This window comes from Schistocerca nitens, chromosome 1 (assembly GCF_023898315.1).
Source record: "Schistocerca nitens isolate TAMUIC-IGC-003100 chromosome 1, iqSchNite1.1, whole genome shotgun sequence".
Taxonomy (NCBI): domain Eukaryota; kingdom Metazoa; phylum Arthropoda; class Insecta; order Orthoptera; family Acrididae; genus Schistocerca; species Schistocerca nitens.
Genome location: NC_064614.1, coordinates 523,807,466 through 523,926,608, shown reverse-complemented (window position 1 = coordinate 523,926,608; position 119,143 = coordinate 523,807,466). Strand labels below are relative to the sequence as shown.

Sequence of the window (119,143 nt, the reverse complement as noted above, 5' to 3'; positions counted from 1 at the left end):
AATATGAAGGCCATAAACACTTACTAATTGCTTACATTCTCACAATACTTTAAAAATGAAGATCTCTTTTACAAAACATATTACACATTAGACAACTGATTATTTAAACAATATCGTTTATAGATAGTCGTCACCATTTAGATCGCACACTCTTATTTAGGTGGCAACTCTCTTTAACCACTTCTGTTTAGTTCTATTCTTTGGCCACTAGATGGCAGATGACTAAGCTAGGCGTTCACTGTCGTCTCGCTGCCTGCTGTACTTGAGCAACCTCTGGTGCCTGGCAAACGCTCGTGATTAATAAAGTTATGACAAAGATTTATTTACATGGCGTGGAACTATCTGTTACAAAGTCTTGAAAATCCAACAGAGTGTGAAGTAATAAGGGTAAAAAGAGTTGTTCTTTATTTGAGAGTTGCTTATGGCTATGGATTTATTTAGATAAGTGGTGAAACAAAGGCATTTTGAATGTTATAGTGATGCCGATCATGGGGATGATGTACAGACTGGACGATCTACCTTATTTGTTCTTTACCTGAACGTCAGTGCACCTGTAAATTGAGTGAGTCAATGACAAATTTCAGTTCCAATTTCCACTACAGCATCTGAATTGTAGCAGCTAGTGAAACAGAGACTTTTAAATGAACTTCGCCAGGTAAAGGATTCGGAAGCTTGTCTACGAGCAGACAATGAAGCTGCTATTCGACTATCATAGGATCCTGAATGACACTGATGGAGATAACATATTTTTCTCAGAAAATTCTTTGCTTGAGAGTTAGTTACAACTGGTGAAATTATTATTTGAAGAGTAAATACAGAAAATCAGCTTGCAGATTTATTAACAAAACCATAATGTGCTGTATGACTGTGACAGTTGTACAATAATATGAGGTTGTGTAAGTTATTAAATAAGGGAGGGTGTTAAAGTTTTGTGTTGTGAACAGTATTATTTAATAACCTGAATGACATTTATATATCTCTGTCTTATCAGTCACGGATTATTTGGCCCTTTGTGCTGCAATGGTAGTGTTAATTGTTGTTGTTCAGTATTAATGTCTAGACTTTTAATAAACCAACGTTTTTGATGGAAGAAAATCTGAGTCATTCCTAAATAATCAAACAGGTACTAGATGAGAAATTCGAATGTATTTTAAGGAACCATTACCTTCTTTTTCAATGTAAGTTATTCTATACAGTTAGTTTATTAAATGACCTTACACACATACCAACTGGCTGACTGACAAATTGGATGAATGTAGGCGTTTTGACAGACCGACCAACCGTTGAACAGTCTTTGTTGGGATGTCAGGCGTGTAGGACCACCCGACAGCCGCCCCTTGCCCCCACCACTCCACCCAACAAATTGTGCCAACCTCTTGATAAAAGGTTGTCTTTTGTCAATGCATGCAGAATTAAATGCAGTTCTAATGTACATAGCAGTGTGTGAGGCACATGAAACTTTAAGGACAGAGTTTCCGAAGTAATTTGAAGGCTGCAGATGTTTGTGGGACACGTCATGTGAGGACTTTAGGAATACAGATGCAAGGAATGAAGCACTTTCTTCATTTTGTAACGAATCGATAATGGTTTTGTGTGGCATATAGAGAGAATACAAGTCCACTGATCATTTTATTTCTGTTTCATTTTATTTATCTGAAACAGAATCTTAAAACCGAAATAACGACATTAAATGGACATTACTCATAAAATGTGCTTGCTTAATTGTCATAGGTGTCAAAAAAATCCTGCTTATATCCAAGCCTTCTCCTATGAAGATCCTTTTTACTGGTCTAACAGTTGCTAAATGCTTCACTTCTTACGTATCTCCTATTGTATTTTTCAGATGATGTGTGTCACCACCATGTGTAGTTTCTCTTCTTCGAATGTGAGATGAGTTCTTAAGCTTACAGGTCATCTTTTATGCTACATATATAAAGAATTAATAACGTTTCATGAATGTCTTTGGAAAATTTATGATCTCCCTTCAATAAAAGGATGTGTGCTGGATGCTAATGCACTATACATTTTATTTTCACAATTAATACACATTAATAGAACACATATATAAACTCAACAATACAATGCAAAACATGGAACCAAAGTCGACTAGCAAAGAAAGAAAGGTACAAAGATAACATACACTTTTACAAAACATCCTTTGTCTTGGTTTTATTGTCTGACATCGCCACATCAGCCCTTGAAGGGCAGAGATGGGAAAAAAATTTTTATATTTGAATCAATGCACTTCACATTATATGGCTGAGATCTGTGAGAAACACCAAGAACCCCTGAATATGTGGAAAGTGACAAAAAATCTGCCTACCATCCCACACAAAAAATGACTGGTGTGTTTCCAAGAGGGGAAGGAGGTGGGGGTGAGACTGACTGAAGCATTTGAGGCACCAATGAGACAGACGTAGAACCTAAGTACCACTCTGCACAAGCCAGCTTCAGTGACTCGACCAGCACAGTATCTCGACGTCCGTTTACATCCAGGACAAAGGTCTTGTCTGAACAGTGTAACACCTTAATGGGGTCCTTACATAACAGGGAGAGCCAAAGCTTGACAGCCGCCTCCCTCAGCCAGACAAAAGGCCATGTATGTAAATCTTTGTAATAGAAAACAGGTTTTGTTCTGTGATGTACAGGGTTCTGCAGCGAAAAGAATTGCATATGTGATTGCAGCTTCTGTAAGAAGAATTCAAAGTCTCCAATATGAAGGTCAGGAAGAGGAGTGCGAAAAAAATTCACATTTGATCTTAACATCACTCCATAGACAAGCTGGGCCATAGAGCACTCAATATCCTCTTTTACAGCGGTGTGAAGGCCTATAAGAACCAGAGGTAAGGTATCAGGCCAAGAACCAGAATGGCACACCAGAACCTCCTTCAAAGTACAGTGCAGGCACTTTAGTATCCCATTACTGGTGGGATGGTAGCTTGTAGTGCGAATGTGACTACACCCACACAGATGCATAATCTAGTCAAACAAAAGGCACTCAAATTGGCTACCTCTATCAACAGTAATAATCTGAGGGATGCCAAATCGTGAAAACGAAGATGTAATCGGAGCCTGGGTGATGGAGGGAGCAGAAATGTCTACAACCACAACAGCCTCAGGTCACTTTGTGAATCTGTCTCTTATTGACTCTAGGTGGCAGAAATCGGAGGGGGAAGGTGGCCTATAATATCCAAGTGGAGGTGTGAAAAACACCCTGAAGGAGAGGTGAAAGAACGAACAGAAACAGAAACATTGCGAGTAATTTTTGGAGATTGGCACATGTGACAACACTTCGCCCATTGCCGAAAATCCCTTTGCAGGCCGGCCCAGACGACTTTATCAGAAACTAATTTAGCACTAGCCTTGAAAGGTGATACAAGTTATGTAAAATGTCAAAAATGGGGCAGCGCTGTTGAGTTGCAATAACAGGGCGAAAACGATTGCAGGACATATCACACAATATCTTTTGCCAAGCACCTTCTAGAGGAAGGAGTTCAAGTTGATGATGGATCCTACTGACATTGAAGAAGGGAAGGATCCAAATCTTGGTCACGCCCGGGTTCCCGGGTTCGATTCCCGGCGGGGTCAGGGATTTTCTCTGCCTCGTGATGGCTGGGTGTTGTGTGCTGTCCTTAGGTTAGTTAGGTTTAAGTAGTTCTAAGTTCTAGGGGACTTATGACCACAGCAGTTGAGTCCCATAGTGCTCAGAGCCATTTGAACCAAATCTTGGTCAACAGCCATGGCATCCCAATCAACAGCTGCAACTGACGCACAGTCCTGAGACAAACAGTCAGCAACGATGTTGTCCTGACTGGAGATGTGTCAGATGTCACTTGTGACTTGTGCAATGAAATCTGCCTACTAACATTGACATGGGGAGTTGAGCTCTGTGACTGTGAAACACTTACGTAAGGGGCTTGCGATCTGTGAACACATTAAAAGAGTGTCCCTCAGGCAACAGCCAGAAATGCTTAATAGCCAAGTAGATGGAAGTCAGCTCCTTATCGAAAGAACTCCAATGTTCCTATTGTGGGAACAGACCTTCCGAGAAATATGCCAGGAATCCCAGGAACAGGAAACACATTGCTGCAAAACAGCACCGATGGCCATTTGGCTTGTGTCAGCCATTAAAGCGATTGGGGCCAATACAACCAGATGTGTGAACAATGTGGCGTTATCTAACACAATCTTCATGGAATTGAAAGCAGTTATGCTTGCAGAAGTCCACATCAAGTGTCGGCTGCCAGTTATGCTTTTTCCAATTTGTAAGAGGTTAATAGTATTTGAAGGGCAGCCAAGTACGTCAGATTATGTCTGCAGTAATTAATCATTCCCAGGAAACGCCAGAGACTTCTGAAGGTGGTCAGTGGCAACAGCGACATAATGACGCTCACCTTTTCAGGTAGGGGCATAATACCAACACACAAGATCGTGGATCCAAGACACTGAACATTTTGTCTGACAACTATGCATTTCTCGATACTTATCATAATGTCGAAACTCTGTAACCTCTCGAACACTTGATGTAAATGTTGGTAGTGCTCCTCATGGCTCTTCGAAGAGATCAAAATATCGTCCATATAGCAAAAGGTGAACAGTGACCCATGGAGGGTCTCATGGATCAAGCGCTGCCAAGTTTCTGTGGCATTATGCAAACTGAGAGGCACAGTGATATTGTAATGGCAGTTGTATGTTTGTCCTTCTTAGACACTGGAATCTGAGAAAAAGCTTTGGCACAACTAACAGCGCTGAAGGCCTATGTGTTGGTCACATTTTTCTTTTTTATGACACATAGTGGGGAAGCCCAAGCACTGCGAGGTCAAATCACTGAACCATTAGAAAACAGCTTAGTAAATCCTGACTGAGCTGGACACAGTTAATCTGGAGGCAGGCATCTGGACATCACAGTGACAGGATGGCAAGGATTAGTGGGAATGAAATGCGAAGTTGAATATCAGTGGCTATGTCTAGCCAACACTGAGTTTGTAGGCGTTGGAAATTCCCATAGTAGCCACAGACCAAGGTCATCATCTACCATCGCCCCGCCTGCCAGAGAAGGGTTGACAGCATGACACTGGTCAATTGTAGGGGCTGTGCACCGAAGGTCATGTAGACAGATGTGGGCCACTTCCATTTGTTTGGAAATTGTGGAGATCTGCCGATGTAACAAGGCATTGTCATAATTCAACGCTATTCCTCCTCGCAGAGAGTTTGGGACTCTGAGATTTGTACGGCCATTAACTGACAATTCTCCCATAACCCGGCAATGTAATGCACTCGTGGACATTCAGCATGGAGGCAGATGCAATAGTGAACACTGTTGGCTTGACGCAGAAGGTACAGTCGACACGGAAATCTTCGTGTGATGTGACCTGCTGGCATCACACAACATTCGATCCTGCATGGTACACAGAAGAGTGTGGCATTCTAACTAGACATTAGTTGATTAAATCAGGCATTATAAAGGAATAATGTAAGAAATCAGCACCCAAGATAACACCACTAACATCTACTACAACGAAGGTCAGTGTAGGGTGGATGTTAATAGTCCAAATCCAGAGTCAAATTTATACTTCCAAATGCAGCAATCAACGAATCGTTCGCCACTGTGAGAAGTAGTACTGGTCTGGCGGAAGGGAGCACGGCTTGTGATTTTGTGTTCACTGTTATCTCTGATCTGGTATCAATTAGGAAAACGTCACTGGTTAGTCCGTCTTTCACAAAAAGTCTAGCCAAATCTGTCACTGAAGAAACTGTGTTGTTTCGCATTGCGCGCCCACTGGCACTCATCTTTCCAGTTTGGGCAGGCACATGGCATGGAATGCTTTCTCCAGCCTTGCCGAAACGTCAGTGAAACTAATAATATTTGCAGCCTTGATCTTGGTGCGCAGTGCAAGTGTTGCCTATTCCTACTTCTGCTGTCTAGCGTTGAGGCGAGCTAATTCATGGACTAAGTTGCTTATAGATGGTTCTGGTGTCAAATTGTGAGATGGAAGCATTGTAGTGCACGATGCAGGGCCATCCGAAGTAACTGCCACTGCTATGTGTAGTTCAGGGCCGCCCACCATAACTTCTAACAACGTTGCAATCACACTAACGTCCGTATAAGCAATGGCAATGGTGTGAACTTGTTTCCTTTATAACTATGAAACACTGTTGATGGAAAATATCGGCTAGTTGCTCACTAGCACTTCAGTCCAATTGTGCAATAACTGTAGTCTGATCCAATGTCACTCGAGACACTGATGGTGATTGCATTGTTGACAGTTCCAAGCGACGATTGCGGTAACCGCATACGGATGCTCTGCGCTTGAAGAGAGATTTTATACTGCTAATTACGTCTCTCCCTTGCTTGTGCAGAATTTGTCGCTTACCACCATCATCAGCTGTGACTACCTGTAACAAGTAGAATAAAAATTCACTAACTAACTCGCTACGATCACGTTTAATGTTCGCATTGGCTACGACAAAATAGCAGACCGCTGAGAACGTAACTGAACACTCGCTGGCTGTCAGAGAATAGGGGACATAGGCGCGCCGAACAAACCTGAACTCGAGCGCCATCGTTCGTGGCTCCAACTACACCATGAATTGTTCCATGTCTGACATAATGCTGCGGAAACAGAAGATGGCATCCACTTACATTGGCCACAATAAGACAAAAGAGACGACAACTGATGTCCATGTTGCTGATGAATTTGCTGTTGCTCTCAGGGATGTAGTAGCATCTCAGAAGCTCTGATTTTAAGGTCCTTTTAACATCTGTCAGAGGAAATTGTAGTGTAGCTAAAAGTCTGTCCTCTCTCATGAATGTATCCTTTTTAGCTAAGAATGGTTTGATGATGATCAGCAGTCCCAGAATGAATCCTCCGATTTTTATTGAGCCTTCAGTCTACTAACTGGCTGAATGTAACCCGCTAAGAAATCCTCTCCTGTGCCAGCCTTTTCCTCTCAGAGTAGCACTTGCAGCCTACATCCTTAGTATTTGCTGTATGTATTCCAATCTTTGCCTTCCTTAACAGATTTTTACCCTCTACAGCTCCCTCTATAACTATGGAAGTTATTCCCTGATGTCTTAATAGATGGCCTATGATCCCATCCCTTCTTCTTATCAGTGTTTTCTGTATATTTCTTTCCTTGCTTATTCTATGGAAAACCATCTCATTGCTTACTTTATCAGTCCACCTAATTTTCAACAATCTTCTGTAGCAACATATCTCAAATGCTTCTGTTCTGTTTGATCTGGTTTTTCTACAGTCCATGTCTCACCACCATACAATATTATGCTCCAAACACACATTCACAGAAATTTCTTCCTCAAATTAAGACCTATGGTTGATACTAGTAGACCTGGTGAGGCATGCCCTTTTTGCAGTGCTAGTCTGCTTTTTATGTATTCCTTTCTCCATCAATCACAGGCTATTTTGCTGCCCAGGTTGCAGAATTCCTTAACTTCATCTATTTTCTGATCTCTAATTCTGGTGTTAAGTTTCCCATTGTTCTCATTTCTGCTATTTCTCATAACTTTCTTTGATTTACTCTCAATTCATGTTCTGTAATCAACAGATTGTTCCTTCCATTCAACAGATCCTGTAATTTTTCTTCACTTTCACTGAGGACAGCAATGTTATCAGCGAATTTAACACTGATATCTTTTCACCTTAAATTTTAATCCTATTCTTGAACCTTTCTTTTGTTTCTGTCTTGCTTCTTCGATATTACAGATTGAACAGTAGGGGAAAAAACAACATCCCTGTCTTACACCCTTATTCATAAGCCAGGTTTCCACAGGCGTGAATTTATTACTCTTGCATCGCCCCACCACCACGCTTGCATGCACATTAGCATTTCCCCATATCAGAGCTGGAAATACTACTTACGCAATTTTGAAGATGGCAACAAGTAATGTTTCTTGTTCAGGAGTTTAGCAACTTATCCAAAAATTTACAAATTTGTGGTAAGGTTTTATGGGACCAAACAGCAGCTGAGTTCATCGGTCCCTAAGCCTACACACTACTTAACCTAACTTAAACTAACTTACTCCATGGAGAACACGCACACCCATGCCTGAGGGAGCACTCGAACCTCCAACGTGGGGAGCCGCACTGACCATGACAAGGCGCCTCAGATCATGTGGCTACCCCGTGCAGCAGCAGCTTATCTGAAGAGCTTAAAGTGACATTGATGAACAAAAGTTAGACACATAAATGTTAAGTATGGAAACGAACATCTCTTAGGAATCATTCAGGAATATCCAACACATTCAGAAATAACTTTGGAAGAGTGAAATCAATTTCAAAATCTTTTTGAGCCATATTTCTGGCTGTGTATAAAAGTCCAATATACATACATAAGATGCCATCCCAGCTTGCATTAAATTAACTTGTAACATTGAAATATCTGGTGTCTGGAGTCACTGCAAGACAACTATTGTGATCTGAAGAGCACTGTTTTAAAATGTTTATAATGTATACAATACACTGAAGTTACACTGGAAAGTATGGTTTTGCCTCAACAGTTCAGATTTGCTCTTATTTTCAGCGTTAGTCAAGGTTATGATCAGTCATTGGTGCTGTAAATATACATTTGGTTTACTAGTACAGTACTTAATTTTATAATCACTCTTTGTAATGGTGTGAATAACAGTTATTACTCAATGATGGCACCAATATGAACACTGATATATTTGCATAGTATTTTAATGAGGGTCAAGAGTAATTGTTAATCTTTAAAGCCACAGCTCAATTTCCATTTCACCATGATATTTACACTCAATGACTAAAGCAAAAAAAAAATCATTATTATACTGAAACAAAAAATACCTTCACAGTATTGACCAGTCTGCATTAATATGAACCTCAGGAAGCTCACACTCTCCGCTACAATACTTTTTTAATCCACTTCATCACTTTGAAGGATGTGTGATTCTGTTACGAATAGTTGATTATTAAGAGGTGTTGAATGATAAAGAGCTGTGCCTGTAGCACTGTTTAACAACAATTTGTACTTTAGAAAGTAGTTGAAGACTAAGCCTGTTATTCTGGCATGACACAAACTTTTCATGTAAATGAACACTCGATTCCAGGTCTTCGCTGTTCAACAAACCAGAGTAGAATGAGAGGAGATCCATCTATTAATAGTTGCTGAAGTTCGTAGGCAATGGTGGGGGTTTGCAATATCGCGTAAGAAATTAGAACGATTTTCAACTTTCGTAACTTATGCATGAGCTGTCATGGTAGCGTGCAAGTTGGTTGTTTCCACAAGTAAGTTGACTTACGCTAGTGATGGTTGGGGGATGTGTGAGTAAGAAATTCATGCATGTGGAAACTTTGCTTCAGATGATTACTAAAATCATAGTAGAACATGGGTTAATTTCTCTCCTTGCATTAGCCACTTCTTTGCTCACAGCTTTTTCGGCACTGTTACCTACAACAGCCAAGGCAAAACCCGGCTTATGTTTCTGTGAAAACTATTACAGAGTAGGAATATCTCTTGAGTGAGCATTCAGATGCACAGAACAGATTTTGTATTGTCAACACACATAGCCATCCTGGTCAAATGATCTTGGGATGCCATAGGTTTGTCAGTATAGCGGATTGTACATTTAGAATGTCATTACTCTATTAGTAAGAACAGTATTTCTTCGTAGGTGCCTTGGATTTGGTATAGACACTTCATAAACATCATAACTATTTACATTTGATACCTGGAATAGGCCGGCCGCTGGTGGCCGAGCGGTTCTGGCGCTCCAGTCTGGAACCGCGCGACCGCTACGGTCGCAGGTTCGAATCCTGCCTCGGGCATGGATGTGTGTGTTGTCCTTAGGTTGGTTAGGTTTAAGTAGTTCTAAGTTCTAGGGGACTTATGACCTCAGCAGTTGAGTCCCATAGTGCTCAGAGCCATTTTTGATACCTGGAATAAACTGGACTCTTTATCTCTGAAAAGAATAACGAATAGGCGTTTTCGCTTCTTTGTGACAAGTGTCAAATCCGAGATGCACTCAGTTTTTGATATCTGGGACAGCCTCCACTGTATTTGGGTTTGGGTTTTATACGGAACTTTATCATATTACCAAGTCTATTGTGGTAGATTTTTGCTGTGATAGCATTGTAAAATGGCTTAATAGCAAGCCAGTGCCTTTAAATGTGCCCAAAAAAATATAGAATCTGCCGCGCATTAGCGATTATCTGATCGTCGTTTTTCCTCCAGCTTTTGTATATCTATTTTCCTCTTTACTGCAAGCTAGAGCACACTTTTGTTTACTGGTGGCACTTTGAGGAATTTGTTTTGTGCATTTACTGTACATACTTCTACTACATTACAGACTTCATAGATATAAAAAACAAGTTCCAGTGGCTGGTTAAACGTACTACAAAGCCAAATTTACCCCAAATGTTAAATATTGTATGACACATTTCACTCTTCTCCCCCACCCCCCCTCAACACACTTAAGATTGCATGAACCGGCAGTACAATGAAGTGTGAGGATTGCCAGTGTTTCGATAAAAATAAAGGAAGTGGTATTTCTGATCAATACTGAAATTTCACTCAGTACAGCATGTCCTATTTTCCAGCTTTCACATACTTCACAATTCTTCAAAATGGTTCAAATGGCTCTGAGCACTATGGGACTTAACATCTTAGGTCATCAGTCCCCTAGAACTTAGAACTACTTAAACCTAACTAACCTAAGGACATCACACACATCCATGCCCGAGGCAGGATTTGAACCTGCAACCGTAGCAGTCCCGTGGTTCCGGACTGCAGCGCCTAGAACCGCACGGCCACTGCGGCCAGCACACAATTCTTCATCTCAGATTGTTATTAGTATATTACATATAGTTACATATATTATATATAGTTACAGATTAGTATATTCAACATATAGTCAGGTTTCCTTCTACTTCCCTGTTCAGGAAAACATCCTATCCAACCAAGAGCGCAATATTTCATGAACATTTCAATTTTTAATAAAACTGATTCTTCTTGTTACATAGCACCAAATGGGAAGTAATTTACACTTTAAAACAAATAAACTGATCGCGAAGTACGTGGGTGTGAGCTATCAGAATCGTATAAAAAGCAAAAAAGCTTAAGGCCTGTTCACACTGGCCATTACACCACATCACAGCATGTCCCATCAAAACATTCTGCAATTCATCTGAATCAGTGGTATCCACATTGGTCATCCTGTCACATCACGATACCATCAAGTATTCTTAGGAAGAAAGATTTGACGGATGACGTATTCTGTTCATTGTTGATCACGTGACCTCCAAGTTCATTTCCTTCTGATACATGGCCATGTAGATTACGTTTTGTCATTGTTTTAGTAGCTGATATCAGTTGTTTGTTATTTCTTTTGTTAAAATTTATAATAAACGACGAAAGATTAATTTAGGCAGAAGTCTGAATTGTATGACGTCTGTATTAAATTACTGGCCCTCAACTACATTTATGAAGTAGATTTTGTACATATTGGTACCATATTTAATATTTTACAGTGAAATGGACTGGAATATTTGCTTACAACTTGAAGTGAAAAATGTACTGTGGGTGGGGTTGGTTTGATTGGTGAGTGGAATTTATTTGTATGTTGTCAGGCAATTGTGATGTCTGATAAAGAAGTGGACTGAAACCTTTGGATGCCACAGTAGTGGCAAAATGCATTATTTGTGAACCATAAATAAAATAATGTATTACAGTTATTTATTTAAATACGCATTTATAGCAGGATTGTTTGTTTTTAAGCAGCTCTCTGGATTGTGTGTGAAACAGTTTTACAGTTTTGTAAGCATTAGTAGTCAATATTTAAGTCGTTTCACTAGCTAACTCCAGTACAAATAAAGCACTTGAACTATTAAAAGCCAAATACAAGATGTAAAGAAACCTACAAATCTTGAAGGGAAAGGTATTGAGGGAAATATGACTACTGAACAAAAATTTGCACTGGACTGGCAAAAGTATTCTTAAACAAACCACTTTTTCACGGGATGTGATGGCAGCTCTTAACACTGTGTTCCTTTTAGTAATTCTGGGTGCAATGTAACATAATAAATGGAAAAACTGGTGTTTCGACTTTCTGAAACATAAAATGTAGATTCATCTTCCTCAAGCTGCTTGTATAGTGCGTGAAGTTCTCTTTCTCTACCATGTAATGACATTTTTCGGACCCACACTCTTTTTTGCATTGTTTTGCACTTCTGTCAACGTCTCTAATATACAAGCTATCCATGCAAGCTGCAAGCCATTTGAGTCCAAAAAATGTATTTTCGTACAAATGTAGACTCCAGCATCCATATATGTAAGCTACGGCACCCAAGGTTACTAAATAATAAGGTTGGGCAGTAAGCGCTCTGCTCTGCCATTGGCTGGCCTAGTGACGTCAGTGTGGAAGCAAGCGCTCACAAGCAGACGACACGGCATGCGCGTTTACGTCAAGTTTTTGGCGGAAGATTTTGTTTATACCAGAATTGAGATGTCTAAACTGCTTTTCTGCTGCTAAACTATCACAGTTAAAACTGATGAGTTATATTCTTTCTCAGCTTATGCCTCACACATCGGTAAAATATCAGATCACAACCACACTGACACACACTTGATATTCGAAACCTCGGCTCAAATAAATCAGAAACTATTCATTTAATCGCATTGAAAAGAATTTACTTAAGAGCTCGAGGTTGCACACACTTGTTTGTAAGAACAGCGTTCCTTCTTTCTAACGCCGCTATCGTATTCATGAAAGTAACTTTATCCATGTCTGGAAAAAAACTGTCATCTGTACATATGCTCTTATTATGTTGTTTCTTATTTGGTGACAGCTTTTCCAGAGATCTCTTATGTAGTTCTCGTTTCTTATACCGTTTGGTTCTGTCTTCTGTTGCGGGTGACACATTGACAGTCGCATTACTGCACGGCAAATTGCACGAAGGAACTGCATCTGGCTTGAGCATTCTTTTTCGGGGCAAATTAAGCAATTCAGACTGTAAATCCCTTAAGTAATCTGTTTCTGCGAAGTGGCGAGAACATATTTGTGCATGCGCTACATTTACACTGTCTTTCCTACAACATTTCGACAACCATAGTTTTTGTAATGTTTCATTACGCGGGAAACTGTATCACATTACGTCAGTTCCCTTTGTGCTCCGGTTGTAGGGAAAACAGCCCGTAAAAGCAGAGCCTGGCATTGTAAAAATTAATTTTCTCACTCACTTGTAGATTCTCCAATAAGAATTTCACAGGACGAACCATAAACTATAGAGCTGGCGAACACAATGTTGATCCCGCTGTCCACTATCGCTAACTATTTCAGTTCCGAATCAAATATCAATTACAGCAAAAATCGTTAACACTCCCGAATTCCGAATGTTTCCGCTGTTGACTGAGTACCTCAGAAGAAAGAACTCAATCAAAATACTCCTTCAAACACAAAACAACGCAAAAAAACGATCACACACAATTCCAACTGTGTACTGTTTGGCACAGCTGCTTCCACCGTGACGTCATGCGCACAACTGAGAAAACACGTTTCTTTCTGCGCCCCCCTGACGGCACCGTATCAAGACTGTGACCGTATTGTGTAATAATATGTCCACCTTGCGCGTAAAAACAGTTGAAAATCATGTCGCGAAGATCGCAGTTTTTACGAAGGAGCGGTGGAGGACAGCAATGTGATTAGAGATCACGCGACTTGAAATGACTTGACGTGACGGACAGTCACTACGTTTATACGTAACACATCTTCCGAAAGACGAAAAACGGATTTCAGAAACCGTTTTCTGCTGGCGTGTTTACATGTTAAAGTCTGAAGCGGATTTGCTATGCCAGTTAAATATGGCGGCTGGGAAACAGCTGCTATACTTTTTGATTTAGTCAGCAGAGTCACTATCTCTTTCAAGTTAAACGAGTTGTGTACAGCTTCCGCCTAATATTTCTACTTATCCTTCACTGTAAAAAAGCCACTCCGTGCATATTAGCCGAAAATTTTAATAAATAAGATGAAACCTGACAACCTCAGCACGTTTCAAAACCGTTTGCGTTTACATGGAAGAGAAGGTCGATTGCGGAAGTGGAAAACCGGCAACCAGAAGCGAATTTCAGGAAGCAGTACTGGGAAATCGATTTACGAAATCCGGTTTTGGGAATCCCGTGTAAACAGGGTGAGTATGAATACACCCTCCTGTGACGGTGCTGTGACAGCCAGGGTGAATTGGCATTTTTACGAATCATGAGATTCACCAGTCAAAATATGGTTCAAATGGCTCTGAGCACTATGGGACTTAACTTCTGAGGTCATCAGTCCCCTAGAACTTAGAACTACTTAAACCTAACTAACCTAAGGACATCACACACATCCATGCCCGAGGCAGGATTCGAACCTGCAACTGGAGCGGTCGCGCGGTTCCAGAACGTAGCGCCTAGAACCGCTCGGCCAGCCCGACCGGCCCAGTCAAAATAGAAGGCCCCTTTTTTTTTAGTTGTAGGTTTCTTGTCTTGTATGCGTATGATTACCAAGAAATGACCGCTGCGCATGACCAAAGACTTTACTCAACAATCCTATACATTTTGCACCAATAATGATAGGTTTAAAACATGGCTGGTTCAAATGGCTCTGAGCACTATGGGACTCAACTGCTGAGGTCATTAGTCCCCTAGAACTTAGAACTAGTGAAACCTAACTAACCTAAGGACATCACAAACATCCATGCCCGAGGCAGGATTCGAACCTGCGACCGTAGCGGTCTTGCGGTTCCAGACTGCAGCGCCTTTAACCGCACGGCCACTTCGGCCGGCTTTAAAACATGTATTCAAATTTCAATCAAAACAGCACAGTACGGTACCGGTACATCAAAGTATTCATACCACGCCAAATTTTTCTCCTTTCACGTATATCTCTTTTCACCTGTAGCAACTGCACTAATTCTCCAGTGCTGTTACGAATAAATAAATAGAAACGCAACAAATACGTGTTATATTAGGAATTCCGGACTCTGTCGCAAGCACAAACAGCGCCATTCCCAGATCACGTAAAGTTCGCAGTTTAGTGTTGACAACATGCGCAGAACTCAATGCTCACTCCAGAGATATTTCTACCGCATGAAAGCTATGCGGAATCGTAGAACATAAACAAAATGAACTTTAGACGAACGATTCACAACAGGGTGGTGTGTATGAAAACCATCCGGAACCTCATAGAACATACACGCAATCAACTTTAGCCGAACGAATCACAACAGGGCGGTGCTGTAATCGCACTGTGCAGTGTGCAGTCGGTTGGAGAGTGCTAGAGTGCAAGGTCCGTAAAAAAAAATCTAGAGTGGAGACTACACTGCAACCAAGTTGGTCGGTTGGTTGATAAGTTGGTGCGTGTGTATAGGGGCATAAAAGTTTGTAATCCATTCCAGAAAGTTGATATAATTGCCAGGTTCTGAATGCAGTATTTTCCGTAGGATAGGTACGGTTCATTTATCTCTCAGTTTCAACAATGCCCTGAACCAGCTCCTTGTTTTATTTTTCTTCTTTATAAAGTCGATGCAAGAAATGCTTGTTCTTGATTGATAATGATTCACGTGTTAAAGCGCTTCTTGAACAATTGTCATTTCTTGCCGTCCTGTGTTTATGTTGTGTCAAAGTACTAATTTATTTAAGTGTTGTCATTTCTTGCTTTAACACGACACAAACATGGAAAGCAAGATCACAGCATCGAAAAACCCGAATAATGCGATATATAGCGATTCATAGTGCGAAATGCACGAAAACAGTAAACGTTTTGGTGTTTAAGAGATAAAAAGCTGCAAAATGTTCTATGATAGCATACACAACTAATACCAGCAATAGCATCACGTGAGATCTGTGACAAATGTATAACCATATTATTTTCAGTCTTATTATCCTAGACCTATATCTTCCAGCACAGCATGAGTGTTCAAAATATAATGCCTGACAAAAAATGAAGCATCCAAAAGGAGAGCAGGAAACGAAATGAAATTTCACAGGTTGGCTGATATGTGATATTGTTTCATTGATTAGAATATGAAGTCAGTTTTACAAAACAATTTGTAGCCCACTATGACTTGCACCACTTCTGGCCTGGATGCATGCATTAATTTGGTTGCCATAAAGCCGTTGTACCCTCTCCCGTGGCAAGCTGGCCCACAACTGCTGTAGCTTGTTTCGATGTACTGCCTCTGGGATGGAGTTGAGGCCCAGGCTGGTTCTACTGAGAACAAATCGGGAGACCTGATAACTGGGCATCACACAGACAGTTCATACACACATGTGCCATATGTGGATGAGCATTGTCCTGGTAACACACGAGGATGCAGAACGTTTGCGACATATTGCTGTGCAATCAGAATTACCTCAATGAATACCATTCGTGACCTCAAGCCATACCCAGTGGCTCCCCATACCCAGCGCTGTGCCTAACCAAAACATTCAAAGAATAGGACTTCACCCCAGATGACTGCCATACTTGCTGATGATGGTCAAATGGGGTAGGGCAGAACTGCAATTCGTTACTGAACAGAATGTGATGCCATTCATCAGCAATCTATTATTCCTTGTTATGATACCACTTCAAATGCAGCTGTTTGTGTTGTTTTGTTAAGGAAAGTCTTGGCATGGGGTGGTGGTGGTTCTAAGCCCAATTGTTGATCGTCTCCAATCAATGGTGTGGGATGACATACAACGCAGCAGGGAGTCCATTATGTGTTCTCGGTTGACAAGTACAGATGTGAAGGGGTTATGATATGAAGCACATTACAACGGTCTTCCCTGGTGGTCAGATGTTGACTGGAGTTGTGACAAAGAGTATGCCTTCCCTCATATTCATATGCAATCCAACACCAGGGCCGAATGCCTTACAAATCTGGATATTGTACGATTTGAATGCCTGGCCAAATGTGGACTTACAATGAGGCCACTTTCAAACTGTCAGGTGCTGACAGTGCTCTCTCATATGGGTATGCAGCATCTCTGTGTTCTTCACAGTGATCACTCAACATCGGACATTGTTCATGACCCTTACATACTGTAACCAGCCTGGTAACAACAATAGACACAATCAAGACAAATGTACTCCGGAGGCAGTTCCACTTGTCAAAGAGAGTTGCAACTGTAACAATTTACATATGCACCACTGGTGCGTACATTTACATTGACATTTGACCATTTCTACTGGATGCTTCACAGTGTTTGGTTTAGCCATGCATAACCCCTTAATTCAGTGATATATCTTTAACTGTATATGTAAATCAATGTAAAATATCTGAATCTAATAATTGCTCCTTTGTACATGTAAAAATACTGTTTAGCCAAAAATTCGTACAACCTACACATGAAGTTTACATGCAATAACAATTTTTCGTACAGAAAATAAACAAGAAGTCCCACAGAAGATAGGACAAAGTGCTGTAACATATTTGGGTAATAACAAAACTAGAGTGGTAGCTTCCATAAGGTGGAATTTCTGTCCAGTTTTTCTTAGCATGTACAGAAAATAAGAAAAGCTGTAACACCCAAAAGATGATTACTAGTAGAACCATTGTTGATGCATTTTTTTTTTAATCATCATAAGATTACTGTATTATAAATTCTATTCAAGTAAAATTTGTGCTGCCCTATGTACTGACCCATCTAGTACTGATTTCGGAACTATTAATTTTTCGCTCATTGACCTTCCTCTTCACACTTTGCGGCATGAATACTGAACTCACATTCAGAGAGAATGAGTTTCGTTGTCCCTACTTGGCCATTAAGATTCAAGTTCCTCAAGCTTTCCCTAAATCACTTTAGGTGATTGCTAGTGTGATTCATTATTTGGTCACAGGCACAGAGGCTTTCTGTTAACTATTTTATTGTTGTTATTGTATCATTACCAACACAGTACTGTCCCAAATTTTGTGTATGCAGTTTGTGAATCTATATGCAGAAGGGTATTTGGCCATTCCATTTGTTTCCTCTCATCTTTCTGTTTTGTTCTTTCATGTGTTCTTCATTAAATATTAGATTACATAAGGCCGCAAATTATCATGTCCAAATACATTCACACAGTATGTCTATTTAATAACTGTGTAGTATGCATTGCATGTTACATTCCTAAGCAAAGGATGGCAGCCCCTCTCTTTAATAAAAATGAGTGTCTCTTTAATTTAGTTTCTAATACAAGAGGCTCTAAATGGCAACAGCATTTTATTGTTGAAAAACGTTTTAAATAAAAAGTGTATTAAGGATATAGTTTGCGTGAACAATGCTATTTGTCATGCCAAAAATCTGTTTCTGATAAGATGCAGTGAATCCACCATTTGACATAATATCAAAACTAATCAGTAAGTCCACAATAAAGGAAAAACACAGAAATACAACTGAAAGTGCTAAAATAAAACAATGGAAAGTCTAGGATGGAATAATAACAATATAAAAAAAGAGTGCTACTCACTACATGGAGGAGGCATTAAGTTGCAGACTGGCACAATGAAAAATCAGTTTTTTTATTGTGCCTGTCTGCAACTCAATCTCTCTGTATTGTTGAAAGTGATAAAATTACGTACTTCGTGACCTCTTGCTATGAGGGGATCAAAAAATACAACTGAGAGTCATTTGGCATTGTCCAACATAACTTTTGATATGAAACCAGTTGCTAGACAGATGAGTGAGAAAAACTGGTCAGTCAGTTATTTATTTGACAGAAGAAGGTATTTCTGTAATTACAAAAAATTGACACACAGGCGTACAATGGGTCTTATTTAAAGGTATTGACGATATTGATAGCTACTTCCTCTCTTTGTATACAATAAACCATTCTACATAAAGGAAAACATTTAACAGGTAAAAAACCTAAAGCCGCCTATATATTAACATAATACTCATAAAACATTGATTATTTGCTACTTCATGTTCACTATTGTTACACAGCAGTCTACAAAGTGAAAGAACAATCTCAGCCATAATTTCTTTCTTTTTTTCTGTCTGGAGCATAGTCTGACTTCATTCAATAAAAATTATCCACATAGTTCATACTGGAATTGTAATCTTTCAGTGCAAGAGAGCAAGGGACAGTCGTTATTGCTCCGTCTTTCATCCTGTGACTTACTGTGAACACATCTGATGGTGCATGACGTGTAGAAATCATATTGACTGTCCTATTATCCTCCCACCTATAGATACCTACGCCATCATTGCTTATTCTGTAATTGAGTTCCTCTCTCTCAAGTTCATTTTCCTCCTTGAGTTTTGGCATGTTTTTCTATTGGGATTTATTGTTCCACAAGTGTACAGACCAGGTTCTCAAACAGATCATATGACAAAATAATTGTCCATAAAAATAATATGATTATTTGCGTGAAGGTCATTGGTTTAATTTAGAACCACTTTCAATCCTGTATAAATATCGGATTTCAAGTTGTATGACAGTTCATCAGATAACATCCATACTTTGTTTCCTCTCTTTATATGTTAATCTCTCGTGTACTATTTGAGAGATGATCTGTCTTTGAATTTGCCCATTTCCTCATCAATAGTGAGATCTATTTTTTGGTGTATAGCAATCTTGGAATTTCCAGTTCATATGCTGTAGCAACGGACATAATTTGTCATAATTCTCATTGCTTCTGTCAGGACCTACAGGATTTTATCATTGAGGTGTAAGTTACTCGGTAACCAACTAAACCTTTTTAGTGGCTTTAGCACATTTCATCAAAAAACTCAAAAATTAGTCAAGTGGCTTTACGTGCAGTTTGTTCTTTATTTATGCAGCCACATCATCTTGTCCAGTGAATAATGGCAAGTGATTAACAATTGTTTCCTGGCTCCAGTTTATCATGACTGTTGATGGAACAGCAAGTGACCCTGCATTGTTTTCACTTGTCTCATCACTTTCAATGTTGTCCCCAGGATCACAACTGCTTGACACATGACTGTAAATAAGACTAGTACTTGCACAATCTGTAGTGAATGTCAGATCATTGTCATCACTTTTATCACTGTCAACATATAAAATGACTTTTATCTTAATAATATGAATATTTATATATGTGTTTGGAGAGAGAGAGATTGATTTTTGATTGAGAGTCATAACTGGTACCTGAATTTTGGTTGCTGCCTCCTTAAACGATCAGCTTCTGCACCAGTTAGTGACGTATTATAATTTGGAGGAAGAAATTGTTCTTTAAGATTTAAAGTACGACTCTGTTGGTTACTTGGCCGTATTGCGGATAGCTTTGAGCTCAAGTTTTTGTAGCTTTTCATACCTAAGGGAGCACTGTTGTTAAGTAAATAAGATCAAACAGCAATCTGCTTTTCGTGGCACACAAACTTCCTTCAAACTACACGTCCTGCTACATCAAAATTGGTCAGTAGAGTTCAGCACCATACTGTTACACAAGAACATAATACAGTTACTGTAATTAAGAAATTATGAGAGGTTGTTACGTATTGAATGAAAACTATAGAGAATGCACTTCCGTTCCTGTATTTTAGTGAACTTTGTACACTTACAATTATGTTGATTGGTAGCTGGTGACAACAATGAAGTTCACCTCCTTTTCCAAAAACAAGATATTTCTATTCTTCACTTCCAGAAAATTTGTATACATAAATGTTTGGCAACTATTACATATAATTTACTCAGTTTTATCACTGAAATCATTAAATGTAACAGTACGTTCTGAGCGATGGCCTAACAACACGTCCTCTTTCCACAAGATACAGATTAACAGTCCTCTCTTTTTTTTTTAATCAATTGCCGCTTTCACAACTACCATCATTGCGGGGATTGCGCGCTAAAGAGTTTCTTACTGTCCAGCTGCGCTTCATTTCACTTCAAGTACTTTTTGAATCACATTCACATTTACGGTATTTACATACATTACTGAGCTTCTCAGAATAAAATCAGGCACAAATTAGTTAAAAAAGGGCAATGAGGCTCACATAACATTACAAACACTGTGGTCTCTAGGAGGAATTTCATCAAATAATATTTGGTGACATTCTTTCTCTGTTATTCTCTTTTGGTGAGACATATTGGATCAAGAAGAAAATATACTGAATGGAGCCACTAACCACAAAGAAATCCATCTGTGAAGTATAGAAAATTCTATTTCAAAATATAAACAATTACTTACCAAAAAAGCATGACAGTTTCACGAAGAACACCAACAATGCATGAAATATGAGTTTATGTCATAAATATATGGCAAAAGTACTGTTCTGCGATTCTCCTTCAATCTAGTGAAACCTTAGTCATCAATTAGTTGGTTAGATTAGAGAACTACCACTCCTGAGCAGTAAACTAAGAAAAATATATGGTTAGCAAAAGTGACCATTGCCATTGCCCTTTCAGTGCTTTTACAAATGTGTAAGGTTACAATGATGTCCGCCTGTCAAAGAGGTAAGACAAAAGCACTTCATAATTTATTGTGCAAAGAGATTTCTCCAAATGCATTTTTGATATTATATTCATACATAGGCTTGGCAGTTGAAAAGGACCCTCCATCAGTCCAGGTGAAAGCCAGATACTGAGGTGAGTAAGTCTGTATAGTTAGTTTCATTTTGTTTTTCCCCCCATTGTGTGGCCAAGAAGGGAGAGTTCTCTGAGTCATAATGTCTATTCATGTTTGTCTGGAGAGACTGTTGCAGTTTCTTAGTCAACAACTGATAATTTTGGTCTTTTCACTAAGCAAGGTATCTGCCTTGATGCCACTTCCTAACCTCATAACACCATCCAGCAAGACCAATGGTCATCTGTCTTCATGGCTACTGCCCTAAGTGTTCATGTTCTAAAGGGTCAAGGCACATATTCCTTAACTGCCACTCAGGCATCATTAGTGCAATCCCTGCATAGTCAGAGGGTAGTAGTGCAGGTACCTGATTACTTTCCACATGATCTGACTAAACATGCTGTGTATTGGCAACTTTCCTCATATGGCCCGCACTTCAGTAAAAAAGATTTGAAATATTTGGGGTCAAACGTGGATGTGGGGATCAAAAATGAGTTAACATAAATGAGTATTGTAAAATAATGTTGAGGAGGAAAGGGGAGTGGAAAGGGGTATAATCTGTGTCCTACAGCCAAGCTGGGTTGTCATTCAAGTCTGAAAAAAGATAGTCAGAGAGTAAGATTGCAGCACCAAAAAGGAAGAAATACCTTAACAATTTGGGGCTCAATGCTCCCTGTTTCCATACCCACAAAACAATTGTGGCCCCCTGATGGAATTCCAAATTAAGAGAGAACAGGCCTTTATTACACAAAAAAGTTATTGTTTGGTGTAACACAAACTAATTTTAATATTCAGCCAAACTTATCTGGTGGATCAGCAAATGACCTCATTGAATTGGAAAATAGGCATTGCAAGTATCAGTTTCTGCAGAATCACTACACTGAAATTTAGGCTAAATGATTTATTTCTAAGGAGAATCAGTTCATGGTGGAAACGTTCCAGAGGAAAGAACAAGGAAACTGAAACAAGTATAATCAACCATATATCAGAAAAGGCATAAAAAATACCATAACTTTTCAGTACGTAAATACGTGTGTTTTGGGTGTTAGAAACAGCAGCTACTTCATGCCATTCTCTCTGATGTCAACCTATTACAAAACAGATTGCTGAACGTATGCTGCAGTGTTCCAAGAACACTGTGCATTATGATAGCCTTTCCAGTTGAGACCACAATTTGTGTGTGTGTGTGTGTGTGTGTGTGTGTGTGTGTGTGTGCGCGCGCGCGCGCACGCGCTAAGGTGAACTAGCATGATTGCAGAGTTTGAGGAAATGAAAATACAGATACCACAAGACTAGACCAGCAGAACAATCTTGTTTACATAGGATTACTGAAAAATTTCTGTTGTAGTTGTCATTCAAAACATTTTCTTAACATGGCAGTGCTGAGTCTTATTCTGCCACATTTTTCCCTTGTAACTAAAATGGAAAAGGCAGACATACACCATGGCCATCTTTATCACAGTACTTGAATCCATTACATTTCTTTCAGTGGGAATTTATTGAAGAAAAATTGTTTCATAGTCATATGCGTGATTCAGGATAAGTGTGGCAACACCAATGATCGCATTGGTCATAACACTAATTGTTTCGATTTTGTGGCAGGAGATCAAATGTCACCTGTACACAATGCTGTAAATGATAACTTGTATAGAGTTCTAATATATCAGTGAAAATTATAGATTTTTTCAAATAAAATGTAACTGTATAAATAAAAAAGTCTACTCACCGGGCGAAGGCGACAGAACACAAATACGAGGTCTGTTCAAAAATTCCAACTTTGTCCACAAATTTTTTCTACACATGCCTTTTACTTATTGTGCATGCTCTCCTTCAAAATACTCTCCTCCACAATTGATACACCACTCCCAATGCCATTTCCACTGCCGGAAGTAGTCTTGGTATGCCTCTTGCCGGATTGCGCAAAGTGCCGTCCTCAGATTTTCTTTTATCTTGTCTATCATTGCAAATCTTCATTCTTTTGATGGGGTTTTCAACTTTGGAAATAAGAGAAAGTCTACAGGGGCCAGGTCTGGAGAGCATGGAGGATGAGGCACCACAGTCACTCGTTTTATGTGCAGTAGTCATGCACCAACAGGGATGAATGTGTGGATGTATTATCATGATGAAAGGGCCATGACTTGTCTCACCACATTTCAGGCCATTTCCCTCTCACAGTTTCTAGCAGGCATCACAACACGTCCTGATAGTTCTATCAATTAACATTTTGTCCCTGTGGCACAAATTCATGATGAACTAATCCTTCAAAGTGAAAGAAAACTGTCAGCATGGCTTTGACATTTGACCTGACTGATGAGCTTTTTTTGGTCTTGGAGAATCTTTCCTGACCCATTGTGGAGACTGAACCTTGGTCTCAACATCATAACCGTAGACACACGTCTCTTCACCAGTTATGATTCTCTTAAGTAACATCTCATTGTCATTTAAGAAATCCAAAAGCTCTTCACAGATTGCGAGGTGAAAGTCTTTCTGGTCTTGACTCATGAGCCGTGGGTCGAACTTGATGGCAACACAATGTATTCAAAGATTCCGTGTCAGAATTTTAGGACAAGATCCAACTGAAATGTTATGTTCTTCTGCAATGTCTGAGACTGTCTGTCTTCGGTTGGCATGCACAATTCCATTAACATTCCTGACATGAGCATCATTGGTACATGTCAAAGGTCATCCTGAGTCAAAGGTCATCCTGAACAAGGCGCATCTTTAACTTCTGTCCAGCCCTTCATAAACCCTGTGAACCATTTGTAACACCAAGTATGGCTTAAGAACTCATCATTGTAGGCTTCCTACACAATTTGGTATCTTTCTGTAGAGGTTTCCTTGAGTTTCATGCAAAATTTAACGCAGATGTGTTGCTCCTTTAACTCTGTCATCTTAAAGTTCACAAACTGTGCGCAGAATGCTCTACTCAATACAGCTCTGAACAATAATAAAAAGACATACAAAAATGAAACTTCTGGAAGTTACACGTCAAACACAGGTGTTTGCCAGTCTCATTTCACTCCAACACACCATTGGCATGAAGTTACAAATGTCCCTGAATTTTTTGAACAGACCTCACATAAAGCTTTCAGAGCCAGTGGCTCCTTCTGGCAGAAGGGTTGAATGAGAAGAAAGTGGTGGCAAGGTAAAGGACTGGTGAGGTTTAGAAAATGGGGGGGGGGGGGGGGGGGGTTGGAAAAGTTGCTCAGAATCCCGGGAGATGGTGACTTAATGGGTAGGATGAGATGGAAACTCAGATTGTTGGTGCTGTCCTGAATGAGATTTGAAAACATAAGAGCTTAAAGATGGAAGATAGGGCAACGTGCTAAAAAGCTATTGCTGCCAAAATGTGCATGAATTTATAAAAGCGGAAAGCTAAAAGCATTATATGTGACAGAGGGGAAAGGGCAAAGGGGCGGGTAAAACTGACAAGTCAGAGAATGAAAGATATAGAAAACTAAATGGGACTGAAGGAAGGAATAGTTACTGTGAAAAAAGGCTGAGACCAAAGAAATTAAAGTAAATTAAGGTCAGGTGGGTGGTGAGAAACAAGGACATGAAATGACAGTTTCCACCGACAGAGTTCTGTGAAACTGGTGTGCAGCGGAAGAATCGAGATGGCATATAGGGTGAAACAGGTACAAAGGTCACAATTGTCATGTTGTAGAGCATGCTCTGCAACAGAATACTGTGTGTTGCCAGTATACACCTTCTGCCTATGCCCATTCATCCTAACTGATAACTGGCTGGTAGACATGCTGATGTAAAAGGCTGAACAGTGGTTACATAACAGCTTGTATACGACATGTCGGTTCACAGGTAGAATATCTTTTGCCACTTACAGGCCTTGTATAGGTGGTGGTAGGAGGGTGCATAGGGCAAGTATTATTGTGAGGATAGTCACAGGGGTAGGAGCCATAGGGTAGGAAATGGGTGCCAAAGGAGCATAGAGTCTGACAAGGATGTTGCAGAGATAGGGAGGTTGATGAAAAGCTATTCTACATGTAATGGGCTAAATGTTGGACAGAAAGGACCTAATTTAAGGGCATGATTTTAGGGGGTTGGGGTTGGGTTGTTTGGGGAAGGAGACCAGACAGCGAGGTCATTGGTCTCATCGGATTAGGGAAGGATGGGGAAGGAAGTCGGCCATGCCCTTTCAAAGGAACCATCCCGGCATTTGCCTGGAGCAATTTAGGGAAATCACGGAAAACCTAAATCAGGATGGCTGGACGCGGGATTGAACCGTCGTCCTCCCGAATGCGAGTCCAGTGTCTAACCACTGCGCCACCTCGCTCGGTCATGATTTTAGGGAGTCATATACTTGTTGAAGTAGCCGATTAATACAGTCAAGGCCAAGATAATACTAAGTGACAAGAAGTATACTCCTAAGTTGTTTTTTGGAGGGATCAAGAGTATCAGGACTGGATGTGATGGTGTGGGGAATTTGCTTTCGAACTAGGCTGGTGGGGTAATTACATCCAATGAAGGCTGAGGTGAGAATGGTGGTGTACTGCTGTAGAGTCTGCATCTGGATAAATATGTATGCCGCAAATGCCAAGGCTGTATGGGAGGGAACATTTGGCACGGAAAGGATGCCAACTGTCAAAATGTAAGTACTGTTGTTCGTTAGTAAGTTTAATGTGAACAGAAGTCTGTAGCTGACATTTGAGGGGAGATCAATGTCAAGGAAAATGTCATGGGAGCCAATGTGAAATTTAATTGGGAGAATGTATCTGGAGTTCCATGAGTCATGATGAGTCCATGTGGCAAAGATGTCATCAATGTATCTAAACCAAACTGTGGGATGAAGACTGATGGATCTCAGGAAAACCCCCTCCAAGTGACCCATGAAAAGGTTGGCATAGAAAGGTGTCATCCAGATTCCCCGGCTGTACCCCTGATCTGTTTGTATATCCGGCTCTCAAAGGCAAAGTAGTTGTTGGTAAGCATAAAGTTGATTATGATGAGCAGAAAGGGTGGCATAGGTTTGGAATCAGGTGGATGCTGATGGAGGAAATGTTCAGTAGCAGACAGGGGGGTTGGTATAGAGGAAAGTGGCATCAGTGGTAACAAGCAAGGTGTGTAGTGGGAGTGGGACAAGTATAGATGGCAGACAGTGTAGAGTATGGTTGGTGTCATTCATCTACACTATGTGATCAAAAGTATCCAGACACCCCAAAAACATAAGTTTTTCATATTAGGTGCATTGTGCTGCCACCTACTGCCACGTACTCCATATCAGTGGCCTCAGTAGTCATTAGACATTTTGAGAGAGCAGAATTGGTAGCTCAACAGAACTCATGGACTCTGAATGTGGTCAGGTGATTGGGAGTCACCTGTGTCATATGTCTGCATTCGAGATTTCCACACTACTAAACATCCCTAGGTCTAACTGATTCTGATGTGATAGTGAAGTGGAAACGTGAAGAGACACTTACAGTAAAAAAGCATACAGGCCAACCTCGTCCGTTGACTGTCAGAGACAGCTGACAGTTGAAGAGGGTTGTAATGTGTAATAGACAGACATCTATCCAGACCATCACACAGCAATTCCAAACTACATCAGGCTCCACTGCAAGTACTATGACAGTTTGGCGGGAGGTGAGAAAACTTGGATTTCATTTTCAAGCGGCTGCTCATAAGCCACATATCATGCTGGTAAATGCCAAACGACACCTTACTTGGTGTAAGAAGCGTAAACATTGGACGATTGAGCAGTGGAAAAACATTGTGTGGAGTGACGAATCATGGTACAAAATCTGGCAATCCGATGGCAGGATGTGGATATGGTGAATGCCCGGTGGACATCATCTGCCAGTGTGTGTGGTGCAAACTGTAAAATTCAGAGGTATTGGTGTTATTGTGTGGTCATGTTTTTCATGGAGGGGGCTTGCACCCCTTGTTGTTTTGCATGGCACTATCACAGCACAAGCCCACACTGATGTTTTAAACACCATCTCATAACCCACTGTTGAAGATTAATTTGGAGATGGCGATTGCATCTTTCAACAGGATCAAGCACCTGTTCAAAATGCACGGCCTGTGGTGGAGGGGTTACATGACAATAACATCCCTGTAATGGACTGGCCTGCACAGAGTCCTGACCTAAATGCTATAGAACACCTCTGGGATGTTTTGGAACGCCAACTTCGTGCCAGGCCTCAGCAACTGACATCGCTACCTCTCTGCAGGCACCTATGGGGAGGGGCCTTGGTCGGAGTGGGTGGCATCAGGGCGGATGACCTGCAATGAAGTGTGGTACAACATCTCTTGCTGGTGACCGGCCGCCAGCAGTCTCTAAGCATTTGAGGGCTCAATTTAATGCAAATTCGTATGACCCCAACCAGCTGGTACTGTGACTGTGCATAGGGAGTTACGGGAGTGGGGTACAATGGTCGAGTGACTAGTCATATGCCAACATTTCTAACCGATGCTTGAGGTGTTGTAAAGAGACACACCACTGGACAGTGGATGACTGGAAATGGGTGATAAATCACACTATACCTTGTGGCAATCCGATGGAAGGATTTGGGCGTGGCAAATGTATGAACGTTAGGTGCCATCATGTGTAGTGCCAACAGTGAAGTACTGAGATGGTGGTGTGATAGTATGGGGGGGGGGGATGTTTGTTTGGGGTTAGGGTGTGGTGCCCCCATTGTGTCTAAGAACACAGTAAATGTGGAAGGATATGGACACATTTTACAGCTTCATGTACTGTATATAGTAGAGGAACAGTTCGCAGACAATGATTGTATCAGCATGACAATGCACCTTGTCTTAAAGCAATATCTGTAAGGCAATGATTTGTGGATGATGACATTCTTTAAATGAATTGGGCTACCCAGAGTCCCAACCTGAACCCAATGGAATTCCTTTGGTGCAAGTTAAAATGTTTCCTTCACTCCAGACCCCAGCATCCATCTTTGCCTTCTCTGGTTTCAGCTGTTGAGGAAGAATGAGGTGCCAATCCTCCATCAATATTAAGACACCTCACTGAAAGTGTCTCCAGTAGAGTTCAGGCCATCATAAAGACGATGAGTGGACACACCCCACTAATAAGTGTCCAGGTACTGTTGATCAGATGGTGTACTTTTGTCCTAAAAGCAGCTCATTATTCAAGTACACACATTTTCATTAACTAGGCAGCAGCCATAAAGAGCTAAGCTATAAGTAACATATTAGCTTAAGACAGAAAGCTGGAGCATTTATTGGTAATCAGCTCCATCTACTCTGTTGAAAAATTTGTCAGCAAGACCAGTTGCTATGTGGTAGTCTCAGCTCTAAATAATTCCATGCTAGGGATCTGGAAACATTGTGGCAGAGATCTGCCGGGAACCATAGGAAACAACCTGATGCAAGGTCAGTATGCACCCAGCTGGTGACCTGGCCAGATGGGATTTGTAAATGTGTATGTGGTTATACAAATAAACTGTGTGCTGCTGTATATATATAGGACTACCAAAATCAGTATTTAGTTTCTTGGTCAGAATTAAAAAATATGTGTTTCAGTATTTTTGGAAAGTCAGTCCCTTATGGCTTGAAATAGTGAGTGAAAATTTTTTAAAAAAATAAATCATTACTAAAGAACTACGAAAGCATTTTCAAAGTTGCTTGTATGAAAACTGATACTTGACATCTCGATTAGAAATAAAGAAATATGTGTTGGGGGGGAAACTCAAAAGGCAGGACTGACGAAAACTTATGACTCCAGCTACTGGAATCACTTTTTCGTCATAAGTACATTTGGAAAAGACCATACTTCTATGGCCTTAATTGCTATGAAAAATTTAGAAATTGATGCAATTTGTGAACTAAATAAAGAACACAATTTAACAGTCATCATGGCAAATCAGCTTTGGCAGAATTGTATAGAAAAAGAAATTTAACTTCGATACATTAACTTTTCAGTAGGCCTATATTTATAAAATTATTTTCATTGTAATTACTAAACAAACTAATTATTACGGATGACAAAGTAGATAACCACATTTAAATGTGATTCTGTGTACAGGAATATCTGTTTGAGAGGACCAGGTGTACTGTTTCTAGATTGCTGACTTGTACATTAACAACATGCATAAGAGTATATAAATTCAATTAAATTTTTAAACAATGTATCGTTTTATTAAATTTTAATACCCTACCTGCAGCTTAGTTTGCTTAGATTTGTTTAGACTAGATACACATGAACAATGGGCATTAAAAAAAAAATCTTTGCAGACCATACAGTCTATGCGAACAAAGCAGTGGGTGCTAAGCTAGCTTTTTCTGTACATGTATTTACTCTCAAAAAAATGGTGACCCCGACATGAGGATGGAAATTTTGTGAATACAATGGGTAGCCACCAAAAATTCATGAGTTGCAAGACCAGCAATCTGTAAGTGCCAACAGGGTGCAAGACATGACACCGACAGCCTGCTATCATTAGATTGAATTTGAAGTAGCTAATGGTGCAGCTACAACAGTTAGCTAAGTGCCATTTGCAGAATCTTCAGCTGCAAGAGTAGCAGCACCTGCTGTACCAAAAGCAAGAATTCCTACATGATTAAGAGCATCTGCACCTGTAGGAGGTTAACACCTTACAAAAGAAATACCATGAGCAGCTGCAATTAACACTAGACCACTACCATGGTAAAACTGCTACAGTGCAGCAAAGCTCACTGCATCTATGCCAGCAACACAGAGTTACGTTCAGAGAAAGGCCAGTCGTTGTAACAATGGACAGTGTGGGTTAGCTACTACCTCCTTGCAATGATAAGCCCACCACATTTGTGGCATCCAGGCACAGAAGTACATTGTGTGGCTATCGAAGCATTGCCGCTCTAAACTGTTTCACGTCAAGAGCCATTTCACCGCTACTGGCATTACAAAGTATGCAACAAAATATAATTATATCACAGCACTTTTAGACAGCTGAAGCAATCTCAAAGTGAGCTATTTCATTATGAAACCGCTAGTGACAGACAGAGACAAGTGGCTTAAACAAAAGATCATGCAGTGGCTATAACCACCCCCCCCCACCCACCCCTCTCTCTCTCAGCTGCTTTACGAGGAGGATCTGGGGACACAAAACCAAAATTTAGCAGGCAACTCTCGAAGCACATGAAGGATGGAGAATCTCACCCTCCGCCCACAGGAAAATGAAATGCACTGCTTCAAATAGATCTGGCAGCATTCAATCCTCACCCACACCTGACCAGGAGAAATGGTTTTACCACAGGCAATCCAGATGCCGGACATGTGCATGCACATCACTGTTTTTCTGGTCACGAAACATGAGTGCATCCCCTGCAGCCAACAGGCGAGTCTGCAAATAGCAGCAATCCAGATAACAACCGCAACAGCTGGTGGAGACAGATAAAACTGCTGAGGTACAGTTTTTGTTGCAACATGCTCCAACGTGTATATCTGTAGGTACTCTTGTTGCAGCAGATGCCATTCAACACATTTCAGTCTCACAGCAGCAAATAGTTCTCCCCCAACAACCTATGGCTGGATGACATTAAAACTAGGCTTGCAGACAGTTTTCAAGTGGAACTTTATCATTGCTGACATCGCCTGCCTGGATTTTCATAAACACCTTCAGTAAGAAGGACTGGGTAGCTAAATCAGCACACTGATCTGACTGTGCATTTCATCACGCGATCACCTCCACTCTTGCCCCTGCATCGAATGTGTGTCCAGCAGGTGCGCTGGTGCCTCTATGAAATGTCTTGGTTCTGGCAAACGTTGAATCACCGAGGCAGAATTCATCGCAATGGGGCAGGCACAGAACATCTGTTGGGAAGCACATGGGTGTACCGCTGCACTTGGTGGTTGACAACCATGTGCAGATTACAGAGCACAGTACTGGATGGTTTCTGATATTATCCAATGCGAAATGTTGGAGATTTTATGTGTCATGGTTCTAGATGCATCTCACCCCCCCCCCCCCCCCCCCAAATAACCTTGCTTGCAGGGACACAAAATGTGGTCCAGTGAATACAATGCAAGATCAGGCCTGTACAATCTGTCAAATGGTAAACTGCTGAAGTCATTCTACATCTTGTGACAACATACACAGTAGTGGCGATTGATCTTGACACTGAACACCTTGCACAGTCTTGTGCAGTCTGTGCACAGAATCTGCTCCACCATGTCAGCTTTCCTCTTGACCAGTCCTGGAGCACTCTTGGTATAGGGTACACATTGGCATCACAGGCCCCATTTTAGTAAGCACATGTTTGCTGGTAGTAGGTGTGCTGTCAAACTTGCTGCATGTAGCCAAACTATCATCCACAACACTGACTGCAGCTGTTTGAGCATTTTCAGTCATTTTTGCTATTGAGGGTTCCCGCCAGATACTTTTATCTGATAGTGACAGCAATTTGTGTTGCAGGAGTTAGAGGCTTTCTCCATTTGCAACATTATACAGTATCGGCTACTGCCCCATTCCATCTAGCTTCTACCCCAGGTGGAGCAGTTTGTGTGAACTTTCAAGACACAAATGCTGAAAGCCACGTCTACCTTGTCATGTGATGATACACTGTCTAGTCCGCTCGCCATGTACCGAGCAACACCAGTTTACAGTTGCAGTTCATAGAATGACTGCATGGCTGCTAGCAGTGGAGCCTGTTAGATTTGTTACTCCCAAGTTCTGTGCCCCAGAACATCACTGCCTGCCATGTTTTCCCTTGTGGGGCCACTGTTTGGGTCTGGTCTTTTGGCGGGCAGCAGGTGTAGCTGCCAGGTGTTGTTGTGGCCCACAAAAATCAGCATTTGCTTGTGGTAGACGATGGTTGGGGGCAGCTGGTACATCATTCCAGTCAGCTGTGATCACCACCCATGTGGCCTGCAGCCAGGTGACATGGTCTGTCATGGCATTTTTCTGGTGGGAGGTTCCCACTTTTGGCAGCATACATACTCACTGCCCTCCTGCTGCACCCTCCACTGTCCTCCTTTTGCCATTGGGCTATAGTACCAGCAGCAATCACCCCTGTGCTCCCCGTCACTGAGCCCATACGGATTTGGAGCCTCACCCTCCTGTCACCACTTGCCCATGGATGAGTCCTCACCCCTGCTGGTGCAAGAAGGCTGGCTGTTACCCCAGCGTATGACTTCTTCCACCATTCCTCCAGAATAAGCTGAGTCACCTTTGCCTGCTTCAGTGATGGACACGTGCCGGGGAATATTTTGCTCTCTCCAGTTTTGTGAAGGCGGTCACCATACAGCCCTGGTCATTTCGGCCCTACGTGGGATTTTCAGGTGGGAGGGATATTGTGTCCTCTCCAGTGTACATACGGATTGACCACATCTCAAGTGTTTTTCCCTTTCTGGAGCCAAATCCACAGTTTTTAGGTCATGCCTCCACTATTGGCTAGAGTAGTGACATTTCTGCCAATTGGACAGCTTTGTGGCATTGTCATGCCTGTGCAGATACAAAAAGCCCAAACAGCTATCCTTGCACAAGAGGCCATGTTCCCAGTTTGAAATCATGGCTGTAACTTATTGCCAGCTGAGCGTAAACATATCAAAGAGCATCCAACCACAGATTTTTGTTATGATAAATGAACAAAGTTACAACTAATGCATCTTCATGCATAAAGTGTCAAAAATTATTACAATATGTTGCATAAAAAATTGACCAGTTGTAAGAACAGAATAAAAATAGTATTATAAAATTATAAGTTAGTTGTACAAGAGTAATGTTAGTAATAGTGACATATTGGAACCTCATATGAAATGTAGAATAATGAAGAGTAGCTTCTATGCTGTACTTTGATTAAAATAACTTTGTGATGGACATTTCAGCAAGCTCAGTGGTAGCGGCCTGTCACAAAATAATTGTAGTTCTTTCTTGAGCACCATATGCTCGTTGTGCTGCCTGTTCTGTAGGTGCATGCAGAGAGCCCTGTCTAGAGTGGCTGGCTGCATTGTGACAACAATGCTCCCCCCTCCATGCCACTGCAGTCTGTCAATAAAAAGGTTACTTTATTAAAACTGTATACCATATATCGTCTAACCGCATTTATACTCAGTGTACACACGCACACCTGTGCACCTACACACACAGTAATTGCGTGTGTGCGTATATGTGTGTGTATGTAGCCGATCAAAAGATTTCTTCCAAAAGCTATCAAAGCGTCCATTCTCTTTTGTGTGTGGCTGTTAATGAGTCAACACTTCAACCATTTGGTGAGTGGTCTCCTTCGCTCCTGAATTATTTATTTTTATTCCTAATATTGTCATTCTATACTGATAAGTGTAAAATTATTTCACAGTTGTTAACTACAAATACCAGTATGCACTATATGTACTGCCATGTAAGTGCAATAATCACTAGATCATTAAAGAGGCTTCTTCAAGATGAGATCTGCTTTACACAATATTCTTACAGCACACTTCTGTTTAACAAATCCTTTTTGGACCTTAGCTACATTGCCCCAGAATAGTAAGTGAATGTTTGTTAGTAATCCCATCTGCTGGTCAACGCCAGCAAAAGTGCAAAACTGAGCTTTCTGGTTAACTTATCCAAGTGCTAATGCAACCTCAAATTGTTATACATCTGGAGGTCTAAGAACTGTATATATGGAGCCGCGTGTAGTGAGTGTGCTATCCCTGGGACCTGTGAGGTTTTCTTTTTTTGCTCTTTTTGTGGTGGTGGTTGGGGGGGGGGGGTTGAGTCTTTGTATGATTAAGGGTTAATCTTTTTGCTGTGAACCATTTATAAACTTGCTCCATTACAGAACTGGCTCGATGAACTCTGTGAAGCCCCCATTGCAGTCTGGATGGCTTATGCTGAGGGGCAATCACAAGGGGGATTCATAATACTAAAGTTTTAGGAAAAGGATGTGCAATATTAGATAGGTCAATTGTATATTACAGATAGTTTATGTAAAATGGAGAGAGAAAAACAGATGAGCTGAAATCAGACTTAGTAGCAGAGGTTTATGAAGCAAAATAAAAACAGGATGAAGTTTTCTGTTCAGGCAACTATAGGATAGTAAGTACTGCGTTATTGAATTGTGTTATGAATACTGGCATCTATACATGAACTACAAGGAAACTTGAAATGAAGAGGCGTGTGCTGTACAACGTTGTTAGAATTTGAATGCACAGTGAAAACTACAAAATTATTTGAAAGAATAGCTTAGGACAGAAGTGGATGGAAAACCATTACAGGAAGAAGGGCCATATCAGTAACACGTTTACAGGCATCCAAGAATGGTTAACTTCATAAAAGGGAAAAATAGTTGGGTGTCGATGAGTAAGATACATAAAAGAGGTTTTCAGGAGTAATGTTTCAAGGAGTAATTAAGGATTTTAAGTATATCGGACGTTCATGAATCAGTCAGTTCATGCCAATAATGAATATCATACTAGAAGTAATATACACTCCTGGAAATTGAAATAAGAACACCGTGAATTCATTGTCCCAGGAAGGGGAAACTTTATTGACACATTCCTGGGGTCAGATACATCACATGATCACACTGACAGAACCACAGGCACATAGACACAGGCAACAGAGCATGCACAATGTCGGCACTAGTACAGTGTATATCCACCTTTCGCAGCAATGCAGGCTGCTATTCTCCCATGGAGACGATCGTAGAGATGCTGGATGTAGTCCTGTGGAACGGCTTGCCATGCCATTTCCACCTGGCGCCTCAGTTGGACCAGCGTTCGTGCTGGACGTGCAGACCGCGTGAGACGACGCTTCATCCAGTCCCAATCACGCTCAATGGGGGACAGATCCGGAGATCTTGCTGGCCAGGGTAGTTGACTTACACCTTCTAGAGCACGTTGGGTGGCACGGGATACATGCGGACGTGCATTGTCCTGTTGGAACAGCAAGTTCCCTTGGCGGTCTAGGAATGGTAGAACGATGGGTTCGATGACGGTTTGGATGTACCGTGCACTATTCAGTGTCCCCTCGACGATCACCAGTGGTGTACAGCCAGTGTAGGAGATCGCTCCCCACACCATGATGCCGGGTGTCGGCCCTGTGTGCCTCGGTCGTATGCAGTCCTGATTGTGGCGCTCACCTGCACGGCGCCAAACACGCATACGACCATCATTGGCACCAAGGCAGAAGCGACTCTCATCGCTGAAGACGACACGTCTCCATTCGTCCCTCCATTCACGCCTGTCCCGACACCACTGGAGGCGGGCTGCACGATGTTGGGGCGTGAGCGGAAGACGGCCTAACGGTGTGCGGGACCGTAGCCCAGCTTCATGGAGATGGTTGCGAATGGTCCTCGCCGATACCCCAGGAGCAACAGTGTCCCTAATTTGCTGGGAAGTGGCGGTGCGGTCCCCTACGGCACTGCGTCGGATCCTACGGTCTTGGCGTGCATCCGTGCATCGCTGCGGTCCGGTCCCAGGTCGACGGGCACGTGCACCTTCCGCCGACCACTGGCGACAACATCGATGTACTGTGGAGACCTCACGCCCCACGTGTTGAGCAATTCGGCGGTACGTCCACCCGGCCTCCCGCATGCCCACTATACGCCCTCGCTCAAAGTCCGTCAACTGCACATACGGTTCACGTCCACGCTGTCGCGGCATGCTACCAGTGTTAAAGACTGTGATGGAGCTCCGTATGCCACGGCAAACTGGCTGACACTGACGGCGGCGGTGCACAAATGCTGCGCAGCTAGCGCCATTCGACGGCCACACCGCGGTTCCTGGTGTGTCCGCTGTGCCGTGCGTGTGATCATTGCTTGTACAGCCCTCTCGCAGTGTCCGGAGCAAGTATGGTGGGTCTGACACACCGGTGTCAATGTGTTCTTTTTTCCATTTCCAGGAGTGTATAATAAACTATATTTTGTAATGTCTCACACGAAATAAAATTGGGATGATTAAGAACTCACAAAAAATTTGTTATTAATTAAAATTGTATGTAACCATTTGATTAGTGACAGCTGTACTCTCTCTCTTCATCAATACACAAAATTGTGTAATATTGCTAATACATATTAAAAATATAGAAATGGAAACAAGTGCAAGACATTTTATATCCATAGTGTTACGCAGCCTGTTTGAAGTTGAAGCATGACACTGCTTGTATGTTAATAGGTTAAGCTGCTTGTTTGAGTGTCTATTTTTATTTTAGCCAGGCCGGTATCAGGCTATGTGCCCATCTTCAGTAGTCCTGCTGAAGATAAATTATGAATAATACTTTAAGCTATGGGATGCATTCAAAATTTTGGAGTAAGTTGTTCAGGCACATATAATTTATTTTTGTGCTGCCCTAGAATTTCTGTAGATTTTTTGAAATTTTACTGTAATTTTTAATTAGTCTTCAGCACATCCTCATTGTGTAACAGATGAGGCAGCAGGATTTTTCATTAGCTGCGATTTAGTTTGCCATCAAACTGATCAGTATTGTAAGTTTGTGCATGTTATTTTCTGTGACTTACAACATGTGCACATGCATTTTATTTAATTACTTTGGTTATTTTGATTATTAATAGTAAAATATATCAAATATAATTAGTATGTGGGTAAAAATTTCTATTGGATTTTGGATGGGCAATTGGAGGACCCCTGCAATAAATTCTTCAGAGCTGCAAATAAGAGACTGCTTATGGCATGATAAATATTATGTTCAGGAAGCTCTCCCACCAAGTTTCATATCTTTGGCACAGCTCACAAAATTCTTCATATGGGCAAAAACATCAACTTCCTTCATGAAGTGTGCCAAGATTACACTCGCATAAAATGTCATGAAACCTTCAGTTTCCCTTTGGTGAGCACCAATGTGGAAGCACTTTTTGTTGAGGACCAGCATGGAGAGCTGCGGGCAATGCTAGAACAAGCTTACTGTGAAGTCTTGTCACATTTTTGATGTTGTCAACACTCAGTACAAATTTATGGGCCACCTACAAGCTGTAAGGAGGTACATCCTGCTGTGGCTTCAGACATCTTACAGAGTTATTTGCACCAGAGGTGGAAAAATCTGCCTCACTGTTGTATCATCACTGTTTATCTGGGTTTCATGATCCTGCCATTTGTTCTACTGATGCCCACTGTACAGATATTTTTCAGAGACTTGATGTGAGCTTACTTCAGATGTCAAAATGAGATACTGGCTGAAACTTTTTCACATGTTGTAGGTCCAGTAGGAATGGTTATTGCTGTGAACATGTCATCCTACTTGATGCTGTTAAATGCTCTTTGGTGAGCTAAATTCACACTAAGCCTGGCCATCAGGCAACAACCAATAGCTGCTAAGCAGACGAGATGTCTACCTGGAATAAAACCCTTACCGTGGAGATTACATTTCCTTACCTCTGAAATGGAACATTTTGAGCATCAGGTGCAACACTAAACACTGTTTAAGGTGTTGGAATGCTCCTGCGAGGTATTCATCAAGTAAGTGTAACAAACAGAAGGCTTGGATGATGTTATTAGAGCACATGATATATTCCGGACAACAATTCAAACAGGGGTCTTCCTAGACAAAGGACTTTGGCAGCCAGCTGTGCTCTGTGCACAACCTAATGTTACAGCTGCATAGCCTAAAGAACAGCTGCATGATACAGCATCAGTGGAACTGGAAGCTCACAAGGAACTGAAAAGCTATTTGAAAAGGTTGACACAAACATTAAAACAAAGGAAAAAGAATATAAATAAGTTCACAAATAAGTACCAGTGTCACATGTGCACTCAATTGAGTGTACTGGCAAAAAGCTATCAAAATCTGGTGAAGTAGTTTCTGCTCATGTTGACAAGTCAATCAGAACTAACATTGCAAATATTTAGCTTCCATCTTGACTTCACTGAGCATTAACAAAGATCAGGTTATGGGCTAACTACACCTCTTTGTTATACAATCTGTGTTTGTACTAATTGTATTATATATATTTTACTATTAATAACCAAAACTACCAAAGCACTTAAACAAAGGAAATATGCACATTACATAAGTCACAGAAAATAACACACACGAACCTGTAATATTGTACAAGAAAATACATCACTGGTAATGTAAAGCACATTGCCTCACCTATAGCACAGCGAGGAGCAGCTAAAAATGAATTAAAAATTAGATTAAAATTTCCAAAAAATCTATCTAAATTCTATGAGTGCATAATAGTAAATGATACAAAAGTACAGGGCAACTTAACCCAAAATTGTGAAACGTCCTGTAGCACATGGTATTATGTATTTTCTGTGTTATTGCATGTTGTCTTGCAGGACTACTGAAGATTTATGTGTAGTCCAATACCAGTCTAGCAGAAATAAAATTAAACAACAAAATAAAGAGCCTTGTCTATGCATATACAAATGTCATCCATCAAGTGCAAGATACAAACAAATATTTTGGTAGCAATGAATTTTTGCCATTTACACCAATAAAAAGACTTGATTCAGAAGAATTTGAGCAATAAAGTGCACCCCCCCCCCCACACACACAGAGAGAGAGAGAGAGAGAGAGAGAGAGAGAGAGAGAGAGAGAGAGATGGTACATTAATTTTCTGACTATAGAAGCAATTTATACAAAACAAATTATACATTTATTTTTTAAACTACATACAATGCAAATGACATAGAAACAATTCAATTCTTTTCTTGGCGATCAGAATCTAAATTTCAAAAATCTTTAAGCAATAATTAATATTAATTATTACAAGGTTTCACAGAACACATGGAAAACAAAGGATAATGAAGACTGTTAAACTTTCCATTGATATAAAAGATTTAAGCCTTAATCACTGTCACTCGAAGCATCCTTCTGCTTTGCACGCTCTTCGAGTCGTAAACACTTAGGACACTGCTGATTTTTTCTGCTCCAACAGTTGCGATGGAAAACAGTAGAGCACTTTATGCAACTTACAGCTGAAGAGTCAAAAGGAAATATCACTTGGTCTTCTTCACAAAGTTCACATACATAGCCTCTACCATAACATACCTGTAATGGAGAAAATAAATTAAAAAATGCTCGAAACAACACATTTAATTCTTTGAGCATAGCAATAACTGCTCTTCAAATATTTCTTCACAATATTATATACTCATTTTATTACAGAGTATCTTTGCACCATAAGATGTGACTGAAATACAAGGATCGTTTAACAATAACTTCAATGAGCCAGAAAGAATATTAACCAAGATCTTCGATTGCATGTGCTAAAAATTTCAAGCTTCTGTTGCCTTAAATGAAAGAATTATAGCTGTGAATGCACAGAACTAGAAACACTTAAAATGATTAAATATCATTTGTTGACAAGCTTAATGTCAATGGAGGGTCATGTTAGGTGATCATCCCTATCACAAGTGGAGAAGTTAAGCTTTTGAAGATATTCTGTCTTCTTCATCAGGTGCTGACTGACTGCTGTGTTTATTAAATGGCAATGATCTGGTAAAGTGACAGGTGGGAAGTGGTTAGTGAAGAGACTGCAGGCCCCTAATCCCTCCATATCACTGGGTAAGGATTATTGGATGGAAATGGAAATCAAGTTTTAATTTTGGCTCTTGGTAAAAACTCTTATTTTAGTGTCTCACCACAGGCTCCACTACGATTGCAGCCACTTTCTCTGTTAAATTTACTAGTGATAATTAAATTTCTTTTATTACAATGTCTCAGTAAGATGAAGCATGAGGTAAGATTCTTTGTATCTTCAGTGAAGATCTTTGTGTCACTCACATTGACTTTTATCAAGTTTCTGAACTACATATGATGTTTATGTTCAGTACAGTTCTCGTACACAGTGAAGACTGTCTGGACTATATAATATTCAGCACATTTAGACAGAATGTTGTAAACATCAGGTACTCTCATCCCAAGATTGTCTTTTACTGAATGCAGTTTATCTTTAATTTTCTGTTGGAGATGCTCTGCAGAAATGAAGGCATGGTATTTGATTATCTTTTCTCATTAGCTGAGTAGGTGTTGGCCTTTGTTTACTTTTGAACAAAGGTCAGATTTGGAGCAGTTTATTTCTGTTTCTTTATTCTGAACACATGCTATAAACTTTTTTAATCAGATTGCAGAATATTGTGATCTGAAACCGTCTGAGTTCTGTATAGTAAATTGTTTACGATATAATTCTTTTGGGCTGGGTAGTGGAAACTCCATTCTTTTAAATAGAGACCAGTATGTGTTGGAGTCTATACATGGAATGGCCCAGCCAGCAGTCCAGCTTTTGTTCAACCAATAGATCCAAAAAGGGCAACTTGTTCTCTGTTTTTACTCCAATTGTAAATCTGATGTTCAAGTGTACAGAATACATATGCTCAAAGAACTGTTTTAGCACATCCATTCCACGGGGCTAAATTAAAAACTTGTCATCCACATATTGATAAAAACACGTTGGATGGAGGGAACTAAAAGCAGGTTGGATGGAAAGAACAGAGTGTAACCTTAAAACTTAGCAATGGCAATAGATAAAGGCGAGTCTAGAGCTATGCTGCCAGTAATTTTGTAATATTTTCCAATATACAGAAAGTAAGTGATTCTCATAATAAGGTGCTGGAAGACTCATGATGTGAGGTGTGAAAGGCCAACTAAAAGATCCAACATGTGTGCTTTCGGCACCTTGATAAATAATACCACAAAGTCATTTGCGACTACATGTATCCCCCTGATTATACCAACATATTCCTTAAGGTACTGAAAATACGAAAGCTGACCTTCAGCACAAGTAGCTTGGTAAAATGTTACGTCAACCAAATAGCATGTGCAATTAGTCTGAGAGGTACATAAAATTGTATTTTTTCGCAGACTGTACAGGTATGGTCTGAGCGCTCTTGTAGCATAGGATATAAGAACTTAAATTATTCACCAGCAAGGCTCGAGTTTTTTCAGAAACAGCATTGTCTTTCTATAAACACTACCGCAAAAGGATGTTGCATTTGTATGTTTCATGTAAATGGGGGACAAAACAAGTCTTCAGCATGGATCAGCAGACACAATTTTAGAGACTGCAATGAGATGAAAATATCAGCTTGGATGCAGCTACAGAGGTTCCATCAATGAAGCCTTAGAAGAGTGCCAACACCCTCGGAAGAAGTATTAAGACAACAATGTAAACAAGTTTTATGAAATAGAGTTCCATTCTGTGTTCTCAGAGTTTTTCAAGGTGGCATGCTTCTGTAAAATCTTTTCAGTTTACAGGCTGCTTTACTTCACGGAGCTGTGCCAAATCTGCCTTCCGTGCATGGCATCACTCCAGCCCTTTCTCGAAGGTTCCACATGCTGCCATTACATCTCTACAAGAAGAAAACTGTGCCAGCCTCAACAGCCAGTGATTTCAACTACTGATAATGGTGGCAGACAGCTATAAAAAGCCCAAATGTTTATTTGAAGTGATGTGGGTTGTAAACCAAGCAGATGTTATTAAAGTTCTGTTTTATTTGAGTTCCCCTAGGGTTCAGATGCTGTCAACCTGCAGTGGGTCATTTGTACATACTGTGAAGAGAACACATTACAGACAGTTAAATATGACGAACTCCTATTTAAACAACTTGTAGTGTCAATGAGGAATAATCAATATTAGGTGAAGGGGACTGATTACCTGGAAGGTGCCCACAGTGGCAATAAGATTCTAGTCATATCGAAGTAAGATACATAAAGAAAGTCTATTGATGTTGCAAAACATCAACACAAGATGTACAAAAAGAATAAAATTCAGTCAGACTAAACCAGAACCGTCCTGGCGATCAGTGCTATGACCAAAGTCTACTAATTAAAAAAATAAAATGGTTACAGATTATGAATGTTTATTGTTGTCATTACAACTGTAAAGTGACATTATGTGGGCAAGAAAAATATATATTAGAGGGAAACATTCCACGTGGGAATATATAGATGATGTGACTTACCGAACGAAAGTGCTGGCAGGTCGATAGACACACAAACATACACACGAAATTCAAGCTTTCGCAACAAACTGTTGCCTCATCAGGAAAGAGGGAAGGAGAGGGAAAGACGAAAGGATGTGGGTTTTAAGGAAGAGGGTAAGGAGTCATTCCAATCCCTAAGGTAAGTCTTTCCGCTCCCGGGATTGGAATGACTCCTTACCCTCTCCCTTAAAACCCACATCCTTTCGTCTTTCCCTCTCCTTCCCTCTTTCCTGATGAGGCAACAGTTTGTTGCGAAAGCTTGAATTTCGTGTGTATGTTTGTGTTTGTTTGTGTGTCTATCGAGCTGCCAGCACTTTCGTTCGGTAAGTCACATCATCTGTGTTTTTAGATATATTTTTCCCACATGGAATGTTTCCCTATATATATATATATTTATATATATATATAACTGGACCGATTTGAATGAATTTTTTTGTATGCGTTTGGGTGGCACCCTGTATGGTTTAGATTCACAAATGATCCTGCCAGATGGTGCTGCAGTCGGTATCTAGGTTATTTATCTACACTGCAACGAAACGGCTGGATCGACTTGAATGAATTTTTGTGTATGCATTCAAGTGGGGGCCTGGAAAATTTACATTCTTAAATCAGCACGGTAGGTGGTGTTGCATTTTTATGTGCAATATTGAGCGTATTATATTCAGATATAAGTTACGTGCATAGGATTTCGTTTATTTTTCGACATTTTAATTTGAGTGTATTATATTATGTGTGTTTTGTTATTTTGACATTTTCATTTGATATTTCAGGTGTCACATTTCAGTGAATATTAAGTGTATTATACCCACATATAAGTTATGTACATAAAACAATGCCATGTCTTCATGGACGAGAAGGAAATATTGGTCGACAGACTTGGAATTCACAATTAGTCCAGAGCCGTCGGTTAAATAGATCGGCAGAAGATCAATTGATGGACAATGAAAATTTAAGAAACCAGGCTGCAATCAGACTTGCTAATGAAAGTCAAGAGCAACGCAACGAACGCCTTCGAGCTAATGCATTGAGACAAAGACTAGCCTGTCAACGGGTCACCGACACATTCAGAACACGTGAACAACAGCGTTTGCAAGTGTATCATGCACTGACACGTGCATCACTTCTTCGCCTTGCGTTTGAATATGAGTCGGACATTGACTATTCGTCACATTCACAAATTGTAATAGGTGCTATGAACAAACAGTGCAAACACTGTCATGCACTCAAATACAAAGGTGAATCTGCCAGTTTCTGCTGTGCGTCTGGAAAAGTTGTATTGCCACCATTGAATTCGCTGCCGGAACCATTCAATTCATGCTTTCAAGTGACATCATTTGGAGCAACAAAAATCGTTCAGAATGAGGATGGTTGCAATTTTCACTCAACGTTTAAGATTCAGGGCCAAGTGTATCATCAAATTGGTTCTTTAATGCCGATGCCTGATACCGATTCAAAATTTCTGCAAATCTACTTCATGGGTGATGAGGAGCAGCAAATAAACGCACGCTGCCAGTACAACCATATCGAGCAGATGGAGGAGCGAGAAATTGTGGGTATTTTAGAACCATTTTTACAGAATCACAACCAGTTGGTCGAGTTGTTCAATACCGTTTCAAAAAGACTGCAAAACGACAACTATACAGCAGACGAAGTACCATCTGGGCAGTACGCGGGCCGATATAATGCACCGACCATTAATGAAGTTGCAGTTGCTATGGTTGGCGACGCATTTGAACATCGAGATATACGAATCCAATGCAGAGATAACACAGTGCATACGATTGAAGGCAGTCATCGCTCTTACGATGCTTTGCAATATTCATTGATATTTTGGGAAGATGGAGAAGATGGGTATCATTTAAATATCAAACAAAAAAATGCAGGACAATGTCTGTCAGGTCCGCTAGTAGACATATAAATTGTTTTTTGCTGTACAAACTATTATTTAATCAAGAATCATCTAACATTAGCAAGAATAATGTAGAATGTACCAGAAAATGAGAAATGTTATGAAGTTATCTGTTGCTGGCTTTCCAAGCACAACAAGCCACCAACAAACTGAATTTGAAGAAAGTTTTTGAGTGGTGGTTGTAGTTTATCTTGAGGTTTGCAGCAACAACATCATTTCTCAGTGAAACAGCTACCACTCTTCAAGTGACGTGAGCATCACTTCACAGCACAGTGAAAGCACTCATTAGCTCTGGCTCCGCCACACTCCCGCAACACGACATAGCTCGGCAAGGGGATTGCCCATTCTCACCATGTTGTCTTCCTTAACCATTGGTGGGACTTGGTTTGGCAAGACCTACTGGGTGGCTGCAGGATATGGTAACACTATTAAATAAGACAATAAATTGGTGATTATTGGTGGAATGGTGACGTACAAAATTTTTTCTGTTGAAAGAGGTGGCTGAGTTATTGTTGGGTGTTACAATTAATTCAGTTGAACCATATGCCAGTAATAACTTGGAAAATTGGGGAATGGTTTCAGGAATTTTTGAAAAAGTGTAAAGAATAACTAAATGCTAATATAAAGGTAAAATCAAACAATGAAAAATCTAGGATGGAATGTAACAATATTATGAAAAGGATAGTTGCTACTCACCGTATAGCAGAGATGCTGAGTTGCAGGTAGGTAAAACAAAAATACTGTCGGAAAGTGAGCTTCCGGCCAACAAGGTTCAAATGGCTCTGAGCACTATGGGCCTTAACATCTGAGGTCATTAGTCCCCTAGAACTTAGAACTACTTAAACCTAACTAACCTAAGGACATCACACACATCCATGCCCGAGGCAGGATTTGAACCTGCGACCATAGCGGTCGCGCAGTTCCAGACTGAAGCACCTAGAACCGCTTGGCCACTCCAGCCGGTGGCCAACAAGGCCTTCATTGGAAATACACTCCTGGAAATGGAAAAAAGAACACATTGACACCGGTGTGTCAGACCCACCATACTTGCTCCGGACACTGCGAGAGGGCTGTACAAGCAATGATCACACGCACGGCACAGCGGACACACCAGGAACCGCGGTGTTGGCCGTCGAATGGCGCTAGCTGCGCAGCATTTGTGCACCGCCGCCGTCAGTGTCAGCCAGTTTGCCGTGGCATACGGAGCTCCATCGCAGTCTTTAACACTGGTAGCATGCCGCGACAGCGTGGACGTGAACCGTATGTGCAGTTGACGGACTTTGAGCGAGGGCGTATAGTGGGCATGCGGGAGGCCGGGTGGACGTACCGCCGAATTGCTCAACACGTGGGGCGTGAGGTCTCCACAGTACATCGATGTTGTCGCCAGTGGTCGGCGGAAGGTGCACGTGCCCGTCGACCTGGGACCGGACCGCAGCGACGCACGGATGCACGCCAAGACCGTAGGATCCTACGCAGTGCCGTAGGGGACCGCACCGCCACTTCCCAGCAAATTAGGGACACTGTTGCTCCTGGGGTATCGGCGAGGACCATTCGCAACCGTCTCCATGAAGCTGGGCTACGGTCCCGCACACCGTTAGGCCGTCTTCCGCTCACGCCCCAACATCGTGCAGCCCGCCTCCAGTGGTGTCGCGACAGGCGTGAATGGAGGGACGAATGGAGACGTGTCGTCTTCAGCGATGAGAGTCGCTTCTGCCTTGGTGCCAATGATGGTCGTATGCGTGTTTGGTGCCGTGCAGGTGAGCGCCACAATCAGGACTGCATACGACCGAGGCACACAGGGCCAACACCCGGCATCATGGTGTGGGGAGCGATCTCCTACACTGGCCGTACACCACTGGTGATCGTCGAGGGGACACTGAATAGTGCACGGTACATCCAAACCGTCATCGAACCCATCGTTCTACCATTCCTAGACCGCCAAGGGAACTTGCTGTTCCAACAGGACAATGCACGTCCGCATGTATCCCGTGCCACCCAACGTGCTCTAGAAGGTGTAAGTCAACTACCCTGGCCAGCAAGATCTCCGGATCTGTCCCCTATTGAGCATGTTTGGGACTGGATGAAGCGTCGTCTCACGCGGTCTGCACGTCCAGCACGAACGCTGGTCCAACTGAGGCGCCAGGTGGAAATGGCATGGCAAGCCGTTCCACAGGACTACATCCAGCATCTCTACGATCGTCTCCATGGGAGAATAGCAGCCTGCATTGCTGCGAAAGGTGGATATACACTGTACTAGTGCCGACATTGTGCATGCTCTGTTGCCTGTGTCTATGTGCCTGTGGTTCTGTCAGTGTGATCATGTGATGTATCTGACCCCAGGAATGTGTCAATAAAGTTTCCGCTTCCTGGGACAATGAATTCACGGTGTTCTTATTTCAATTTCCAGGAGTGTAGACAACAAAAACGCACACACACGCACACACAAATGCAAACGTAACTCTCACACATATGACCACAGTCACTGGCTGCTGTAGCCAGCCAGAGGCTGGTCACGCGTGTGTGTGTGTGTGTGGGGGGGGGGGGGGGGGGGGTGGAGGGGGGCAAGGCCTTGTTGGCTGAAAGTTCACTTTCTGACAGTCTTTTTGTTGTGCATATCTGTGTCTCGGCCTCTCTGTTATATGATGAGCAGTAGCTATCCTTTTCATAATACTGTAATATAGAAGATCCTAATTCTATATTATAGACACTCATGACATAAGTATGAGGAACATATTACTGAGTCCACATAGGTAAAGAATCAAATAATAATCAATGAGACAGCTGAACGATGTCAAAAGGTATATGATTAAAAAACAAAAAACATTCCGAGACAGAAAAACAGTGTGGCATAGTTAGGACTGAGCCAAATGAACAGGTATTGGAAGTAACCAATGATATTCAGCAACTACTTCCCCACCTATTGGTAATGTCAATTGACTCTGAACAGCTTACAGAGGTGAATGTTCAAGAATTTACAGCCATTATGAAACATTTATCGGATACATACAAATGTTTAAAAGTCTTGGAAATTTAAAACTGTCAAATGGGATTATACTGTTGGAAAATTCCTTGTTGCTGTTAGAAGAACACATTTATAACTTGACTGAGCAAAATTTCTTAGTCAATAAGAAGTGCAAGAGAAGATGGAATTCAACACTTAACGGCAAATGAGAAAGTGCATCAGAACAAACATTGTGAGGTTTTGGCATATTGAACATATAACTTGAATTCCTGTAAAAACAGAACCCACCTCATAAGCCTGCTTTGTAACAATCAGCTTTCCATTATGAAAACTAGTGCTTTGTGGTCAGTATATATTATTACCATCAAAGCGGATGAAGTTGAGTGAAAAGCCCAAAAAACATTTTATGTTAAATAACTGCACATTGGTGCTGAAAATTCTTTTATTTTAAATATTATTTTACTGCTCCAACATTCTGAATTTGAGGCAATGGTTAAATATATAGTATTCTGAAACTCTACCTGAAAAATAATCATTTTCAGGAGTACTGATTTTTTAAAACTTTTTTTAAAGTGCTAAAACTTTTATTCATGTGATTGACATAAAACAATTAATGTGTCTAGGTTTGATGTATGTTGTGCACTGAGCCTTCACAACAACAACTAGAGCAATAACAAAAGTTAAGCTGTTATTCTAACCTATTTAGACACACATAATGCTTTGTAAATTCTTGATGTAATTTCAGTGAGGTTGACCAACTGAGAACTAAACTAAACTCTTCCTGAACAGGCCATGAAGACCCAATGGTACTGACCGGCCGCTGTGTCATCCGCAGCCCATAGGCATCACTGGATGCAGTTAAGGAGGGGCATGTGGTCAGCACACCGCTCTCCCGGCTCTTATGTCAATTTCCGAGACCGGAGCGCCGCTACTTCTCAATCAAGTAGCTCCTCAGTTTGCCTAATAAGAGCTGAGTGCATCCCGCTTGCCAACAGCACTCAGCAGACCGAATGGTCACCCATCCAAGTGCTAGCCCAGCCTGACAGCGTTTAACTTCGGTGATCTGACGGGAACCGGTGTTACCACAGCGCCAAGGCCGGTGGCGACCACATGAGAAACCTGGGTTGAAATTGACCGTCTTTTGTGGAGAGGTTCTTTTATGAACAAATGTTCATGAATGCAACAAGAATGTGGCCTAATGAACACAGCAACAATATTGCACAGTGTTTGCAACAACTGCCCGTAACAGTCTAGTGGTGGAACGAGGAAGTCATTGTTGCAAATGTTTCTAAGTTAACTTATGAATTTTCTACTTAGTCCCCAATTCTGTTTGTTGCATCCTACAGTAGAGATATGACAATATTATGGAACAGATAGTTAATACTCACCATATAGCAGAGATTCTGAGTCATAGGTAGGCACAACAGAGACTGTCAGAAAGTAAGCTTTCTGACAGTCTTTTTGTTCTGCGTACCTGTGACTCAGCATCTCTGCTTATGGTGAGCAGCAGTTATCCTTTTCATAATATTGTCATATTCCATTCTGTATTTTCCGCCATTCGATTTTACAGTATTTAAGAGTTGAAGACTTGTCAGTGTGGAAATGATGTGTGCATGTAAAAACGAAAATCAGGTGAATTGGAGAAATATAGCCGGGATGTTTATTATTGAATGTTACCATAATTACTGAAAATTTAAAAAAGGTTTCAAATGTTGTCTAAAAAGCAGAAAGGGGATTTTTTTTCTTTTGAAATTGACATTTCATGGTTCAGATCAGGGCCGGCCAGAAATTCTGCATGTGTGCGGTGCTCTTGCAGATGTGCAACTTCCGGGTCACAGCGTGCACGCCGCAGCCGTCGGCGTTCATGTAGTGCATGTTTCTACGCACAGATGTCCCTCCTCTGTTACACAAAGTGCGTTATCGACGTCTCGTATGTATATCACAACCTGGGCTGTATCTGTAAGGTCTGTTGCTTCATCGAGTGCAACAGAGAAAGCAACAAAGTATTTGGCCTTCTTTATTAGCTGCCTGTGCAGATTGCCGGCCATAGCACTGATACGTGTTGTCACTATTTGTTTGAATTGATTGATTTCTTGAAACCTGCTAACGTTCGTGGGACACACAAGTTCTGCAGCATCAATCAGACACCCTTTCACAAACTCCCCTTCGGAAAAGGGTTTCCCAGATTGTGCAATTCTTAATGTGATTTTAAAACTTGCTCGCAGTGAAGATTTAGTGTGTTTGTCATTCTGGAAAATTGAAAACAGTACATTGTACAGCGTACAGTAAAACAGACATAAATGTAACACAAGAAACTAAGAGTTCAAGAAGTATCAGTTACTTTGACGTACAGTAAAATCGAGTTGATGAGTCTTATCCATTTTCTTAAGGACATTTAATTTTGCTTGCCGTTCTTCACTGTTGAGTACACTACACTCGTCTTTGTGATATGTATTGCAATGTCTTTCAATTGAAAACTTACACTGGCCCCCTATTATTCGGCGGCACAGCAAACACTGAGTTTTCACCAACAGCTACAAAAAGAATTGCAGTTCCCAGTCATTTTTAAACGACTAAGAACATAGATCTCCCGTCCTTTGCTTTTTCACAGTACTTGCCATTTCTCAGTACTTCTCTGTTAAGGTTACGATCACAAGGGGTAAACGAGACTGGATATGTTGCGCTCTTGCTTGTACCACAGGGAAGTGGAGCCGCCGCCGTTCATTTAGGACACATGTCTAATAACAGATGTCGCTGTCGCTCGCTATCGCACACGTGCACACATGTGCAGCACTTCCGCACGTCTGCACTCCGTTTGGCCGGCCCTGGTTCAGAGTATGTGTGTGTGTGTGTGTGTGTGTGTGTGTGTGTGTGTGTGTGTGTGTGTGTGTGTGTGTGTGTGTGTGTTTGTTTAAACAGAATTTCATGAAGCAAATCTGTAATCAAATTTTTATGCCCTTGAAATTTCTTTGTATGTTACTCTGAAATTAATAATCTATCTATATCCGGATCTGCTCTGAGAAATTTCATTTCCCCTGCTTGCAGTCTGCTCCAGTCCTTTTCTGTCATTGTCCATGTTTCTCCTCCACAAGTGACAATAGGGAAGTAGTAACTCTTATACATAAGGAGTTTTGCTTTTTCGGAAACTTCCTTATTCCAAATCAGATGTTTTATTGTTTGGTAGAAATTGCCTCTCTTCTGTGACCTCATATTAATTTTGTTGGTTATTTTTCCATCACTAGATATTTCACTCCCTAAATAAGTAAAACTATCTACCACTTTGAGGGGTTCTCCATTCAAAGTAATATTTCCATTGATCCCTTTGTCTCTTCCAAATACCATTACTTCACTCTTATCTTTATTTATTTTTAATCCATACCTTTTCATTATTTCCTTCCACTCATCAAGTTGTAACTGTACATCTACCTCTTTATCGTCCCATATTACCATATCATCTGCAAAAATCATCTTCTTGTCTTTTTCTTTTACTATATCTTTAACTGCCATATTCATTCCCTCCAACACAACATGAAAAGTGCAAGAGATAGAATACTTCCTTGTTTAAGACCTTGTCTTATTTTGAAGTATTCTGAGTTCCCCAATGGTGTTCTAATTCTACAATAGTGTCCTCTGTACAGTGTCTTTATTACATTAATGTAACCATCTTCTATATCTGTCTTCTTCATTTCTTCCCAGAGTCTTTCCCTGTTAAATGAGTCCTATGCCTTTTCTATGTCTATAAAAACCATCATCATCTTTTTGTTACAATCCCAACTTTTTTCCACCAGTTGACAGACAGAAAATATCAGGTCGATCGTACTTCTTCCTTTCCTAAACCCTTACTGTTCTCGTCTCAGCTCCTTTTCTATCTTTTCACTTATTTGATTTAGTAAAATTCTTTCTAAAATCTTGGCTGTATGACTCACAAGAGTTATTCCTCTGCAGTTTTTAAAAAGTCTTTTATCGCCTTTTTTGAAGATGGGAACAATGTCTTCTCTTCTCCAATCATCAGGTATTGTACAATTTCTCTACACACTTGATAGTACTCTAAACAGCCAGTGCATTCCCACTGGACCTGCTGCTCTTATCGTGTCACTGATACTTCATCAGGTCCTGGGGCTTTCTACCCATTCATCTTCTTCACAACTGTTTCAATTTCTTCCCGTGTAATGTATCCTAATTCTGCTTCCCAACTTCTCTCAATTTCTCCATTATTTGTTGTTTCCTCGTGTACCTGCACCTCTTTTATATTCCCTGGATCTTCAATCACAGTACCATCCTCTGTTTCCATCTTTACTGGTACTTTAAAAGCCTTCCTTTTATTTTTCATCATTTTATAAAACATTTTCTTATTGCTCTCCACATCTTTAAGTTTTTTTGTAAACTCTTCCCGTGCCTTTTTCTTTGCTGTTTCCTCTATTTCTTTGCACTTCTTCTTTTCCTCTACATACTGTATCTTTTACGGTCCTTGTCATTTTTGGTTTTCCACCACTTTCTCTATGCTCCATTTTTTCTTCTAACTGCTTGGATTGTGGTAATCATCCCACCAACTTGTCTGTCTTACTTTTTCCTTTCCAGATGATCTACCACATACTTTTTGTGCTGCTTCGGCTAAAGTGTCTTTGAATTAACTCCATTCTTTTTCTACATCACAGAAAACTTCTTTTGAAACTTTCACTTTCCTTCAGTTTCCAATTCCGCATCCTCATCACTTTCTTCTGTTTTCTATTTTTCACACACAGATACATTTTCCATTGTCCCACCAGTAATCTATGATCTCTATCTGCACTCACACTTGGAATTACCTTCACATTCGTTACTTTTTCTCCCCATTCCATATCTACTAGAATATAACAAATTACACTCTTGGTTCTTCCATCCCAAATGTATCTGGTGATAAGATGACTTTCTCTCTTCATAAACCAGCTGTTTGCTATTTTCATTCCATCCCTCTGGCACAAATCCTGGAATCTTTCCCCTTCTTCATTTCTGCCTCCATATCCAAAACATCCCAACACTTGCTCAAATCCCTTTCTGTCTTTGCCTACCTGTGCATTAAAATCTCCCATTACTATATTAGCACTCTCTATATGGTTCTCTCACTCATTTTCAAAGCCCATTTTCTCTTCTTCGCTACATCCCACTTGAGGTGCATAAATCTGGATAACTATTAGTGTTCCTTTTTAGTATCTCAGGTTTAAGAATATGATACTGTCTGATATATGTTTCACACTACCAATACAGCTTTGTACATTCTTATCCACCATCACTGCCACACCATTTCTTCCAAACCTGTTATTCCCACTCCAGCACAGTTTTCCTCCTCCTCTCAAATTTTTCTCACCTTTTTCCTTCCACTTCGTTTCGCTTAATCCCAAAATATCTAACTTTCTCTCTGTTAGTACACCTGTCATTTCTTCTGTTTTTCCACTGAGGGTTAATATATTAAGGGTGCCAATATTTAGGTTATTTTTTAGTCCATTTGATTTCATCTTCTTGTACTAATGAATATCATCAGGTCTCCCATCATTCGCACCAGTACTTGAAGAAGCAGTGGAGTCAAATCCTGAGAGGTTCGTTCCGAGGCTCGTCTGTGTTTTGAAAGCAATATATGAAGACTTTCCTACTGGCTTGCTAGGCCTAACACAAGAAAGGATTTTCTGTTGGGGTTGTCTCTCTTAGCCTTTGGAGTTTCTCCTCCACCACAAGGCAGTGGTTCCTTTCTCATTTAATCCCCAGAAAGGAGGGTTGCCTCATCTACCAGTTACGCCGTTCGAAGTCTTTCTTCTCCACCGTTGTTGCCATTAAGGTCTTCACCCGTAACCCTGGGCATGGGTTCCGTGTTATACCCCACGGGATTGGGTCCCTGCCTGAACTCAGCCATCCTATCACTTCGGCCTAATGAAGTGTAGGATGCCCACCCCCGCGATGTGGATGCGCCAGACAGGAATTACCCCAGTGGAGGAATAGGGAAGGGAGTCCTACCTCCCTGGAGCCTGGTTAATGATTGTGTATGGTGCCACAATCAAATTAATAATAAAATTTAATTATTATGCTAGACTTATCTTTCATTTACTGATGAAGTTTCAGAACAATTAAAGTCAGCTTAGAGTAATAAAATATCCACAACTATACCATAAAAGATAATCAATCAGCTCCTTCCCCATTTTTGACCAACACACACAGCCCCCCCCCCCCCCTCCTTTCCCCTAATTTGTAAGAGCAAAAGGTAATAAACATCACCCATTTCATTACTACAGCTGAATACCCAAGCTATGAAGGAAAAGTCAATATATATTATACTGGTTTTATTAAGTTTAAAGTGTAAAATCTGTCAACTTCATCCCATATGGAAGTATTTTAAATTCCCATATTCATGTTTGAAACTTTCGTGAACTCCATATGAAAGCCAGCAATTCTTTTTCCAGTGCTGAATAATTTCACTAGTGTTTGTTTGAGCTATAACTAACACACAGTACTGTTTGGTGTTCACCCTTTTATGGACTTCATGCTCCTTGGAACTCCTCATTAGCCACCCTGCATTCTGAAACATAACAAGCTAATTTAAGTTTCATATTTATCCTTGAATGAAAAGATTTTTTCCTTCTAACAGAACTTTTTTAAGATTTTGAATTGCTTCTGCCTTTGTAGAGACTCCTGTGTGGAGGACATAGTAATACGAATCCCTAGCGTAGAGAAGCAACTGAAAGAGTTGAAAACAAACAAGTCACCAGATACAGATGGAATCCCAATTTGGTTTTACAGAGCGTTCTCTATGCCATGGACCTCTTACTTAGCTTGCATTTATTCTGAATCTCTCACCTAGCGTAAAGTCTCAAGTGGCAAAAAAGCACAGGTAACTCCTTTATGCAAGAAGGTGTGCTGGTTGGCACATCTTTGCCTATCGATAGGTTTGTGGCGGTCAGTGAGATGCGTGTTGTGCATCACTGGGAAGGCACTGGCATTAGTGATGTCGGTTGTTACATGAGGGGGCCAAGAAGTAATAAGCAGCAAGACTGTATATGGGGCAGTACGTAACAGAACATGTGTGTAATAGGTGGGGCTATGCTACTCATTATCCTGTGACTGATGTTGAAACTTAAGAGTGATTACTGGTGTTAAGACTGTGGAGCCATTGAGTCACTGCCTTCAGAGCGGGATGAGGCCCATATAGCATGGACATGATGGAATGATTCTTTTCATGGAACATGGTAGATGGGAGCAGCTTCCTGTTTTGTCGTGTGGATAAGCCAAGCTATTGGTAGGACTTCTGAGTAATTCTGTATGGAAGGAAATCTGCTGCTTTGAACTGACATCATTCATTGCTTGTTGTCAGCATGTTTTGCCACAAACTCATGGACAGTATAGTTGGTCTCTGCCTTGTGGCCCTCTACACTGTACAGAACTCTCATAACAGAACAGACATTATTGGTGGTTGTTAGCCTATTGGGGTAATGTGTATGCTGTGGTGTGAGTATACAGATCACAGTATGGTGATGCAGGAACTAGGTCATAGTGGATTTTTGATATCAAATCATTTTCACCCTCTGTGAAGTGCTAACTGTGTTATCAGACATCATAAATGTTTCTGTATTGTGCTGGGCAACAGGAGCTATATCGTATAGTATCTATTTGAGATGAACCTTGGGTATGGTAACTACCTGTTATGTGTGGACAGTAAACTGAAAGGGCAAACAAGTAACAGTGCTTAGATGAGTGGAAATGTACCACACTGGTGACAGAAAATGCAACTGCATGAGGCTTTTTGCTGATGTTTGCAAGTTATGTAAATGTTTGTTTTGTATCTTTATGATCCTTATGTCCTGTATTAATTTCCTTTTAAATTTATTAGTGAATGAGTTAGATTTTAGTTTTGGTTTTTAATTATGCTATTGTTCGTTTCACATTTTAGTAGTGCTATTACTGGTTTTCAGTGAAAATTTTCAAATTAGAGTGCGTGGGCCTCTCCAGAAAATTATAATATACAGATGTGAGGATATACAATGATTGGGAGTACATGAAAGGTTCACATTAAAATCTGTGTTTGAATAATTCTGAGCTGTGCTCGTTTTGGAGTCACATATGTCCTTTTAGTACTATAGGGTTATCACTGTGAGATGTGGGTTAACTTGTAAGTGTGAAAATAAGTTTTAGGGAACCTGTGTGGTGTTGCTTTTGAATTTAAGTGGAGTTGAAGCATCAGGTATTTTGTCTTTCTGTAATGGCTTATTGCTTGTAAACTGTTGTTGCTCCAGAACTTAGTGGTATTATCTTTTCTATGAAGAGTTTGGTGACATATTAGATGACTGTAATTTAGTGTTTTAATGATGTCACTCTGTGCCCATTTTCCAAGTTTAATTGGAGTAGTGGAAGTTCCATGGAATAACAGGTAAAAAATTAAATTGCAAAATTACAAACCAATATCCTTAACATAGGTTTGCTGAACAATTCTTGAACATATCTTCAGTTCAAATGTAATAGCACTGCTCGTGTGAAACTCAGTTTGCCCTTTTCTCACATGATACACTGCGAACCATGGATGAAGGACAGCAGGCAGATTCCATCTTCCTAGATTTCAGGGAAGCGTTTTACATGGCGCCATACAGCAGACTGTTAATGAAAGTATGAGAATACAGGAAACGTTCCCAGTTATATGAATGGCTCAAAACTTCTTAAGCAACAAAACCTAGTATGTCATCATCGATGCTGAGTGTTCTTCAGAGACAAGGGTATCACCAGGAGTAACCCAGGAAGTATGACAGGACCAAGTTTTTCTCTGTATACATTAATGATCTGAAAGACATGTTGAACTGCAGTCTGTAACTGTTTGCTGATGACACTGTGGTCTATGGGAAAGTGTTATCATTGAATGACTGTAGGAGGATACAGGATGACTTAGACAAAATATCTAGTTGATAATATAATGGTGCTTCATGGTGTGGGTTCCTGTTGTCATGTCCTAGTTCATGAATCACGGGCAACGTATGAGTGGCCAAGTAAGTGGTCCTGACAGTTAGGATACCAGTTACTTTGGAATAAGGCTGGGCATCTCGGACATATTCTGAGTCATGGTCACCTTTGTGCTCAGACGGCAAAGACTACCAAATCCACCGGTTAGTCCCTCAACCATTAGGGGTAAATCCCAATGGGACCCAGGGCAAGTAAGGCTAGCAACCTGCTTCCCTGGTACTTTAAATATGATGCTGGCAACAATCAGAGCAAAATGCCTCGGACCTTTGGAGGTGACGGAGCCCCACCTCCAATTGATAAACCAGGGACTCCTAAGATACGACTCGGCAAACAAATGGTAACGAGATGGGGAGCTATTAATATCAATGGGGGCTACTTTGGGAAGAAGGTAGAGTTGGCAGAGGCTGCACGTAAGATGGGGTTGGACGTTTTAGCTGTTAGTGACATTCGGGTAAGGGGTGAGAAAGAAGAGGAAGTGGAAGAATACAAGGTTTACCTGTCAGGAGTCAAAGCAGGAATAGCACAATGGGGTGTAGGGCTTTACATCAGGAAAGAAATGGAATCCAGCGTAGTTGCAGCAAGATACTTAAACAAACGACTGATGTGGATAGATTTGACAGTGTCTAACAAGAAAATTAGGATTGTGTCAGTATATTCGCATTGTGAAGGGACAGATCAAGATAAGATGGATAGTTTTTATGATGCACTCAGTGACATAGATGTTAGAGTAAAGGACAAGGACAGTGTTCTGCTCATGGGTGATTTTAATGCCAGGATTGGAAATCGAACAGAAGGGTATGTAAAGGTTATGGGAAATTTTGGAGAGGATATGGAGGCCAACAGGAACGGGAAACAACTCTTGGATTTCTGTGCCAGTATGGGCTTAGTAATCACAAACTCATTTTTTAAACATAAGAACATTCACCGGTACACTTGGGAAGGCAGGGGAACCAGATCTGTCACTGACTATATAATAACAGGTCAGGAATTCAGGAAGGCTGTGAGGGACACACGTGTATTCAGGGGATACTTTGATGGCACTGATCACTATTTAATCTGCAGTGAAATTGGTATTGTGAGGCCGAAAGTGCAGCAGGTCAGGTCAATATGTAGGAGGATAAGAGTGGAGAAACTTCAGGATAAGGAAATCAGGCACAAGTACATAACAGTGATCTCAGAAAGGTACCAGTTAGTTGAATGTAGGCAATTACAATCATTGGAAAAGGAATGGACAAGGTACAGGGACACAGTACTAGAAGTGGCTAAAGAATGTCTTGGAACAGTAGAGTGTAAAGGTAGGATGAGGCAAACAGCTTGGTGGAATGACACAGTCAAGGCAGCCTGTAAAAAGAAAAAGATGGCGTATCAAAAATGGCTACATACTAGAACTCAGGTAGACAGAGAAAGGTATGTTGAAGAAAGAAACAAAGCCAAACAGATAATTGCAGCATCCAAGAAGAAATCTTGGGAAGACTTTGGAAACAGGTTGGAGACTTTGGGTCAAGCTGCTGGAAAACCATCCTGGAGTGTAATTAGCAGTCTTCGAAAGGGGGGTAAGAAGGAAATCACAAGTATTATGGACAGGTCAGGAAAACTGCTGGTGAATCCTGTTGATGCCTTGGGCAGATGGAGGGAATATTTTGAAGAGTTGCTCAATGTAGGTGAAAATACGATGAGTAATGTTTCAGATTTCAATGTACAATGGGATAGGAATGATGATGGAAATAGGATCACATTTGAGGAAGTGGAGAAAATGGTCAATATATTGCAGTGCAATAAAGCGGCTGGGGTGGATGAAATTAAGTCGGAACTCATCAAGTACAGTGGAATGTCAGGTCTTAAATGGCTACACAGGATAATTGAAACGGCGTGGGAGTCGGGACAGGTTCCATCAGACTGGACGAAAGTAGTGATCACACCAATCTTTAAACATGGAAACAGAAAAGATTGTAACAACTACAGAGGTATCTCTTTAATCAGCGTTGTGGGTAAAATCTTCTCAGGTATTGTTGAAAGGAAAGTGTGAGTATTAGTTGAGGACAAATTGGATGAAAATCAGTGTGGGTTTAGGCCTCTTAGAGGTTGTCGGGACCAGATCTTTAGCTTACGGCAAATAATGGAGAAGTGTTACGAGTGGAACAGGGAATTGTATCTATGCTTTATAGATCTAGAAAAGGCATATGACCGGGTTCCTAGGAGGAAGTTATTGTCTGTTCTACGAGATTATGGAATAGGAGGCAAACTTTTGCAAGCAATTAAAGGTCTTTACATGGATAGTCAGGCAGCAGTTAGAGTTGATGGTAAATTGAGTTCATGGTTCAGAGTAGTTTCAGGGGTAAGACAGGGCTGCAACCTGTCTCCACTGTTGTTCATATTATTTATGGATCATATGTTGAAAACAATAAACTGGCTGGATGAGATTAAGATATGCGAACACAAAGTAAGCAGTCTCGCATATGCAGATGACTTAGTTGTGATGGCAGATTCGATTGAAAGTTTGCAAAGTAATATTTCAGAGCTAGATCAGAAATGTAAGGACTATGGTATGAAGATTAACATCTCCAAAACGTGTCAAGTACTTAGGATGCATATTCTCTCAGGATGGCAACATAGTGAAAGAACTGGAAGCAAGGTGTATTAAAGCTAATGCAGTGAGCGCTCAGCTACGATCTACTCTCTTCTGCAAGAAGGAAGTCAGTACCAAGACTAAGTTATCTGTGCACCGTTCAATTTTTCGATCAACTTTGTTGTATGGGAGCGAAAGCTGGGTGGATTCAGGTTACCTTATCAATAAGGCTGAGGTTACGGATATGAAAGTAGCTAGGATGATTGCAGGTACTAGTAGATGGGAACAATGGCAGGAGGGTGTCCACAATGAGGAAATCAAAGAAAAACTGGAAATGAACTCTAAAGATGTAGTAGTCAGGGCGAACAGGCTTAGATGGTGGGGTCATGTTACACGCATGGCAGAAGCAAGGTTACCCAAGAGACTCATGGGTTCAGCAGTAGAGGGTAGGAGGAGTCGCGGTAGACCAAGGAGAAGATACCTGGATTCGGTTAAGAATTATTTTGAGTAATAGGCTTAACATCAGAAGAGGCATCAATGTTAGCACTGAATAGGGGATCATGGAGGAATTTTATAAGGGGGACTATGCTCCAGACTGAACACTGAAAGGCATAATCAGTCTTAAATGATGATGATGATGATGATGATGATGATATAATGTAAATGGATAGATAAAAAATGTACTCACTAAGCATAAAACTTTCGGAGCCAGAGGCTCCTCCTTCTGGCAGAAGAGTTGAAGGAGAAGGAAGAGGGGTGAAGGACAAGGAATGGAGAGGTTTAGGGAAAGGGGTATAGTTTAGAAAAAGTCACCCAGAACCCCGAGCCAGGGGAGACTTACCAGACAAATTTCTAGTTGGTGTATTTGGCAGCTAGTTCTAACTGTAGAAAAATGTGAGTTAATGCAGGTATGTAGGAAAAACACTCTTGTAATGTTACAATACAGCATACATAGTAGTCTGTTTGGCAGTCATGATTAAATATCTAGGTGTAAAGTTGCAAAGCAATATAAAATGGAACGAGCATATATGGATAGTAGAAGGAAAGGCAAATGGTCGACTTTGGTTTATTGGGGGTATTTTATGACAGTGTCTTTCATCTGTAAATAAGACAAGATACAGAACACTAGTGTGACCCATTCTTGAGTACTGCTTGAGTGTTTGGGACCTCCACCATGTCAGATTAAAGAAAGACATCAAAGCAATTCAGAAGTGGTCTGGTAGATTTGTTACTGATTGATTCGATCAACACACAAATATTATGGTGATGCTTCATGAACTCAAAGTGCAAATCCCTGGAGGGAAGACAACCTTATTTCCATGGAACACTATTGAGAAAATTTAGAGGACTGTCATTTGAAGCCGACTTCAGAATGATTCTACTGTTGTCAATGCACACACTGTATATGAATCACAAAGATAAAATAAGAGAAATTAAAGCTTGTATGAAGGGATATAGACAGTCATTTTTTCTTGCTGTATTTGCGAGTAAAATAGGAAAGGGAATAACTAGTAATGGTAGTAGGTACCCGCCACCATGCACCAATGGCGGATTGCTGACTACGCACATAGCTGTAGATGCAGATGCGGATGAATGTTTTCCTTAACAAGCTTAATAACCGTGGATAATTCATTACTTGATCTTTATTTAATATCTTGTAAAATCCAGATAAGTGTAGAAATGCAGGCATTTAATGCTCCCAGGTTCGGAATAATCCTCAGTAGCTGGTATATGCTCAGGGTCAGGTTGCATTCCTTGAATTCCTGCTATATAGCACAGAAATACAAAATCCAATTTCACAATGTGAGAATTTGTATCTTTCATTGTTATACTCTTATCTGCCAACTTTAAGAGTATTTATGTTTCTGTAGTCATGGAATGTTGGTCCAACCATATGAAGTTAAATCCTACGAAACAAGCAACCGTGATAATCTAGTGTAAAGAATATTTTCAAGATGAGGGAAAGCCATGCTGACTACTAACCAATAAGACCTGCAGTTTACTAGTCATAATTTTAAGGACTTTATTTAAAAAAATAGTAAGACTTATCAAAACCTCAAGATATCATACACAGTCAAATGTAGTAGAACATACTGAATTCTTACACTAAAACCTGGCATATACGGTAATCACGATGTCCATAACAACAAGACTTGTCCTGGTGTGGTGACATCGTCCCACTTACTACATGATTTCTGATGTGCGGTGCATTTTACTGCTGCGCCCAACTATCCTTGCCTTGCAATCCTCTGCTTATCTGTTATTGTGAGCCACATTGCCACAAATGTGACAACTGGCTCGCAGCTGCTAACACAATGCTCTATGGCAGCTTTTTCACAACTACTTCTTACTTTTGCTAAAGACACAACTTTTTCTCCAAGACTGGATAACAATACTACACAGCCCCCCCCCCGCCTCCTCCACCCTCTATGGAGAAGACCTGTGCCCTCGTGTCATGCTCCAACCTGGTTCTCTACTGTGATAACCACTGAGTGAGGTAGTGCAACGGTTAACACACTGGACTCACATTCTGGGTGACTGCTTCAAATGCGTCTGGCTATCCAGATTTATAATTTTTGTGATTTCGTTTAATCGCTCAAGACAAATGCCATGACAGTTCCTTTGAAAGGGCATGACCAATTTCTTTCTCCGTCCTTCCCAAATCCAAGATCGCGCTCTGTCTCAAATGACCTCGCTGTCAATGGAATGTTAAACACTAATCTCCTCCAATGGAATGTTAAACACTAATCTCCTCCTCCCTCCTCCTACTGTCATTACGTTTGACCTTAATCTGTAAATCAAGTACATAATACTATAGCGACTACTGTAAACTACTATGCAATTGCTATATTAATCTGCAACTTTGTAAATCTGTCTTTCATCTCTTGCTCTGGGGATCCAGTCTATGGGAACTTGAATTACCCCTGGATCAGGTTTTAACACTGTTCATTGTCTCAAATACATAAGAGCTAGGCTGGGCATCAGAAATTGACATTCAAGGTTATGGTTACCTGACGTTACCATCCTGATAGTGTTCCACATGCTGCAACAGCAGCTCCACAATGATCTACCCCTCTTGTGCAACTATCACGTGACTTAATTAATAGTCCAGTCTCAGTTCCCAGGTGTAGTTAAGGAAGGTAAGGTTATGTTTGGACAACATCTTTAGAGATTCATCTCGCCAATACAGCTGAGGCTGTGTCACAATCCACAAAGGAAATCCTGCCATAGCCGCTGGTAAATGAAATATTAGTCTCATAATACCACACAGAGTCCCATTTATTAACACTCCACTACCTTGCAATTCTAACCATCTTGCCATCATGAATTACCCTTGCTCATAGCAACTGGCAGCCACCACTATGACACTGTACACTGAATTTAACCAATTTAATCCTCTTCTTTGAAAATAAGGTTCTGGTTCTGTCACCTCTTTTAGATGAGGATGTCTCTCTGTTTTACCCTTGAAGAATTGTGTGATGCAAGTGTTCCCATGTGTTGCAATTTCACGAGTTGGGCTCATGGTGACTACCCCACTCTGACACTGTTTCCACTCACCTTTGGTCATTATCATATGTCGATCCAGTCTTCTGCCAATAGTAGCACCCCTTCCTCTCTCACTTGCACACATTTCCCAACTTCTGCTAACTCTGCCAGCTAAGAGTGCACTGGGTAACATCTAAATACTGCATGCTTGCTTGATACCAGAATCCATACTGATACATACAACCTCACATTATCCTTTGTTACACTCCCTGTGGCACCATGGTAGTAGAAGTTCTGGCTGCTAGGCTTTGCTACTAACTGCAATTCCGGTGGTAATTTTCCTAGAGCCTTCCTCAACTCTTTCAGATACTGCTCAGGTGACAGCAAGACTAGACTTAACTGCCCATGTAGCATCTGATGGACGGCTTCCTGTGAATTCGTGATCACTCTTGGATCCCAGATGCTATCATCTAGTGATTGCAATAGCCTTGTCATCATTATTCTTGCACCTAGTACTTGCATTTGTGTTTGCACTACATCTAAATCCCAGTTTAGAGTGCTAGCTGAAGCTCTGGCACAATCCATGATTTCTTTAGTAAGCTGTCAAAGCACGCATTTGTTGTTTAACATGCCACTTTCAAACAGCAGTTATCCATCCCCTTTTCACTCTCCTGGACGCTGTGGTACCATTTCAATTACCTCCTGCATCTTCTCTTTTAATCCTGCATATGCCCTGAGCAAATTTCTGTGCTTCTTTAAGACCTCTCACAGCCTCTCGTTACTAGTTGCTAACTGTTGTATCCCTGAAACCATCTCCTCCACCTAATTTCATTCTGCAACTCCCACAAATTAAACACTAAACTTAATGACCATTTGCAACTGGACGACACCATGTCTTAACTCCTTTGTTCAAGTAACAAGCCTGCATCTCACCCGCTCTGCCACCAGCGAAGAGGTACAGCACTGCCAAACCTAACATTCTTATGTTTCAGTCTTTCTTCCATATGGCAACCTGAGGACAAGGATCAGTATCTCCTGCCTTCCTCTCCCCTCTCAGAAGCCTGCTGTCTCTGAACAGCATGTCTTAACATATTAATGATAAATCCTCCCATAATACAAACATATAACTTATGTCTTAAACAATGTTAATGCCCTAAACTATACACAAAAGCACAGTACACAGAAAACTCAAACTCACAATATATATCAATTACTTCCTTGGCCTCAATGCATAAGGAGCATGAGGTATTTAGACCTCCCTTCACTGTCTCTTCCTGCTTTTCCAATGTCTTATCATCTGCACACTGGACCTTTCTCCGCACTTCCCTTACCATCCCTGCAAACTCTATCCTTCCCTATCTCCCTTCTGACTAATAATGTAAAGCAGCAATGACATGTTTTTCCAATTCACCACCTCAAATGGCAACAACCCTGTGCTAATGTGTTCTTTGGAGTTGTATGCACTTACTATGAAGGGTAGATAGTATAGCAATCTGAATTGTTCCATTCACATAATAATTAAACAACTTCCCAACTGTCTGATGAACTTATTCCATTCTTCTGTTAGCTTGTGGATGAAGCAGATTAGTCTTCAACTTCTTTACTTTTAAAAACTGGCAAAACCCTCCTTCAGGTCTGACATGAGGTTCATCCGTTGGACTGTAATAATTGTCTCAAACACCCTAAACTTCAACATCAACCTATAACCAATGCCTGCGCAACTGTGACTGCCTGTTGATCCAGCGTGGGCACCTTCACGATGCAACATTATAATCAGCGCAAAAGAATTGTCTGCTGATGTTCAGCAGAAAGGGTCTCACACGTCCACCCCAATGAAACTAAAGTGTCCCATTGGTTCTGGCAGTCTCTGTAATAGTACCTACTTCTGATTAAAATCTGTCCACTGTGCACAATCCACACCATTCCTGAGGGACTGGTTGACACAATTCTTTCTTCCCTTCTACTAATACTTTTCCGCCATTCTCCAATTCATTGCCCTGCAACCCATATGGACTGATAAAATGTGATCACACATTTCATGTAGTACTTCTTGCTTCAACTTGGCTGGCACCACCATTTGTGGTCATAATTTTACACATTTCATGTAGTACTTCTTGCTTCAACTTGGCTGGCACCACCACTAGTGGTCCTAATTTTGTTTCTCTACATAATAATCTGTCATGCACACTAAACCACTGTCGGTTGCCATATTGTCTACATTCTTTGTCGGCTCACTTTGCAGCCACCTGTTCCTCAGGGGCCTGACACAGAACTTTTACTACAGCTATTTTTCTGCTTAGCCTATCCTCATTCCTGTGCTGCATGCCTGGCTTTTGCATCACTTCCTATTCAAATTCACTGAGTTTTAATACTTCATGGGTCCTTCAAAATAGTAACCACTTCAAAGCAGCATGCTCTGTTACTATCTTGAATTTCCTTCCATAGAGGTATTACTGTAAGTAGGTTGCCTTGTACACCAAGCTAAGCACTTCCCTTTCCATTGTAGAATAATTCCTCTCCACTGTGTTTAACTGTCTTGATGCAAAGGCATTACAGTTTTCTTGACTACTGACCTCTAGCCTTAACACGCATCCAAGAGCATGTTTCAATGCATCACATGAAAATATAAACTACTTCTGAAAGTCTGGAAACACCAACAGCAGACTTGATATTAATACCCTTTTTAATTTCATGAACACTCCCTAACATCCCTCCAACCACACAAACTTAATACCCCTTTTCAATAACTGTGTGAGCGACCTTGCAATATATGCAAATCCCTTTATGGACTTCCAATAATAATTCATGAGACTCATAAAGATTGTAACTCCTTGGTTGCTCATGGTACTGGAAAATCTTACACTGCTTGTACTAACCTAGGATCAGTTCTTACACCATCCTTACTATACACTGTTCATCATAAGAATAAACCTGATGTCAACACACACAAACCTGATGATTGGTCAGATGCTGTAGCACACATACACTGGTGTTCTTAATGCTCTTGGAAGTAGGTCCTCCATATGTATTAGACAGATATCTTATTACTTAGTTACATTGAATGAAACTTCAAGATACTCTAATGTATTAACAGGCATCTACATTTTCCTTAATCACGCTTTAGCTATGTAGTGTTTATTGTAAAAATCATGTTACACTGTCAGTCTCTGTACTGTTGTGCTCTGATTGTCATGCTGTTATTACGCAGTATGAAAATACCTTAGGCTACTTCCTGCTCCGTAGTGAAACAAACATATGGAATACGGCTAAGAAGTTCCGAGAAATTGGTTGTTATTAACATTTTCAGAAATTTGCAGGGGGGAAAAAGAGGGGGGAAAAATATCGGCTTTGAAGTTTTTCAAGGGACTTTATTTGATACAGTTGAGGTACAAATGTGCACTGGACCAATGGCCTTTGTAGTCTGCTCCCTTCAACCCCCACAAACCAACCAACCAACAAATGTGCACTGAATATACAGGGTGTACATAAAGTCCGGGAACACTTTCAATTATTTATTGCACAAGACGAAACATTGCACAGATATCATACATATGTCATTTTGAAGAGAAACCCTGAAAGTTTTTTTCCCCATGTATATCACCACAGCATAATTCAGTAATTTGCTGATAGTCAGTGCTAGTCACAACCATGACAAGTTCAGGTGCAGAGTGAGCTTTCTGTGTGTTGGAGTTCATGAAATGGCCACCCCAATCACCAGATATCTCACCCCATGTGACTAATCTGTTGAGGACACATGAAAGATCTGGTGTATGTACCACCTCTACCATGTGATGTAGTAGAGCTCCAGGAAAGAGTACGGGAAGTGACTGCCACAGTCGACGATGCCATGCTGGGACAGGTACGGCAAGAATTTGATTACCGTATTGACATCTGCCGGTTGACTCATGGTTCGCATATCGAATGTTTGTAAAAAAGAATTTTCAGAGTTCCTTTTCAAAATGCAATACGTATGACATCTGTACAATGTTTAGTTCTTGCGCAATCAATAATTGAAAGCGTTCCCGGACTTTATGTACACCCTGAATAGCAGAATCGGTAGCGTAGTAGATTCATAATCTAGAGCAATTCATGGATCACTGGTTCAAGTCTTTTTTTGCTTTGGTCATCTTTATTTTTTCATTCGATTTTTAATACTTACATCTCATAACTGTAAAATTCATCACCTTTAAAAAGAACATCATCTTGTTTCTAATTATATATTGAATGCAAAATCCCTGTTTTCATTTCAAATATAAATTTTTAATTATTGATATGTTATGAAAGATGGGGATAAAGGTTGCTTAAATTAAGAAAGCATGGCAACTTTTACGACAAAAATGAAAAACCAAATACTCTTTATTTGGAGTATGTCCATTGTTTTAAACCACAAATGTAGTCTAACACACACCAGAGTGATGGGTGTCATAGAAACATGAAAAACAATCATTTTAACAGAATCGATCAAACCATACAAATGCTCCATTTTTAAATTTGCCACTGTACCATTACAATATGAACCCAACAGAACTGATCTGGAGCCAAGTTAAGGGATTTATCGCAAGAAATAACAAGATTATTAAGCTGCCACACATACTGGAAGTAATGCACACAGCTTTTTCACATGTCATTGGCGATGCCTGGGTGGCTTTGTGGAATCTGTTGTTGGTCAACTCGTTATCAGTGTAGCAGATGACAGTTCCAGAACTGAAATGTATTTCTTGGATTTGGATGAGGAAGGAGCTAAGAGATTAGCACACGACTGACTACAATTAATACCTTCAGTGACTTCAATATTCAACAATACAGTGAAATCCCTGCAGTATGCTTTTGCATCACACATGGCTCCCTCAGAAAAATTACCCTGTGTTTAAATTAGGAAATTTCATCACTCTTGTTTGTAATTAGAATACTATGTTAGGTGAGAACGAGAGCATTTTATGCTTTCCGTCTGGTCATCTAAGAAGCGTGTGGTAGTTCTGGAGTTTTGGCGGATAGTTCTGGAGTTTCGGCGAATATTATTACATTATCTTTTTAAAAACTAAATGACATCCGAAGCTATATTGTTTCTCTGCTCATCTCTCTTAACATCTGAACTGCAATTGCTCACATCTTTTGCAGATTAGTTGGACCAGATGACTACCAGTGCTATCCAAGTTAAATGCTCCGCTAATGCTGTTGCCCGGCATTATCACTCGGTCTATGTGTGTATAACACAGTATAAAACATAACCTTATCATCCTACTTAAATTTACTGGACATGGTTTGGCTTCTGCTCCACATGAAATGAAATCCAGTGAGATTCAAGCATACATGGGAGAATACATGGTGTAATGTTTATATCAGGCTTATTCTTATGATGAACAAATTATAATCGCATGCCCAAAATGGTTGACTTCATCCAGCACAGAGTGACATTCCTCAGTATTTACTGTCAAATGAGCTGCTTGTAACCTCCTGAATACTCCCCTCCATTACTGCCTATGTTCTTGCATATTCCTTGAAAAGACAATTATGTCGTCATGATAATACCAGACATTGATGCAGTTTTAATTCTTTCAGCACTCTGTTCAGTAACCATTGGAGTGTTGCCAGTGCATTCTTTAACCCAAAAGGCAGCCTACTATACTGATGGTGTCTCCAGGGTGCTGAAAACACCATTTTTGGTCTATCCTCTGGGACAACTTGTAAATGATGGTATCCATTCCTGAAGTCCATTGTCAAGAAGTATTGACTTTGCCTTAGGTTACCTGTTGTCTCTGTGATCTTCAGAACTGGGTACACATCTATCTTAGTCTAACTGTTGAAATGGTGGTAACTGCACCATCCACAGACTTCTTGAGCACAACCCCAAGAGCTATTACTCTATTATCCCACCATCCAATTGTTGATTTATAAGTTCCTCCAAAACTGCTTATAGTGTGGTATTCCGTACGGTGTCCAATACACTAGTGCTTCGTTCCCCATCGGAATCCGAAATCCTGTGCTGTGCGGCTGGCGTAGCAGGCAATGGCCCTTGCAGAAAAGACAGAGCCTGAAACTCTAGCAACAGGTCCCTCATCTGTGTCTTTTCTGCGCCCTTTAAATGCTTCAACTACACACAAAATGGAGTCATGGCAGCATCGTGTGCCCTCTTATAGCCTATAAGCTTTGGGCAGCAATCTTCCTCAGCCAGAATCTCCAGTGTAGCAGACAATATTACCATAAATGAATTAACCTCCTTGGAGCTGGAATTACCTATACTGATGGGTACTATCTCACTTCTTCCCTCTCTTGTTAGATTTCCCTGCTAATAACTCTGAAGGGGTCACAGGGTGAGGGGTTGGCTGGCGGGCCCAGTGGAAACACAACTGATAGTTAAGAATGACTTTCATTAATTCCAGTACTTGACATAGTGAGGCATATATGCCTCTCTCTGTTTTCCCTGGCCAGCACTATTGTATGGGCAGCAGCTTCCACTCTGGCTGCCAAGCCAGCATCCTGCGATGTTGACATCAGACCCACGGCAGTTCGGCAGCCTTTAAAGGCCACAGCCATTGATGTCATTAGTACACTGTTTTCCTTGGCATCATTGCATCATTGACCTTTCGTGGCTCCTTGCCTTGCTCACCTCACCATTGCAGCACATGAAGATGGGGTAGGACTCACTGCTCTCGGGCAGGAATCAAGACATTGGCTGGTGCTATGATGCCAAGTCTCACTAGGAACACAGCACTGATGGCAGAAGGCACGGGCAGCGGGTCAGCAAAGGACTTAGTGCTGGCAGCAGGTGCAGCCCAGTCTCAAACCCACGGCTGCTGCTGGAAGTGCCCAGTCATTTGCTGTCTAGCATAGCTCTAGTATCGTTTGGCGCAGCTGGTTCCCGGCAATGAAAAAGACACCCTCTGTCTCAAAATCCAGACTTATTTATATGCCTCTGGTGCACCATTTTTTCACTAAAACTTCACACCTAGTCACGTCGCCCATAACAAGATACTTTCCCTGATCCCTGATGTGGTGGAATTGCCCAACTTGCTATATGATTACCACCGTGTGGTGCAGTTTACTGCTGCGCCCGGCTATACTTGCCTCACATTTATCTACACGTCTGTTATTTGTGACTCACATGTTAACACACTGGCCACTACTGGCTTCTGGCCACTAATGCGATGCTCTAAGGTGGCTTTCTCACTACTTCTTATTACTTTTGCTGAAGACATAACTTTTACTCCAAGGCTGGGTGGTGGCACTGCAGTATCTACTGTTTGAGGCAGTGTACAGTTTGGTCAAAGCTAATACCTCAATTTCAAAAATTATTAAGTGAGTTGCTGCAGTTAAATACAGGGCATACATGAAGTCTGGGAACACTTTCAGTTATTTATTGCACAAGAACCAAACATTGTACAGATATCATACATACGTCATTTTGAAGAGAAACCCTGAGAGTTTTTTTTCCCCTTCTTCTTCTTCTGTATACTGCCACAGAGTAGTTTGGTAATTTTCTGATAATCAGCACTAGTTGCAAACATGGTGAGTTCAGGTGTGGAGCGAGCTTTCTGTGTGTTGGAGTCTGACAAAAACAAGTGTGCTACAGCTGTTCAATGGATGTTTAGAACCAACAAATTTGTTACGATGACTTGCTTGTGCCCAGCAAAGAGAAGTGGACGTCCCAGTATGAGTAAAGTGAATGTGGAGTGTGTATGAGAGACATTCATAAGGAGTCCAAAGAAATTGGAGCATTGTGCATACTGTGAACTCAAAATGGCTCCAATGACAGAGTGGAAAGTCCTGCGACAGAAGCTGTCTATGAAACCATTCAAATTGGAGCTAGTGCAGAAGCTCAATGATGATGACAAAGACAAGCGTTTTGAGTTTTGTTCACTGTTGCAACAACTGAATGAGGATGGGGATGGCATTGTTGATACAGCTTGTTGACCAAATAACAGTGGATTGTGTGGAGTATACAAAAGTACGGAAAAAAGCATACTCATGCATAGCGATAGTATAAAAAAGTTTGCGTGTAATGGAAAGGAGGGGACGTCAATTTTTATGTACATATTAAGTGAAAATACGTTAAACTAATAGTATATGAACACAAGAGAGGAGGACCTCCACTTCCTTGAATGTGATTTGGAGAAGGTAGATGCAAAAGATACCACCTCTGCTTTAAAACAAAAAGTGTGAGAGTTGGTGTGTAGAGAACTTTTGTTATGTTTTGCAGGAGAAAGTGGTGCAAGGAAACTTGTCCTTAAAATGGTGGTAGTGAGCAATGATAATTACATGTCTGGTAGGTGTTCCCAGCAGGTTTTAAGGTTTAAGATTAGTTGATACACTGTTTCATTGGTTTCAAAAACATCTTCAGAATGTAATTTGAGTTAAATAATGAAAAGATCTTCTGTCTCTGTGTGAGAATATGTGGTGTTTTGCACCACTCTTCTGTGGGTGAAGCAAAACATTTGTACCTCTTCACTATCAGACAGACAATATTTTATAGCATAAAATATCACAAAAAATTCTGTGTTGTTGTACATTTTTCCAGAAAAGATTGTTGTCTGTCTTATTTTTCATGTAAGTGGGGACTGACATGAGGGCATCACAATGTTGAAGCCACAACAATATGAAAATACCTACTCGGATGAGGTCATATAATGTCAGTGAATGAGGCAACTGCCCTAGAAGAGCATTGACCTTCCCAGAAGAAATATTAAGAGAACAATGTAATCAAATTTTGTGAAATAAAGGTGTCACCCTGCTGTGTATCGTTTGTACATACAACGAAAAGTATATGTTATAGACAGTAAAAAATGAATAAAGCTTTCATTTAAAAAAGTTGTAGTGTAGAATGGACATAACCAAGGCGAAGAGGAATTATTGCATGGAAGGTGCATACATCAATGATGAGATCCAGCATGATTCAAATAAGATACATAAAGCAAGCCTGATGACATCGCCAAATATACAGTCAAACCAAATAAAAAAATTCTACAGTCTGAAGGACACTGAACTGTGATTGAAATGGAACTATCAACACAACTAGGTTTCAGCATACAAATTTGTTGGCTTCAGCAACTGACAACCAAGATTTTTTCCTTCAACCTAATTGAAACATGCGCTATGCTCCACATCTATCAGCAACAAACATGTCAACAAAAGGCAAATAGAGAAACTGGATGAATGGAATTCATGTTTTCTGGCATACAAAAGTCCAAATAAAGAGCATGCAAAACATAAGCAATTTTTATCTTCTGGCATCTGATTAAGGGATGCTGAGTGTGAAGGAAGTGCCACCCACACAACATTCAGAAAACTGAACCTTGCACTAGACAGTGAGTGGCTACCTAAAATCATTCCATTGTTTATACAGGGTGGTCATAAACACTCTGCCAAGCTTCTAAGGGTGCTGCAGAGTAAGTTGTGCTAAGAAATAAATGATAAGAAAAGAAAAAAAATTGATACATTGTGCCATTTCAGAGTTAATTAGTACTGAAGTTCGCCAATCAGGCCATCATGTGCGCAAATTCAAGTGGCCTGCTATAGTTGGTGCCACCAAATGTGTTCTTTGTTTAGTGTCCTAAAATCAAACAAGAGAGCAACACAAAAATTGGACTGTGATGGTAGTGAGGATCGATCCTGAGCCAAAGTCTGAGTAGTCTTGTGCGCTATCATCTACTCTATGAATTTGTGTGTGCAATGGCCTGATTGGCTAACTACAATGCTAATTAGCTCAGAAATAATGCACCATATCAAATTTTTTTTCTAAACAATTATTTCTCAACATAACCTACCCTCCAACACCTATACAAGTTTCTCAGACTGTTTCTGGATGCCCTGTATATCTCCCAAGATTTTCCAGTATTCATTAAGGATATTTCTGGTTATCACTTTTTATAATAATGATAATAGACTTTTAAATACTCTACCTTGCATTCCTCCTTGATGTGCTTTGTGAATTCAGCATGGATCTTACTTAGTCTGTCAGGCAGTCTTCCTGAATTAGTGTCAATAAGATCCTGTAAACTGTATGTGTCCACATTATCAATGAAATGATTGTAATCCTTCAGTTGCCACAACAGCCGCTGTTCAGTTGCGTCTTTGCAAGAAATGAAATACTTCTTCATAATCATTATGTCCTCCCTCATTTTCTGCAACAAAAATTTTAAAAAGTTTTAAATGTAGCTAGTATCAAGCTATGACAAACTTCATAGTGTCAAGCAGTGTTTGTGTACACATATAAAAATACTTAGAACATGGGTAAAACTGGCTGCAAACAAAGGCTATGGCATTGTCTTAAGCAGTGTTGCATCACCTCAGTCACGTAACTGTGTGTCATAGACTGACGCAAATTTTCAATCTGCCATCTTTTCACTGTTCTACTTTTCCAAATACATGCTGTGTGTTACCCGTCTCCTTCAACCTCACATTCTAAGCATTCCATGTATTTTTTTTCCCTTTCCCATTTATTTTATATGTTTACATGCTGCATGATGCTAGTGATGGGAAATCTTTCTGCAAAACTGTACAATGAAAATAGGACTGTTTACCTATAGATTCTGACAGAATTTCATTGAGACAGGTATTTACATGGGAATTGTGATGGTCTTCTGACCAAATGTTTTGTTTTATTAACAACAGTTTATAACACCAGAGTACACACATAAATGAACGAGACAAACACTTGCACTCGATACTGAAATTAGTTCACTTCAAGTGACACACACACACACACACACACACACACACACACACACACACACACACACACACACACACACACACACACACACACACACACACACACAAACCAACCTCCCACAGTTATATATAATAAAAGCTTCAAAGGGGGGAGGGAGTGCTAAGAACATACAAAATTGCTTAACATAAGATAAATGTGTACATATCATTCATATGAAATAGGGCTTCAGCCTACACGGACTAACTTTATAAGGGCCACAGGAAAGAAAAAAAAAACTGCACAACAATGCTACCTTATTGGAAAATACAATTACACACATCTACAACCAACACATTCACCATACAGTGGACAGATATCACACAAACAATGCAATCTACAAGCCACAACAAGCTAACATGTAATTACCAACTGGTGATAAGATTAGAAAACTCATATTTCTATGAGACAATTACACACACCACAGTCTCATACCATTTCAGTGCATTACAAATACAATACAATCAGAGCACACGACACCCTTGCTATTCCTTTTCAAGTGCCATTGAAGCACTGCTCTACGAATATAGGCAGAACATGGTCCCACTGTGTTCTGACAATTCAAATTCTTCTTGCACACTAATGCCAGGACACAAGCAGTTACAGGTACACTCGATGGCACAAATCACTCTTACTCTGCTCATCATAACAAAAACTCACTTCTACAATTTCTCCCTGGCTCCCAGCTGCTATATTTTCTGGACATAAGGTGCAAACACTGTCTGCTGCCCCAGCAAATGATGTGTGCATGACAGCTGACCACAATCCGTGATGACTGCTGCAGAACCACTGCTCTGCTACCTCCACCAGCCTCTCCGGCTCCATGCCACTTTACTGCTTCTCTAAGGTATGTCTCATTTTGCTAATGTAAACCCACCCCACTCACTGCAGCACCCTTGGGTGATGACTGTGCCAAAGCCCTTTACCAGCCATGCTGTTAAAGACAAGCACAGCCAACATGCCATTTCAGGCCCAGCCTTGAATCCAAGGTTAGTACACTGCTCCCGCAGCAGCATCCGGCACTGGATCAAGTTGATGTGGCCACTTCTACTGCATAATGCAGGCACAGATAGCCCGCAGCCAACCTACAGCTGACTGCCCAGGCTCTGTTGCTTGGTGACTGTCTCAAAGAGTCAACAACTATGGAATGTAAGAGCCGGCAGAACACCCTTCTTGGCCTGTATCGTACGCGGAGTCTCATCCGTTACTGCTGCCCACGGGACCCTGCGCTGGTTTCAGGATGTTCCTGATTTTGCATTGTACCACCAAACTGTCAATCACTGTGACACTCAACGTTGCGCTGCCTCAACCTACATGCAGATACCAACACCCACTCGTAAGACTTAAGTGCGTGAACCATGCTGGCACAACCAGCTGGGCAGGCACGTTCAAACATGCTGTGAAATTTCAATTTCAATGCACAAGATACAAATGAGAAGATGTGAATGTTACCATTTATGATTGTTATTGTTCCAGACTTCAGCTATGGCATCAGTGGTGAAGGTAATGTGTATCTGCAGACTGTGAAAACAGTGACTTATATACTGTGTGTCCTGGATACCCAACTTTCAAGCAGACACATAGCGAGACTCTTTCAGTGATACTTACTAGTCAGATTCCTGATTCTTCTCGATGTCTTTATTGCAGATTAGAATAGTTGCCATTTACATCAAATAAAACACCACATTCCCATAAGGTAATGTTTCCAATTAACTTACTTTTTCACATCTAATTTTCCCTTAAAGAGGAAAACAAAAATTAACCTCAAAGAGTGGTGCGAAATTAGTAATTTTTACCACATGTTTTTAATAGAAATCCATGTGTATTTGCTTCAATTCTTATAGTGAAATATCAACTCCGTGGCTTAAGAGATCAAGAGATAACCAGTGGGCTTAATTTAAAGTTACTTGTTCTTTGTACTGTAATACATTGCACCAGCTAAAATGCAGCCCCTGTTCTTGAATACAGAATGAGTTGGTTGACATTCATAAGCAGATGGAAATTGCCATGAATACTGTCAAATGACTGGTAGCTGCTGCGAATCAGTGTGTTTGGAGAGCTCTTGAGAGTCATGTACCTGTGTTACCAGTAACAAAGGTGCTTTCCGCTCCTGTGGATCCTGCCTCCCCTGCAGGAAGTATGTAATTTGTCATTACTTGCCCACTTTACTGCAAGTGGTGTTTCAACAATACAGCTAGGCGTCCTGTAGAGGATGAATGGTGACCAGGGAGGACTCAGGGTGTTGTACCGATCCCCCTAACCAACAAGCTAGGGATGCTGTTTTTCAATGGAACTGACACTGAGCCAATGGGACTCACTTCACCTGTTTTAAGGACACTTGTTTTGTCTGGCATCAAGAGAAGGCAAACACAAAAGAGTAGGGTCTATTAATCACTGGCAGTTCAAACGTATGGCGAATGATGGCACCTGTTAGGGATATAGCATCAAGGGTTAGAGAGGCTGAATTAAATGTGTTTTGCTGTCAAGAGAGTAATTCATGAAGCTTTCAATGAATACCATAGCAGACTACTGGCAAATGATCTTTCACAAAACCCAAAGAAATTTTGGTCGTATGTAAAGGCTGTTAACAGCACCAAAGTTTATGTCCAGTCACTAGCAAATGAGAAAGGAACTGACATTGAGGGTAGCAAAGCAAAAGCTGAAATGCTTAACCTTGTTTTCGAATTTTCCTTTGCAAAGGAAAACCTTCAATAAATGCCCCAATTTAATCCTTGTACCACTGAAAAGATGCTTGAAACAAGTATTAGTTTCAGGATGCTGAGAAATAGCTGAAATCTTTAAAACTGAATAAATCTTGAGGGCCCAATGGAATCTCTAACAGATTCTATACTGAATTTGGGGGCAAGATAGAAAAGTATCTAACTATAATCTATCATGGATCCCTCAAACAAAAAACTGTGCCAAGTTCAAGGAAAAAGGCAAAGGTCACACCTGTTTACAAGAAGGGTACTAGAAGTGATCCACAAAATTCCCATCCAATATCCTCGACACTGATTTGTTGTCAAATCTTAGAACATATTTGAGCTCAACCATAATGAAGTATCTCAAACAGAATGACCTCCTCCATGACAACCAGCATGGATTCTGAAAATATTGATCTTGTGAAGCCCAACTCACACTTTTCTCACATAACATACTGAAAAAATGGGATCAAGGCACTCAGATGCAGTATTTCTCGAGTTCAAAAAGCATTTGACACCGTACCACACCTACACTTATTGTAAAAAGTATGATAATATGGGGTATCAAGTGAAATTTACGACTGGATTGAGGAATTTTTGGTAGCAAGGATGCAGCATGTTATCTCACATGGAAAGTCATCGTCAGATGCAAAAGTAACTTGGGGTGTGCCCCAGAGAAGTGTGTTGGGACCCTTGCTGCTCATGCTGTATATTAATGACCTTGCAGGCAATATTAACAGCAACCTTTGGGTTTTTGCAGGTGATGCAGTTATCTATAGTGAAGTTCTGTCCTAAAGAAGTTGAGTAATTATTCAGTAAGATCTTGATAAGATTTCAAAGTGGTGCAATGATCGGCAACTTACTTTAAATGTTCAAAAATTTAAAACTGTGCACTTCACATAAAGAAAAAAACAACAACATAGTATCCTATGACTATCATATCAGTGAGTCACTGCTGGAATTAGCCAATTCATACAAATACCTGGGTGTAACACTTTGTAGGGATATGAAATGAAATGATCATGTCATCTCAGTTATGGGTAAAGCAGGTGGTAGACTTTGGTTTATTGGTAGAATACTGGGGAAGTGCGATCAGTCTATAAAGGAGACTGCTAACAAATCACTTGTGTGACCGTTCTAGAATATGGCTCAAGTGTGTGGGACCTGCACCAAGTAGGACTAACACGGGATATTGAACGAAGACAGAGAAGGGCAGCACGAATGGTCACAGGTTTGTTTGACTTGTGAGGGAGTGCCACAGGGATACCGAAGAAACTGAACTGGCAGACTCTTTAACATAGACATAAACTATCCTGAAAAAATCTAACAAATTTTCAAGAACTGGCTTTAAATGACGACTCTAGGAATATACTACACCCCCTACATATCACTCATATAGGGATTGTGATGATAGGATTAGAATACTTACAGCAAGCACACAGGCATTCAAAGAATCATTCTTTTTGTGCTCGATAAATAAATAGAATGTAAAGAAACCCTAATAATAGATACAAGGGGACATACTCTCTGCCATGCACTTTATGGTGGTTTGCGGAGTGTAGATGTAGAAGTAGAAGATAAGGCTCCATCCTTCTAAGGGGGACTACATAAACACTATAACAGTTTAGTGTACCAAGTGGAATTTTGGGATCCATACAATCAAAGGCTTTTGAAAACTCACTAAATATAACAACAGGCTAATTTTTCCTGTCTAGTTCAGGACTTCATTATTAAGGTTTCCTGTGACTTTCTTGGTCAATGATCCTTTACAAACATCAAACTGGGAGGCAGTTAATAAGTCTTGTAGAACATTCTTGCCATGGGCCACTTAATTGGAAACACTTTAAAAGTCTATAAGTAGGGGAAACTGATATATAATTAGACGGTATTTAGTTATCTCCAGTTTTATATACACAATTAGTACAGTACATTAACTGTAAGGAAATCCGCCCTGTGTCATTGGCTGCTTTCAGAAACAGCTTATGGCTACCCTAGCAACTTTGCATAAGATTTTGAGACTCTCCTAAAAAACACCATCATAGTCACAAGAATTACCACTCTTTAGTAATCTAATGAATTTTTTAATCTCTTCAGAAGTTTTACATCTGAAACTAATATCTGTTGATGGTGTATGCAGTGAGTGTCAAAGTAAATGTAATGCATCTTTATTTGATTGTTCACTAGTACACGTGTTTGCTGCCACTGTAAGGAAGAAATCATTTAATTTGATGGCTCTTGATTTCTATTAGTCATTATTTCTGTCACAACTATTTTCTCCGAATTCAGTTGCATGTGCATTGCAATTTTGTTTTTTGTTCCATCATCTTTTTTTACCTATGACTGTTTTATGAGTTGTGCTTAGTGTATTAGTTTCAACTCTTCGATGGAAGACTGTAGGATTTTACAATCCTGTTGGCAACATAGTTTCAGCTTTTCACCACATCTTGTCCCCTGAATGAGGTAGTGTACACTCTTCTTGCTACAAGATACCTTAGTCCCAGGAGACATCCATACCTTGGTCCTACTTTGTTTAATTTTACCATTCTTTGTTTTAGGGCATAACAAGAGTCAAATGTCTATAAGAACATGTTTAAGAAAGAGTTATATGTTTCATCTATACTTCTGCTTTACAGATATTTCCATAGCGTCCTTCTCATGACACTATGATCGAATCATTGTTTACGATTCAATAAAATGGGATTTTTCTTCTTTTTTTCTTAGCCTAACTCATCATCACATTTTATTATTAACAATTGACCATGATAGTCAGACAAACCATTGACTATTGTTTTTACATCTAAATCAATGAAGGTAGTTGGGTCTGAAAGCAAACTGTCGGATATTGCTCGATATCCTTCAGTCTTTTGCAAGAACTTTACTTTGGGTAATTATTCAAAACTGGACACAAAAACTCTAGGTCTCCTTGATCGGAATTATTTGTCACAAAATCAACATTAAAGTCCCTACAAACAATGATTCATCAGTTAAATAAACAGAGCCTTACTATAACTGCATCTGGCTGCTTTATAAAGGTTAAGATACTGACAGTACTACTTCCTTTTGTGTTTCCTGATCCAATACTGTGACACAGCATTCAAAGAGCACTTCAACATAATAATCATTGACCTGACTAACATGACATATGCTGTTGTTGTGGTCTTCAGTCCAGAGACTGGTTTGATGCAGCTCTCCATGCTACTCTATCCTGTGCAAGGTTCTTCATCTCTCAGTACCTACTGCAGCCTACATCCTTCTGAATCTGTTTAGTGTACTCATCTCTTGGTCTCCCTCTATGATTTTTACCCTCCACGCTACCCTGCAATACTAAATTGGTGATCCCTTGATGCCTCACAATATGCCCTACCAACCAATCCCTTCTTCTAGTCAAGTTGTGCCACAAATTTCTCTTCTCTCCAATTCTATTCAATACCTCCTCATTAGTTATGTGATCTACCCATCTAATCTTCAGCATTCTTCTGTAGCACCACATTTCAAAAGCTTCTATTCTCTTCTTGTCTAAACTATTTATTGTCCACATTTCACTTCCATACGTGGCTACACTCCATACAAATACTTTCAGAAACGACTTCCTGACATTTAAATCTATACTCGATGTTAACAAATTTTTCTTCTTCAGAAACGCTTTCCTTTCCATTGCCTATCTATATTTTATATTTCTCTACTTCGACCATCATCAATTATTTTGCTTTCCAAATAGCAAATCTCATTTACTACTTTAAGCTTTTCATTTCCTAATCTAATTCCTGCAGCATCACCCGACTTAATTTGACTACATTCCATTATTCTCATTTTGCTTTTGTTGATGTTCATATTATATCCTCCTTTCAAGACACTGTCCATTCTGTTCAGCTGCTGTTCCCAGTCCTTTGCTGTCTCTGACAGAATTACAATGTCATCGGTGAACCTCAAAGTTTTTATTTCTTCTCCATGGATCTTAATTCCTACTCCAAATTTTTCTTTTGTTTCCTTTGCTGCTTGCTCAATATACAGATTGAATAACATCGGGGACAGGCTACAACCATGTCTCACTCCCTTCCCAACCGCTGCTTCCCTTTCATGCCCCTCAACTCTTATAACTGACATCTGGTTTCTGTACAAATTGTAAATAGCCTTTCGCTCCCTGTATTTTACCCCTGCCACATTCAGAATTTGAAAGAGAGTATTCCAGTCAACATTGTCAAAAGCTGTCTCTAAGTCTACCAATGCTAGAAATGTAGGTTTGCCTTTCCTTAATCTATTTTCTAAGCTAAGTCGTAGGCTCAGTATTTCCTCACATATTCCAACATTTCTACGGAATCCAAACTGATCATCCCCCAGGTCGGCTTCTACCAGTTTTTCCATTCGTCTGTAAAGAATTCATGTTACTATTTTGCAGCAGTGGCTTATTAAACTGATAGTTCGGTAGTTTTCATATCTGTCAACACCTGCTTTCTTTGGGATTGGAATTATTACATTCTTCTTGAAGTCTGAGGGCATTTCGCCTGTCTCATACATCTTGCTCACCAAATCGTAAAGTTTTGTTAGGCCTGGCTCTCCCAAGGCTGTCAGTAGTTCTAATGGAATGTTGTCTACTCCCAGGGCCTTGTTTTGACTCAGGTCTTTCAGTGCTCTGTCAAACTCTTCACGCAGTATCATATTTCCTATTTCATTTTCATCTACACTCTCTTCCACTTCTATAATAGTGTTCTCAAGAACATCGCCCTTGTATAGATCCTCCATATACTCCTTCCACCTTTCTACTTTCCCTTCTTTGATTAGAACTGGGTTTCCATCTGAGCTCTTGATATTCATGCAAGAGGTTCTCTTTTCTGCAAAGGTCTCTTTAATTTTCCTGTAGGCAGTATCTGTCTTAACCCTAGTGATATGTGCCTCTACATCCTTACATTTGTCCTCTAGCCATCCCTGCTTAGCCATTTTGCACTTCCTGTTGATCTCATTTTTGAGACAATTGTATTCCTTTTTGCCTGCTTCATTTACTGCATCTTTATATTTTCTCCTTTTATCAATTAAATTCAATATCTCTTCTGTTACCCAAGGATTCCTATTAGCCCTCGTGTTTTTACCTACTTGATCATCTGCTACTTTCACTATTTCATCTCCCAAAGCTACCCATTCTTTTTCTACTGTATTTCTTTCCCCCATTCTTGTCAATCGTTCCCTAATGCACTCCCTGAAGCTCTCTTCAACCTCTGGTTCTTTCAGTTTATCCAGGTCCCATCTCCTCAATTTCCCACTTTTTTGCAGTTTCTTCAGTTTTAATCTACAGTTCATAACCAATAGATTGTGGTCAGAGTCCACATCTGCCCCTGGAAATGTCTTACAATTTAAAACCTGGTTCCTAAATCTCTGTCTTACCATTATATAATCTGACACCTTCCAGTATCTCCAAGCTTCTGCCATGTATACAACCTTCTTTTATGATTCTTGAACCAAGTGTTAGCTATGATTAAGTTATGCTGTGTGCAAAATTCTACCAGGTGGCTTCCTCTTTCATTTCTTCCCCCAAATCCATATTCCCCTACCACATTTCCTTCTCTCCCTTTTCCTACTATCGAATTCCAGTCACCCATGACTATTAAATTTTTGTCTCCCTTCACTATCTGAATAATTTCTTTTATCTCATAATACATTTCATCAATCTCCTCGTCATCTGCGGAGCTAGTTGGCATATAAACTTGTACTACTGTGGTAGATGTGGGCTTCGTATCTATCTTGGCCACAATAATGTGTTCACTATGCTGTTTGTAGTAGCTTACCCGCATTCCTATTTTTTTATTCATTGTTAAACATACTCCTGTGCATTACTCCTATTTGATTTTGTATTTATAACCCTGTATTCACCTGATCAGAAGTTTTGTTCCTCCTGCCACCGAACTTCACTAAGTCTCACCATATCTAACTTTAACCTATCCATTCCCCTTTTTAAATTTTCTAACCTACCTGCCCGATTAAGGGATCTGACATTCCAAGCTCTGATCAGTAAAATGCCAGTTTTCTTTTTCCTGATAACAACGTCCTCCTGAATAGTCCAAATGGGGGACTATTTTACCTCCGAAATATTTTACCCAAGAGGACGCCATTATCATTTAACCATTAAGTAAAGCTGCATGCCCTTGGGAAAAATTACGGCTGTAGTTTCCACTTTCTTTCAGCCATTCGCAGTACCAGCACAGCAAGGCCGTTTTGGTTAGTGCTACAAGGCCAGATCAGTCAATCATCCAGACTGTTGCCCCTGCAACTACTGAAAAGCTGCTGCCCCTCTTCAGGAACCACACGTGTCTGTCCTCTCAACAGATACCCCTCCATTGTGGTTGCACCTATGGTACGGCTATCTGTATCGCTGAGGCATGCAAGCCTCCCCACCAGCGGCAAGGTCCATGGTTCATGGGAGGGGGGGGGGGGGGAATAACTACAATTTTTTGTAGATATAACTTCTTCTTTCCTCTTCCTACAGACGTATGACAAAAACTTGTATTGAAGACACATCTGTTCATATTCAGTGTGGTGCTCTGAGAAGCACAATATATCTTCCGGCGTTTCATCTGCCCTCTTATTTTCAGGTATGGACATTGGAAGTTCATTCTTTTCTTTAAGAGGCTTCTTGTGTTTCAAAGGAAGATACTAAATGAGTGATCATTCTGATCAACTGCCTTTCCAAGTGCCAGTGTTTTATTTCACTAGTAGTTATTTGATATGAAGCTATATTTCTTCTTTAGTCCTATCTGCTCAAAAGAGGCCTAGGGAACACAACTGGAAATCAACGTGGGATAGGATGTATACTGCTTTGTCAGACTGGGTACTTCTCGCAATGAGCCATTTGAGCAGCCTATTCCCAGAAGCATCCAAAATGCAAATCATGTTGTATATGATGCATACAAAGAAGAGACAATGCGTTAATCATTCCAATGTGTGAATATCAATATTTACTTTCTATTTAACTTCTTTACAGTGTTGATTCAATTAGAGAAGCAGAAAATACAGAATTTCTGAAAAAAGACTGTAGAAATTAAGATCTTATGAAAGGCATAGTCACAATCTCTTGCAGAAACTGAATATTACATTTTTGATTACAATATTGTCCACAGTCGCCACCAGTGACACACTGAAATTGTTAGTAAACTTTCTCAGGATAGTTTACATCCACCTTCAAGAGTTTTCCAGTTCAGTTCCTTCAATATCACTGTGACAATCACCCATGGATCAAACAAACCTGTGACCATTCGTGCTGCCCTTCTCTGTATATGTTCACCAGCCCACATTAAGTCTATTTGGCATGGGTCCCACACACTTGAGCGATACTCTAGAAAAAGTGATTTGTAAGCAATCTCCTCCATAGACTGATTGCATTTCCCCAGTATTCTACCAACGAACTGAAGTCTACCACCTGCTTTACCCATGACTGAGCCTATGTGGCCATTCCTCCTTGGACATGTGAGTAGTGAAAAAGATGGAATAGAGGAAATCCTGTGATATTAAAGCGAAGGATTTTGTTTTAGTTAAAAGCTACAAGTGCTTGGAGCAAATAACTGACCAAGAAATTCTTTCCTTTTCTTTTCTTTTGTAATTGTTAACCTGACACACCTAGAGGCAGCATTGATGGCACATTTGACCACAGAGAAAGACAAATTGTCTAAAGATGTTCACAATGGAACAGAGTGTCAATTAACTCTGGGCTACAAGGGTTTACTCAGGAACCCTTGAATGTTAAGGGGGTACAGTGGAACTTGGGAACAGGTATTGGAAGGATTGTTTTAGAAGGGTGAACTCTGAAAGGAGCAAGTGCTGAGACCAAGAATCAAGTCATTGAACTCATAAGCCCTGGTTGGGCAGGGGGTGGTTCAGGTAAATCAACTCAGCCTTAGCACAGGCACACAAGTGCTACAGATACGGTGTCAAGGACCTCCGGCATGTAATATGTTGGAACAATTTATTTGAACTTGATCGCTGAAGGTGTCCCAACTGGTTGCTGAGGGGGTTCCAAAGGGCTACTGAAGATCCTTTACCTTTTGTCACCTCCGTGTATATGGCTCGTAGTCAGTTAATTGATAATTTTAGGAGATGGGAGCCAGTAGCAGCTCGCCTCCTTGACTCATAGAGTTGGAACATAATGTATCTTTGCATAGGAAAGATGAGAGAAATATTTATCCTTAGTGGCACTAATGAAATAGGTACGATTGGAGTTATAATCGTTTTTTTGGGGCTGAAGAAGGAAGAACTCCAATAATCCCTCCTGTATGATTAACAAAAATCACTCCTTCAGGGTGTGGGGACAAGTTCCTTCTGCACTGTTGTTCTGAAATGGGATGTGAGATAATTTACCTATCTCTGTAGCTGTCTTCTTTCACTCTTTTGTTTCAACTTTTATGACCTGTAGCATCCTTTCTTTCCTGGCAGTAAAACAGTCTATCAACTTTCCTGGCAGTAAAACAGTCTATCAACCTTCTTATTATCTTCATTTGTGTGCAACAATAATTCTTCTCAGTTTCCATTAATCGCAGGATCCCTGAATTATCGTGATAGGTAATGTTGTCCAGAGTCTTTCAATAGGGTCATTCTTGGACAGATGTTTCTGGAATAGTCAAAACTCCTGGAGAGGATATAATTGAAGGAGATATCAGAGTTATTCAAATTAATGGAACATGTCTTTAGAAAGATCAAAAACCTAAGAAATAAAACTTAAAAATAAATAAAATGAAGGTTCATTTTTTCTTGTCATGTTCTGCAAAAGACCAAAAGTTTCAGAATTCTACAACATTCATTTAAAACAGAACATCAGATACTGCATCAAAGAGATAGATATGTACTTTGGTGCCTAAAAAAACAATAAAAGGTAAATCAAGTTGTTTGGTTTAAGAACCACAGTGGTAGGATACTTACCTGATTGAGAACATAAGCAAGTATTATAATAATTATATTTAAAAGATGTTAAAAGAACAATAAAAATATTTGCTTTCAAAAGTAGATGATAATGATATAATTGAAATATAATTATTACAAGACTACAATGAGAACTTGATATAATGAGCTGAATGTGGTACATCCAAGAAGTAAGCATCTTTAAATTTGGTATGCAATGCTACACTTTCTGGTCACATTACTGTGACCACCCGTTAAAAGCCTGAATAACCACCTTTAACAGTGCGGACCACTGTGAGATATATAGGAAGGGAGTCAATGAGGTACCGACAGGGATGTGGAACCGTGGCAACTCCAATGCTGTGGCCAGCTGTGCTAGGCATATCAATTGAAGATCCATGGCACATACAGCCTGATCAAGGTATTCCCACTGATTCTCAATTGGGTTTAAATCCAGGGAGTAAGGTAAACTCATCCTGGCACTCTTCAAACCATGCACACACACTGCGAGCTGTGTGACACATTGCACTGCACTGCACTGCACTGGGGTAGGTGCCATTGTGCTGAGGAAAAACACACTGCATGCAGGGGTGGACATGGTCCCCAAAGAATAGAAGTGTATTTGTATTGATCCACTGTGCCTTCCAGAATGACTAGATCACCCAAGGCAATGCCAAGAAATTATTCCACAGACCATACTGCTCCCTCTTCTGACCTGGATCCTTTCGACAATTGTTGCAAGAGTTTGCCATCTGTCCAAAGGCACATAAAACATGATTCATCTGAAAAGTCCACCTGTCACCACTCATTGGGTGTCCAGTTGCCTTATTGGCATTGTAAATTCCAGCCTTTGTCACTAATGAATGGCAGTCAGCATGGGTGCATGAACCATGCACCAGCTGCAGCAGCCCATTTGCTGCAATGTTTGCTGAAGGGTCACTGAGGAGACACTGTTGGTAGCCCCTTGGCTTGTGTGGGTAATCAGTTGGCCAACAGTTGCACGCCTATAGCCCTTGCGTATCTCCAAAGACATCATTCGCACCTGTCATTTATGGCTCATGGTGCACTAAAATTGCCTCAGTGCAGGTTTTGGATAGTCCCATTTTGGCATGCACATCATAGTTTAACCACAGTGGCATGCAAACAGTATACACAAACTTAGCCATTTCATAAATGTTTCCACACGTGGCCCAAAGGCCAATGATCGTGCCCTTCTGGATATCAGATAAATTACTGTTTTTCCACATTATGATGACAGCTGCATTGTTCCGTGTGTCCTCACAACATGCTTTATACACCCTAAACTGCCCGTGCTGCTACCTGCTGTCTGTGTGTGCTTATTGCACACTGATGTCAAACACAGATAGTAACTGCACCATGTAGTTTCCATGCATAAATGATACAAGCAAGACTTATATGTTTATGGGGGTAGCATATTTGGGGGAACTGAATTCAAACAAAAAAGATCTACACGAAATCTTTACAAAACATATAAAGAGTAAAATTAAATATTGTCCTGGGTTGCTTATAAACACATCATTTTCTGCTGAGGTACAGAAGACTGTGTTTGAAGTCTGTGTTCACTAAAACACTTCCATCTGAATACTTTTTAAGGCTCTTCCAAGATGATGCAGCCATTTGCACCCATGACAGCAGCCACACTTGTTATCCCCAGCAGTTAGGTAACCACAGTTGGCAACTGCTGTATGTCATACAGAAGAGGGTCTCTGAAGACTCACCAAGAAGTAACACTTGAAGACTCACCAAGAAGTAACACTTGGATAGTTAAGACATGGAGCGTAAAACTGATTTGTATCTTTGAAGTGCCTCTTATTCTGACAGTTTGATCTGTGGTTTGTGTTGTGGAAGGATATGTAAAAGTCTGAAAGTCTGATATATTAATATTTGCATTGACAATAAAGCAGTTCTTCATAACAGTTGCTATCCTGTTTTAAGAAAAGAATACAAAGGAGTCATAAATTTTACAGGCAGCTGTTTCTGATAGAGCTAGGCTTCTAAAACTGCACTAAGATGGATGCATATGAGACTTCTACACAAAATGTGGGAGATTGACTAAAATTTTATATCATTATAACGTGACAATCAGGAACCAAGAGGTTAAAAGAATGCACATGAACAACAACTGCTGCTAGCTACTTAAAATTTAACATCACTCATAAACTTCCCTACCAAGGTTGCACAAAATACAGTAGAACACCTATGTTTGATATGCTTTTGTACAATTACAATTTAATACTGGAAGCTTCTGGGTGACAATCAATGTGTGCTTTTTCTCATTTTTTTTTTTTTTTTTTTTAAAGGTGAAAAGCCAACACATGCCTACCATTTCGTAGAGGTAAAAAGAATGCACATAAACAACAACTGCTGCCAGCTACTTAAAATTTAACATTCCTCATAAATTTCCCTACTATAATTGCTCAAAACAGAACACTTGGGATAGATAATGTCTTTGTAAAACTACAATTTAATACTGGAAACTTCTGGGAGAAAATCATTGTATGCGTTTTCTTTTCTTTCTTTTTTTTTTTTTTTTTCAAGGTGAAGTTAGGCAAACAAATGCCTACTATTTAGTGCTTAGCTTGTAAGATGATGGCCTGTAGTCTGAAACCTCACATAATGCCGCCCCATGTAATGTTCAAAACAGTGATGCTACGTTTAAAGTTAATGAAAAGAAAGAGGAAAATGGAGAAAGTGTAAAAATGGTTGTTCAAATAACTAATGAAGTGTCATATTAGGAAAGCATCAAGGAGACCTTGTATTATGGCAGGTATCAGCACACCCTAAGAAAGAAGAATAGGCACCCAAAATTTAACCAGAATAAGCAATTATCCAAAAGTACTTTTGTATGACAGACAGTCCTGTTACATATTCCAAAAATTTGTACAAATATCTCTGGTGTATGCATGTTTTGTCTGAAATTAGACGCTCAACTGATAAAATAATATTAACATTTTAAGTAATTAGTTTAAAAAAATAGATGAAGAAATGTGTTCTAGTAGTTCAGAAGGGAAAGGCGTACACTGAAAAATCAGTATGAAGCAAATTTAGTAAAACTAAATACTATCTCACATTTGTGTCATACATTTGTTAACAGGAGAGGTCTGAAGTTGTGAAAGCATCTCACAATCCATGATTGGTAACTCAACTGGCAACAGTGTTACTCATAAAAAACAAGGCACCAGGTTTGCAACACCGTCCAGTATACAGTTTTAATTCAAATAAGAATAATTACTTACTGGAAGTCAAAAATATTGAGTCAGGAAAGTGTCAAAAACTCTATTTCACGGTTAAGATTATACAAGACAAATTCACATAATACCAAAAGATTTTTTAAAAAGTAATAAAATATTAGCGAAACTAAAAAAATCAGGAGTTAATGCATCACCTCAAGAAAATTGGAAAGGCAGATTTTACTGTAACATTATACTTCTACACAAGTTAGAGTGAGATGGGATTGTGGACAGGGCATTGCAGTGGTTCAAATCTTATTTGTCAGAAAGAAAAGAGAGAGAGATTCTAAATTCAAATGGAAAAAAAATCATTCTCAGACTGGAAAAAGATTTGTACAGGGGTCCCACAGGGCTCAATTTTAGGGCCTTATCTTTTTCTGCTGTACATAAATGGTTCACTCCATTTTATTTGCAAATGACACCTCAGTCTTAATTGAAAATGACAATGTAGAACAAATTCATGGTACTGCAGAAATTATAATGGGAAACTTAAGATTATGGTTTCACCATAATGGATTAAAACTCAATGTCACAAAAACACAATTAGTGCAGTTCAGTGCTAAAACAACATCAGCATCTCCCACAAAAATAGTGCATGGTGATCAGGAAATGACTGAAGCAAATTATGTAAAATTTCTACGTTTAAATCTTGACAAAAATTTAAGTTGGAAGGCACACGTAGACTACTTAGCAACCAAGCTAAATAGCCTATCTTACGCGATGAATGTCTTATTTGGTTCCACCCTTATGGATATCAGGAAGATAGTCTACCACAGCCACTTTGAGACTATAATTCTATGCGGAATAATTTTCTGGAGAAACTCAACAAACAGCCTGAGATTACTCTCTTCAAAAGAGAATCATAAGAAACATGTGTTTAGTCCAAAAAAGAGCATAATGTAAGCCATTATTTAAAAAATTAAGAATACATTTATGAAATTTTTATTTTCATATATAAAAATCAAAACTCACTTGACAATTTCCATTTCAACCACAATTACAGTACTTGTCACAGACACAGTTTCAAACTTCCCTCTCATAACTTAAAACTTCAGCTCAAATACCACTGTACAAGGGATTAAAAATTTGCTATAAATTAAATAACACATATCTGTTAAATATGGAGTTTGTCCCATTAAAAAGATCATTATTTAATACACTAGTGGAAAAATGTTGTTATTCAATTGAAGAAATCATGCAGGACAGTTTGGCCATTTGAAAAGAAAAGATTGCAAGCTGCAAAATGACCATAAGTGTTATATATGTTCTTGTTAATTGTTCATGTCTAAAAATTCAGAAATACCTGCTTAAATATGGTAATTATTATAATCTTATTTTTTAAAAGTAATCTGACGTGTCTCCAATACAAAAATCTTTGATTTGTAACTGTACATTGTGAGACGAATAAACTTCATTCTACTCTTTCTTTTAACACATACTTTTTGGCACTACATATGGCAAAATGGAGATAAAACAATTTTTCAATGTGTTACGTCTCAGCAGCATTTTGTTCTGATTCAACAGTTTTTGGCCAAATATGGTGAAGGACGGAAAGTATGATTATATCACTCACAGCCTACATTGAGAGGGACCTCCATGTTACGAGGATGAATATATGACAGCCTTTCATAAATTTTTCCTGAATTAACTCTTTAAAATTTCCTGGCATTTCTTTTCATTAATGAAACACAGATCATGAAATTACCTTCACAAAACCAAGTTCTTCAACAAAACCAAATAATCTTGGATTCAGTTCTTCCAGATTCAACAAAGGCCGCTTAATCATTAGCTGGAGTAACTGCCTTGAAGCACGACACACAGGTCTTTCCTCAAAGTCCCAGTTATGGATAACTCTTGCTGGTATTACAGCCATGGAATTCCAGTGGCAGCTTGGACAGTAATAACAGCCATCATAATCACACAGACGTGGCTCCACCCAGCTGTTTTCTGTTAACAATACATATTCTGTTTAATAAAGATATAATTTGTGCATCTATATTAATGTTTGCATTCAAGAGGCATAATGTAATACATGAAACTAAAACACAGGAACTTTTTTATTTCTTTAAAAAAAAAAGAAAAAGCTCAACACTAAAGCAGCAAACTCTATGCAGAAATTGAAACATTATTGAATCTTTTGCACAAGTTAACTTACACAGCATACTATGCTAACTACTTCACACACAGATGTTTTTAACATACAGATAAAATGCTCTTGTAGGCAATCTTCAAGCTTCATTAATTTCCAAGTATGCAAGTGTACATCAACAATCAAAACAATGGATACCTGACAATCATTCTAAAATTTGCATATTACATTACCAAAGAAAATAAAATGTTTTCTGAACGCATCTTTTTTACAAGTGTAAAATAAATATACTCACATCTATTGGAATTGTTCATTACAGTAGTAAAGGATAAAACTAACTGGTGTCAGTTTGCATTTATCACGAATCTCACGCCCAGCTCAAAGTCCCAAGGGACTGGAAAAAAGCAGGCGTGACATGACGTCTGTGTGTAAGAAGGGCAACAGAATGGATCTGCAAAATTTCAGACCAGTATTCCTAACATCAGTTAGCTGCAGAATCCCTGAGTAGAAAAAGGTGAGATTATGTTGATCTGTGGTAAATGGAATAGCCAGCATTTTGCGGACATCCCAGGTTACAGTTTTACCATCTTGCATGCTGCCTTGCATTTGTTACTTGACTGATCTATGATGTTACCATTAGTTCTTTTTTTTAGCTATACTTATATCATTTCTATAATATGACTTCAGCTTAAGATGCACTGGCTTGTATGTACTACTGCTAAATGACATTTCACAGTATGACTTTAGCAATATTTTTAGCTTATACAGATAAGGAGCATACCACTTAGTTATGCATCCTTTCCTATTTTTCTTTGAACATGGCCTCCAGGTATTTTAGTAGGACAGCATTTATTAAAAAGGTGGCTATTATAGTACATTAGAAATTTTCATATGCTTCACAAGATGACTGATACACTTTGACAATGGAGCTCCAGTCAAAAGTCTGTAGATAATGTCTGAAATTTGTTGTGTGTGTATCAAGCAATAGTCTCATTGTCCCAGATTCAGCCTTATGTTTGTGAATGTTTTGGCCATCATGGTCAGATAACAATGACTCAATGATATTCAAGTGAGTCTACTGTTTACGTATACCTGAAATGATATTAGAGGGAATCATTTTGTCTGATATTTTTATCAATGATGCAGTAAAAAATTTGGTAACAAAGTCTATAGAAAGCATCTAGTCCTAGAATTTTTCACTAACACATCTAAATTAATATCACCAATATTGTAGGAAAAGAGAGACTGCTACTTACTGTAAAACAAGACACGTTAAGTTGCGGACAGGCACAATTGAAAGACACTTACACAAAGCTTTCAGCCACTGCCTTCATCAGCAAAAGAGAAAAACAAAAAACACACACACACACACACACACACACACTCTGGCAGCTCAGGCCAGAGTTATTGTGTGTATGAATGTTGTTTCTCTCACTCTTTCTCTTTAGCTGACGAAGACTGTGGCTGAATGCTTTGTGTGTCTTTTAATTGTGCCTGACTGCAACTTAACATGTCTTCTTTACAGTAAGCAGCAATCTATCTTTTCCTAAAATACTGATATTCCTGTGTGAAGTTTCCATTTGATTTTGCCGAACGGCTTAATATCACCAATGATTAATACTCTATTTGTCTCATATTTAGGTAATAATAGTAAAAGTTTTTCCATTAACTCTATAAAATCCTTAAGTCTGTTTTGGATGGATAGTATACAGACATTATAATCACTTTGCAGTCATGGAATTGGATAGCAGCAGCTTCAAATTTTCCTTCTACAGTTAAATGTTTAATACCTATAACTTTGGCTTTCAGGACAACTGTTCTTCAGCTAATATTGCTACACTGTCACTCTTCATATTCGGAGCTCTATAATAACCAATTAAGCTTGTGTGGTCAGCTAGGGTGTATAAGTTACATTCTTCTTCCTTAAGCCAGCGTTCATTCGGACACAATATTTAAAAAAATATTTTGTTATGAATATCTCCAACCAGAGCTGTACATTCAGGTGGTATTAGGTCACAAATCAATTATGCAGTTCTGGTGAACCCAACTTAGACATTTCCTGCTTGTCATGATTTCTGTTTCATTTACTTTGAAATGCTTTATTCTCAGTAATATTACCTATACCTATTAATGGTACCTCTACTTTTTCTTCAGTTAAATATGATTACATCATTAAGTGCACAGCGTTCACACACACACACACACACACACACACACACACACACACACACACACACACCCTAAGGTGTCTGGTTGATCACTGCTGTAATGTTTCTCTTCTTCTTCTTCTTCTTCTTTTCTCTCTCTCTATCTCTCTCTCTCTCTCTCCAAAAACCCTCATGATTATGATCTAGAGTGACTAGTTAATTCCTGATGCTGAAGAGGGTACACAGACCATTTATTTTATTCACTTAAATTACTTTGTCCTTCCTGTAAACATGTAGTCCAGGCTGGGTCTGTTCATCCTAGCTCACATTGCTAACGTCTATCAAGTTTACACACCTGAATTTTTCATGTAGTTTTTGTAGCACTGAATTGTGTGTCTATATCTCTGTTGACACAAGATGACTCTGGAAGATCATACTGTATTGGTACGTTTGTTATGAGAACACTGGTGTGGTGTAATTATGGCAATAATTTCCTGTAACTTTGCAGTGCTGACTTGCTTTCATTTTTGTATACATAATTGGTGCCACCTACAATCATAATAAAATCATCTTTGTTCAGTTTGTTCTTCTCTTTGGCTAAGTTTTGTGCCACAGAACTGAATATAGCTGCAGGTTTGATCTTAGCAAACACAGAATGATTCAAGTTCATAAGTTCACAAACTGAACCAGAGTGGCTTCTTCTGTGGCCATCAGCATAAATTAGAAGGCTTTTTGTTTTTCTTGACACTTGAACACTTCTATTTAGAGCTTTGTTGTTGTTCTTTTTTAGCATTACTTTGGCTGTGTTAGCGAAACTTGTGCTGAATACTAAGGTAAGATAGGTGAAACATCGAGACTAGTGTAACAATTCTGCTTGTTTGTGCATTTTCTTCTGTAAACTGCACTTCTGTCATGATGAATTGATCATTTTAGCCTCACTGTCAGTGGAATAACTGGTGGGAACATCTCTTACACATGTGTTGTTCTTATTGCTAACCGTCAGTGGTTCAATCGTTTCTGCAGCCTGTCAATACCCTCATTTGCTGTTTCTTTACTGCAACAGATCCAAGCTGGCGATAATTTAGACTTACACTAATCTACCGCCTATTTTTTGTCACCATTCACTGATAGATCCACTTTACCACATCAAAAATGAAACTTCTTATTGTGTCGGTTAGAAGTAATTCTATTTTTCATGTGTTTTGCTTCTAACAGAAAAAAATCATCATCATCTAACCACACAATCTTTGATCAGTCAATGGATTCAGTCACTACAGTCAACCACTGACTTCAAGTTTTGAGGAATATCTGTCCAAAGTTATTTAAAGTGGAGTGACCTCATAAATCTATGGCAGGGGGCGCACCAACATGGCGTAGCAAGTGTTGTGACATGGCAAGAGTGTGGCATGTATGTGGCTCAATGCTAATAGACATAACGTGGTACTAAGTCAGCTTCAGACAATGAAGGTCTTCTGGGTAATCAACTTAATGTTTCACATAAATGAAGCAAAGCTATATCCGTCTCCATTGCTAGTTTCTCAATAAAACTTTCACTGTTTGAGTAAAAAATCACTGTTTGAGTAAAAAATCGCTGTGAGTAAAAAATTCGCTGAGTAAAAAATCGCTGTGAGTAAAAAATCGCTGTGAGCAAAAAATCGCTGAGTAAAAAATCACTGTTTGGGATACATGCATATTCTCCACTTTGCAGTCTTTCTCATTCAATTTTGAGGAAACTATTCAATAAAATAAATTGATTCTTTTGTGCATCATAAACTCACAGTGAACCTTGATAATGGACTAGCTATACCTTCATTACTGTTAATAGGTATTATGATATTTTGTAATTAAGTAGCATGCCACATATATTTAGAAAAGTTTATAGTGAAAAATAGACTTGGTGGCCACTTTACACTTGTTGCATTTTCGGCCATATATTGCTATGTATGAAATTTATTTGATATGTTAAAATTACTTTTAACACAGGAATACCCACTTCCAGTCTCAAGTAAATACGGTAGGTGACGGATGTTGGCGGTCGGTTGCAATGGGCTACAACCCACCACATTTGGTGCTATGGCCATGCACTACGCAGGGTTGTAGGTCAGTTTTTCTTTTGTACGAGGTTTACAAAGTCAGTGGCAGTCACAGTCAAATTTAACATTGCATTAAGAGTTGTTTCAATTTAAAACTGGATACAGACATTCAAAAATCCAGTGGCAGAGTTAGCTATATACTGCAAATGTCACTTTTGTCTGCCTGTACTAACAGCTTCATTCACAAAACATTCAGTATTTTTTTTTTTTTTTCCGTTGTCGAACTAATGAAATGTGTTGCAGAGAGCAATGAAGGTGACATGGATTTTACTACTGACACAACTAAAGCATACTGCATTCTAAATTATTATGCATGTGAGAGAGATGGTCACCAACATGAAAACACATTTACTGCAAAAATATTTGAGTCTGGCACAAACTTGGGACGAAAGGGGAGGAACTGTGTTAGTAATAAAAATAGACATGTAATCAATAATTATTTTGTAAGTGAGACCCATAAAGTGCCTTGGCAGGACAGTAAAAGCTGAAGTCTTACATAAGGCAGAATATGAGCTGTCATATGCATTCCCTTTAAAGGTACAATTTTGTTAATATCATTGCTTCATCTTGATTGTCAGTTATTGTAGTTTTATCTGTAAATTCTTCTGAAACATAATAAAACAAACTAATCTACAACAGTCATGTGTTCACAAAATGAATGTGGGAAAAATATCCTTTGCCACACCTTGTAGGATCACATCACTTTGAATTTTTAAATGCTATTGATCTGTCTTGTCCTTAGTTGCTTGATTTAAAAAAAAACTAGTTACCAGATTTCATTATGACTATGTCTCTTTGGACTGAGCGAGGGGGAGCAGTGGTTAGCACACTGGACTTGCATTCGGGAGGATAACAGTTCAATCCCGTGTCTGGCCATCCTGATTTAGGTTTTCTATGATTTCCCTAAATCACTCCAGGCAAATGCCGCGATGGTTCCTTTGAAAGGGCACGGCTGACTTCCTTCCCCATCCTTCCCTAATCCGATGAGACCGATGACTTCGCTGTTTGGTCTCTTCTCCCTTCGCTTTGGCTAGATCATGCCAGAAGCAGCACAATGAAATATGTCATCAATACAAAAAATGTAGTTTCTCAAAACCTGTCAAAACTTTAAACGTAGGAGTTACTCAAAACTTTACTGTGCAGCTGACATTCAGCTAACACCCTGCTCATGTGAACTAAGCCTTAAAGCATTTAAAGAGTTAAATATGTATTCTGCTTTCCTTTTCTTTTTTTCTAAGGACAGACTACCCTTTGAATAACTGTGGCCGAAATGTACGTTAAACGCAATATGAGAACATCTGCAGCCTGAATATCTACCAACACCAACTCAATAGTTCTAGAAGAAAATGGCTGATCATTACCAAGAACTACGGAATCTACCGAACTCTATTGATATAATAGAGAGAAACATTCCACGTGGGAAAATTATATCTAAGGGGGGGAGGGGCGGCTTGTAAGAGGGGGGGCGGCTTGTAAGAGGGGGGGGGGGGGCGTCATGGAAGAGGGGAGGCGGCTTGGAAGAGGGGTGTGGCGGCTTGGAAAAGGGGGGGCGGCTTGGAAAAGGGGGGGCGCTTGGAAGAGAGGGGGGCCGCTTGGAAGAGAGGGGGGCCGCTTGGAAGAGGGTGGGGCGGCTTGGAAGACAGTGGGGCGGCTTGGAAGAGGGGGACCTGCACTTGGAACAGGGGGACCTGCACTTGGAACAGGGGGACCTGCACTTGGAAGAGGGGGACCTGCACTTGGAAGAGGGGGACCTGCACTTGGAAGAGGGGGACCTGCACTTGGAAGAGGGGTGGGGACTTGCACTTGGAAGAGGGGGTGGGGACCTGCACTTGGAAGAGGGGTGGGGACTTGCACTTGGAAGGGGGGACTTGCACTTGGAAGAGGGGGGGGACTTGCACTTGGAAGAGGGGGGACTTGCACTTGGAAGAGGGGGGCTTGCACTTGGAAGAGGGGGGACTTGCACTTGGAAGAGGGGGGACTTGCACTTGGAAGAGGGGGACTTGCACTTGGAAGAGGGGGACTTGGAATATGGGGTTTGGGAAGGAGAGGGTATGGTGATTGGGGGAGCCAGATATGCGCTGGGGTTGGTGATGCGAGTTGGGATGGTTACATGGAAGGGCAGTGACACATGGCAGTCAGTAATGCATGGTGGGAAGTTAGGTGGGGGGTGTGGCGATGCGAGGGCTGTGTCAACACGGGCTGCACTGCGGTGGTGCTGGGGTGCAGGGATAATGGGGGCAGGGGTAATGGGGGCTGGGTAATGGGAGTGGGGGTAATGGGGGTGTGGAAGGCAAGGTGCGTGGGCGGAGGGTTACGTGCAGAGAAGGGGCAGTGGGAGACAGGCAGTGAAGGGGCGGTGCAATACGAAATGCGTAAGTCATCCGCATACAGAGGAGGAGAGAACAACGGCACTACAGCTGCTGCTACGCCGTTGATGGCCACTAAAAATAGAGATACACTCAATACGGAACCCTGTGGAATACCATTCTCCTGAATACGGGGGGAACTATGGGAGGCAGCAATTTGGACACAGAAAGTATGGAGCGACAAGAAGTTTTGGATAAAAATTGGGAGCGGGCAATGGAGACCCCACTCATACAATGTGGCAAGGATATGATGTTGCCAGGTCATGTCGTATGGTTTACTTAAGTCAAAAAAGACAGCAACCAGGTGCTGGCATCTGGAAAAGGCTGTTTGGATGGCAGACTTGAGGGACACAAGATCATCAGTGGTAGAGTGACCCTGGTGGAAGCTGCCCTGACATGGAGCCAATAGGCCACATGACTCCAAGACACAACCCAGCTGCCAACACACCATATGTTCCAGCAGATTAGAGAGAACATTGGTGAGGCTGATGGGCCAATAGCTATCAACATTAAGTGGACTTTTACTGGGATTTAGCACCAGAATGATGGTGCTTTCCTGCCATTCTGATGGAATGATGCCATTGCATCAGACCCGGTTGAAGATGATGAGGAGATATCGCTTGTAGCCAGATGAGATGTTTAATCATCTGACTGCAGATCCGAATCAGCCCAGGAGCTGTGTCACGGTAATGTGCAAGGGCACTGAGGGTCTCTCACTCTGTAAATGGGGCATTATAGGGTTCACTGTGGCATGTAGTGAATGAGAGGACTTTCATTTCCATCCGCCATTTGAGGGTGTGAAAGGCTGGGGGGTAGTTCTCTGACACAGAGGCTCGAGCATAGTGTTCAGCAAAGTGCTCGGTAAGTGGGTTTCTCTGGCTGGGAGGGCTTCACTGATTCAGTCTCCGGGACTGAGAATGATCGTGAAGCCCTACGACCAGCTGCTTTTGGGCACTTCAGATACTGGCAGGTGTCATCTTTCCCACTAGCAGAAACCTGGGAAGGGAGTCACCCAGGGACCCCTTCCTAGCAAGAGGAGCTAAAGAAGACTTGCGCTTCTCTGGCAGAGAAATGGGGAATCGTGTCCTCGATGGTTTGGGGGACAGTGCTCCCGAGGTAGGTGGTGCGGAAGCAACAGGGAGGAAAGTGCCCCCCATCATCAACGGGGCATGTGTTGTCTTCCAGCTCTGAGAGCCGACTGGAACTCGTGGAACTGATGGGACTACAACTGTTCTCGTAGCGGCGGCATAAGAGGAGGTAGGCACAGGATGTAGGCACTCAAATTTCCTCTTGGCCTCAGTGTAGGTCAGTTGGTCCAGGGTCTTGTATTCCACGATTTTCCTTTCTCGCTGTATAATCCTGCAGTCTGGTGAGCAAGGGGAATGATGCTCTCCGCAGTTGACACAGGTGGGAGGTGGGGCACATGGAGTATTGGGATGGGATGGACATCCACAATCTCGACATGTGATGCTGGAAGTACAGCGGGAAGACATATGGCCAAACTTCCAGCACTTAAAGCACTGCATCGGGGGAGGGATATATGGCTTCACATCATAGAGGTATACCATCACCTTGACCATCACAGGTAATGTGACACCATTCAAAGGCCAAGACAAATGCACCGGTGGCAACCCGACTATCCCTCGGACCCTGATGGATGTATCGGATGAAATGAACTCCTCATCATTCTAAGTTGTCATGCAGTTCGTCGTCAGACTGCAAAAGAAGGTCCCAGTGGAATATAATACCCTGGACCGTATTTAAGCTTTTATGAGGAGTGATGGTAACGGAAACATTCCCCAGCTTGTCACAAGCGAGTAATGCCCGTGACTGGGCAGAGGATGCTGTTTTTATCACGAGTGACCCTGATCGCATTTTGGACAAGCCCTCCTCCTCCCCAAACTTGTCCTCTTAAGCACTCTACAAAAAACTGAGGCTTCATCGAGACAAAGGAGTCCTCATCAGGTCTCGTACATTCGAAGTATTGAGGTGAATAAGGTTCGCTGCCATCCTTAGCCAGGTGTTCCTCCAATGGTATGGCCAGGGAGGGGAATGATTTAGGATCATACTTCCTTGCATTGTACTGAGACTTGGAATGCTTAGAGACTGCTGGTGTTTGATCACCAGCAAGTGATGACATGGTACGCTTCATCACGTGTCATCCATCCTGATGCCACCCACTCCAACCAAGGACCCTTCCCATGGGTGCCACCCAGCCACAGCAAAGGTCACCTTGGTAGGATGGCCATTGCCGGGAGTCCTGATGCCCCAGGGTGACGGTTATCTACTCCTTGGCATACGTGGGGAGTTAACGGCCCAGGCATCAACAGAGAGATCCCTGTGTAGTCAGGTGGCTACAACCAACAGGGTACATGGCGGCCCCACCACAACGGACTGGCTATCGTGCTGGATACAAGGTGCAAAGAATTCCGTGGCCCTCGTCAGCGCAGAAAACAACACTGCATAGTGAGTGGAGGAAAACACACCCACGAAGGTGTCCTCCTTCAAGAGTTGGAGGATAAGCGGGACTGCAATGACACGACGAGAAAGTGGGCTAAAGATCTCAATACACGACAGACACGATGTACCATGTAAGGCACCGTTCCCAAATTGGTTCACTCTTCGGAAAAATTTTGTAAAATGGAGGTCAAACCATACGGGGGACCATTACATAAAGGCCAAAAGGTGTGTGACTTCTTTTAGTAACCTCTTATGACATGCAGGAATACCTCTGCACTATTCTAACCCCCGAGCCCTTGCGGGGGGGAGAGGCGGGGGGTGGGGTGGGGGGGGGGGGAATGGTATGGGGAGGAGAAGTGCAGAGATGGGGCTGGGAGGAGATGGTCAAAACGAAGAGGGTGAGGGGGAGAAGGCGGAGGCTAACTAGAAAATCTTGGCTACATAACAGATGAAATTTTTAATGTGATCTCCTCCTGCTTGAATGCATGTTTCCCTTTATTGCCTCATTGAATTCTGCTCACAATCAAAAATACCTAATGCATTTCATACTGTCTGAAAGACTGCTACAATACATGCATGGGAAGTATGTTCATCCAGAACAACAGGTGAATACATGAAAACTTTGTGTGTCCCCAGAAGTGGCAGTCTCCATGGTCTAACTCAGGTGAATAAGATGGCAATGCAACACGTACACCTCTACCTATCTAACACTCAGGAAAGTGTGTATTCAGGTGCCTGTGGACAGACAGGCTGAAACGGGTCGGAGCACCCTAGTGCATGAAACACAGTTACGAAATACAGTTGTCAATGGGTTGCAAGTGGCATGTCTTAAGTACTTGGGTAATGCAGTACGCAAGAAATCTGTGTAGGTATCCCAGTAAGTCAGCTTGGAAGGATGTAGGGTTCCAACAAGCAGTTGCTAACAATGGCTGCTGAAACATTAATGAACCTCTGTTGGTGACATGATTGGACAGTTGCACAGCGCTTTGTGCCTGTCCACATGTGTTAGTTTTGCAAATTTTGGATTCTGCCCCTTGTGAATATCATTTTATGTGTGAATAAAACAACAGCTGCCAAGTTGGGCATCACAACACACTGATGCAGGAACCACTGGCAGAATGTTACTCTTGGAGGATAATCCGAAAGAGAGAAGGCTTGTAAATGCTGCAAACAGTACGGGTACAGGACATTTTCATATAAACTTCTCTAGATTGTCATGTGCAGCACATTCCTCTGCAAAACTAACTGCCTTGTGCTGATTCCAGGACTTTTCTCCACAGCACTTCTCTCGTGTTGTATATCTTGGCTGAACTTTGCTGCCTGGTGGATGTGTGAACCTCCCGCATTCACAGAGGCAATGATGAATTCTTTCAAATGCCATTCAATATGGTAATCTGTGCAATGGGTAGTGTACCTGGTACAACCAATGTGCCTCCAATGCATTTGTCTTCCACCAAACCATAAATATAATGCATGTTTGTGAGCTCTTGGTTGTTCCAGACTGCAAACCATGGGGACGGACAATTACAAATCACTACACACCCACTTCTGCTAATAGCTAAGGATACATTTAATGCTCCTAGTACTTACTTGTCACTTCAGAGGAGACTCCATGCCACAATTATGCCAACACAGATATGCTGACAGCTACGTATTTAACTTGCGATTACTGTACATCATCTGTGCATGTTGAGGGATATTCAGGCATCTATCATACTGATTCACAATTTGATTATTTGTGTAACGTTGTAACTAGTGTCATACATTTTCCTCTGGTAAACAACAATTGTAAGCATGCACTGCATAGCAGTAACATGCTCAAATAACACGGTAACTATGTATTTCTGGACCCACAGTGACAAACCTTTCTTTCTCCTTGTTATAGGAGGAATCCATTCCTGACTTTTGCCACGAAGCTTTAAAGCATACTGTATCAAAAGCAACATGCATACAAGGTGAACTTTAGCAGGAGATTCCTGACTGGAAATGGAGGAAAAAGGGTTCTATGAATGTGTGTCTGGAAATAGATGGCGTTTGTGCAATGACAACAAATCATTCCGGAACATAGAACAGAACTGGATCATATCCACATCACAACAGATTTTCAAAATGGCCTTCATGGGATGCAATGCACGTGTTCGCATGTCGCATCATATATTGTCGTGTCGCATTCTTTCGCACGTCCCAGCCTCTCTCCAAATAACGTCAGAGGCAACGTGAACATGTTGTTGATGGGTCTGCACATCAGAAACTGGTTCAGCATACAAAACACTTTTCAGATGCCCTCAGAGATAAAAACCCAGGGGGTTAAGTCTGCCCATTTATTACGCTGTGTTACAGGGCCTCTGCATCCCATCCAATGTCTGAGGAAGAGGATGATGATGATGATGATGATGATGTGTCAGCAAACCATAATGCAGCAGTGGGATGGTGCCCCATCATGCAGAAACAACATAACCTGTCGTATTGCCAAAGGCACATTTTTGAACAGCCCAGGCTCCCTATCCACACAACGATGCTGACAATAAGACACCTCAACCATTTCCCAAGAACTGTCTGTAGCCTAAAGACGATGATTATGCAGATTGATGATGCCAGTTCTTGTAAAGGTTGCTTTGTAGGTGAAGAGGACTGATGTCAAAAATCCCATAATTGTGATGATCTGATGCAAAAACTATCGACAAAATCCTTACCATAGAGGGAAATCCGTTGCTGATAATCCTCATTGTAGGTGATAGGGATAGTAGCGATTCTCATGCAGGATACAAATAAAATCATATTTTGGCTTACTCGCTGTTGACAGGCCACTTGCCAGGAGCTTGTACTTCAGTTCATATCAATATTCTGTAGAAATCAGTCTGAAAATCTGGTGTACGCACAGCCTGCCAACTCCCTGCTCATTCATCTGTCTGAAAGGATTCATGATCACACAAATGCTGAAAAAGGGTTTGAAATGTTGTATGATGTGGTTGGTGTCTGTAGAGGCACCTGTTGTTGTATAGCGGTGCTGCTTGTCTGTACACAAACACCATCTTGGCTTGTTCCCGACATGAATACCGGATCATTCTGCTGCTCATGTTATGCTGCATCAATCCTATGGCCTGCAAAACACAAGGAACAGATGGTATGTGTTCACAGGAACTTTCATTTGTCAGCACAACGATGCATTTCTGGACACATGTTTATCATCTTTTTCCCTCCATTTCCAGTTAGGAATCTGTTCCTGCAGTCTGCCATTTTTATTAATGTTCACCCTGTATTATGTCGGCCAAGTATGTCGGCCAAGTATCTCCTCCAAATCCCCTGGACCGATTTCAACCAAATTTGGCGCACAAACAGTAAGTTTCACGTGTATCAGTACTGTAGGGCAGTTTGAACTCTAGCTTCCACAGGCGCAGAGAGTAGTATCAGCCTGCTTTATAGATCTGCTCCGCACAACAGCCTATTTGTCACAGGCAAAAAACGGTTTTCATGCCCCCAACATGAAGGCTGCCTTACACAACAGGCACGCTGTAGGAACAATATAACCTTACCTTGTCACCTTGTCAATCTGTTTTGCAGCGGTTACATGTGTGAATGGGCACTGCTGAGAAGAGGGGGAGGGGGAGATGAAGAATAGGGGGAGGATGATGTGGGCAGAGAAGGGAAGAGGACACCGACAGACGGAGAGGGGGACGATGTGATGGAGGAGGAAGGAGGGGGACAATGTGATGGAAGAGGAAGGAGGGGGAGGTGCAGAAGGCAGGTGGAAAGTGTAGTGGGGTAGTGTGCTGGTGAAAAAGTAAGGCGGGGAGAAGGAGATGGAAAGAGAGAGGGGGGCAGAGGATATGGAAAGAGAGAGGGGGAGGAAGATAGGTCAAAGAGAGGGGCCATGGGAGATGGACAGAGTGGGAGGAGGAGATGGAGAGACAGTGTGCAGGGAGAAGGATATCGACAGACTGAGGTGGGAAGATGATCTGGAAAGAGAGAGGGGAGGAAGAAGTGGACCTAGTGGGGGAGGAAGGCAGCTGTGCAGTATACGTGTCGAACACACACTCAGGCAAAACTGCAGGCTAAAAGCTGATGAATAAAAGTGAAACACTATGGGACATCATAGAAGAAGACTCCAGAAGACGTAGACACAAATACAATAACATACAAATTAAAGATAGAGTAATTAATAGAAAATTGATAAAAACTAGCAAATTGTGTAAATAGCTGTTTTTAGGTATTGAGAGACTCTGCAACAAAATTTTCCTAAAATAGGTGCAGCATCTGCAATGAACTATATAGCCAGCACAATGATGTATCCCACAACAGAGCAAGAAGTCAGGAACGCAATACAAATGCTAAAGGAAAGTAGTCAGTAGGCCTGGATGCAGTGCTAATCTCTTTCCTTGAGGCATTCACAGACAGCATACAAAAACTCCTTTAATGAATATAATAAGTGAGCCTTTCATTTCATGTATTTGACCATGGTCTCCAAATAACACACAAGTTACACACCTACTAAAGAAATGAAAATAAAAAAATTTTGAAAACTACAGGCCAATATCTTTACTGTCACATTTCTGGAAGGAAAAAAAAAATCAATCACGAAAGCAATGAGTTACCTGGGGAAAAAAAAACCCTTATTAACAAAGCACAGTTTGGTTTCCAAGATAGTACTTCTGTTCCAGCCATAACACAGTACATAAAAGTGGTATTTGAAACTATGAACAGGGATGACTGTTAAAGGTATATTTTCAAAACTGTTCATGACTTTTGAAAAATGTTGACCATAAGATACTACTACAGAAACTAGAAGTATTAGGTGTAAGGGGAACAGCTAATGAGTAGTTCCAGTCATACCTGGAAAATAAGGTGCAAAGGGTAACGAAGTTCACTCTCAAACTGATATAAATTTTTAGGAAACAATTATAAGAGTCAAAACATACGAACAGACACTAATAAAACACCAGAACTCCTAAAGAGACAATCAATCAATACGTAATAAATCAACATTGTACACAAAGAACACAAATAAACATGAATTACAGCTTAAAGGGTAAAAACAGCTCTGTCACATGAAACATATGTGATGAATGTAAATACTGTGTAGGTAATACAAAGTATTTATAAATGATTATTGACTGTCAACTTATCTAGAATGTACACATTAAGACACAGACAAAGAGAATGTTGTCAGTGTTTTACGCTCGTAGGGTCCAATCATTGTATGACAGCCAGTGTCTCATCACAGCATACTATTCCTAAGTACATTAAATTCTTAGCTATGGGATTTTCCTCTGGGAATCAAATGCATGAAACACCAACAATTTTCAAACTGCATAAAAAGAAGATATGAATAATAACTGAAAGCAATAGTTGGGTTCACTGTAAGGAAATATCTTTAAGAAAATTGGTATCCTCACTTTCCCATCTTTGGACACACTGCATAAAACATTATCATGCAACAAAAGCCAGTTTGGAATTATATTTACCAATGCAAAACAATTTAAAACTCTAAATATCATTTTGTGTCCTGGATAAAACTTGTTTGATAATTTGCCCAAGGATATGAAAGACATAACTAAAATACATTTGTTTAAGAGGCAGTCAAAGCAATCTTCTTAAATAATGCATGCTACACAACTGAAGATTGGTGAAACTCAGTAGAGGTTACCTAAAAAAAATGAGAACTAAAACACCTGTCACATTATAAATACAGTAACAATGTAAAGCTTTTTACAGGAAAATCACCATTCATGATTAGTAGTGCATAGTACTAATGTCTCAGCATTTTTCTGAGTACGACATCTCATTCATCACAAGGGATGTTGACACACTTTTTCATGCAGGCAGAAGGGAGATGTAAAAGAGGCAGTGCAATACAGTCACGGTCCTATCATCATCAGCAAGTGTGCAAGGTGCACAGCTATGTTTTGGAGACTGTATAAATAGAGTTTATGTATTTTTCATGTTATGTTTCTAACTTATTCCAAGTGTGTATAACTTGTATAACCGAAAGAGATAATGCATTTGTTAAGAAAATGTACTCAGACTAGGGAGGATGGATGTTCATGCTCTGTGCTGCCATCTTGAATTAGGTTTTCCTAAATCACTTCAGGCAAATTCTGGGGGCAATTTTTTTGACAATGTCATGGCTCACCAACTGTCCTCTCGTTAAACACATGCATAATGTATGCATATATAACTTATGTTTTCCCTTGTATCCTATATCACTCAATCCCACGTCCGGCCATCCTAATTTAGGTTTTCCGTGATTTCCCTAAGTCGCTCCAGGCAAATGTCGGGATGGTTCCTTTGAAAGGGCATGGCCAGCTTCCTTCCCTGCCCTTCCCTAATCTGATGAGACCGATGACCTCACTGTCTGGTCTCCTCCCCGAAACAACCCAACCCCAACTCCTGTATCACTATAAAATGATCCTTTAACAAATAAATTACCAAAACTAACATTAAAAGACAATTCATTGCATAATCCACAAGAGACTCAATGTTTGTGGACAATTATTGAAAGGTACTCCATCTGCGAATTAGCAATGCTATCGTATGCAAACACCAGGAATATTCTGTATGCATGATGCACCAGTGCCCAATATGGACAGCAACTCACCAGTTCTGGTAGGCTCTGTAAAACTGGAGCACGGAAGCCTGGCCTATTCCACATTAAAAATAGGACTAAGTTTCCTGATCCCTTAGGTAAGACAAGGATATTATTTCTCTTCTTTAGGGCCAGCAGCAGAATATATGTGTGTACTAATGGCATGATTATTAGAAAGATGCACGAGAATATCTGCTTATAATAACTAATCTTTACTCATGACGTACTCTTTCAGCATTTATTGCCATTGTCAAGTACATCTAAACTGATATGATGTCCATATAATGTCATTAGTGAAATGTCTTATAACTGTCACTGTTTTGATAAGACAGCAAATGACATAAATACAGGGTGATCATAAACGAATATGGGGGTTTTAACGCTTTATAATATTTATTATATTAAACTTAAAGTTATAAATGATATGTTAAATGAAAGAGCAATTCAAACAGTTTTACCAAGAACCTTATAAATGTTCAATGTGAGCACCATTTATCACACGGCACACAAGTCTATAGCAGAGTTCTTCCCAAACGTTGATAAGTGTGTCTTCAGTGATTGTAGTAACAGCTGCTTCAATCCGGTTTCTTAATTCAGGGAGGTATGCTGGTAGCAGCGGCACATACACATAATCCTTGATGAAGCCCCAAAGGAAAAAGATCGCATGGCGTTAGGTTGTGTGAACGTGGAGGCCATGCAAAGCAAGCCTTGTCATTGGGCCCCTTGTGGCCTTTCCAGCACTTGGGCTATAGACTTGATGTGTGCCGTGTGACAAATGGTGCTCACATTGAACATTTATAAAGTTCTTGGTAAAATTGTTTGAGTTGCTCTTTCATTTGAGATATCATTTATAGCTGTAAGTTTAATATAATAAATATTATAAAGCGTTAAAATCCCGATATTCATTTATAAACACCCTGTATATTGAAAATAATATGTTAATTATGGTTTGAAATTAGTTTGACAGTTCAACTCTTACAACATTATATGTTTACAAAGATTTGTTGGATTTTCAAAATATTTATGCCACTTACCATCTTAACAAAACACTGACAGTTATAAGACAGTCCACTAACAACATAATATGGACATAACATCAGTCTAGATATACTTGACAATGGCGATAAATGGCAAAGTTTCTGATCAAAAATTTGGCTCACAAATCACTCTGAATCTTTATAATTTCATATAGGTCCCCCCTCATTCTAAAAACTTATGAGAACAGTCAAGAGAGAAAAACAGAGATTTTCCTGTCAGAAACTTAAAGCTAGATTTTGATATCCACTTCTATAACGTCTAAATTTCCGTCAGCATCTGGCATGTGCTTATTTGGAGACTGGAAGATTTAAAAGTGATCCACAAATAAAAGCCACTGCATCATTGACGCAATAATACATATAGCTACTACAATCACCGCATCCAAAAGGTTGCTTTGAGGGAGTCCACTCTCTTGTTTAAAGCAAGCAGACAGAACAGCACTGACTAGATAGCTAAAATGCAGTGGGAGAGGCTAGGGGAGTGGAGGTAATAGAAAAATAAAAGATGTCCTCAGAACCAGGCATGGAGCTGCCTGAGGATATTTGGCATACAGGTAATATTGTATGTTTTCCCCAAGCTGAGAAAAATACGTATTAGGTGATGTATCTGAGGTATACCTTTGCCTAGCTGTCTTTGGCAGGATCCTGCTAGTAATGGCAGAATGATGTCTACTGGAACTCATGATGTCTACTGGAACTCAGATTGAAAATAATTATGGAGCTGCCTAGACTCTAGGATAATGACCGGGTAGCAGTTGACCAACAATTACAACATTTCTGAAAAGATGAATTAAAATAGCTCCTTTCCACAAACCAGGAAATTGTCCCATTTCATATACGAAATTAAATAAATCAATCTTGTGTAAGATTTTGGAATGCACTGTAGATGCTTTTCTCATTACCTGAGGATGTGCCCTGTGCCACATGCAATCACATGTACATCTGAAGTCCCATCACTTTTCTCAGCATCCACTCCGTGACAGTGGAAAGCTGGCTAAGGCTAGTGATGACTGGAGCCAAGTGCTCAGCAAGGCTACGTACACTGTCTACTCTGTTGGTCTAGAGAATCTCACCTTGCATTACATTGTTAATAGAGTGTAACTTGCACAGTCTCTGAAATAACCTGGCAGTCTCCCAAACACTCGATGAATGACCAAAATGATCTACAGAATTTTGAAATTCATGCCAATACCTTTTCTTGCTTCTTTTATGTACCATCAAGCTGCCCTTGCCTTCCAAGGCATATGCTCTAAGGTCATTAACACATAGCTGGTGAGGAGAACACTAAAATTACTACTTGCTTGTGGTGAAAGCAACATCATCATTTGGTTTGGACATTAACTTTCTCATTGAAGTATTATAAGGCAACTCTTCCTCCCGAACATCAGTTCAGCGGTACAGTTTACTGAGCTCAGGAACTGTGATCATGATCTCTTTACACCAGCCTTAATTATACAATGGTATTTTACATTCGCTACCCCATAGGTTCTCACTCTACACAACTACATATCTGCTTCTAATTGAAGAGTAGCAATACCCATTCCACCAAAGTACAGGCTGTTTTCTGAGAACTGATATTGATGATTTAATTCATCCATTCCTGGCCACAGAAACTACATACAAAATGCACCAATTCATCTTCCTGAGAACCTATATGAAAGTCTCACAATTGGATAACACTTTATATGAAAGGGGTCTCCAGACTGCGCAATGGTGGCTCGAATGTAGATCTATGACTATTTCCCACTGAACTGGTATGTATGAAAGGACTGGAGATCATGAGGACCCAATGGTAGTTGACTGTGACCCCACACAAGTGCTTTGGTGTGTATTTTGGCCCATGTCAGCTAAAGTTTCCACAGAGGTGGTACAGGCAGAGAAGCTATATGATAATGCTGCAAAGTGGCCTCATTGTCTAGAGCCACATTTCTCAACCTTTATTCCTGTGGCATAAACCAAAGTACATTTCAAACTTTTGCAGCATCCTTACATGTGATTTTTTTTCCTACTTGCAAAATAGCACACACAAAATACAATACATTTTTTATTGTGGAATAACTATGAGATACAAATTTATTGGATAAGACTCTTGAATAGGAACATATGAACATAAACATAATGCATGCAACAAAAGAAACTTATTACTCTTCAACAGGAACATTAAAATATTGTGACACATCTGATATGCATTCATGACACACGAATGTGTCGTGTCACAGCTGTTGAAAAATGCTTGTTTACAGTCTCATAACACATAAGGGGAAACATACTTTATCCTTACATGTGCACTATAGCAGTGGTTTGTTATTATATGGTGTTCAGGGGCACAAGTGAGTCTGGTATCCACTTTTAAAGATTGCTACATCACTTCAGTGGATTATTCATTTCTGTCAAGACTACAATCCACATCATTTCACTATCATATGGGTCCCTTGCAGATACAAACAATGGATTTTCCTGCATGACGAACTCCTGCTACCCCATATGCACCATAAGGAAACCATCTTCATAATATGATTTTTATTTTTACTCCTGCTGTTGTGCCAAGGTGAGGAGATAGCCCCAGAGTGGAATACGGACAGGTGGTAACTTTGTTTAGTGTCTTCATGATACACTCACACAGCCAACTGTCCTGTCAAATGCAAGTAATGTAACATGGTTTGACACCTTTATGCCTATTCTCTTAGGTTTAACAATGGTTTGGTTTTATTTGGTGATTACCTACTGACTATCATCTGTTAGGGCTACTCAGGGATGCACTACTTTGCTTTTCTTTGCATGCCTGCTTCATTCCCAACTCAGCTTCCTTCTGTCACTGGAGATTGATTAGAGGGAAGCAAAGTTTTTTGGAGTAGTCTGGATTGCAATGGCACTTACAGTTGCAAGAGATAGTGACTATTCATTTATTAATCCATGGATCACGTGATAATGACACAGGATTGTCATTATACAACAAAAATAAATAGCTCAAGTGTACCAACACAGAATGTGTCGGCACAAACCAAAGTACATTTCCTGATGATACCATCGCACCATTTGCATGAAATGATTTAGGAAAACCAAAGAAGAAATCGCTATGGTCAGACAGGGCAAACTCCTTCCTCCCTGAAAATGATGTCAGAGTCTTAAAAACTGCACCACCTCATTCAGCTGATCTCATCTCACAACATTTTTTCTATTCATATGCGATTTGCACAAGATAACATAATATAACAAAAATAGTTTTATACTGTTTGTTCACATCTCTCTACACTACTGCTGCACACACTGCAGACAGCTGCTGGTGACTTCATAACTTAAACATACAGCCATGCCCTTGCACCACAGCAGTCTATCTGGAAAACTGATTCTAGGACCACAAAGATTCTACTATACCCCATCCATGTCCTCCCTTAAGTTCATCTGGAAAACAGAGTCCCAAATGACAAGTGAGACATTGAGTACAGGAGAATGACAAGATATTAATATTATGCATGTTGTAGATCTTCAGAACTTTATTTTCTTGTAAAAAGCATTACACAATGATCATGTATTCTAATGTGACAGGGTGTTGTTGTTGTTGTTGTTCCCTATATTTATTAACCCCTACTCCAAGTTCTCTCCCTACCTTTAACTGCGTAGTACCCATTAGTTATGTTTTTACTGCCTTTTTAAACAGACATATTTTAATAATATTTTTTATCTTCTTAAGTAACATATTATACAATTATCCTCTAGTAAATATGCTATTTTGAATATTTGGCTTGTTCTACCTTAGTAAATATAAGTCCAAACTTTGCTACTGTTTCATGGTTACATATAGATCTACTAGTGAGATACTCACTACACTGTATGACACTATACTATACTGCATGCACAACAGAATGGCAGATGTTGATGCAGTAAGAATAACTAGCTTTTTAAACGGTTCTTTATAATGAGCGTAACTACTACTTTTAGTTATTTGCTGCCTGTATTTGTCTAGAGACAGTAACTTTAGCACGAGTTTTTTTTTTACTGTTCCAGCAAAAGAAGTCAACAAAGTATTACCATTGTAATATCTTGCGTCTTTCAGAATAAGTGATATGTTACACTTTAATTTCTTGGAATCTTCTCTCAACCAAACTGTATCAGTGTGTTAGATATGTGTGGGATACCATCAGGTAGAATAAGCTTACCGTAATACGAGGGGAGATCAAATATGACCCGGAATTAGCTTTTGTAAACTTCATTGAATCAACCAAACAAAAAAACATCCACATGGAATATAAGGGTGAAACCACATTTCCTCCTCACGTTGTTGCAGGTGCCACTGACAAACGTCCTGGTACAAATGTTTGTTTTCCTCAGTGAGAATATGAGGTACCTACCTAGCAGATGATTTCCAGAAGTTGTGTTTGTTAGTGACGGCTTGAGCATTTCCACAGCTTATTCCTATACTTGAAACAATTTCAGCAAGGCTTATGTGCTAATCTTCTGGAGCAAGGTCCTGTACAGCACAAAGGAGTTATCCCAGTCTGATCTTGTCCATGGTCATCGTTGGTTGGGTACATTTTCCACAGCTACCTGACCTCTACAAATGTTTTATGCCATTCCTGGACTTGGGTCTTCAAAAGGGTTTCTTCCATAAACTGTGTGCAGAACCTCCTCAAAATTTCTGTGTGCTTAGTGTCTTCTTTAACAAAAGACTTAATTATGCAGTGTGCAGCAGACATGTGTACCTCTTGCTCACACATGGTGGCCTGACTCGAGTGGTCATGTCACACAAACTGCATCATGCTGCTATTCCAGACATCCTCACACCATCCTGTCCAGGTTGCACACATTTCTGTCTTGTACTAAAGATGCCAGATTTAAATTTCAGTTCATATTTGATATGCCCTTGTAACTTCTGGGAGTACTAATGTGTCACACAGAAAAATAAATGCTACTGTCTCCTGAACCCCATCATTCGATATTTTCATAATTTTTTAACATCAGTGGTACTAGATTATTTCCAGTCTTGTATCAATTTGTCTGTATTGAGGTGTGTGATCTTCACAGTCTGGGAAAAACAAATGTGCAGAGCATAAGCCGAGCAGCGTCTCAAATAAATTATAACAATGAAATTATAACATGAAATGATTTCAAACTCTTTCTTTGTGACACTGCACTCAAAAGAGACAGCTCACATTTATTAAAATGGCAACCATATCAAGAGTCAAAGGGTTTGAGCTGTCTTATCAACAGAAAAATGGGAGTCACAGTCTGTCTGGCCACAAAGATTTAGGTTTTCTGGGATTTCACTGAACTGTTAAACACAAATTTCTGGAAGGTTCCATTTAAAAAAAATGTGTTCCATTTCCTTCCTCATTCTCCTTTTCTAATCACTCTATCAGTAAAATCTTCCATTCGTCTTGAACTCAATCAGTGGCAAGTATTCTGCAGTAGCCTATTACTTTCTACAAGCTTTCTCCAAGGCATGCAGTCATAAGACTATTTATTTCAAAATGTGCAGAGAAGAATATATTGAACAGAAGGCTAAAATGTGTTCCAACATCACTAACAGTATTACTGCTGAGATGATCAAAAGGTATGAGCTTCTGAAGCAAAATGAAAATCATATCGCGCAAAAATAAATTAAACTGATATCAGCCCCATTCATAGAGCCTACTGTGCATGAACATATATAAAGTTGTTTTTTTTTTTTTTTTTACGGCATTGAATTATACCTGATGTGAACGGCCGTCCAAAACATGTCAGTCCTTTTGGGAAGGCTACATTAACAAAAAAAACTGCAATTAATTTACATATTTAGCTTATTATCTACCAAGAGGAAACAGTTCTAGCACTTACTGAATGTTATGTGTGTTTTACATTCTGCACATCTGTATGACTGAGCAGAAAGCCCTACTTCTGGGCATATGTCCTTAATGTATTGTGGATTCTCTGATGCTATAACATGAGCACAAATTCTGCATACTTGTGCAAGACATTTAGTGTGACAAACATACAAACAATCTGAAAAAGAAAACAATTTCTACTTATCTTACAACAGGTCGTAGCTGAACTCTATTTACAGACACATTCTATTAAGAATATAGTACCTCTACACTGATACCATGACTGAATCATACTCCAGACAGCACCACAACATCTATCACAGTATTGTTTTGATGCAGAAACGGGCTGGTTCTGAAATACAAAATGATGCCCTAAGCGTACTTTGATATCTTCCCGAGGGCTACAGGTTAATTCTTCAGCCACATCTCGTGCTTCTTGCAGTCGCAAACGCAGTTCGATTAAGCGCCTCACCAACCACTTTCTCTCCTCCGAGCGTTCTGGACTTTCCAATACCATATCCTTGCATTGCTCCACAGCCTTCGTCAACTCCTCCACTGAGGTAAGTCCAGGCCCATCCTGTAAATATTATGTTTTACAGATCTCACAAATGTAACAATGTTTAGGTAACATAGTCGATCCATCAGATACCTCTGAAATCGAAAGGCAATTCGCCACACTTATTAAACTTGGCGGAATCGTTGATTTTCCATCCCACGTATCGTCCCCGGATATACACCCTGATGTTGATGACGATGGTGTCGACGCCAGAGTGCGACTGACATTGATGGGATCTTCATTTCCTTCCTCGCACTCTGTATTTCCGTAAATCATGCTTGTAATGCACATAAACGGGCTATCACATTACAAAAGATGACAAGCATCCAGTACGGATACGTAAAACTAGCATAGTTTTCCACGCCTTTCACCAGGTAGCATATACGACAATATTTATGACATCATATGCGATACTTCAAACTTCGCAAACAATAACATATTGCTTTCTGCTAGGGTGAATCAAAGAACAGCAGAAGAAGATAGTACGTTGGCTGCTAAATACCAATCAACAAGTAATGAACAGACTGCGCAGATAGTAGACCGAAGATTTGCACAGATATTACATGTCCGCAAAAGTAAAGTTAGAGGTATAAGGAAAATATTGTTCTGATCTGTGAGCGCAGATCACCTCCACGTAGACAAGTTGTGGGCCTGTGGACTGTAACTCCCCGCAAATCTGCAGTGAGCAAACAAGCATTGGCTTCCGAGTTCCAATTTGATTTGCTATCGATACAAATACAACATAAGTGGATGTGAGTGGATTATGAAAGAATGCTATTTATACCACTTTCTTCCCGTCTTTGTTATTCGAAATATATTAACAAAAAACAATTTACATTAACGAAATGAAAATGAAATTAAAAATGAGGCCAAATGTGTCGTATTACTAGAGCAAATGTGCATTTAATGACCGAAAAACGTTTGAAATTGCCGTCCTGAGACTATGTTATTCATCTAAGCACTGAATTTTTTAGTATTTAAAACAGTTGTCGCCTGCACACGACAGAAATAACGAACAAGGAGCAGTCGTGAACAGTTGCATGCTAATGTTTTGGGCTATGTTGTTCATCTAGGCACTGAAGTATTTAAAATCGTTGTTGCCTGCACACGGCAGAAATAACGAACAAAAAGCAGTCGTAAACAGTTGTATGCTAATGTTTTGGGCTATTTAAGATGGTGGCAGGCTCACACCCACTATGGATTCAAAACAATGTTCAGCGTAAGTCTATAGCGTCATGTCGCTTCTTCTTTTTACCTCAATGGTAAGTCTATAGTTTCTATGGTGATATGTCCTCGTGTAGTCATTGAAATGCATTAACAGATAGAAATTTTCCCTCAGCACTAATTTTACATATTCCTTCGTAGTTCAATGATCGGTACCGCAACTAAACGTTATTTTTGATACCCATTCAAACTAAAAAGTTCTGCAAGCCCCTTTTCTGTCAAGTATTTGTTCCTATTCTATTTTAATTAGTTTCTTTCGTGCAACATTTAATGCTATCTGCCCACAGACGAAGATTTATTGAATTTTATTCTTTTTCAAACGTTATTTTAACCACAGGATTAGGCAGTTTCTTCCCCTGTCTTTTTTGTATGTATTGGGAACTACCATTCAGCTAGCTCACCTGAACATAATTAAATCAGAATTTTCTTTTTAACTTTTTCTGCTTCTTACGCACGTTATTTCAGCGAAAAAATTGATAGGCTAATGAGTTAAGAGACTACCATTTTGCAGTTAAGGAAAAAGCGTAAACTCGCAGGCTATAAATCAGTAGGCTGCATTGATACTTAATCAAACTCTTAGTTTATTCACTTCATGGTACAGGAGCAGAATTCCCCTCTATTCTTTGTAGTTTAAGCACTATGTAACAAAATCACTCAAAACTCTAGCTGCAAAGCAGCGATGCAAGCAATTTTTTTGAGTCGACATTCTCCTGACTATTTTGATGCTGCTCGCCTCGAATTCCTCTCCTGTTCCAATGTTTTTATCTCAGAGTAACAACTCCAACCTAAATTCGCAATTACTTGCTGGATGTATTTCAGTCTCTGTTTTACTTTACATTTTTTACCATATACAGCTCCTTGTAGAACCATGGAAGTTATTCCCTGATGTCTTAAAAGATGTCCTACCATCTTGTTTCTTTTTCTTGTCAGTGTTTTACATATATTCCTTTCCTTGTCGATTCTGCAGAGACACCCTTATTCCTTACTTTTTCAGTCCACCTAATTTTCAACATTCGTCTGTATCAAGAAATCTCAAACACTTCGATTTTCTTCTGTTCCAGTTTCCCACAGTTCACGTTTCACTACTGCACAATGCTATGCTCCAAATGTATAGTCTCAGAAATTTCTTCCTCAAATTAAGACGTATGTTTGATATTAGTAGACTTCTATTGGTCAGAAATTCACTCTTTGCCTGTGCTAGTCTGCTTTTTATGTCTTCATTGCTCCATCCATCATGGGTTATTTTTCTTCCTACATAGCAGAATTTCTTAACTTCATCTACTTCATGATCTTCAATTCTGATGATAAGTTTCTCGTTGTTCTTACAGGTATTTCTGATGCTTTTCATTTCTTCCATATTTCTTCGCTTTACTGAGTCCCTATGCTGTACTCATTAGACAGTTTGTTTCAACTGATGACAATAGATGTTAAGTCCCATAGTGCTCAGAGCCAGACAGTTTGTTCCACTGAACACATCCTGTAATTCTATTCACTTTCACTGAGACTTGCAATGTCGACAGCTGATCTTATCACTGATATCCTTTCACACTGAATTTTAATCCCACTCTTGAACATTTATTTTATTTCCACTACTGCTTCTTCGTTGTATAGATTGAACACTATTGGCTAAAGATTACATCCCTGTCTTACGCCCTTTTTAATCTGAGTACTTCATTCTTAGTATTTTCCAATGTTTTTCTTCCCTCTTGGTTCATATACATAGTGTAAACTCTAAGACAGATAAAATGATGCACCGTGAAAGAATTATCCGAATCTGTAGACGTGATGTACTAGTATGGACAAACACATGATTATAATTTCAGTAAAGTAGGATTATTTATTCAAGAGGAAGAGCTTCACAAATTGACCAAATCAATAATGCATTGGTCCACCTCAGACCCTTATGCAAGCAGTTGTTTGGTGTGGCATTAATTGATAGATTTACCATATGTCCTGATGGAAATCATGCCAAATTCTTACGAACTGGCGCACTAAATCGTCAAAATCCTGACATAGTTGGAGGGTCCTGTCAATAATGTTCCAAACGTTCTCGATTGGAGAGAGATCCGGCGACGTTGCTGGCCCAGGTAGGGTTTGGAAAGCACGAAGATAAACCGTAGAAAATCTCGCCGTCTGCAGGCAAACGTTGTCTTGCTGAAATGTAAGTCCAGGATGGCTTGCCATGGAGGCCATAGAATATCGTTGATATACCGCTGTGCTGCAAGGGTGCTGTAGATGACAAACAAAGGGATAGTGCTGTTAAAAGAAACGGCATCCCAGACCATCACTCTTAGTTGTGAGATCGTATGCCAGACGACAGACAGGATGGTATCCCACCTCTGCTTGGGGCGTTTCCAGACAAGTCGTCAGTGGTCGTCAGGAATCAGTTTGAAGCGGGACTCGTCACTGAAGATAATTGTGCTCCAGTCAATGAGATTCCATGTCAGATGTGCCTGTAGACGCCCCAGACTGTGCTGGGATACCAACCTGGCTGTGAACCGCCATATAACCCGACAGGCAGGAGTGATGGTCTAGGGTCCCACGTATTTTCTTAGCAGGAACCCTTTGGTTATAATTCGCGGCACCCTTGTGGCACAGCGGTACATCGACAATATTCGACGCCTGTTTTGTTGCTCTCCATGGCAAGACATCTGGGCTTACATTTCAGCAAGATAACGCCTACCTGCAAATGGCGAGGTCGTCTACTGCATGTCTTTGTGCTTGTCAAACCCTACATTGGCCGTCATGGTAGCCAGATCTCTCCCAAACTGAAAACGTTTGGAGCTTTACTGGCAAGACCCTCTTATCAGCTTGGGATTTTGACGATCTAACTCGCCAATTGGACAGAATTTGGCACGAAATCACTCAAAAGGACATCCAACAACTTTGTCAATCAATGATAGGCCGAATACACCTTGCAAAAGGGCCAGAGGAGGACCAACGTATTATTGGTTCGTGAAGCTCTTTCTATTGGAAAAATCATTCGATTTTTCTGAAATTGCAATCATTTGTTTGTGTGTACATATATGGCAGATCTACGTGCTTTCGTCACAGTGAGATAATTCCTTCGTGTTACATCGCTTTTTCTGTCTTATTGTCTATATTACTTGTCTTTCCCAACAGCTTACCCCTAGTTTTCTCAGAATTTTGAACATCTTGCGCCATTTCGCATTGTCAAGGAGTATTTCAGGTCAACAAATCCTATGAACATGTCCTGATTTTTCTACAGCCTTGCTTCCGTTATCAACCGCAACATCAGAACTGACTCTCTGGCACCTTTACCTTTCCTAAAACCAAGCTGATCCTCATCCAACAGAAGCAAGCAAAACAAAGTAGTAAATAAATTCTCTGATGATTAAGAGGCACTACATTTGAAACAAGCGAAAGCTCAACCACTTCTTGTCTTGTGCATATCTAAACTACATTTCACATACACAGAAACAAACCCTTACTTTAAATGTAATGCCAGTCTGTCCTAACAAGGTAGCAAGATAATTTTTAGATGTAGTTTCTGTCTCTCAACACAAATTTCAAACCTGTGGATAGGTGGGAATCTGTCATCCACGACAAAGCGGCTGTTTCATACTCAGTCTCAACGTGAACAAGGCGAAAATGCTCTCGCTTCTTTTCATTATTAATTCTTGGAGGTGTAGTGTTGTCAGTCAGTCTTAAGGGCTGCTCAAATGCTAAAAATTTATAGCATATAAAGAGTACTGTGCGATAATACTGACCACCCGAGATCGATATTGACAGGTTTTGCATATCTTGAAGAAAACTGTAAAACTTGAACACATTGACACTACTTCAATATATTTTAATTTATATTGTACCATGCAAGAATTGTATTGTGCAATATGTGTCAGTTTGCGTTGATACAGAGAGAAATTTAATTTGCTTTGAATGAATGTCTGTGAAGGGCGAAAAAAGTAAATGCCAAAAATCAGTAAGTGGGCTAGAACCCTGGGAGATACTTTAAAGAAATGAAGCTCCTAATTGACGAGTAGACGCCATATATGTCTTTGTCCACAACAGAAGAGGAAACTGAAGAGCATAGTGCCATGAAAGTAAGTAGAGATGTTTATTTACTTTTTTGCAGTACTTCTCATAATCGACAAATGAAACCTGTCCAGTGAGCATATCCATTTATTTATTTTGCAACAGTTGTCACAATACACAAATGAGATCATGAAAGCTTTCAATTAGCAGAACTGCTAATGTTTGATTTGTGGTTTACGAATCTCCATTCAAATATTCACAGAAAGGTTCTCTGACTTGATTTGCCAGTTCTACATAATTTCTGCATGTGGCTTGCAAGGTAAGAAATTCAATTACAATAAATGAGAGTTCAGATTGTCGAGCGCTGACATGTTCACTATGAAGCCAGAGTTCTAAATGAGCCGTCCGGTGTGGCCGTGCAGTTGAAGGCGCTTCAGTCTGGAACTGCGTGACCGCTACGGTTGCAGGTTCGAATCCTGCCTCGGGCATGGATGTGTGTGATGTTCTTAGGTTAGTTAGGTTTAATTAGTTCTAAGTTCTAGGCGACTGATGACCTCAGAAGTTAAGTCGCATAGTGCTCAGAGCCATTTGAGCCAGTTCTAAGTGATCCATCCCTGGGCATAAATATTGCACAATAATGTTGTGTCGATGTTGGCTTCTCAGTTTTGGGCAATATATTGACACAATATTATACGCTATATATGTAAAGCAGAGTGTAGTTATGTTTTTCTGCATCTCTTCTTAAACTCCTGGATCACTTTCAGCCAAATTAGGCACAGAACAGCAGGCCTTACAACCTACCATTTCCAATAGGAGTGGAGATATGGGAACCAACGCTTTCTCCAGCACCTGGCATACAGGTTTCCCTGCACAACAAGTATGTCATATAGGAGCAGTATATGCCTGCCAAAACAACCTGCTTTACAGGGTAGTCTCAGTGTCAGAGGCAACAAATGATTTTCTGAGACCCGATTGTAGGCTTCTATGCATGACACCTGTTGAAGTAGTATCACCCTGCTTAATCAACCTGCTT

At 40.3% G+C, this 119,143-nt stretch overlaps 1 protein-coding gene and 1 long non-coding RNA gene across 3 annotated transcripts; one reads left to right on the top strand and one right to left on the bottom strand.

The window, feature by feature from the left end:
• The first annotated feature begins 15,280 nt into the window (after positions 1-15,280).
• On the top strand, positions 15,281-42,186 carry LOC126253381 (uncharacterized). Its single transcript, XR_007545949.1, has 3 exons — positions 15,281-15,454; positions 41,375-41,513; positions 41,596-42,186. It is a non-coding gene; the product is annotated as an uncharacterized LOC126253381 (long non-coding RNA).
• On the bottom strand, positions 38,980-113,373 carry LOC126253369 (differentially expressed in FDCP 8 homolog A). 2 transcript variants are annotated; one of them, XM_049954652.1, is made up of 7 exons: positions 112,984-113,373; positions 112,599-112,911; positions 112,348-112,512; positions 112,224-112,268; positions 89,464-89,705; positions 72,120-72,341; positions 38,980-39,397 (listed from the first exon to the last, which is right to left on the bottom strand). In XM_049954652.1, the coding sequence occupies exons 1-7, from the start codon at positions 113,179-113,181 to the stop codon at positions 39,194-39,196; spliced, it is 1,389 nt and encodes a 462-aa protein (XP_049810609.1). In that variant the 5' UTR covers positions 113,182-113,373; the 3' UTR covers positions 38,980-39,193. The 2 variants fall into 2 exon arrangements, with proteins under 2 accessions (XP_049810609.1, XP_049810618.1); XM_049954661.1 differs by lacking the exon at positions 112,224-112,268 and having other exon boundaries at positions 112,984-113,372.
• Between the last annotated feature and the right edge of the window lie 5,770 nt (positions 113,374-119,143).

What these genes read in the sequence shown, in the direction of transcription:
- LOC126253369 (XM_049954652.1), bottom strand. Translation starts at nt 113,181, where the DNA reads ATGTGCATTACAAGCATGATTTACGGAAATACAGAGTGCGAGGAAGGA. An exon ending in AAGAACTTGGTTTTGTGAAG is followed by an intron (nt 72,342 to 89,463) that starts GTAATTTCATGA and finishes TTTTTGTTGCAG; the next exon opens with AAAATGAGGGAGGACATAAT. An exon ending in ACATCAAGGAGGAATGCAAG is followed by an intron (nt 39,398 to 72,119) that starts GTAGAGTATTTA and finishes TCTCCATTACAG; the next exon opens with GTATGTTATGGTAGAGGCTA.